This window comes from Sus scrofa, chromosome 8, assembly GCF_054392235.1.
Source record: "Sus scrofa isolate SSC_HxYL_T2T_F1_AM1 chromosome 8, Sscrofa_HxYL_maternal_Yorkshire_Landrace_v2.0, whole genome shotgun sequence".
NCBI lineage: Eukaryota > Metazoa > Chordata > Mammalia > Artiodactyla > Suidae > Sus > Sus scrofa.
The window spans coordinates 121,611,074-121,755,252 of record NC_139390.1 but is presented as its reverse complement, the minus strand read 5'-3'; positions in this window follow the sequence as shown (position 1 = coordinate 121,755,252).

The window sequence follows — 144,179 nt, the reverse complement described above, 5'->3', positions numbered from 1 at the left end:
CCTAATGTAATACTGCAAATGACATTTTTAGCACTAATCAGTGGGGTAGAGATGACCAGATGGCCTCTGAATCTCTCAGCACAGTTGAGCCCCAATGAGCCACCTGAATCCTTTCCTGCCTGCAGTGTGAATCTGGCTGCAGCAGCATTTCCACATCTGCTGTGTTCACACACAGGATCCACATTCAGCAGATAGCCCATTCCGTATCAGGGCCTGGATTTTAAATGTGTATTATTAGCTAAAAGGAGGCCTTGTTCCAGCTGGCAATGGTGGGTGGATTGCCAAATGCAGATTTTCTTCTGAACTGGGACTCACTTTATCTGCACAGCACATTTATGTTGGTGCAGGAAGACTGGAGTCACAACAAATAAATTGAAAGATTGTTTCATGATGGATTACATAAGACACTGTTTTTCCAAAAAATGTTTTCTATCACACAAAGGCCAGAGATCACATAACTCCTGTTCAGGACCATCCATCAAGCAGGCTTACTCTCACCAAAAGGCTAAATTGCCAAAAAATGGAGTGTCAGAAGGACTTCGGCATTTGGGATTATATGTAATACATATCATAATCCAATGACTCTGAAGATGGCTGAGTGCCTTGCGCTTCAGGCTGAGATCTTGTTTTGCTGGAATCAAAGTGTAAGACATTAGAGTGAACTGACCAAATTCACAAACCAGTTGTTTAAGTACCATCTCAGAACAGAAACCTCTTTTAGGTGATTTTGGGATAAATGAAAGAAAGAAATGATCCAAGATCCAGGATACTTAGATTTAGTAGAATGAAGGTATTGACCACGTTATGGACTGCAGTTAAATACATTTACATAATAAACTCAGAGCCAATGGTGGTTGTGGCAGTGGTGGAATGTTAGGGAGAAGCAAACCATTTACAGAGTCTTGCTAATTTTTGTGTGTTTGCGGATATGATAATGTTATACCAAGCACTGAAATAGCCAGTTAGCAATCTTTCTGAACCCATGACAAGCAGAACTGAACAGTTAATACAACAATTTTGAAAGAAAGAATAGAGTCACCTTGGTTAAAAAGCGAACTTTTACTGAAAGCCTTGGAATCAATGTTTGATGGTTTTTTTAACAAATGCTTTTCCCTGAATTCTATTCAGTGTTTTCAAAGATCTGTCTTTAGAATAACTGCGAAAAATTTATCTTCATATAGAGGTATGTTCAATTAGATGTTGTAGACACAAATAATAAATATGAGTTTGCTTATTTGCTAAAATTATACAAGATGGATTTGAAGAGAGGGCTGTTAATATGCCAAGGTGACATTTTACTTTATCATATTGATTAAATTGAGAAGTAGAGAACACAAATGTTGACTGCAAAGGAATTTTTAGACCAAAATACAAATTCTGTCGCTAAAATGCATAAATAATACAGCCTAACCCACTTTATTATCTTAAGTGCTAAAGTGAGACCTAGTTAAGACTATCTTAAATAGTCTTCAACACTCTATTTTAAATCAATGAGTGTTTCATATTTATGTAAATATACTTAGGGCCTTAAGCACAGAATACCAAAAATATTTGAGTTACAAAATATCATCTGGTTTGACAACAAAATGTTTTTAATTTGTTTGCGTTTAGATACCAATGTAATTTTCTTTTGATCTTGTGCTTGAGGTTTGATTTATCATGGAAATTTGAATTATTGATCTAGTTAAATAGCCCCAATAAATACATAAATGAAACTGCATACCATTTTTTTCTAAAAAGTGTAGTTCTTTTAATTAAATGATTTTAATACTAGGAACCAGATTATCCCCAGAGCCTAACAAAAGCCCTGAGATTTTTTTAGACTCAACATCAGGCAAGGTCTCATTTCTCATTCTCATCTTCTGATTCCTACTGACTGAGAGAGATCCTATTTCAGGTTCTGGGACATTCTGCATGACTCAACCTGGGGGATTTAAGGCTAGATAAAGGGAGTCCAGTATTAATAAATCAACTTATTAGTGGCTTCAGGGTCTTAGAGAACCAATTTTAATATCTAGTTTTAGAAATCATTAGGGTCTCACAAATTCCAACCTTCTTCTTAATTCACTCTCTCTAACTTTTACCACATTTTTATTTAAGAGCAAAGTGACTTAGGAGACAGCTGTGGTATAACAGAATGCCATTAACTGGAACATTGAAGACCTGAGTTCTAGCTCCAGTTCTCTCACTTAAAAACTGCTTGTTCTTGGGCAGGTCCCTAAACCTCTCCAAGACTCAATTTTACCATATAAGGCAAGAACATTACTACCTACCAGGTATGGTTATCATGGAAGTAAATTGTGTAGAGTGTTCAAAATGAAGTGCTAAGCAAATACTGTGTATTATTGGGTTTTATACAGTGAATGGCCAATGAAGCAGTATAGCTCAATTAAAATTAAAACAGTAGCTGTGGTTTCTTTAGCATCCAGTATAAATATTTAGTTGATATATTGAAATCTAGTTCCTACTTGAGTCTTGAGATCCATATTTTTGTCATCTCTTCTATTGAATCTGCTGCTCAAATTGAGAAATGCTATCTTCTCTTCTTAGATGTACTAATCTCTTACCCATCCTCCTATAACTAAAGATAAAGTGAAAAAAGTTGTAAAAAATAAAATTAACAAAGACACTCGACTTGTGTTCCTCGGTCCACCTGCTGTACTGACCTTTAGGGTCGGTTGAAGCCGATCAGATGGAGAGAAATCTGCAAGTCCCTTTCTGTGACTGAGCTATTCATGCTCAGTAGCTGCCAGGTGGAGTTTTCTGAGGCCAACTGAGACAACGGCACTAATATTCAATAATTGCAGCTCTTTGGTCATAAAATCTGGGTTTGGGCTCCTGAGCTTTGAGACCACTTGGTGGTGTTTGGTGGAGTGTTAAATTGTAGAAGTAAAGTCCTTACTTTAGAAGTAAAGGAATGGAATTATTCTTCCTTCTATGTTGCAGTGGACTGGATTTGACAGACGAACAGTGTAGGGGGACTAACATCTTGAGTGAAAAAAACAGTCTCCCCCTTAGTAAGGTTCTCCCTACTATAAAACTGCTGCACTCTTGCTGCATGTTGGGGAAAGCACATTAAACACTCCCCCTTCTCTAGAGTTCACCCTGGCAATATAATACTCAGAATCTTTGGCTCTCAAGAACCTCTTAAAAAGAATAAGTTTTGGAACAATATCCTCGCATTTTCCTATCATGTACTTCCAAAATCCTGTCCTGTAGTTGACCCATGAGCCTAAAGCTCTGTCATCCCTTCCAGGAACATTCAGGTGACGTGTCTGCCATCAGATTACACCTGCTGAAGCCAACAAGCTTAATTGAATACACAAAACAAGCATAACAGAGTTGTTTTTTTCTTTTTTTATAAACTAGCATCATTTTCTTGTAATCCTATACTCCACTAGATGCAATCCACATAGAGAAAATACAGGCATTTTGCTTCTGTCATTTCAATACAAAGCAATTCCATGAAAACCAGCTGCTGGCTGGGTTACAATTTATCAACTTGTTAGTCAATAACCTTAGCTTTCTTTGCATATGTGAATGAATATAGCTTGTGGATTCCTCTGGGCATGTTCTAGTTTGCCAAAAATTAATCTGGAGGAAAAAATGTACTTGCTCTCCTTTGGAACCTTGGAGAAGCTATGAAATGCTAAATGAGAATATTAAATCTGATATTTGAGGGTCATGGTTGTGCTGTGCTAAAGAAATTATTCAAAACTGCCATTTTTTGGCATCAGGAACCTATGAAGATGAAAATCCCCCCCCTAAATTCTTCCAAATCCTTTGTCTTCAGGCTGTTCTCTTACTATATTCAGACCTGGCTTCTTAGCTGGAGAGCAGGCCCTGAGAAACTCTGCAGTTTATCTTTACTCTATCATACACAGTAAGCTGACTTATGTAGTTTTAAACACATGCAAAATAATTTACAGTAAAATATACAAAATAGTTTACGGTGTTTTTAATATTTCTTTCTTTTTTCCACTCCTCTCTACCAGTTCTCATTAACTATCCCCATTGCTTTTCAGCAAGTTGAAGGAGGGTAAGTTGACAGTTGTTCTTTCTTCCTAATGCTTGGTAAACTTTTTGAAGAAAAGTTGTGTGGTCTCATACTGATCTTATTTAGCATTTTCTGCAGATCTTGAAATAAGAGAATATAAAAGGGATATTGTACAAATCTATTCTGCAGTTCCCTTTCCAGTGTAGTATGAAAACTATGTTATAAACATACGAAGCATAAGTCATTGTTTATTTAATACAGATTTTATTTTCTAGAATCACTAGAATTTATTCCCTTCTTACCATTCCCATAGAATATTTTCTAAGATATATTGTTAAGTCTCAGAGAAAATAGATCAGTTGCCATGGCCTGGAGGTGGGAGAAATGCTGACTTCAAAGTGGCATAAGCAAACTTCTGCGAGATGATGAAAATATTATTTATTTTACTGCGGTGGTGAGTATACAACAATAGACTAAATTTATAGAACTGTACCATACATCTGTTGAAATGCACTGTATTCAGATTATACCTTAAACCAGTTTTAAGACAAATCCCAGAATAATACACAGAGAATGATTCTATTGATGTAAGAAAAACAAAAAATAACACAAATCATCTTGAGCTACATCTATGTCTATGCCTTTGTCTGCATCTACACCCACACCTGGTACCTGCATGCCAGCCTCTATCTGTTGCCAAATCCGTGTCTAGCCAGTATGGCTATCTCTGCCTCTCCCTTTACCTGTACTAAATCTCTGTCATTTTATCTATTTAGGGACAGTATTGCATGATATTTATACGTAGAATATGGAATAAAAATGCTTGAATTCAAATCTCAACTGGGTCACTTACTAGCTCTGTAACTTGGGCAAATCACCTATTTCCTCTCTTGACTCAGTTTTATTATCTGAAAAATGTATATAATAATAGTTCTTATTGGTTTATTATAAGGACTAAGTTATTTAGCATTTATAAAAGTGCTTGGCACAAATCCTGGCACATCGTAAGTATGACGTAAAATTTGACTATTATCGTTATGGTTCTGTATCTCTAAATTCATACAAAAATGTTTTTTGAGGCTTTCCTCTGGTGAGGGCTGTGGTACTGAAGAAAGCTGAGTCTCTCTCCATATATATACATATATATAAAGCACGTAATTTTATAATCATCACATGTTACTTATTATAACTTTTGAACTAAAGTAAAAGAAATGAACCAGTAATGCATACTATTTGCCTGGAGAATATATATTTATGTTATCGTAATAGGAACTTTCTGTGATTTTGTGCTTTGACCAGATTAGTCTCCATTTTCCTGGAGGGCGGAATGCCAGCTCCACTGTGTCCTCAGGTGGTGCCGATGGGATGGGGAGTTTGGATACTACAATTCAGTGTAGTTCTCTGAGGGATGCTGCCACTCTCCCGACTCACTTGGAAGTGGCTGCTTATATCTAGTCAGGACATTTTTGCTGCCTCTTTTGAGGGCTTTGCAGTTTTCACCAGCAATAGTGGTTCCATCCTTGTACACATTTAGTCATGCAATGTTCTGAAACCTGGAATGCCCTGAGGTTAATGATTTTCAGATCTACAGTGAGCTAGCTTAGGCTGGGGACTTAGACCCAACATGAGAGAAGTTTGCCAGGGAAAGAAATCTTCTCAAAAATGCCAGGTTGTAGAAAAGTCTCTTTGAAACCAGGTGGGGGAGAAGTTTCCTTTGGTCTATGCTGATGAGCTCTTGCACCTTAGAGCTGGAAATGTAGCTTTACTTTGTTGTGATTTGATGATTTTACATTTAAATCATTTTATTATATGCATACATTACATCATACATAATCCATGTATAATATACATCTACTGGTTGAAAATACTTCTTTTTCTATTAGGCAAATGAAAAGTTGAATTATTAGAAGATACACAGGCAGTCTTAGGTGAGAGGTAGTCTGGATCACATCTTGTCTTTATATTGCTCTTGTTAATCTGCTTGTGGAACATTAGCTTTTTTTGGCTGCACTGGTGGCATATGGAAGTTCCTGGACCAGGGACTGAATCTGAGTCACAGTTGCAACTGATGCCACAGCTGCAGCAATGTGGGATCCTTAACCCATTCCACCTGGCCAGGGATCAAACCCACACCACTGCAGAGACAATTTCAGATCCTTAATCTGTTGCACCACAGCAGGAATTCTTGGAACACTTTCTTTGTATTCCTCTTTCTTAGGATTCTTTTTTTTTTTTTTTTAAATACTGAAAGTGAGAAGAGTAGCCTAGCCACCTGTACTTACTGGCATGCTCAAGGCAAGAAGTTTGACAGTTTGATTTAGCCGATGATGATTATGATGTGAGTGCAGCTGATCAAGGAACTTGGTGATGATTATGTGATTTCAAACCATACCTACAGATAATGGAAAGAACAGCCTGTGTTCTGAAGATAGACATGGTCTAATCACATTTACCTGCTGCTACTAATAATGTAGCACAGTTAAGTCATTTGGGTCTTCAGTGGAGGCTGCAGGTCCATATATTAATACTGCTATACATTCCAATGAAGAAGGAAAGAAAGATTTCCTCTTCATCTTTTTTTTTTTTTTTTTTTTTTGTCTTCTTAGGGCTGCACCCATGGCATGTGGAGGTTCCCAGGCTAGAGGTTGAATCAGAGCTGCAGCTGCTGGCCTACATCACAGCCACAGTAATGCAGGATCTGAGCTGTGTCTGTGACCTACACCACAGCTCGTGGCAACGCTGGATCCTTAACCCACTGAGCAAGGCCAGGGATACTAGTCCTCATGGATACTAGTCAGATTTTTTTCCACTGAGCCACCATGGGAATGCCAAAGCTTTCTTCTTGACATTGTTTCTCTTACAAAATAACTAGGACCTAGGTTAGGCAGCACCCGGAAAATGAAGAAGAGTAGAGTAGGTGACCTCAGGGAATTCAGAAGACTTTCATATCTTCTTTTTTCAAGGTCTGGGTGTCTTCAAGAACTTTGAAAAAAATCACCCCCATTTCTAGGCATAATTACATAAATTCATTAAATGCTCCAAACTTTGCCTAAGTGTGGGGAATGTCGTGTTGTTCTCTGAATGAATTGAAAACATATAGCACTAGGGTTATATATATTTTTAACATTCCTGGTTTGGCGGAGGCTTACATTGTTTCAGTCAATAGATGGCTGGACGTCACCTGAGAAGTGGATAGGTAAAATAGTTTATTTTTAGCAATGAGAATTATCTTTGAATATATAATATTTAACTATGTCTAATGTAATTATGCTTTGAAAGAGCTCCCATGATATCAATGATTAATTCTCATTAAAAATATTTTTATCTCATATTGTAAGTGCCTCTATGTTTTCATTAATGCCTTAATGATAAGTCCTAAAGGCTCCATTTTTGACTCATGTTGACCATCCAGCTATTATGTAGGATTGTGAATTACTATCAACAAAACCAAGTGAACAATTCTTAAGCTTCTATGAAAGTTATATTGAGCAGTTAGAGTCAGTCTTTGCCAAATTACAGGCTGAATTTTTGTCTCACAATTGATTTATATGTTTGTGAACTTGTGGGAAACTCACACTTTAGAAGCAATTCCTGGCTTTTAAGGTAATCACCTGGTTTGATAATGCAAAACTATTTTTCCTTTAAGGTGATTTACTTGGTGTTTATTCTATTCTTATTTTGATGGATCACATACAATGTAGCAGATTGTCAAGAACTCAAAAGGATGTGTTTTCTGTTGAATCACAGCTAGGGTGGAATTGGTTGAAATTTGAGCTGCTTCATTTGACCTTAATGTAACCCTGACCTGGGAGGACAGCATATCTCTAGGGGTGAAAGATAATTTAATTTCCATGCATGTCAAGTCCTCTGTTTCTTCTGTGTGGAGGCTGCAGAGAAGTGTCAAATTCTGCAGAATCAGGTGTTCTGTGTTGGCAATGTGGAATACATTCTCCAGGGGTTAGAGTGGAGACCACCAAGTAGACTTCATTTTAAGGCCCTAGGGGAGCTCTAAAACCATAGATTTTGAAGATGGAAAATATTTTTTCACTCTGTAAACTATTCATCTTCCATTTCACTTTTAATATATATATTCACAATAGCATCAACAAAGAAAGTTCCAAAGGCCACCCTTAGAACATCTAAGTTTATTATTTTATACTTTTCCAGTTGAAAACAATGGTTGAAATTTCCAGTGTGTCAAACAGTGAAATGTAAGTGTCTAATGTGTTCCTTGTGTTTTTCATCCCCAAAGAATTGTAGCACACTGCTCACAAGGCTAAATGTAGGAAACTCCACAGTATCTATATGATAAGGCTAATTCCACTCTGCTACTTGAATTTCCTTCTTTTCCCACATATATCTGGCTTGTGGAATAGTTTATTATCCTGAAAAGCGATGAAAATTTCCATCAAGACCAGAGTTAGTGGCCTAACATGATTTAACACTCCTGTGATTCTGAAATCATAGTTATGTAGTTCAGAATAAGGTGATCTCATCTCCGTTTCATATTGCTGTTCTCTCTGTGGAACTCCAAGGTCATTATCCTACTGTAAGAACTTCTCCATTCTTGCAAGTAAATTATAGTAGCAAAAAAGGAAACAGTTTTAGAATGGTCACTGGATGAATCATGAAAGAGGAAGATGCAAAGAATAACTCCAGCTGAGAAACATTTTGTAAAGCTCCTACTGGCTTGGCCATGGTGGACTGCTTCCATGATGAGAATTTTTTTTTTTTATAAATCCAAAGAAAGAGTAAGATTATAGACTTGACTGTGATAATAACTTGTGAGAGGAGTAGTTTATTAATCAGGGTACATGCTAAATGCTGTAACAAACAACCTCCAAACCTGAGGAAGCTCAATAAGGACAATGTGTATTTTCTGCTGTTGAGAAAGTTCAGTGCAGGCCAGAGGGATGGAGACTCTGCTCCATGTGGTCAGTTAGGGGTCTAGGCTCCTTCCATGCTGTAGCTCTACATCTGTCATATGAGGCTAGGAATTTGCTTGGTTTCCTCCATGTGCAGTTAAAGAGAAGACAAGGCGTGAAGAAGATACATCTACCTTAATTGTAAGAAGTGAAAAAAGGTAACAAGAAGGCTAGAAAATGCAGTGTAGGCTTGTTTCTAGGAAGAGCTACAGTATATTGGGTGGCACATACAAATCTGTCACAGCCGTCAGTACATTGGAGCATATGAGATTTTCCCTTAGGTATGAGATGGAGTGAGTGGATGGTGCCAGGGAAATAAATGGAAAATATTTTGTGTGCTTTATTTCCTTCCAGAACAAGTTTCACTTTTGTGCTAATTTTGGCCATTGGAATGGCAACTTTTTTTTTTTTTCCTTTTTTTTTCCCTGTGGAATTTCTTTCAAATTATTGTAGCTTTTTTCTGGTATGATTCAAATGAACTACTTCTCACTTTTGTGATCCCTGTCTTCATGAAGAATGCCATCTGTTTGGTAAAGTTACACTTTCAAATATCTATCATTTACTGACTTTAAAGACCAAGATCTGGAGATGATTGGAAACTAAGCTTCCCCATGTATACCATGAGTTGCTTGGCTAGAAGTAAGACATTTTTGTTCAGCAATCTTCTAAGGAATATACACATTTACAAGTTAAGCCTGAGGTCCAACTGAGGGCTTTCCAGGAAAGAGCTCTTTAGGAAGACAAAGGCATTTACTAAGGATTTTAAATTAAAAATAGCAATACTCAGAGTTCCTATTGTGGTTCAGTGGAAATGAATCTGACTATAACCACGAGGTTGCAGATTCAATCCCTGTCCTTGCTCAGGTGGGTTAATGATCCAGTATTGCTAGGAGCTGTGGTATAGGTTGCAGACACAGCTTGGATCCTGCGTTGCTATGGCTGTGATGTAGGCTGGCAGCTGTAACTCCCATTTAACCCCTAGCCTGGGAACCTCCATATACCACGGTTATGGCCCTAAAAAGCAAAAAAAAAAAAAAGCAATACTCACATACTCACTGTTCAGAAGGGGTGGATCCAAACCTCATCTTTCAAAGGGTTATGAAGCTAAACTAAGTGGGAAGTGTTATAATATATTCTGATTTCAAATAAAAAATGCCTTGTCCATCTCTACATATAAGTTATCCTCTTCATGCTCTTTGTGAAGCTTAAGTCTGATATTGAAGATTTCTTCTCTCAGCATTTCATGATTTAATATACTTACAGAAAATTCTTAGTAACACTCACCCAGTGTCAATGGAGAAGTGTTTTAATTCTTTCCTTTTCCCTTGCTAAATGTCATTGGCTCTTAATCTGAGAAATTAAGAATTTGAATGATTCATTTGTAAAGTACTAAGGACATTAGAATCTGTTTAGAGGCACCAGAATGTTCACTTATTTTAACTGCAGTTTTCAAACCCCAAGAATAAATTATTTTAGAGTAGTTGTTGCTCTGGGAAAAGTCGCCTTCAGAACAAACACTTATGCTCTTGAAAACTATCATGATGGCTATTTTTCCCACCATAAATAGGTGATTTAGCAACCAGCTATGTGCCTTCATGTGGTTGCTAGCATGTGGTTTTTGGTAACTAATTTACTTTTGCTTTTTAGAATATGCATTTACTTTTATACATGATGATAATGAACCAGTATTAAGTATTGTTAAAGATACTGTTTAAAAAAGTATTACTTTTTAGCCATAGTATCCTGAGAGTCATATATATTATAATTTGATGAAAAATAAACATTTGATGATGTGTCACAAAAGTCTAGGACCAAAGTTTCTTTTAAAGTAACTAATAATAAATCAGAGCTGACTTAAGGTTATCTCTATAATAGTCATTTTTACTTACTAGAATTTTATAATATTCAGTTGGTGGCTGAGAAAACAATGCGGTTAAATTTGGCCCAGGGAAAAGAGCACATAGTTCACATACTCATGGTACTTTTTTTACAGCTATGTAAACTTTTTGCCTTTTTTTTCTTTCTTTTCTTTTCTTTTTTTTTTTTTTTTTAGGACCTCACCTGCAGCGTATGGAAGTTCCTAGGCTAGGGGTTGAATCGAGCTGCAGCTGCCAGCCTACACAATAGCCACAGGAACACGGGATCTGAGCTGCATCTGCGACCTACGCCACAGCTCATGACAACGCTGGATCCTTCACCTGCTGAGCAGGGCCAGGGATTGAACCCGCATCTTCAGGCATACTAGTCGGGTTTGTAACCCAGTAAGCCAAAATGGGAACTCCAACTTTGTGAAATTTTCAGTAACTGAAAGTGACTGATCAAATAATTGTTACAACTTGGCATATAAAATTTAGTGGTGATAATTGTGTTTATGGTGTTTTTTACATTACCTCTCCATATTTTTTTAAACTTTTATTAGAGTCTGTGCAGATTATTCGTAATGTGCGTCATTTCGGAAAACAGAGCTGGACCTGCTGTTGTAAAATACATGTTATATGTCTGGAAGGTGACATCCAGAACTAGCGTTGGACTTTTAATGAGCAACACTTGAATGTGTTTTCTTGCTTTACAATTGAATTATATTTCTTAATAAAAAAGTGTATACCCACTTGATTTTTTCATTGTCATTGATTAAAAACAAAGAAATTTAGATTTATATGAAACCTGAAACAGAAGTATAATAGACATTTCTGCTAAAGCACTTAACATGTTTTTGAAGCATGTTAAAATTGCCTCTTTTTTTTGAATTCTCAGAGACCTATGTCTACACACATTTCCTCTTTTTCAAGATTTTATATAACCAAATAAATGGAAAATGTTTATATTTATGGTAAAAATGCAAAAATTCAAAGCAAAAGACAACGAAAGTACTTACTACTTTAAAATTTCCTTATATTTAGCCTATTTTAACTCCCAATTTGAGTATTTAAAAATATAATATTTATAAAAGCAGAATTTCCAAATAATGTTAAGTATGTTATCATTTAGGGGAGCTTACTTAGAAAAACTGGAAACTAAAAAAGAAAAAGGGTATTTTAGAAAATGTAACTTTGAAAAAAAATTTCTTTGCTCAGCTTGGGTCAATTCCCTAAATATTAATAGTTTATTTATAGAAGTAAACAAATGTTTCTTTCTGGAATTTTTATATTTGTTTTGCTAATTCTCTCAAATTATCATAATGGCATACCCTATATAACATATATCCATATTTATTACAAAATAGGAAACCTCTTACTTTCTGCTGGGTTGCTGCATGGCAAATAGACCAATAATGCGGCCCCCATCCCATCTCCCACGTGGATTTAAGGTTCTAGCTCCCCATGACATGAGGAATCATACAATATTTAAATGTAATTAGATATATCGAAATCAATAATGTTTGAGTGAAAATGTTTATCATTTTCAGCCATGATAAAACAAAGTCACTGTGATACCCAGAGGGAGGATTGCACCAAGGAGCACTGGGTTATGAAACCTCCATAAACTTTCATAGCAACCATTCTGGTTCCTGCTATTGTTACTCAGGACAATAAAGAATTTGCTGCCAAAGCCCCTTTTCTAAATAGGAAAATGGAACTTTGATTTACACAGTGTAACTTTGTTTCACATGCTGTCTTTTGGTATGCCTCTTGACACTCTTCTGGCAGAGGTAACATTTCATTCCAGTTTTTCAGGCTTTCTTCATGAGGCAGATACCCTTGTAAAAGCTGCATGACTCACATTTTCTATTGTGAAAAGCACTCATCATCAAATCCTGTGAAGTGTTCATTCCAAACACTTACAATTTTACAACCACCATCTAGAGGCCCAGAAGTGCAAGTTAATGCAATACAGTGATTTTACTGGCCGCTTAACGGGCCTTGGAATGAAGTAACTGTTTTGCATTATCTGGAGTATGGAAATCAACGGCCTGCTGTCTCTGTGCTGCTGATTGAACTTAACCCCCATACAGCCATCCAGAAAGGTATTCTATCATCTCTTGAGACTGCATCAATATTTAAAGCAGGCATGCCTAAGTGAATTTGTGTATTATCGAAAACTGCAAGAAAAAGTAATTGTGTTCCTTTGGCCAATACTTGAGCTATTTCCCCTTATTCTTTTATTGAATCCTTCTTAATTAAAAGAGGTCATACTCTAGGTCTTCCTTAAATATCACTGACCATTTTTGGATGATTCACAGGTGTCAGAATGCATTGTGTTTTAGAATGTAAGATTGAAGAGGCTTATATTTAAACAGGCTATAGATAGTAAGAGCTTCTTGGCATAGGTACTGTGAGATACTAGGGAACGTGATTTTGAGGTACATGGAATTTCTTATTTTAGTAAAGGATGGGATAATATTGATGGTGGTGCTATGGGATTAATGTGGAGAAGAGAGGCTGTTGTCCATGTAAGATCATTGAGGGGATGTACCCACGGCATATGGAAGTTCCCAGGCTAGGGGTCAAATCAGAGCTATAGCTGTCAGCCTATACCACAGCCACAGCAACTGTGGGATCCAAGCCACGTCTGCAACTTACACCACAGCTTCCCGGAGCACTGAATCCCCATCCCACTAAATGAGGCAGGGGATCAAACCCGGAACCTCATGGATTCTAGTTGGACTCATTTCCGCTGCCCTATGAAGGGAACTCCTGACCTAGTTCTTTATCAGTCCTCCACCTTTGGTGACAAGTCCTGTAAATGGGACTCAGATTTGATGAACTACCTCTTCCCCTAGAATTTTACCTCCTTCGAGAACTGGACAGTATCAGATATCCCAATATAGCTGTTGTCTCCTTGGCTCTCTGGTAAGCTCTTGCTCAGTTTGACTCAAGCCAGATGGATTCTTTGCTTAACCAGAGCTTTCTGAACACTAACTCAATCAGAGCCTTGCTGTAATTCAGTACTATGAAATATTCAGATTATATGCCACAGAATCAAGAACAGGGCAATCATCTTGTCCCAGCAAAATATAGAACTTACAAAAACAGAAAAGAACTGCTGATTCTGAGTACTTTTTAAAGTATTTTTAAAACATTAAATTTTGGCCTCGGGTATGCTTCTTGAAGTGCCATTGAAATAAAGGCACATGTCTTTGCCAAGCAGGATTTGGCATTTTTCTTCTGAAAACACTCAAAAGCACTTGGTTTTCATTGTATATATTCTGTTACTTGCATATTTTCCATTATGTTTTATAAAAGAAGTCTAAAACTTTTGAATCATTTAATCAGACAGTTCAAAAGTATTTCTCAGCAGCCACCATGTGAATGAAGCACTTGAGATTGTATATTGAACAATAGACACTGTGCCTGCCTTCCAGAGCCTTGTCATTTTTAAAGGGGGAGATGCAGAACAAAAACAGGAAGAGAGTTATGACCCATCATCTGTCTGTCTGTTTGTATATCTGCCTATGAAACAGACAATGAGTGGGGTGGAGGGAGAGTGGAAGGGAAGGACAGAGAAGAGAAGTACAATATAGCAATTTCACAAATATGTGGAGGATTCAAAGACGGCATTGGGAGGCTGAGTTTGGGGAGGATGCATTTGAACCTGTGCTAATTATATTTTCATGACTAGCTTTTGGATGTGCCTTTCTAAAGAGACCAGTGGATCCTACGATTTATTTCATAAGAATTTCTACCTCCTGCAATTCCTTTGTAGATTCACAGATGATCCTACTTAAAATGAGGCACTTTTGACATTTTGAAGGCACTCTGGTTCTGAAGCAGGATCTTGAGCCTATTTGGTGCCACCTCCCTGGAGCTGCCACCTCATTTTGTCATACTCTGTCCTCCACTGATTCTTCAATGAATGATTTATTTTTGAAGTTTTAAATTTTATCCTCTCACTTTTGCTTTAGATTGATAGTCTTTCTCTCTTGACATCTGTTTTGCCTCACTAAGAAAGCTGTCTAAATATAGCATGTTATAGTGTTTCTTTATACAACAACAGAGGGTAGATGAGAGACTATAATTCAAGAAGCTTGTTGGAGGGTGCTGGAAACTCACCGGGGGTCTCATGGGGGAAAAATGCAGTCCATAAAGGACGCTGGAAAGCAAATGAATGTATGGTACAGCAGAAGAAGAAAACTCAGGATGCTTAGCTCTCATTTCTCATTTCCCAGCAAACATCCCCCACCACCAACTTGTCTGACCCTACCAGCAGTGTGGAGAAGTTTCCTGAGTTCTCATTCTTTGTAAAGGGAGAAGCATCTCATGCTAACCATGATGGGCACATCCAGCAGAGATCAAAGTGCCTTCCCAGATGGTTCCTTAGTGACTCCTCTCTTGGCCAACAAAGCCACTCTTTAGCTACCACTGTCTCATTTTTGTTTGGTGGTTGAGATTTACTTTTTTTTTTAATGTGGCAGAGAAATGTTTCATCACATTTTATGCTGCATAAATAGTTTAATGGCTCTTCTTCTTTTTTTTTAAACTGTGGAATTAATGTTAGAGTTGTAACAGGCATTAACCAAGGGAGGTACTATCCAAGGACACTATCAAAACACTTGTAGGAAGCCAGAGTCTTTGAATGACAGGCCATATGGAAGCATATGTTAGAAATATGCCAGCTCCACTAGTAAGTGCTGGGAATTAAGAAAAACACATTTCGGTAGTTTGACAGAGTATTTCCTTGGTAATAGTTTTTCCGAACTAGACTCCATGTAGGTAAAACATATTGAGAGGTTTCAGATAACATCGCCATAATTAAAAATAAGTTTAATGTCATATAATACAACTTCTTGTACTAAAAATGAGCCAAAATTTACATATATCCACATATTCATATGTACTCAAATACACATATGTATATTCATATGTGTATTTTTTTCTTATGAAGAATAAAATAGTATATAATCTTGGCAGTCATGGACTTAAAATTCTCGGTTTCAACTACTGATGGTGGTGCCAAAAGTTATGATGCATGGTCATTGGTGATTTTGCCGAGGTCTTCATTGAATTGTATGTGTAGGAAGTCTTCATATATAGGACAAAGACATTTGACTGGTGAATGAGTCCAGTTAACCACCTCACTTCTTTATTGCTTATTCAATGTCCTATATGAAATAACCAAAAGAAATTGAAGTGAGAACAATGTCATAGGCTTAAAGTGTAATTTTGAGCATGTGAATGTGTGTGTGTATAATCAGTCTCTGTGTGTAAAAATGGCCCTGAAAAGAAAGCCAATTACCAGTCTTCAAGGTAGACTGAAATGGTAGTAAGAAAAAGGATGATGTCTAAGAAAGTATTTCTTCTTAACCAGAAAATAGAAATATTGGATAAATTTTAAAAAATAGCTATGCTATAAACAGTGAAGTATACTTTTTTTAAGGAAAAATGATATGGTCACATTGCATTATAAATTTAGAAATTTTTGAAAGACAGGATATATTCATTTAATTTTCAATTGGTATAAATTTAAATTGATAATTTAAGAAGACAGTCCAACTTTTCTGATTTTCAAATTTAATGGATATTACATTCACATGCCTATAGCATATATCTCATAGGACATATCTAACCAGCCTAACATTGAAAATAGACCAACCAGCCAACAAATAAATGAGCTATAGTGGATTATAAAAGTGGTTTACAGGGAATTCCCTTTGTGGCTTAGCGGGTTACAAACCCAACTAGAATCCATGAGGATGTGGGTTTGATCCCTGGCCTTGCTCAGTGGGTTAAGGATCCGGCATTGCCATGAGCTGTGGTGTAGGCCGGCAGCTGCAGCTCTGATTTGACCCCTAGCCTGGGAGCTTCCATATGCCACAAGTGCAGCCCTGAAAAGAAGAAAAAGAAAGAAAGAAAGAAAGGTAGTTTACAAATAATAAATTTTCCTCCTTTTATCCATAGCTATTTGTAGTGCCTCCTACAGACTTCTGGTCTTGGTACCTGCCTTACCCAAAAACTTTGTGATGTTAGCAGATATGATCCAGGTAGGGGTTTGTTAACTTAAAGAAAGGCATACAACATGTGAGTGTAAGTTTTATTCAGGGTCTTCCTGAGGACTCTAACCCAGAAGACAGTCACTCACTTAGTTCTGAGGAAGAGGTAGAGGAGAAGCCACTCTATATATGATTTTTGGCTAGGAAATAGGTGCAGGCAAGCATACATCTCAGTAAAAGCTGTGAACTGTAGTTTGGCCCTTGCCATGTGTCTGTACATGAACTGAATCATGAGCCAGTGCAGCTGATGACCCTTCACAAGGGTCAAGGAACTCAAGGTGGAGATCAGGAGTGAGCACTCTGTGCTCTGGGAAAACTGGCAGAACGGATCTTCAGACAGATAATTTCAGAAGATTTTATGCCAAAAAATCTTGCATCTCCTCATATCTAGAAAAGCACTAAAATCCTTCATGGTGACATCTGCTACTCAGGATTAGCAGTAACCTTCACGAGAGCAGCATCAAACTTCTGTAAAATGTGTGCATGGGTGCATGTGCTGCCCCCTTCACCAAAATCACATATACTTACATTTCCCCCACCTCTTTGGAGTGGTATTTCAGAGTCCCCAGGCTATAGTTCTCCATTTTGCCACTGAATAAAACTTCCCTCTCAACTTTTAAGTTTTGCATATTTTTTAAGTTGACAAAGGTTACAGCTAATCATAAAGAACAGATGTCTCAAGTTAATGATTTTAGTGCTTTTCTAGTGTGTGGGAAGATGTACAAATCTAGGGTCATTAAAATTCTTCCTGAGATAATACATCTATCTATGGTGTCTGCTAATCCAAAGTACAGAATGCCTCATTCTGTTCAATTGCTTTAATTTCCTCTGAGAATGCACTGTTGGTCAGCAACTCCAGTGGGTTATGACTTAACCCTTGTAGAACTGAGTAGGGAGCAACACTCTTTGTCTTAGCAATCCTGATTTTCCTGCACCCACAGGTTTGAAAAGGGTTTGTGCATTGGGGCTTGCCCTCTCTTGCTACTCTCCAGAATTTTGTTTCTCTCACAATGTGAAAGAGTAAAGCCAGATGGAATGTGAGACACATTTCCTAGTTGCCCCAAATATTATAGAAAAAGAAAGAAAGAAAACAAACAAACAAACAAAAAAAAACAGCCACACTTAGGCAATTTATTGAAACTGAGCAGGGCCCTTTGGGGCTCCTGGACACAAAAGCCTGTGTGCTCCATTTCTTATTTTTTTGGAAATGGGCCTTATTCAACCTCCAAGACCTTCCCTGAGTTCCAAGGGACTGGTTCAGACAGTTGCTTATCAGGGAAGGGAGGGGATGCAAAGATGAGGGAAGAACAGTCAAGAAACAATAGTACAGCCTTGGGGCAGGAACCTGGGCCCCTCTCAAGGAATACACATAATAATATAGGCATATTATACACATAAAGGAAAAGTTATATTCCTTATGCTTCTTTTAGAAATGAATACTTTAAAATTGAACAGATTAGAGTCCTTCCTTGTTCTTCTCCCTGGCTTAATTTTACCCTGAACACAATCACCCATAAGCTAAAGATTAGGCACCCTGAGCTTTCCTGGTTTGTTCTAATCTCTGATCAATTTGCCCTTTTGGCAAGTACTATTATTCTAGGCAATAACCCAGAAGACACCCATCGTGATCTTGCCAAGATCTCCTGACTCCAGCATGGATGACTAAGATTTCCCCCAAAGAAAGAAGAATGCATGTTTGTCCCAATCATGATTCATATCTGAAAACATGTTTTTTTTTTTTTTTTCCTGTTTACTATAAATCTCCTCAAAATTCTTTCCAATGGGGGGCACAATCTTTAAGGCTGTTAAGTCTTTAAGCCTGCTGTGGCCTCCCTTTGTGGGGGCAAAGCAATAAAGCTATTTTTTCTCCTTTGCCCCAAACTCTGTCCCTGTGTTTCAATTCAGCACCCTCAGACAGAGACTGAATTTCAGTAACATTATCAGGTGTCCACAAATGCAGTAGTGACAACTGAGACCTTTATCCATTAGATGAGCCCAGTCCAAATTGTCCACCCCTTGAAATTTAGATAAATAATTGGCTGTTGTTTTACAATAGTTTTAGAGTAGTCTGCTATTCAGCAACAGATAACTGACGTGAGAATAGTAAACTAATTACTTAATTTTAAAAGCAGTACTACGAATAGTTTAAGAGATGTCAGAAAACAAAATTCAACTGAGTAGATTGGGAGATCTAATTGGCACAGACTGGTGATAATCAGTCTACCTTATAGGTATGTAGGCTTAAAGACTTTTATTCCATCTCAGAGAAACAAAATAGATAAAAATATGCTTTGTCCCTGTGAGATTTTGTAAGATTATTAAAAGTAAACTTCTAACTCACAACTTTAATTATTCTTCAGAGATTTAGGCTTTTAAATAGAAATTTTTGCATCATGAACACAGTTGCATTTCAATTGAATTTTTGTTGCCCATATTCTATATCTGAGGTACATCTATCAACTCTTCTATAAGGAATATTTCCTTAAATGACACAGTAAGAATTCTATATAGTGTTTATAATGAAATCCTATAGACAGATCTGTTATGATATGAAGAAATGAACTTTGGACTTCAAATTAGAAAGCTTGAGTCTAGTCTCGGTTCTAACATTTACCAACTGTATGATTGGAAAATTCATTTAACCTCTGTAAGCCTCAGTTTTCTCACCTATGTGATATCAAAAGCAGAGTAAATTATGTATTTACAGTTTTCTTATACAATATGAAGTGTTGTAAAATGGAAGGCATTATTACAATATCTCTTGCCTGAACAAAATTTAATTTTATAATGGCCCTAGAAAATACCCTTCCCTGCAAGTGGTACTGTATCACCACCTATAAGAAAAATAAGAGAATTTTCTAATATAAACTTTTTTCTTCAATGTAAAATAGAGCATACCTGCAGAAAATATATGTTCCATATGAACTACAGGTTGGTTTATGTATTTCAACACCTCATTCAGACAGGTGATAGTCATTCAAACTCACAAACCACTATTCTATTCAAATGTGTTTAGGCGACATAGTTCTGAATACTGTGGTATTTATGGCAATACTTATAAATGGCAAGGAATTAAATCCAAGTTGATTTAAATAATTGTATATTTATCAGAGTTCTTCAGCAAAGTAAAAAAAGAAATTATAGGACACCTATGAGGTGGTCCCTGGAATCTAGGGAAAAGGAACCTAGACCTTGGGACGGATGGGAAGATCCAGGTTATGACCTCTCAGTTGGGGCAGAGATGAGAAAAGACAGTGAAGATATCATTTAATATTTTACTGAAGTCACTTGAATTGGGGGAAAGACAGTTTCTAAAAGGTAAACGAGGCTGCTATTTCAACTAGAAACAAAGGGTTGCTGGGCAGGCAAAAATGAAAGATGCTGAATATACTTATAATGATTAATAAGGATGCCTTAAAAAATGTTTTCTTAGGCTACCTGCAGCAAAGTTATTGGAGCCATCATGCGACGTTTGTTTAAAAAATTATACTGGATTTTCCAAAGCTGTTTTCTGAGAGAATGGGAACTTTCTTGGGAAATTCAATGTCATCCCAACTGGATGCAGGTACTGCACTAGTTTCACCTCACAGCTTTGACTCTTCCATTTTTATAAAGGAACACATGTTTAAATTAGCTGAAACAAATTAACAGCAAGGAATTGTCAATTCAGTGTGGATTTCATGATAATTGGCCCAGTATCAGAGCTTAATGTAATGAGACATTTTGTGCAGATTCCCAAAGCACCGAGAACGAGAGCACTAGAGTTGCACCCATATTCCAGAATAAGTAAAATGCACTCCTTGCTTTTCTTTATGATGGAAAGGCTTTAAAAATCTTGGCATTTTTCAGGTTTGTCCTCAGCCAGTGGCCAATGATGCTATTGTAAGGGTCAAATACAAATCTTTTTTAAAAAATGGACAGAACACTGTAAACCAGCTATAATGGAAAAAAATAAAGATCATATTAAAAAAATAAAAAATAAATTAAAAAAATAAAATAAAGGATATTTTCTATGTCAATCACCTTCATTTTGGAATGTCTGCTATCCATGGAATTTTAAATTTCCTTTTAGAGAAACTGCTTTTTAACATGTTATATTTGAGTGTGTTTTATGGTACGGGAATGGATCGAGGAATCAAGAAAACACAAACTCATTAAACAATCATGAACTCACCAAAACCTCAGGAGAGCCCCTATCATTTGATGCAAGAAAATAATTGGGGAGTTCCTGTTGTGGCTCAGTGGTTTATGAACCTGACTATTATCCATGAGGATGAGGGTTTCTATCCCTGCCCTTGCTCAGTGGGTTAAGGATCTGGCATTGCCATGAGCTGTGGTGTAGGTCACAGACATGGGGGCTCAGATCTGGTATTGCTGCAGCTATTGCATAGGCTGTTAGCTGCAGCAGTGATTTGACCCCTAGCCTGGGAACTTCCATATGCTGCAGGTGTAGCCCTAAAAAAAAAAAAAAAAAAAAAAAAAAAGAAGAAGAAGAAAGAGCAATGAGAAGCCATAGAATGTCTTTCCTTAACTCTCAAAGACTTCATTGATTCCTCTTCCTTGTTCTGGCTTTCCCCCAAATCCATGCCAGTTAGCCCTGGAATAGTCTCTACCTTATAAAGAAAATATAAATCCAAGTTCACAAACTTAGAGGTACATTATAGGCTATCTTCATTTTTTTTTTCCCTACAACTGAATTTTAACACTCCTCTATTGAACTACATGACAAATTTAATCTTTGCTTGGATGTTTTTACATTTTCCCAAAATTTTGCCTAGATTTTCTAGTGGGAGTGTGGTAGGGAATTGGGGCTTTGTGTGGTAAATGGGGTGAGGTATATGGCATGTTTTGTCTGAGTCATCATCGTTGATCTGGCTTCTGCTCAAAGATTCTCTTTTCAGAATGGGTGGAGCTGTCTTCCTGCAGACCATGGCTATGTTTCCCTTATTACCACCATTGTGACTTAAGATTATCAATCTTCTGTGCTATTTCAGTGTTGTCCCAGGGTGCCGGGCATACATTGAACTGTTCTAATACCACATTCGGATGCAGGCAACTCTGTGGCACCTTCTCAGGCCTCTTTGCCTAGACAGTGCCAACTATTTCTACTCTACCACCCTGTCCTGTTGATCATAGGGTATCCTGGAGTCTGGCTGCTTCCCAGATCCTCTTCAGAAGTGAAAGGCAGAAATTCACTTGGGATTTTCACAGTGAAATGTATTTCTCGGTGTTCTTCATCTCAGTAAATGCCACCATCATTTACACAGTTGCTCAGCTCAAAAACAGATTTTTCCTTGATTCTTCTTTTTTTTCCTCACCTCCTGCCAATCTGATATGAAGTCTTCTCAACTCCACCTTAATTATATCCTTAAGCCACTTCTTCTCAACACTGCTTGCTACCATCTTAACTCAGGCCAGCATGTGGTTTTACTTGGCTTATAGTAATAACTTCTTCACTGCTTTCTGTTAATTCCCTGCTTCTCAAATTGCTGCCATCCTCCCACCCCTAGAGTAACCTGCTAAAATCTTAAATCAAATCATGCAACTCTTCCACTCAAAACTCTCCAGTGACTTAGCATAATGTGTAGAATAGTACCCACCTTTAGTACAGAGGTCTCTAAGGCCTTGGTCACTCTGCTTCTTCAAGTCTGTGTTTCATGTCATTTCTTGAAGATGCTGAGCTTAAGATTTTTCTAGTTGCCTGTGCTCCCCCATATTACTCTTTTAAATCCTTCACATATCTTCCTAAATGCCACTTGCTCAAGGAAGTGTTCATCTGCTTATTCCCTTACCTGAATTATTTTTCTTCACAACATTTATTACCACCCCAAATTAATTATTTCTTTATGAGTTTATTGTTTACCTTCACCACTTGCCTGCACTTTATCCTTCCAACTGCAATCCGTAACATATAATATACTGCCTGGTACATAATAGGTCATTAATAAAAACCTTTTCAGCAGATGAAGGCACTTATTTTTAGAAATATGAGAGTATGACAGTGGTTTATTTTCACTGTATTTTTTGGGGGGATAAAAACCCTTTTTTTAGATTAAGTCTGAACCCAAGGAGGGGGATTCTCATTTGGTAGAAGATATAGAAAGAGATACTTCTTATGAGTGTACAATATGGCTGGCTTCAGCAGAATGTGATTTTTACTATTTAACCATGTCTTATCCACTATTGTATAGCATCCAAGAGTCAAGAAGATATGTGTAATTGTAAACCCCAAATTCACAATTTAGAATGCTATTTAAAACAGTAGAAAATCATGAAATCATGACCTGGAAATCCTTCCATAAACCAGAGTAACTGATATGTTCACCAGCCTTGCTGAGCATGTGTAAAAATACTGGCATAGGGCATTGAGAATTTCTGGAAAATGTGAATAGCATACATTAGTCATTTATCATTAAGCCATGGAGGCTTTGTATTACTATCATCTGTGTTCCTGTTAATAGTGTTTGACATTTATAAACCCCAGGGCTCTTTCAGTTCTAAGTGACTGGAACTCAATTTAAACTAGCTCAGGCAAAGAACAATATTTATTGGCTGAGGTAACTGGCAGGTTGAGGCTGGAATCTGGGCTCAATTGATGTTTTCATGGCTTGAGCTCTCTCTGTCTCTTGGTTCTGCTTCTCACTGCTTCTATGTGTGTGTCGGCCTCTTTCTTTGATGTGGATAGGCTCTCCTCATATGACAGAAAAGTAATCCCAGGTATAGATCGTTAGAACTCATGATCCAAACAGAAGAGTCTTCGGAAGCAGGTACAATTAAATTGTCCCTGAGAGGGTTCCGATTGGTCAAGCTTAGTCCTAGGTCTATACTAACTCTGCTTTTGTGTTGGGGAGATATTGTATTATGATTGGATCAAACTTGGTCACATACCCACCCCTTTGGGAAGGAGAAGGAGGGATAAGGCACATGATTGGCAAAGTCTCTATGAACACATGGGGTGGGAGAGATGTTTCTCAGAAATCTAAAAAGGGGAATAGGAAACCATGCTGAGCAGGTAAAAGATTAAAGTTATTACTGTCTATACACAAGCATTGCTTTCTACTTCTTTAGGTCAAAAAAGGATAATGTATTTGTGAAAGAAGAAAACTTAAGTACTGTGCCTTATTATTTATGTTATTGATCTCCTTCAGCAACTGGAAATGATGTACTGGAAATGTCAGATATGTAATGCCAGCTAATCCTAGGAATTCCAACTTTAGGAACAATACTATTTTGAATCAAGTTCTCATGTATTAAAGAAGAAATGGTCGAAAGATGAGAAGAATTGGATGGAAAATCAATAGAAATGAGGGGTAGAAATCAAAGTAAGAGGTGTTTCTGAAAGAAAGAAAGAAAGAAAAGAGAAAAACAATGATAAATCTAAAAGAAAAATTTCTTAAGCTATACTTCCTAAATTAGTAATTCTATTTGCATCATATTTTATGTGTGAGAAAATATAGCTTCCACTTTCTAGCACCTCTTTCTCATTTATAATTGACTCTTTCCATGGGCTTGTTAATAATCTTGTTTTTCTCTCTGTAGTCTACTTAGTTACCTTGTCTCCTGCCATATTTCCCAATAGAATTGGTGCCCAGCCCTGAACCTCAAATAGAATAGCAGAACCTGTATTTTGCCAGTTTTCTTTTTTATAATGATTTTTATTTTTTCTATTATAGCTGATTTACAGTGTTCTGTCAATTTTCTGCTGCACAGCAAGGTGACCCAGTCAGACATACATGTATACATTCTTTTTTCTCACATTATCATGCTCCAAGTGACCAGACATAGTTCCCAGTGCTATACAGCAGGATCCCATTGCTTACCCATTTCAAAGGCAATAGTTTGCATCTATTAACCCCAAATTCCCAGTCCCTCCCATTCCTTCCCCCTCCCTCTTGGCAGCCACAAGTCTGTTCTCCATGTCCATGATTTTCTTTTCTGTGGAAAAGTTCATTTGTGCCATATATTAGATTCCAGATATAAGTGAAATCATATGGTGTTTGTCTTTCTCTTTCTGACTTCATTTAGTATGAGAGTCTCTAGTTCCATCCATGTGGCTGTGAACTTGCCAGTTTTCTTTGAAGCCTGGATCTTGACCCCTGTCTCTCATTCCTCTCTCACTCTTTACTGTATTTGTGACCATCCTGCCATGGAAAGACAGATCCTATTGAGCTCACGAGAGCTCAGGTGGTTTCTGGAATGTTCTTGACTCTTTGTTCACTAGAATAACCATATGGCAACAAAGACATGTAGAATCTTATAGGAGTAACATGGCTTGGCTGACCCACCTGTGCTCACCAGAACCATCTCCCTATAGCTGCTTGTTTTCTCCCTCTAGTCCCAGGGATGGTAATGAGCTGATGTCTTTCGTGTGGCAAATAAAATAAAATGGAACCTGCTCTGATTGGTGGAGGGGAGCATTCTCCTTTGGAAGTTTCTAAAACCATCTTGGACCCTAGTCAACTGGCTTGTACCCAATCTTTCTTTTTCTCTTCATTCCCATTAACACAAACTGTGAAAGCTCAGAATGCTTTGCAAGCTACTCTGGTCACTATAGGTCATCCCAGAGACTTTTTTTCTCAAAAAATAAGGGAAATATCCAGCTTCTTCCTCCTATTTATTAAAATGATCTCCTGACTTTGGACGTGGAGTATTCCCAGTAAGTCCCATGTCCACACTGGATCAGTTGTGCTGTGCCTATTTCTACAGGCCAAAGCAGTGACCAGGACAGTGAGCTGAGTGTGACTCCTGCTGATGGCTCTTTCTGGGAACAAGCCAGGCTTGACTGGCTTTGTCATGATTCAGGCAGTGATAACCAAGTCCCAGACTGGGAAAAACTCAAGGGGTGAGTTTGGATTTACATCTTGTTTTTTCAAATGGCTCTTGTTTCAGAATGAGGCAGTTGGAAAATGCTAGCTTTTGGCCCATTTAACTTCCTTACTGCTTAAGAGGGACATGAAATCTCTTATTTCTTAAGTTATGATAAAGTTGAATGCTGGAATAATTAATCGAGAAATAAATTCCATAAAGCAAATAATGTTTCTTACATCATAGTTTGAGTTTATATTTTTCCTTGTTCTGTTAAGCTTCATGGAAAGGCCTCCTTGGTTACACATTTCACTCTAATTCCTCTAGCTACGATACCTACTTTTGGGTCAGACTTTAAAGGTAATTTATAATGTTACTGCTGTCAGGGTTTTGAGCACTTGGGAGTAAGGGGTAGGCTAGATTCACCTTTTCTCAGGAGACCAGAAGTGTACCATGTGCTTGACGAGATTTTGCATTTTTTTCCCATAGGGCAAATTCTAAGACTCTGTGGTAATGAGCCTTGACTAAGTACAGACAACACAGTCTGCAGTTAACTTTGTATAACAGCAATGAAGTAGGAACTTATGACCCTAGGCTCCAACACCCTACCCTTCCTTAAGGGTGTTTAGCTCTTTAGGTGTATTAGTTTAAAAGGAATACACCTCCTGCATTTTGACAGGGTTTATTTCTATTTTTAAGGTAGATACATAGGAGAGGGATATCTGCGGGAATTCTTTGGGTTAGTAACTTGAAATAGGAGGGTTGAAAGTCCACTTTGTATAAAAGTTTTCATGTGTTATCCATATACAACTTTTGAATTGTCAAGCCAAAATTGTAGCATTATTCTGCACAATGGAGAGGTTTACAGATTTCATATTTCTATTTGCTATCTTTCCAAATTGTTGGCCCAGCATTGCTAAAGGAAAATGTGTTCTTTATAATACGTTGATCAAATAAATCATTGAAAAGGGAAGACTGGGTATTCCCTTCTCTATGGAACCTTTCCTGGGAGTGGGGCCTTCAAGGATAAAGCAGCTGTGTTAGAGTGGGTCCGACAGTTCCTCTGCAGTTTATATTAATGAATTCATACAGATACACCTAATATGTTGTGTATTCATCAGCTGCACTGCTGACAGTTATATTACATAAAATTCAGTATTAAAACCCAAGTGTAGAGCTCCAAACCAGCATTTCAGAGCAAAGACTGCACATTCAATTAAACTCAAATTATCCAGTACCACTACTTATCCTGTAAAACACCAAAACCAAATAGAAAAGGCAAGCTGATACTTACAATGTTTTGCTGTTGCTCAATTCAGTGATTCTCCAGACAGCTATAAAGTGAGATCTTGTTTGTGATGCTTCTCTGGCCCTGTATCCCGTAATAGCCTATATGGGAAAAAAAATTCAAATGTTATAGGGCTAAAGGTCAGCCCTTGTAAGGAGAACACTTCAGATCCAAGAGTACACTTTGGTTTTGACAGCTCATGCAATGGCTTCCAAAAGGATTCTTTACAGATGTTATTATGCTGTTTATGACATAATGTCTTCCCAGCATAGTCAGATAACTTAAAGTGACCAAGAAAAGGAGAGAGATGTTCAGAGAAGAGGGAGGATCCATTTGTGTGCATGATTTCATGAGAAGAGTAATTAGAGCATCACATATTGCAGAATGACGGCCAAATAATACACATTGGGCAGAACCACTTCTTACTTGCTATTCCAAGAGAACCTGAAATACAGATGTTACCAGTGCATGTGCAATGAAAATATCTCTTTCTTGAAAATGAAATTAAAGTTGGACCATTGAGATGCATGAAGCTCAAGTTCTTTGTGGCTCAATTTCTTTGAGCAATTTTTATAAACACTTCTTAAGCATTTTATGAGCTATGAAAACAATGGGGGAAACTGTGCAGCCACATAAAGGTCACATACTAAGTATATTGCTGGAAAACATACAGCAGACATGAGGAATCAGCAAAACTTCCTAACAAATGCTGTGGTCCTAAGGCAGTGTTCTGCCTCAAATTGTTTGTTAACTTGTAGGAATGCTTTTAAGATTTCTCCTGTCACTTGGAATAAAATTATTAAGTTACAGATATACAAACAAAAGTCTTCCATTCATGTAGTTTCATTTTGCTATCATCATAATGTTGGAAGTAAAGAAGAAAGATTTTTTTTTTTTTTTTGGTCTTTTTGTCTTTTTTGTCTTTTGTTGTTGTTGTTGTTGTTGTTGCTGTTCCTTGGGCCGCTCCCGCGGCATATGGAGATTCCCAGGCTAGGGGTTGAATCGGAGCTGTAGCCACCAGCCTACGCCAGAGCCACAGCAACGCAGGATCCGAGCCGCGTCTGCAACCTACACCATAGCTCACGGCAACGCCGGATCATTAACCCACTGAGCAAGGGCAGGGACCGAACCCGCAACCTCATGGTTCCTAGTCGGATTCGTTAACCACTGCGCCACGATGGGAACTCCAAGAAGAAAGATATTTTAACTTCAGAGAATTTTTTTTCTTGCTTCTAAAATATTGGTCATATTAATTTAGTAGCAGAGATGAATTATCTGGAGGAAAGTTATATAGTAGCTTTTTTTTCTTTTGTATTTCATGATTTATTTTCTGTAACAGTACATAATTCATCTGATTTTGAAGTATTTCTTTTCTCGAGGATCTCCACTTATCTTTACTCCTTTTATCTCCAGGTTAGATTGCTATGGTGTTATTTTAGGGTTCAGAAGCTTCAGTTAAACAAAGCATGTGGAAGTACATGCAGAATGCTTATCTTAGTGACTGTCAGCAGGTAATATTTCAAGGTTGCTTGGCATCACAAATATGCCAGAAAATGTATTTTGATTTGGATAATAAAGGACAGTTGAGAGAGTTGGAACATATATACGTATATGGATTGTAATATACAACATCCTGTGCTTGAATGTTTTTCTAGAATCCAAGAATCGTAGGGTAGGGAAGAAACACTGACCCCATGGACTTCTGAGGTTGGCAGGGACTTTAGAGATAAGGTGGTCCAACCCTCTCATTTTATAGATAAGAAAACTGAGGGTCTGAGAAGTGACTTACTCAAGCATTACCTTTCACAGATGTTTTGAGATATGATTAATCTTTCAAATTGATTTTGAAAAAGATTCAATATTCCATTCATTTTTCCATAATAACCAACTAAAGTTTTCTATTAAAGTCAGCCCGAATAGAAGAAACAGTTTTGGAAATTAGAACCTTAGCACTTACAAAGTTCACATTTTTTCCAAAATAATAAGATTACACAAGACAGCTGCACTCTTATAGGAAGTAAGAATGTATTATGATGTTAACCTGTAATGAAAAATGCCCCAAACCAATTCTTTGATCAGAATAGCACAAAGCTAATCTGTAGTAAATCTTATTATTCTTTCTAGGCATAGGGCTTAGCCTTTGTTTTAAAAATGACATTTGTTCCCTGTTAGTCTTTTCTTTAGGCTTGTTATTCCAATGAGCTGTTCAAGAGGTAAATAAGGAAAGATGGGGGGAAAAATAAATCTAAAAAGAAAGCAAATTAAGTCTCAGAGGGAGACATGATAGGGATAAACATTTAAAAAGGAACAATTAGAGAACATGTTAAAATTGAAGATAAAGTCTCTTTTACAAACTAAATGTGCCAAAGGAGTGCTAAAGAGATCAGAATAGTGCTAAAGAGATCAAAATATAAGTGAATTTTACAAAGAGATAACTCTGGCAGCTACAAAATGAAAAACTCTTCTAACCAGAAACTCATAGATACTCACCTTTGGTTTAAAATAGAACCAGGTGTGAGAACATTAACAACAGCATGAATCCTGTCACAGATAACTGAAGAAAAAGCTTTTAAAGCACAAGTTCTACTGATTCTGTTGTTCTACTAATGAAGGAAGGAAAATCCAAGCCTAAGAGATGGGCAGAAAACAGAGAATAGAGCAGAGAATTTTTGGTTTTGTTACAAGCTCTACAGCCTGATTAATTGTGTCAATGACCTGAAAAAGCTTAAACCTGTTTTTAAATTCTTACTTTCTGTCTTTTGCAGCTGAGAAACTTAGCTTTTGGGAAACAAGTATAAGCTTTTGACTTGCTGTTTATTGGAAACCAGTTAGCTTTGTTTCCTAAATTTCAAAAAAGTACATGATTAAAAGATCTGACTATAGAAGAAAGATGGCATTTTAAGAAATAAAAGGGGTTTTCTTTATATTACTGTGAAGGAGTACTATGGGCCATAAAGTAACTCTTGGTACAATGAAAATGATCCTAATTCCATAAGTTATTTTTTTCTGATGTCTTTTTTTAATTGAAATATGGTTAATTTATAATATTACATTAATTTCATGTATAGAGCATAGTGATTCAGTTTTTTTACAGATCATATTCCATTAAAATTATTATAAGAGGTCTATAATTCACTGTATTGTGCAATATATCTTTGTTGCTTTTCTATTTTATACATAGTAGTTTATCTCTCTTAATCCCATACCCCTAATTTGCCCCTTACTCCTTCCCTCTCCCCATTGGTAGCTACTAGTTTGTTTTCTTTTCTTTACTTTTTTTCTGACTTAAATGGTTTTTATTTTTTCCATTATAATTGGTTCATAGGATTATGTTAATTTCCTACAGTTACTGCAAAGTGACTCAGTCTCTCTCTCTCTCTCACACACACACACACACACACACACATTCTTTTTCTCACATTGTCCTCCATCATGCACCATCACAAGTGACTAGATATAGTTCCTAGTGCTATATAGCAGGATCTCATTGCTTATCCATTCAAAATGCAATAGTTTGCATTTATGAACCACAGATTCCCAGTCCATCCCCCCCGACTAGTTTGTTTTCTATGCTGTGCGTCCGTTTCTGTTTTGCATGCACCTTGAGAATATTATGCTTAATGAAATAAGTCAGATAAAGACAAATATTGTATGATATCGCTTATATGTGAAATGTAAAAAGTAATACAAATGCGTATGTATGTTCTGGTATCTTAGTGCTCCTTCATGAGTATTTTCCTTTCAGACTCCTGATATTTCTGCAATCTGGATCCAGAATTCCCATTGGTTCAAAATGAAGTCATTCTTTCTCTCCACAGTAAATTAAAGAGGAATACAGCATTAAGAGGGACTCTTTTAGTTTTCACATATTTTAGTTAAAATCATTTTCTATATAGATGGCTAATCTTTTCCCCAGTGACCCAACTTGAATCCTTGGGTAAAAGGACTTCCATTTATAGGATACCATTATAAATTGGTGATGGGTCTAAGGTGATTTTAAAGCTAGGCAAATGTCAGCTAAAGTGGCAAAGAGCAGAACTGTGTGTTTAAACTTAATATGGCGAAGTTGTCTAGTTTTTCTTAATATCTTTTAGAAGGAACAGAGTTCCTCCAAGAGATGTTAAACACCTGATGATAAATGATTCTGCAAGTGATGCTGAGGGATCAAAGTTCCAGCCAGAAAGTATTGATGGAAAAAGTGCATGCTGGCAGGAAAGCCAGAGTTGTTTGGGTCTTGGCCACCACATTTATACTGCAAAGAAGCAAAAAAAGTTGAAACTGCTCGTTTTGGCTGACTTTCCTACCACCTCCCACTCTTTCCAACCTTCCAAACTCACTTTCTGGAATATGGAACAAGCTGATTCCCTCTGCAGGACGGAAGAGATGGCTACACGTGTCTTACAGATGGGATAAAAGAAGGGTCTGGAATTTCTGGAAATAGATGATAGTCTACTAATAACTCCTTGAAAAAAAATCTTACAGAGCAAGAAAAAGATAGAGAAGAAACATTGTAATACATGTGTTATTCCAAGTGGCTCTAGGCCTGTGAAATTATCTTTATTATTTGCCTCGATTCTAATGAATTGCTATGCACTTTGAGCAATATCAAGACTCATTCCTCCAACATAAAATAATCAATATTACATACATTAGGTTAGTATGAAATATATGTCAGCATATTTGTCTTCCACTGTGTTTTCATACATTTTATTCTCTCTCATACTGAGATGTGAAACTAATTTAATGCTAGTAGTGATGGACTACATTAACTTGTCAATCATTTGTTTACCTATTTTTATATGAAAGATCTTCAGTAGCATATAAGTGTATAGTACTTAATATGATACTCTAGTTCTTTGCCCTCACAGAACCTAGTGATCTTGGATGCATTTCGTAAACTCTCTGGACATCTGTAAACGAAAGAATTGAACTGGATGGTTTTGAATGTACCTTCAAGCTCTAAAATGGAATGCTTCTAATTTCTGCCATTGGCATAGAAGGGAGACGAAGACTGTGGTTTCCACACTTTACTTGCTTTCATTTCTTCCTCTTCCAAAAACATCAGAATGTTGAAGGAGATATTTGAATAAAAGTGTAGAAGAAGCACGTCTTTTCAGACCGAAAGAATGGCAGAGAGAGTATAAGAGAAAAAAGGAGGAAGACGTCATAAGTCATAGGATTTTGAAGCCTGTGGTTTCAATTTGGAAAGCTTTTAAAATTAGAAACACATTACTGGTTGTACCCCTTCATGCTGCCTTCAACTAATATTAATCTCATGCTCTCTTTGCATAGCTGTGTTCTCTTAAGCGATGATTAAGAAGTTCATGAATAATCACTAGCATTTCCTGAATTTCAGGACCTGCTGAAGTGTTTTTCTTGCATTAATCCCCACAACCACCTTAGGAGGTGTATACTATCACTGCCCTTGATTTCCAGAGGAGAGTCAAAAAGTCAAATACCTTGTCGAAGTTTACATAGTTAGTAGGAAGTGGACTCACATTTTAAGGCATCACTGCCTCATACGGCCTCATTCATCCATTACCTGACCAAACTGCTACTTCCATTGCTTTATGACATTTCATTACCATTTATTAGAAATTGTTTTATTCATGAAAACTTCTTATATAGTCTCTTTTCATCAAACACCGATGAATGACCAATTAATAGATCTTATCTTTTCTTCCTATCTGCCATTTTAAGAAAGAATAAGTTAAATAATCATGAGTTCAGTTTGCTTTTTGTTTTAGTTTCTTAGGGCTGATGCAACAAATCACTACATGTTGGTGGCTTAAAACAGCAAAAACGTATTCTCTCCCAGTTCTAGAGACCAGAATTCCAAAATCAAGATGTTGTCTGGGTTACTTCTTTCCAGAGGCTCTAAAGGAAATCCATCCCCTGCCTCTCTCCAAGTTTCTGGTGGCTATTAGGAATCTCTGACATTGCTTGGCTTGTAGGTGCCCCATTTCAATCTCTTCCTCCATCTCAAATGACTTTCTTCTAAGTGACCTCTGTTGGGAGGCAGATGAAATAGATTAATAGAATGAAAAATGGCAGGAAGGAAATTAAATAGGACAATAGATTCTGTTTAACTTATGTGACCTAAGTATCTCCTTAAATATCAGTTGTACTTCTAGATAGTGCCAATGGTTGTATGATTTATTTTATTAAAATCATATTCTATTTTCAGTTTTATTTCTGTTGCATAAAATTCTTTTTGGTATTATAAAGTGGGTAAAGAAACTACAGACAGCTTTGTCATTATTCGTCTAACATGTCAAAAACATTTACTCATGAAAGGAACAATGTACCAGAGACTCTGATTTCCATAGGGAATTGGAGGAAATTGAATTGAGAAAAAAAAAATAACTAAAGCATCAATTCACCAAGCATCCATTTCCCAAACTCCCAAGCAATATAGCATTAGATTACTATCAAAAATGACCTCAGATGGAGTTCCCGTCGTGGCGCAGTGGTTAACGAATCCGACTAGGAACCATGAGGTTGCGGGTTCGATCCCTGCCCTTGCTCAGTGGGTTAACGATCCGGCGTTGCCATGAGCTGTGGCGTAGGTTGCAGACGCGGCTCGGATCCCGAGTTGCTGTGGCTCTGGCGTAGGCTGGTGGCTACAGCTCCGATTCAACCCCTAGCCTGGGAACCTCCATATGCCGCGGGAGCGGCCCAAGAAATAGCAACAATAACAACAACAACAACAACAACAACAAAAGACAAAAGACAAAAAAAAAAAAAAAAATGACCTCAGAGATCTTTCTCTATAAGAATACAAAATTTTTGGAAAAGATAAAACCTGTTATAATTGGTCATATACATATTTTTTTTGCAATTTTTTTTTTCCAAAATATATTGGCAAATGGCTCGGAATCTGTTATTCAGGAAGTAATTCATTGAGCCTAAGATGACTTTTTAAAAGTCAGTTTGAGATCAAATGGTATCAAGAACATTTGTTTCTACAAGGCACTTCTCTGAGGACAAAGTCATTTCATGGCTATATAATCACTGGTGGCAAGAAAAACCTTTGGTGATGTTTTGTAAACTATTGAGTACTTGTTCTGCCATACTTTTTGGATTTGGGGCTGTTATATGTCCATTTTGCTTCTCCACAAATTATATTTCTTTTGTTCAATATCAGTAATTGGGTACAAGCAGCTGGAATTATTTTACTTTAGTTCATGAACACATTTATAGTGCTAGGAATTAAAAAGCCACAAGTGTTCTTTCTTTCTTTTTTTTTTTTTTTTTTTGCCGGGCGGGGTGGGGGGGTGGACATCAGGTGTACAGAAGTTCCCAGGCTAGGGGTCTAATCGGAGCTACAGCTACCGTCCTGTACCACAGCAACTGCCAGATCTGAGCAGCTCCTGCAATTTATACCACAGCCACAGCAACGCTGGGTCCTTAATCCAGGGACCAAACCCACAACCTCATGGCTCCTAGTCGGATTCGTTTCCACTGCACCACGACAGGAGATCCCAAGTGTTCATTCTTACTTGAAGTATGAATTAAAGCGCAGACTTCGTTTTCGCTGATGAAAGAGATTTGGCTATGCTTCAGATTAAACCAATTCTTGTTTCAGCAACTACTTCAACTCCACACCCTGCTGATTTGCTGGAGAAAATCAGCATATCTTAGTTATCTGGTCAGCAAAGAACAAGGCTATAACCTCTCCTTTCACTAGGAGTTTAGACATCCTCCTCCCCAGAGATAGTGGGGATGATTTTTCAGAAGTGGTTTAGTAATGAGTTTCACAAAAACTATTGCATAAGGCACTACCATTCCATTTTTTTTTTTTAAACAAACCTCATTAACAGAAGAAGGTAAGAGAAAGAATAAGGAGAAAAAATGTAAAAAAAAAAAAAAAATGGTGGAATACAAAGTAAGGGGAATGGAATTAACCCAACTGTATTTAATGAGTTTGTGCTGCTATTCCTTTGCCCAGCAATAAGATATGATGTCTATAAAAGTGTGATGTTGGTGGAGTTCCGGTCATGGCTCAGTGGTTAACGAATCCGACTAGGAACCAAGAGGTTTCAGGTTCAATCCCTGGCCTCACTCAGTGGGTTAAGGATCTGGTGTTGCTGTGAGCTGTGGTGCAGGTAGCAGATGCAACTTGGATCCCGTGCTGCTGTTGCTGTGGCTGTGGCGAAGGCCAAGCCACAGCTCCAATTCAGCCTCTAGCCTGGGAACCTCCATATGTCGCGGGAGCAGCCCTAGAAAAGGCAAAAAGACAAAAAAAAAAAAAAAAAAAAAAGTATGATGTTGGTAACTTTGTCTAGGCCTACCTCTTACAGAATTTTTGTCTCTATTTGTTGGACCTTTGAAGAGTGCCCTCTGTGTACTAGGTGCCACAGTATAAGGTGTACAGAGGTGAACGGAACACGTGTATGGACTTGGGTGGCAGACCTTAAACAAGAACATATGTGAATAAAAAACAAACTTTCACTTAGTGATAGGTACATGCTATGAAGTAATAAGCAGGTTGAAGTGATAGACATTAACCAGAAGAGGCATGTGTTGATAAGGTATTAAGGAAATGTTTTCCTGAGAAGTCATTTAAGCTAAATGCTGAGTGCTACAGCTAAGTCAGTTCAATTTGTATATTAGAAGGTCAACTGGATTTTCAAATAGCTGGCTAGGATTGGGAGTCATTAACCAATGTCTCAAGCCAAAAGAAGATAAACGTGTTCCATGGTTGGATTAATCATGTGATTTATATATATTTTAAAAATACATACATCTATACAAATGATAGAAGTATATCACTTGCTTAGTAGACTGTTGCTATGCAATGGCTTGTAATAGCTTTCCAGCTGGGTTCACTCACATTATTTACCTTTTGATTGGCTCTTTTTTGCCTTCCTAATCAGAGGAATTCTAAATGGATTGGAATCTTACACTTTTTAAACTTTGCGAGTTAATCTGTTGATACGTGTGTTATATCTTGCCGCTTAGACAAAAATCTTGAGAGGGGAATTTTCAAGAGTGTTGAAAACATTAGTGAACAGAGTGTACTGCTTTGAGGTGTCCATCTAGTACAAGACGCTTTTCTGTGAAACCTTTCCCAGTATCTGCTTCTCTTGATTGTTCCTTAATTTTCTTGTCTACACCATGGATAAACCATGGATTGAGACTATGTATTGAATAAGCTGGGAGGTTGTTTGTTTGTTTTTTGTTTTGTTTTGTTTTTTTGTCTTTTTAGGGTCTCACCTGTGGCATATATGGACGTTCCTAGGCTAGGGGTCAAATCGGAGCTGTAGCTGCCAGCCACAGACATAGCCAAAGCAACACCGGACCAGAGCTGCATCTCTGACCTACACCACAGCTCACAGCAATGCTGGATCCCTAACCTAGTGAGTGAGCGAGGGATTGAACCCACGTCCTCATGGACAGCAGTTGGATTTGTTACCACTGAGTCATGACAGGAACTCCAGCTATAAACTGTTAACTGCATTCCTAAGAACCCTTGAGTTGGCATAAACCACACTATAAAACAATTATTTCAATTCAAAATGGGGAGTTAGAATGGTAGTTTTAGCCTTGCAGTTGCATATCACTTTTCTTACAAGAATTTCATTAATAATTTAATAGCTATTAATGCACAGCTAAAAATCAAAACAACACTGAATAAAAGCAGTCTTTGCATGTAACTTTGTCTTCCCTTTCCTACCACCTCCAACACTACTGTTGCCTCTTTGCTTGTTATATATTCCAATTACTGGTGCAGTTATAATATTGGCCAACATTTATTAAGCACTGACTGTGTGCTAAGCATCATTGTAAGCATGTTACAAATATTTTCTCATTTACTCTTAGTGACCCTTTGCAGTAGGCATTTTTTTTTTTTTCATTTTAGGGCTGTACCTGCAGCATGTAGACAATTCTAGGCTAGGAGTCAAATTGGAGCTGCAGCTGCTGGCCAATGCCACAGCAATGAAGGATCCAAGCCACATCTTCGACCTATGCTGCAGCTGGCAGCAACACAAGATCCTTAACCCACTGAGTGAGGCCAGGGATCAAACCTGCATCCTCATGGATACTAGTCAGGTTCTTAACCTGCTGAGCCATAATGAGAAATCCCATAGTAGGTATTTTTATCAGTCTCATTTTCCAGATATGGACATTAAAGTACAGAGTGGTTAAGCATCTTGCCCAGGTTCACAGAATTGGCAAGTGTGACTATGGAGTGTAAAAACCCAACCTTTCTAGATTGCAACTGCTGTGCTCATTTCTAGTTCCTGATTGAAATATGGTCAGCTCCCTATAATTGATTCAGACAAAGCTGTCAGGGCAAAGCAAAGAATGTTTCCTCAGTGGCTGTCATATTATATCTGTTGGCTTTATGAGAAGAAGACCTGTAAAAATTTCTGTAAAAAAAGGAATATCACTAGTTTTAATAAGGTCTGTTTATAAGATGCTAACAAACCCATTTAGAACTACATGGAAAATACCAGCTGTGTTGCTTTTCACTTAAATTTATTTATAAAAGGACCTGACCTTTCTGATAGGTATTCTTAGTAGGAAAACTTTAGAGGGGGATTGGGTGGCATGGATGGTGCTAAAGGTATACACAACGTGGATGGAAAGAATCGGAAGAGGCCTAGTTCATTTACACTTAAACAAATACCATACCACTTATGACTCTAGTTAGCTGAATTTATTATTCCTAATTCTTTATGTAGAGAGTGATTGCCCTGAAGCACTTAGCATGCAGAATCATGCACACCAACAATGGTAGTTTAGATTCTTGCAGCTTAACTTTGAAACTCCTCCTCCTTTTCAGAGCATATCCCCCTGATGTAGATTTTAAAATCCATAAGGGAAGGAAATATCACATATTTCCTATACAATTTGAAAAATATGCCCCTAAAAGTTCTACCAGTAAAGGTTGCATTGGCTGTTTCTCTGTTCATAATATAAAATACTCACCTAGAGATCATGAACCATTTTAACACTTTAGGAGTTTTCTTTTCCTAGTCCCTTGAAAAATTGAGTTCTGCTGTGTCAACTTGGCTAAGTTTGCCCTGGGCTACTCTTGATGATGGAATTCCTAGAATAAACACCAAGGATGATGAAAAGGAACCTGAACTGAATTTCTCCTGAACTTGAATGAAGCTGAGAGATCACTCTGCAAATTCTTTCCAAGCTGAAAATTCATTTCAGTTGCTGCTGTTATGGTGATCCATCTATGTATGCAAAAAGTGAGAGAAAAATTTATGGCAAAAAATGACTAGTTTATAATTGATTTCAAGCAAGATGAACATTTCTAAGGTCTTTGGAAACATTGTGAGATATGTTACAAACATAGACACAGAACTGATTTGTTTTAGTGAGGTCTGCTTTTGAGAACTTCATTAGTAGAAGCCATTCACTAAAGGCATATGCCTCACTTGAAACACCCAGGAGTAAGTCTGAGTAAAACTAAAGGAAAGAAATTGTGTAGCTGAACATTTAGGCAATGTATCTAGAGAGGCAGACCAACTAGAGGAAATGTTGATCATTGGGATTCCCTCCCTTAATTTGTATTTAATCTATTTGAGAGTTTTATTAATAGAATATTAGGTTTTGTTGAAGTCATTGCTTATTGCATTATGCAGCTCTACCTGATACTTTTCTTGATTATTCATTCTCTCTTCACTTATTTGATTATAAGCTATTTTCCTCTACTAAAATACAATCCTCATAAGAGCAAGATGTTTTTTTAATTTTTTTTAGGGGTGCACCTGTGGCATATAGAAGTTCCCAGGCTAAGGGGAGAATCAGAGCTACAGCCACTACCCTCCACCACTGCCACAGAAACATGGGATCCAAGCCACATCTGCAGCCTATAACACAGCTCACAGCAATGCCAGATCCTCAACCCACAGAGCAAGGCCAGGGATTGAACACTTATCCTCATGGATACTGGTCAAGTTCCTTACCGCTGAGCCACAATGGGAACTCTAAGAGCAAGACTTGTCAATTCGCTTCCTCCAATATATTGAGGGTTATTGGAACCATGATTGACAGCCCTCGGAGCAGGGAGAAGCAAAGACGTTTCTTCCCAACACTACCTAGTACACTAGCACAGTGAGTTGTACACAGGAAGTCAAGAAGCATTTGTTGGACAAATTAAATAAGTAAGGATTATTGCACTTTTGTTGCCATCATTGTTAATTGCATATTGATGATTAAAAAAAAAAAAAAACTCCAATGAGAAATGCATCCCAGAGGAAAATACTGACTACTTAATGCTTGAGTTTGTCCTTTTGACTGTAAGCCACTGTGCAAAGTACAGTCCTTTGCAAACAGAAGTGGATGAGGGTGGTTATCATAAATACAGTTGCCCTAGGTACCTGTGGGGGGTGGTTTCTGGAGCACCCCATGGATGTCAACATATGCAGATGCTCAAATGCCTTACATAAAGTGGTATCGTACAGTCGGCCCTCCCTATCTGTGTATTTCCCATCTGTGGATTAAACCAATCACGGATGGAAATTTCCATCAGAATTCGGTTGAATCTGCCTGTGAGTGTAAAACTCATACAAATCAGAAGGCCAGAGCGAACACTGTATATTTATTGAAAAACAAAAACAAAAACAAAAACAAAAACAAAAACAAAAACACTCCATTATATGTCGACCTATGCTGTTCAAATCCCATTTGTTCAAAGGTAAATGGTAATATTGTCTCAGTAAATTCTTTGAACGAAAGAGTGTGTGGGTGGCTATTCTACTTGGAGTGGCCATAGAAAGCATTTATGAAGAGATGGTGTTTATTCTAGGATCTGAAAGAAAAGAAAGTGGCTATTGTGAATGAGAGGTACATTTGAAGAAAATGAATTTTCCTTGGATTTTATTACAATCGTGATCATAACCCACTGGAAAGGTTTAATGATATGAAGAGCATGGTATATTTTAGGTTTATAAGATCACTCTGACTAGTGTTTGGACTAAAAGTTGTAGAGTGTTAAGAATAGAAGCAGCAAGGTCATTTTGGAGGCTGCTTTGGTTATGCGGGTTAGAGAAGATGGTAGCTTGGATAGGAGTCATAGTGGCGTGGCTGGGAGGAAATAGATTCAGGATGGATTTCAAGGTGGATTCAGTAGAGTTGCTTGATCCTATGTAGAAAGTGAGGGAAGGAGGAATCTGGGAAAAGGCTTAGAATATAGTATGAGTGATTGTGCTTGAATCCTACCAGTGGCTGTAAAAAATCTAGGAAAGCTTGAGAAGAGAATATAAGGAGGATCAACATTGATATTATAGAGACTATTCAGGGATGAAATGCTAGAATACAGATATAAATATTTATTGAGTTCTAACTGGCTGTATAACTAAATATTTCATGTATTTTATCTCATTTATTCAGAAAAACAAAATAAAAGTCATATGAAGTGTGTATTATCACTTTCATTTTATCAGTGAAAGAACAGATGCTTAGATAAGTTAATTAACTTGTCCAGATCATATGAATGGGGAGGAGTTAGATGCAAAATCCTTCTGGACACTAACTGCTTCCTTTCCCAATTACTTTTGGAGTCCCTCTCAGGGAAACTTGTGAATAAGTGCTTAGAGAATGAATGAGAAACTTCATAAAAGAAGCTCCGGAGAAGTTTCTGTAGCCAGGCTCACACATTAAATCTGACCCTGACTTCGTTCTGTTTTCAATAGACATGTTTTAGAATATTATGAAATTACACATTTTTACACTGTATAGAAAGCAAGATACTGAAGGTGTTGTAATTAAAAAGGATGTAAAGAAGAAGATATTAATTCCAAGAGCTTATAAGCAAAATGTGAAGGTGCATAGCGACAGCCTGCTATGTAGAAGACATTCAGCAAATGTGGGTTGAATAGTTACCCTCCCCCCACAAAAAGCTGAGATTGTTAGGCATTCATCAGAAATCAGTGAGGATATGAGAGCATTGGTCAAACCTTCCAAGGTAGATAGGAGCTCACTCTGATTAAAAGAGCAAATGAAGGCTTCAGGTAGCTGTGGGAGCAGTTATTCCCACAGTCCTTGCTCAGTAATCATGGCTGATGGCTCTAAGAGAGAGCCGTGAGTTCATTTTCTAGGCATACAATTCACATTCTTGAACTAATAATACTTTGCACTGTCCCTATCTTGGCTTCACTTAATGGATCCAGCTGGTCTAAAGTGTTAAGCCAACTGAAAGAAAAGGCAAAGAAGATTTTGCACAGCAAACTGAGACTGGGGAGAGTTTTACAACTTTGCGAACTTTTGTGCCACTTTGTCTTTCCTGAGGTATTGCCATTCTTTCTCTGGCTCAGTCAGCCAAGGATTCCCTTCTCTTCCTGGTTTAGGTAAATATCTCTGTATAGTGTTAGGAGTTTCTCCTCTTCAAGGAAAGAGATAGTTAACATAACCCAAGGTTATTGGATTTCCTCTTGGGTCTTGTTAAGATTTCATTATACTTGCTTTTCAAAAGCAGGGCACTTTCAGAAGGAATCAGTGGCCACATTCTATCAAAGGAACAGCTTCTTCTTTCACAACATTTTATTATTTTACTTGTGATCTGAATCAGCCATCATGAGCTACTTTCTGGTTCAACTTAAAAAATCTTCTTTTCTATACTGAGGGGTGGAGGGTGGAAGAGAAATTGGCAAGGGAGGAATTTGGTGTGATCCAGTGACTCATAAGTTCATCCCTAACTTTTATTGTCAGATAATGTTTAAACACTTCTTGCTTTTGCTTTCTCTCTGGGATCATTTATAAGTTTTGTTCTAAAATCTTTGTATCCTTTACCTCCCTGTGCATTCAACATCTTCTCCTCTAATTTCTGCTGGGAATATAAGATGTCAACAGCATGCTATTTGGATGAAACTCCATTATCTTTTCCTTTATAGGGTTTGTCATTCCCTATTGTCTTTCCAAAGAAATAGCTATGCCTACATGGCTTTGATCTACTTTCAGCCCAGGCCACACGACTACTTTCCTCTTACTTCTTTTCCAAACATCAATAGATACAGATATAGTTTTCATAATATTACATCTGGCTTATAAGACAACCTGCTTCTTCCCAGAGTTTCTGACATTCCTCTGGTTTGCTGCCTTATCATTTAAAAGACAAGATTCTTATTAGTTTAAGTCTTCTTAAAAAGAAAAAGTATAGGATGTTCTACTATCTGGAGCTCCTGTACATTTAATGATTTCATTAAAATTATATCTCCCATCTGTACAAGATGTTCCTTTTTTCTTCCAGAACAGATAGACTTCTGTTCTATTTAGTTTGCTTTTGAAACTCAGCATCTTCATAGTCTTCAAGTTGTAATTTTGATTTATTGCTGTGAGCAGATTTTCTTTTTTATAGTCAGTTGGAGATGATTGTCTCAAGGCAATTATGGTAAAATTGGAAAGAAATCTCAGGAACAATATACATAAAGAGGAGAATTTGCTTTCTAAAAAGAGGAAAAACATTTAAGACATTATCTATTCTCCTATCTTATGGTTTATGAATAATTGCTCAGCATAAGTGAACAGTGATTTTCTAAAGCATACAGACTTATCCAATTATCAATTATAACCTGCCTTGAGGTAAAAAGTAAGACTATGTCACCCTCTTAAGTTACTTTACTACCTCCTAATGAACCAGTACACATCCCGATAAATCCATTCTTGTTTTTCTGACAGAACTGGATTTAACAAAGAAACTCACTCATCTAGTCACTCTTTACAATACAAAGTCCTCTGTCTCCCAGCTCTGGATTCTGCTGATCAGACTTGTTGTTTTATAATAAAACATCACCAACATTCTAGAGAGTCTTGGGGTCTTGTTAAGATTTCGTTATACTTGCTTTTCAAATCCAAGGCACTTTCAAAGAGAATCCGTGGACACATTCTATCACAAGAACAGCTTCTTCTTTCACATCATTTTATTATTTAACATAAATACAGAGTCTTGCTTACAGTTTTGGCTTTCTTTGATCCTCACTGGTCAAATTCTGTGGCAACTGCCAGGAAGCAAATTAAAAAAAAAAATGTCTAAATACAACTCTGATTTTTCCACTTAAGCTGTGGTACTATAATAGGAAAACAATTCACAAGAGTACCTCAAAAAACATGAGCACTGCTCGGGGCGGAAGCCCTAACCCCCAGGTGACTGTGTTTGGGGTAGGGACTTTGGAAATAATTATGGTAATCAAATGAGGTCCTAAAGATGGGAATCTTAATCCAACAGGATTGGTGGTTTAAAGGAAAAGGAGAGAGTTTTCTCTTTCCCTCCATGTGCATTCATCAAGAAAACAACAAGAAGGTGGCTGTCAAATCAGGGAGAGTGCTCTCACCAGAAACTATGCTGGACCTTGATCTGGGACTTCTAGCGTCCAGAACAGTGAGAAATAAATTTCTGATGATTAAGTTGCTCAGTCTATAGTATTTTGTTACGGCAGCATGAGCAGAGTAATACAACTACCCTTAAAAAGAACCTCATAAAAGAAAGGACACAATTCTAGGATTAAAGGATGTGGCTTTCATGAAAACTTTCCTTAATCTTTTCCAAAGGACTCTCCATTTCTTTCTTACAGTATGTATACTTAATTTATTCCTTGAATAGAATGCTTTAAAATTTATCATCTAAACCAGTACAGTTTTTATAACTATAAGCTGGGATCATCTAAGGCAAACAGAGACATATGTCACCCTACTTATAGAGAGTATCTCTCTGCCCATTCCTAAGTCCAACAGAAGTTGACTGTCCCATGTTAAGTGTTCGGTGATGGCTATGATATGTGCTATTGGGTCATTGCCCATGGTTACTCCCAATCTTTGTTTTCTTGCAGGTATTCACATGTCTGCTCCTTTCCTTCACTGCTAAAGTACATCCAGAGCCAATTTTCCTTTGATGCCAGATTAATACATACAGAACCTTTTACTTATTCTACTCCTCAAGTATAATTTAAGAAAAGTTTTCTGAATTCCATTATAATTTCTTCAAAGATATCTGATACAGTCATTCAAAGATGCAATATTTAGGCCATTTTTTTTAGAGGCAAGGATCAAGCAAGAAGCATCATATTCATTATATAAATATATGAAAAATAGCTTTTTACATAAAGAGTAACTTTTTAACCTTGGTATTCTGACTTCTCTATTCTAAGGAGTGTGGATAGAAGATGAGACGTGAAATAATCTTGCTTATTGAGTTCAAGTTCCTTAACAATGTCTGTTGCTGAATTGTGATTTCTACATCCCAGTCTTGAAAGATTAAACAGTTATCTTTCATAAGGACAAGTTTTTTATTACAGAGTAGTGTTTGTTTTTTTTTTTTAATAGCTAGTTTCCTCATTTCCTCCTAAATAATGGAAATTCTCCCACTTAACTGACACATAATTTAACTATATTTTTATTATTAATGTATTTGTGAATTTTCTATTTCTTCTACCCTAAGCAATCTATTTTTAAAATATATTAGAGGATATTGAGTGGAAAATTTATTGTGTCCCAGAGTTGTGGTTAAGGCCTCAAATTGTGGACAAGAAGCACTAAGTATCCTACTTGAAAGCCAGGATATAATCGAAGTCAGCCATATTCCCACAGGGCTTGTTAAGAGGTGAAAAGTACATACCACCCCCCTGCCAATAGTGACTAAGAAGAGAACGGGGGAGGGAAAGGGGAATCATCAGCCTTGTAGGATGTCATAGTTGAGAATGATGTTAACTGCTATAACTAACAAACCTCTATATTTCAGAATAAAATAAAATTTTATTTTTCACTCATGTAATTGAACAATGTGGGTGTTCCTGGTTGAGTGGTTTTCCTTCAAGCAGTCGTTCCAGCTTGTAACTTTGCCATTTTCATCGCAAGGCTTCCAGTTTTGTCCTGGAGGGGTCATCTCCATTCCATCCATCCAGAAAGGGAAGACATAGAGGATTACACATGGGAGGGATTTATGGGCTGTATTAGTTTGCTAGGGCTGCCATAACAAAATACCACATACTGGGTTGCTTGAACAACAGAAATTTATTTTCTCACAGTTCTGGCAGCTAGAAGTCCAAGATTAAGGTGTCAGTAGGTTTGCTTTCTTCTGGGGCCTCTCTTTTTCGCTTGCAGATGGCCACCTTCTGGCCATGTCCTTACATGTGCACATTCCTGGTATCTCTTTGTGTCCCTATTTCCTTGTCTGACAAGGACACCAGATTGGATTAGGGTCCACACTAATGGCCTCATTTTAATTTAATCCCCACCTGTCCCCTAAGGTAGTCACATTTTGAGGTCCTGCGATTTAGGGCTTCAACATATACATTGGGGGAGGATATCACATTCAGTAACATGGGCCACCCATTGAAGTGATATACATCACTTCCACTCAATGGAATCCTTGGCTAGAACTCCAGCTCCTGGATACACCTAAATGCAAAGGCATCTAGGAAATATAGCCTACCTGTGTGGCCAGGAAGAAGAGAAAGGAAAATGAATGGTTTGATCAGGGAGCAGTCTCTTCCATAGTCTGGTCACCAAACAGCCATTTCACACTTCTCTTTACCTATGGAAGTTACTTATTCTGCCTCCACAGATTAAATGTGTATGATTTCCAGGTGATGTGCTATATTTTCCATAACATTTAGGTATAGCTTCTGATGGGCCAGTGAGTATGAATTAAAAAGACAAGTTATCTCCTTACTCCCTGTCTCCATACCTAACATATGATAGTGAAACAGGGGTAGAATTACAGCAATAACTGTCCAAAGGAGGAAGAATGAGGGATACACGGCAGTGACTGGAATACAGTAATAATGAACTCCTGTAGGGCAGGCATTATAAGGGGCCTCTGTTCCTGCAGTTCTTGATTAGATCCTTGGTCTTCCCTCTGGGGGGACCATCCCTGACCATGGCTCTATGAGGCCCCTAACTTTACTCTTTGTGAAGTTTCTTCTTGTCTATTTGTCCTCCATGGTCACAACTCAAATACACTTTGGGCATACGCTCACTGGGAATTGTTCAGATTTTGTGGTCCACTTCCAGTTCTGGTCAGTTTGGACATTTATGGATCAGTTGAAGATTCAAGAAGTCAAAGGCATATATAATTTCCTTAGCAACATAGTGATTTACTTGCTTCTTATCAGCTCCGTGATCCAATAAACATACCTGAAATTCTTTCCCACATATAACTTTCAAACCTGGTGTATGCCTTTGCTGCCTTTCTTCCATGCTTCTCTCAGCTTGGAGCATAAGGCCATATGAAACAATATTTTGAGGTGGAAATGCACTATCCTTAATTCAATTTCAATGACAGAGTTCCTTGTTCAATTAAGTCATGTCTTCTAAGGAGGTCTCTTGAACAAAGAAAGAAACTTAAGCAAAAGTGTACACCATGCTGAGGAAACCATGCTTATCACTCACATGCAGATCCTAATATCAGCAAAGTCTCCAAGAGCGGATGAAACCAGATAAGTAGAATGAGAGCAGGAATACCAATCAACTACTAACAAGATAGAATATTACAAAAAGACCATGCCTTCTCTCTTTCTTATCCATGTTCCAAAAGAAGGAGTAGAACCTTCTCCCCAGTCCCATTTATTCCATACAACTGAGGCTCCTGGTTTAGTCTATGCAGGTGGTGAAGAGGAAATTAATTTTGGATTAGATTTAAGTTTGAAGTTTGAAAATGAGTAAGATTAATTTTTTGTTTTTATTAACAGCTTTTTTGAGATATATCTAACATACAATAAGTTGCATTTATGTGAAGTATACTATTTGTAATATTAAAGTATATTTTTATCTACCTTGTCCCTCCCTCTTTTTCTCTCTCCACTCACATATCTGAGATATCATCAGAATCAATATCCATCACCTAGAAAAATTTTCTCATGTCCCTTTGTAAAACTTTTTCGTATATCTTCTTTCATCGAGCATAATTGTTTTGAGATTCATCCATTTTTCTGTGTCAGTGGTTCATTCCTTTTTATTGCTGAGTAGTATTCCATTGTTTGGATACCATAATTTGCTTATCCATCCATCTGTTGATAGACAGTTGTACCATTTTCAGATTTTGGCTATTATAAATAAGACTGCTATAAACATTTTTGTGTATAAATACTTTTATAAATATGTTTTCATTTCTCATGAGAAATACTGAGCAGTGAAATAGATGGATGATACACTAAATGTATGATTAAATAACTCAGAAACATCCAAATTGTTTCCAACACAATTATATTATTAAAGAGTCTCACCAGCATTGCATGAAAATTCTATTCCCCCATGTCCTTGCCAACACTCCGTATTTTTGGTCTTTTTAACTATAGTCTTTCTAAAAATGTGTGGTAATATTCATTGTGGTTTTAATTTGAATTTCTTTATTAACTAATGAGCTTGGGAATTTTTTCATGTGTTTATTTACCATTTATATTTCATTTTTGGTGAAGTGTTCAAATGTTTGCCATTTTTTATTATCGAGTTTTAAATCTTTATATATTCTATAATATATGCCTTTTGTCAAATGTATGATTTACAGCTATTCCCCACAAGTCTGTGGCTTCTCTTTTTATTCTTTTAACAGTGATTCTTGAAAGTTGAAGTTTTAAATTTTAATAAAATATAATTCTTCCTTTTTTTTAAAAAAAAATATATATATATATTTCTTTTTAGGAACGCATCTGTGCATATGGAAATTCCCAAAATTGGGGTTGAATGGGAGCTGCAGCTATCAGCCTACGCCACAGCCATAGTAATACAGGATCCAAGACACATCTGTGACATACACTGCAATAGCAAATCCTTAGCCCACTGAGCAAGGCCAGGGATTGAACCTGCATCCTCAGGGATGCAGGATGCTCTGTTGAGTTCTTTGAGTCACAACAGGAACTCTTGATTTTTTTTCTTTTTTACACCAGTAATACATACTGGATTTTGTCAAGCACTTTTTCTTCACTTATTTAGATGATCAGGAGTTTTTCATTTTTAATTTCATCATGGTGAATTATATTGATTGTTTTTTGAAAAAATATGTGTTTTTTCTTAAATTCTGGGGAAGATCTATTTGGTTGTTATGTGTTATAATTTTTATGTATTTTTCAACTTCATCTTCTAAAATTTTGTTTAGAATTTTTGTATATATGATAATGAAAAATATTATTCTGTAGTTTTATTGTGATATATTTGTCTAGTTTTGGTATCAGGGTAAAGCTGACTTTGTAGAATGAATTGGAAAATGGTTCTCCTATTCAAATTTCTGGAAATGTTTGTGTAGAAATGATGATATTTATTACTTAAATATTTGTTACAACTCACCATTGAAGCCACCTTGTCTGGAGTTTTCTTTGTTGGAAAGTTATTGACTACAAATCCAATTTCATTAAAACAGAGATGTTTACCCATCTTCTTGGGTGAGTTTTGCAGTATCTTTTACGGGATCTGTCCTTGCTATACTGGCATAAATCTGTTCATAATATTCCCCCATTATTATTTTACTTATATGGAGATGTTCTAGCTTACCTCTCCCATTCCTGAGAGTGGTAATTTTTGGCTTCTGTAGCTATTTTTGCCAATAAGTCTAATAAATTTATCAATTTTACTGAGCTCAACAAATGGGCTTTTTGTTTCACTGATTGTCTCTATTGTTTTTTAATATTAAGTTTTAAATGTGAAAAATAACCATAACTGACAAAGGTAATTTGAGCAAGATGTTGTAAAGGGACCTGCTACTCAGTGGGAAAGCAAGATTTGACATTTGAGAACAGTAACTGGAAAAAATGTTTTAAATTATTTCATAGTAAAACTCAAACTGGTTACATGCTTAATGTAATTACATATTAAAGCTATCATTCAAATATACTTTGATTGTTAACATGCATTAATGTATTTTTGAATGTCAAATACTGTAGTGCAGATTTTCCCAAGGTGGGTGCCAATGAACATTACGTCCCTGAATATTAATATATATTAAATGAAAAAAGGATTTAATCTTCAAACAATAGGAAATACTGGTTAAACTGAGCTGGGTAAATTTTTTTTTGTAGGATTTCCTATATTTTAAATTATTATGTTGTGCATCTTTAATCTCCATGATAGAGACATAAATCACAGGATATCCCAAATATATTTGATCTGAGATATAGCAGGACAAGAACTTATAAAAAATCTTTTGGTGAATGTAAATAGATCAAAAGAGCTTTAAAGTGAAACAAACCTAGGTTTAAATCCTTACCCCAGAACCAGTTTGGTCTTGGTCAAGTACTTAAAGCTGCTTATCTTCAGTTCATCTTCAAAAGGGAATATTAAAAGTTTCCTTTTGGGGTGTTGGGGTGATTAGAAATGACTATAAAGCACTTGGTAAAATGCCTGGCACATAGGAGATGTTCAATTATTGATATCAATACTAATAACTTAATTCCAATGATCTACAGGATACTGAAAGAGAAAAGAGGTGCTTTATTTCCAATGCTAGAGCTGACATAAGAGCATTTGGAATAATGATTTCATATGAAGAAAGTATAACTCACCTATCTTTATTTCTGGAAAAGACATCCAGTGAAAAATGTAACATAATGTTGAGGTAGAAACGGACTGAATTCAGGAAGAATACTATGAATTTCAGTGTATCTGCCTATCACTGATTTATTATGGGATCTTGAATAAGTTAAACTCTCTTAAGGTTTGTTTTCCTCATTTATAAATTGTAGTAATTGGACTGCAATTTTCATAATTGTTTACTTTTCAATACTGCTAGATATTTATTTTGAAAGGTGTATTGCCTAGCTTCATTTTACTTTTTTATTGAAGTATAGTTTATTGATTTACAGTGTTACATTAGTTCCTGGTATATAGCAGATTGATTCGTATGTATGTTCTTTTAAAAAATTATCGGACTGTAGCTGACTTTACAAAGTTGTATTAATTTCAGGCATACAGCAAAGTAAATATTGTACACATACATATATCCATCCCTTTCAGATTACTTTCCCATATAGGTTATTAAACAGTATTGAGTATATTTCCCTTTTATATACAGTCGGTCCTTGTTACCTATCTATTTTATACATAGTATTGTGTATGTATCAATTCCAACCCCCTAATTTATCCTCCTCGCCACATTTCCCCTTTGGTAAACATAAATTTTGTTTCAAAATTTTTGAGACTATTTCTGTTTTGTAAGTTCTAGTGTATCATTTCTATTAGATTCTACATATTAGTGACCTCATATGATATTTGTCTTTGTCTGACTTACTTCAGTTAGTATGATAATTTCTATGTCCATCCATGTTGCTGCAAATGGCATTATTTGATGCTTTTTATGGTTGAGTAATATTCCATCATATATGTGTAGCACTTCTTCTTTATCCAGTCTTTTGTTCTTGGACATATATGTTTCTTCCATGTCCTTGGCTATTGTAAACAATAGTCTGTGCTGCAATGAATATTGGGGCGTACGTAGATTTTCAAATTATGGTTTTCTCTGGATATATGCCCAAGTGTGGGATTGCTGGGGCATATGTTAGTTATATATATATATATTTCATATATATATTCATATCATATATATCCCTTTTCATATTCTTTTCCATTATGACATATTTTAAGATATTGAATATAGTTCCCTATGCTGTACAATAGGACCTTGTTATTCATCTATTTCATATATAGGAGCTTTTATGTGCTAATTCCAAACTCCTAATTTATCCCTCCCCTACCCACTTTCCCATTTGGTAACCAGAGTTTGTTTGTATTGCCTTAGATCTAATTTTCACATATAGGATATTTTTTGTTGTTATCCCTAATTCTTATTCTACAAAAAGAAACATCAGTTTAACTTGATTTAGATTTTCAGTCTCTAATTCTTATGACCTTAGCAATGCTCTCTGCATTTCTACTTTCAACCTTTTACCTTTACAATTATAATGCATTTACTCTGAAGATAATACTTTTGGATGTCTACCCACTGTTCACCTTTCCTCTTCTTCCTAATAAAACCTAAATTTATTTAGGTTTATGGCACTCCCGTAATACAGCCGTGTGCCCTTGAGAAAGGATGACCCCATTCCAGCTACAGTAGTATAATTAGTTCTTCTACAGGTAAGATGATTATTCTTGCAGTAGTTGGTCCAAGAATGGAAATGTGACCCAATCCTAGAAAAGAAACTGTGAGGTAAAATCAGTTGGTGCATAATCTGGAAAATGACCTCAGTCCTAAGAGATCCATCAGAGGATGGTCTCTTTTTTTTTATTGCCTAGATTAAGCATTTGGTCCTGCTTCAGCTATCTATCTAATAATCTGTGAATCAGGCAAAAGCAAACAGGGAAAAAAGGAAAGATTGTAAGAACCCAGGGTTTAGATGACGTGGTTGGAACGCTTAAGTAACTTGCCCCCAAACATAAACTTTCTCTGAGTTTCTATTATGTAAGACAGTAAATTTTCTTGGTGTTTAAAATTCCTTACACAAAAGAAAGAGTGAAAAAAAAATTCCTTAGCGTTTCTGTTACTTGTGACCAAAGGCATATTGTCAAATATTTAGCCTTATAACTTGATGATTTCTAATTTTATTTTAATATTTATTTTCATTCTTATGCTAATAAAACTCATAAGAGCTGGAGTATTTCAAACTGCAAAACCAAATTTGAAAGAGAATATCTATGGTGAACAATTGTTGGGGTTAACCCCCATGGAGTGTTATCCATGGTACCTCTAGGTAGTGAATGTGCTCTGTGATCCTGCAGCAAAGTAATATTTATGATGACAGGCAGATAGACTAGGAAGTCAAATCTGTTTAATTAGCTCCTTATCAAAAACCCCTAGTATTTCACCTTAGAGATTTTTTAATTTGGTAAAATTTTATCAAAAGTCCAGTTTTAAACTTCCCATTGTGGCTCAGTGGTTTAAGAACCCAACTAGTATCCATGAGGATGTGGGTTTGATCCCTGGCCTTGCTCAGTGGGTTAAGGATCTGCTGTTGCTGCAAGCTGTAGCATGGGTCACAAATGCAGCTCCAATCTGGTGTGCCTGTGGCTGTGGCATAGGCCGGCAGCTGCAGCTCCAACTAGACCTTTAGCCTGGGAACTTCCATATGCTGCAGGTGCAGCCCTAAAAATAAAGGAAAATAAAATAAAAGCCCAGTTTTGACATTAGTTTTAATGTCAAAAAATAAAAGATTTTTGTTAGTGATAACTAAAGAATTGACTTTTTAAGTTTTTGGCTAAAACAGGTATTTCCATAAATCTCTTCTTCCAAAGAAAAAGAAAAATGGCAATCTGGTGTTTGAAAATGCTCTTAACTGCTTATAGAATCAGTGTAAAATGTGCAAATTGTAGAATCCAGGCCTTAGGTCTGACATTGATTAGCTACGAGGAAAGAAGTGAATCAAAGCGACAAGTACAATGAAAAGGAATTTTATGGACACATTATATTTCACAGAAACAATAATCTAAAATTTAATTTTAACAGTATTTAACATATATTGGATTACTATTTAAATGTATTGGTATATGATAAATTTTCCATGAATCCTGTATGGGAAAGTTAGCCACTGAGGTACCCACAGCCATGAAACAGTGATTTTACTTACCTATGAGGGTTCCTGTGGCACATTCCTCAAGGGTGGAAGGTTTTATGCCAATAATTTACTGCATGTAGAGCTGGACTCTTTAGGTGCTTAAATGATGCTCACTTAATACCTTTTTATAAATTATTTCCTTGGTTTAAACTGTATAAGTAGTTCTGTGCCAGTCGTTGGCAGAAACTCACCCCTTTTTTGCAAATGGCTTCCTTTATCACAGAATGTCTTTCATTGTCAGGTGATGCTAAATGGCTGTCATGCCAAGGACTAGCATAATGCCTCGATAATAATTCTGGATGCGCCTGTTATAATTCACTCAAATATTGTGAGCTAATGCACCAAGAAATATGCTTTGATTTTCATCCTCATCATTAGGATGGATGAGTCATATGTGAGGTCTGAAGGACTTGATGATTAAATCCAGGAAAGTCTGGAAGTATCATAATTCCATATTTTCCATGATAGACATAGCCAGAGTTTTTAAGAATTTTTGGACTTTTTAAGGAGATGGATAGTTGTCCAAATGTTTCAATGCTTATTCTGTTAGAATTTCAGGATTCAGTTAGCTGATTTTTTTTTTTTTTTCTTTTCCTTTTCCTTTCTCTACACTTAGAGAAGAAGAAGCATTCCCCAGGATCAGGGTTTTAATACTTAGTCAGAGGCCTAGTTTTACTCTATGACTGTTGTTGACAGGGGGCGTCTTCTATGTTGAGTTTCCTTATTTTCACCGAGGGACCTAGACTGAGATCTAGAATTTGTGATAAGCAACACTTTCTTTTGGAGTACACTGTTGGCTTTCCTCCTTTTGGAGTAGCTTGGCTTTTTATTTCAAAATCTCAATTGGGATATTATTTCCTTTTTGGATGTTTGACCAGTCACTTTGCAATGCCAAGAACATTTGCCTATGTCTAATTGACTTGTTTTGAGGGGTTGTGCTGGAAACCACCTAGAGTCCTAACAGTAATAAGCACATCTATATTATTTAGGAGCACATTGTTATGCGATACTTCCTCTTTATTTTTTGCATTCCTTTCTCCCTCCTCTCTCTTTGCCTCCTTTGGCACTATCTCCCATCACCTTCCCAAGGTGGCAATCCATTCCAATGTTGGTAGCAATGGTGGCTTCTGAGAGCTACGCTGAGCCACATCATTGAAAAAGAGAATTACAGCATCTCAGAACTTGGTGCATTACATTTACGGTATTAATGAGGGACTGTTTTGCCAACTTCCTTAAGATAAATGCTGGGTTTCATCTCTATGAAAATCACTTTTGCAGGTTTTACATGAATTATTTTTACTTATAGCTGTGATTTTGTGAAGCTATACATATTTAGTCTGTGAGCTAATCTTCTACTACTTGGTAACTTGTCTTTAAAATGTCTAATATTTGTATCTATTTCCTTGACAGCATGCTGCTAATGTTGCTAGTATCCGTTCGGATGTTGTATTTTTTTCTGACTTCCACTAGACTCCAAACTAGTAAGGAAAACGGTGATGTTTTTTTCCTTCTATGATTCCCAAACCCTAGCAAAATAATTGGCACACAGAGTAGGTGTTTAGTAAACGCTGAATGAATGCATGTGGTTGTGCATCAGAATGCATGGCAGCCTCATTCAGGAGTGGCCTTGAAAAACAGCAGTGAACAAAAGTTTTTTCAGTGGACAGAATTTGGGGAAGTGCACCTACTTAGAGTATATAGGAATTATGGGCATGGCAGTGGCCTAGTTGGAGCTTGGAAGGAGAAAGACTGAAAGATTGGAGACAAGGTAGTGCAGGATAGTAGCATGTGAATAAACAGAGGAGTGGGCACAAGTGGGAAGTCCTTTCTATGTAGTTCATGTCCACCAGAGAACATTCAGCATAGAAGAGGCACTAAATATCCAAGTGGACAGTATGACCCAACCAGTTTTAATATTAACCAGCCTCTATCATTGCTTGGTCAGCGTCGTGATACATGTTTCTACAATATTTTCCTAGCCTCTTTGCTGAAAACTCCATCTAGTCCTGCTTTACTTTATCCCATCTTCCTGCTTAAAAACAGTCGCAGTGCTGGTAAATGACTTAAGCTTAAGGACAAAGATCTAAAGGCGTAAGTTATTCATAGGGTCAGCTGAATGAGGACATAATGCATTGGTCTAGGCCCACCAGACCTGTGCAGATTGGCACTCCGTTTGCACAAGCATGATATGTCCTCTAAGGAATAAGAGAAAGAGGAACCTCATGGCCAAGTGGTTTATGAGCAGTCGTTAGCAGAATATGCATTAGCAAAGAGAACCAAAGTGCTAACCTAGGTCGCTGCAAATAGGCATGCCATTTGTGGAAGCACAGTGAGGATTCTCTGGCATGCTATGCATATATAGCTAACTCACATGCTAATGATTGCTGTGTGCGTAAAGGTCAGAGTAAAAAAGCTTAACCTTCTACCAGCTAAGTGACTTTTAAAATAATAAAATAACTTATAAAATAATAAACAAACCCTATATCCTCCACCCATAACCCCTTCCTCACTTGATGTAATTCTAAAGAGCACAATAAAAGCAGTGTGGTTTCTTGAGGCAGGGCTCTTGGTCCCTGAGACCTTGAGTCCCCCAGTTCCCGCCTTTACTTAAGATAAATGTCTCTGTGTCTTGTTTTATGTTAACTTTTTCCCTTAAGTTTCACAGCACCTGTTCTTCAGCCCCATCCTGCTGAGCTGGTGGTCTCAGCAGGTAAGTGCTGCCATGTTGGGTAGGCAGTGCTGCCAGTGATAGAGGTATAGGTCACACATGGGCTCAAAGTCATGGACTCCCTCATATAAGGTTCATCCAGCTTCTGCCACTGCAGAAAGTTTCTAATCTGACAGCAAGGATAGAAATGCTGAGTTCCTAATATGGCATCGTTTCTCAAGGAGATAAATTCCCTCCTTGTTGACAAGCCGATGATGTTACTGGGGCCTCCCCACCCTGGGCTAATGGTTTATTATCACAAGACTATACACATATTCCAGGCATTTTTTTAAATGTCCAGAGAGCCTTAACCAGTACTACTCTCTGAAGATTTAAGTATTTGGTCCACTGGTGTGAGAGCCCATATAACACTGCATCAGAACAAGGAGGCATGGTTTATACCACAAGTGGTGTGGGAAAGGACTCATGACTGTGAGATCAAACGGTCATTATCACTACATATTGCACCACCTAGAAGCTGATAACCAGATAAGAGTATTGGAACTGTGGGCTGAAGACACAGCTGAAGTGCCAGCTTTAGAGATGATACTCGGTATGGATGACTTGCCATCCTCCAGGACACAGAATATGCATTGAATCGAAGACCTTATATGGCATTATGCTTACAATAGGAAAGGAAAACAAAGCTTGGTAGAAGGAGTAGCTCCATTTACCATTACTTCCAATTACCCACTGGGAGACTTTGTGATTCAAATTCTTGCAAATTTTCACTCTAGTGTTCATCTAAGTGTTCTCAAATGGCTGTGAGATGAGAGGGCTGAACCCTAGCCACTTGATATAGATCCCCAGTACTTGTCCCTTTGGAGAAAGAATTTGGAAAAGAGACAGAGTAATGAGGCAGAGCATTTATTCAGAGAGAATAGAGAGAAGATAGGTGTGGAGAAAGCACAGGCTGGCTCTGGTGGTGGTGGTGGTGAGGGGTGGGTGTGGTGGCAGAGACAGAGAAAGAGGAAGATAGGAAGAGAGTGACATATTGACATGTACTTTGGAAGTGGTTTAAATCACTTGTATGTGGGCAGCCCTTCTGGGCTTCCTCTAGCCAATCATCTTGCTTCTTCTGGCCTTGAGCCCACATTTGGCCTCAGGGCCCTCCCTGTGTTCACATCTTTTAGCAGAGATGGATTCTAGCACAAGGGTCTCTGGGAAGTGGACAGGATGTGCTATGGCCTGGTGCCCCTCCCTTCTCTGACCCCTGAGGAGACTTTCTGCAAATGTGTGGTTCCAGAAGTCTCCTTGATGTCAAGAATGAGAAATATGTAGTCTCTATCTTTATCCAAACAGGACACAGCTCCTCCTTGCTCCTGCCATAATCTTTACCTTGAAGTATCTGTCCAAGGAGGGCAGATTCCATTTGCTCATCCTGGGACCTATCTATTTCCTGCCTCATGAGGGGTTAAGAGGCACTAGGTTTCCAAAAGGACACACTTTTAGCAGAGGACACAGTAAGGGTACCATTAAATGTGAAGCTACAGGGAGTTCCTGTTGCCCAGTGGTAACAAACCCGACTGGTATCTCTGAGGAGGAAGGTTTGATTCCTGGCCTCGCTTAATGGGTTAAGGATCCAGAGTTACCATGAGCTGTGGCGTGGATCCTCATTGATATGACTGTGGCATAGACTGGCAGCTGTTGCTCCAATTCATCCCCTAGCCTGGGAACTTCCATATGTTGCACCTGCAGCCCTAAAAAGAAAAATAAAACAAAAACAAAAAAAAAAGCCCCGCATTTTGGGCTCCTTGGATCAGCATGCAAGACGAGATGCCAACATCCTGGCAGGGGTAATTGACATTAATTATGAGGAAGAGGTGAACTTGCTGCTACACAATGAGATGGGGAGGTATATGTGTGGAGTCGAGGTGATCCATGGGGGTGCTACTTGGTACTCCCTTTCCCAAATGTTACTGCCAATGGATAGATACAGCAACCCCAGCCTAAGAAAAGCATGTTGACTAGCGAACCAGGGTGCACAAGGATTTGGCAGACTACTAGGTAAACTACCAAGGCTAGAAAAGGTAGACGTGAAGTGTGAAGGAAATGCAGAATGTATCGTGGAGGAGAGAGGTGATGCCTATCAGCTGTGGGTCTGAGACAGCTGTAGAAGCAAAGACTGTTGTTCAACCTACTAAATTCTCTTTTCTAAGTTTTCCCTCTGAAAGAGGGTTTGCACCGGGCAATTCTTTCTCTAAGAAAAGTCTTGTTGAAAAATGTGGAGAGTAAGGTTAGCAGACAGCCTGCAGGTGCCAGCACCCCAGGGTCTGCTTCAGCTGCATAAAGTTGTTTCACTCAAGGTCCTTCCCCTCCTGGAGCAGTCTACATCCAATGGCAGAATGAGGTGAGTCCATAAAGGCCTCTTCCATTTTTAGCTCGATGAAGGATGATGCTAATGGGCAATAGTGGCTCCACATGTTCCCCCAGCCCCCTTCCCCCACTCCTGCCCCCACCCTTCTCCACTAGGGCTCCAGATTGATTGAGGCTTTGTTAGACCTGCATTACTTTTCAACTTCTCTTTCTAATATTAAGTCTCCCCTCTTTGAATCATTGGTGTAGATTCCTAACAAACCTCCTAGCACAAAATTGGGCTTAAAAGGTGTGAGGTTTGACTGAGGAGAGTCTTGCTGGTTCCTGCTAAGGAATTTGGGCTTCATCTGAGGGTAATCTGAGGCTACTGAAGAAGGTTTTAAGCACAGGCATGGCATGATTAAATCTGCATTTTAAAAAGTCACTTTATCAGCTGAAAGGAGTAGATAAGAATGGGAACATTATTATTATTATTATTATTATTATTATTTTGTCTTTTTAGGGCCACACCTGCAGCATAAGGAGTTTCCCAGGCTAGGGGTTGAATTGGAGCTGTAGCTGATGCCAGAAAGATGGTACCACAATCTGGCTTCTTGTTCATGGTGGCCGAAGAATGAACTCCACAAACACACAAGCAGCAAGCAAGGAAAGCAGGGTTACTGGGAGAGGGGAGAAGAGCCCCCCACCTTCTCTATTGTCCTATAGGGGCTTTTATTCCTTAAAGTTGGGGGGGGGTGCCAACATGGAGTCCAGAGGGATGTAGTCTTCTCCCATTGGCCTTATTCAGTTACCCATATCGGTCCTTATCCAATAGGGTCCTAGGGGTTGAAATGTCCTATAAGTCTCATAGTTTCTTTGTCCTTTTCAGCCCATAAACTGAGTCAAAGGGGATTAGAGATTAATGTCCATCTGGGCGTAGGTACTCTCCCTATAGTAAACATGACCTGTGGGGATGTTACTCCCTGGAGCCCTTAAGCCGCAAATGTTAATCAATGGCCATATCAAAGAATGCATCGAAGCCCATGCTCCTACACTGACTACCTGAGTTAATATTCTGCCTCATAGCTACCCGCCTACACCATAGCCACAGCAATGCAGGATCCGAGCCACGTCTGTGACATACACCACAGCTCACAGCAATGCCGAATCCTTAACCCACTGAGTGAGGCCAGGGATAGAACCCACCTCCTCATGGAGGCTAGCCAGATTTTTTTCCGCTGAGCCATGAGGGGAACTCCAGAATGGGAACATTCTTAATGTCCCGGAAGTAGGGTCAATGGAACTGTGTGCAGGAAGGCCAGCTAGGATGCTTCTGCAGAAATTTAAGCAGGAGATGGCTTGGACTAATACTGTGACAATGGCCTTAAACTTGTTATTTATTTGTTTTATTGGTTGAAGGGATGGCAGTGAGAGAGCATAAAGGAAGATTCCTGGTCTCTGGCTTGAGCAACCAGGAAGAGATCCAAGAGGATTCTTCTGTAAAGAAGATATAATTAAATGGCTCTTTATGTAGGCAATAGGACAATTTATATAAAGAAAGTAATCTTTATAACTAAGATGAATAACAGTGTTACTGTGTTTGGTATCAGTTTTTGTTTTGTTTGTTTCTGTTGTTTTTGTTTGTTTCTGTATCAGTTTTTGTTTTGTTTTGTTTGTTTTGTTTGTTTGTTTTGTTTTGTTTCTGTGTTTGTATCAGTTTTGTCTGTGCTTCTATTACTGACTTACTATTATTGAGTAATAACTTATATGACAAGAACTTCGGTAAGGAAATCTTGCCCCAGAATGACTGTGGCTGAAGATCTGCCTCCTTTCTCTGCCCTATTTGGCTTCCATATCATGCTGTCTTGTCCCTGGGCATCAAAGTGGTATAATAAATAGATCACTTGTATTGAAACCTATCCCCAACTAGACTTTTAAGATTCTAAAGAGGTTGTTTCTTTTTAATCTTAATAAGACATTATATATGACCTATAATTCTACGTCTGACTCACTGCTCTCAAATCAGACTTTGATGGAGTTGAGCACAAATTTACCATAGTAAATTATATTACCTCCTCTAACTATTGATTGATGATGAACAGACTTCTTTAATTGAACGTCAATGTTTTATAATTTCTATCTTGGATTACCTTCATCACATTTGTTTCAATTCTTTTTATTTATTTCAGAGACTGAGGAAATTAGATGGAAAAAGAAGTGCTAAATGTGGCAGCCAGTGGCATATATAGGAAAAAAACTTCCATAGTCTCTGCATACTAAATTAGTTGTAACAGGCTTGAGTGAGCAGCAGAGAGGGATGGATGTCTTTGGTTCCAGGACTGAATTTCCAAAGAAGAAAAGCTGATAATTTCTTTAGATATCAAAAGCCAAGAGTCATTATCATCCAGAGTCTCAGGGAAAGACCAAGTGATTTATTAAAAAACAAAATGTTCCATACAGTAGGAATAGACACCTAATCTTTTAGGTATGTGTAACATGAAATGATCCATGTAAGTGAGTTTTCCAGATAGCACATCTGTGTTAAGTGCAGAATTATGATATTTTTTTCAGGGAATCTATTCTTGTTTATTTCCATACATTAAAAAAAAAACTGAATGTACACCATAATTGGAATAAGATCAAGAAAATGTATAAATCTTCAGATTTAAATAACAAAATTCACCATCTTAAACATTTTTAAGTGTGCAGTACAGTGGCATCAAGTTCATTCACTTTGTTGTGCTACCAACGACACCATCTATCTCCAGAATTCTTTTCACTTTGCAAAACTGAAACTTGGTACCCATTAAACGATTCTCCATTTGCCCTTCTCCTGGTAACCACCATTCTTTCTGCTCCTATGAACTTGTAAAAATACAACAGAAAATTTAAATTGTAATTTTCTTTTGTTAGGGTAATACCATTTCCCAAGGAATTGACACAACTTTGCACATTACGTCTCAGGCAAAGGAACTACAACTTTCTGCTTGTGCTTTGGATTCGTTTTGTGATAGATGAATTAGCATCTATGCCTCTTCACTGAGTGAACAGGCCTTTTGGCGCCTCTTGTTGAAGCGCCAGGTGGTGAATCGGGGAGGAGCGGCTGTGGGCTCAGCCAGCTGTAGGAGCTAGGAGAGAAATGAGGCTGCCCCTCTGCCGGGCTTTGCACTCACTGGGACTGCAGCGCCAAGCGGGTCCCAGCAGGAATGAGGGACATGTGTGGGGTTTCCTTTTGCAACAACTCGGCCTTAGGAGTGGGTTTAGGGACAGAAAGTACTGTTTTCATTATAAAAGCAGTTGGCATTTTGTGGATGAGTCTGCGCAGTCTGGAAGTCAGCCTGTGGAAACTGCCTGCTTCCTGGGGAGGATGCCACCACTCAGATTGTCTGCCAGTTTCTGCTCCTATGAATTTGACTACTCCAGGTACTTTACAAAAATGGAATCATATGGTATTTGCATTTTTATGGCCAGCTTATTTCACTCAGCTTTTCCTCAGCCTCTTTATGTTCTCAGGGTTCATGCATGTTGAATTTCCTTCCTTTTCAAGGCTGAATAATACTCCTGAGTGTGTGTGTTGTGTGTGTCTATCTCATTTTGTTTATGCATTCTAAGTCTTTCAAAAGTGATATTTCAGTTGACCATGGTAATAATAAAAATGTGGGTAAGGGATGACATTATGTCCTAAAGCTTAAAGAAGATCGAAAATCAGAAAACAATTTAAGAAGAGTTTATAAAGGTACCATTATCTCATAGGTTGTAGTCTCTCTGAGAGTTGCAAAAGTGACCCCCCTCCCTTTTTTGATCATTAGAGATGTGAATCACGAAAGGGTTGGAAAACTGAATACTTGCTCCTATAGATTGGAGAATGAAAAATCTAAGTAAGACCAGACAGGTATGACATAATTTCACTATTTCTGAGTCTTATATCAAACATTTTGCCACATGTGAATTTGTTAGTGCCCTTGTATTTAAACTCCTGAAGGAACCAATTAAATGGACTTTTAGGACATTTTACAAGAAGAGTAATTAGGAAGACAGGGCTTTAAACTTTGCCTAATTTACTCTGTATCCGGAGGCATAACTAAACTTTATTATATAAAAGAATGGAGGAAATTGAAACCAGGGGATTGCAGGATGTTAACAAAACATCATCCCTGAACACACAATATTTATATTGCCAAATGCCAGTAGGAATTCCTTTTGCACTTTATTTTTGCCTAATTACTTGTGTCAGGAATTCTGAAACAATTAGGAGCCAAAAAAGAAAGGAAAAAACAAAAAACAAAAACCAACTTTCCCAGTGTTCTTCTCTTTGTTAAATACTTGCAGGCTAGGTGTCTGTGATCCACAGATTTCCAAAGGATGTGCTCCAGGTATTTTTCAAAACTAATTCAAGTCTTTTGTTTTCTTTTTGTATTAATATGAAGCACACATAATAACTTCCATCAATCATGATAATAAATAATTTCAGACAAGAATTGTAATAGCCACAAGTTGTGGTGTAGGATGCAGACACGGCTCAGATCCCAGGGCTGCTGTGACTATAGTACAGGCCAGCAGCTACAGCTATGATTTAACCCCTAGCCTGGGAACTTCCATATTCCACAGGTGCAGCCCTGAAAAGACAATAAGTAAATAAATAAATAAACCATACTGCTCAAAGCCATCTACAGATTCAATGCAGTTCTCATTAAAATATCAAAGTCATTCTTCACAGAAAAAGAACAACTTTAAAATGAGTGTGGATCCACAAATGACCTTGAATGGGCAAAGCAATCCTAAGAAAATAGAATAAAGGTGGAAATATCATGCTTCCTCGTTTCAAACTATACAGCATGCAAAAGTTTTTGGGCCAGGAATTGAACCCAAGCATAGCAGTGACAATGCCAAATCATTAATTGTAGGCCATCAGGGAACTCCTGTTTTTATTTATTAACTGGTATGTGTTTTTCATATATTTTCAATATTAACCCTTTATTCAGTATATGGTTTGCAAAATTTTTCTCCCATTCTGTAGGTTTTTTCATTTTGATATTTTTTTCTTTTGCTGTGTGAAGCTTTTGAATTTAATGTAGTCCCATTTGCTGATTCTTGCTTTATTCTTTGTGATTTTGGCATCAAATCCAAAAACTCATTGCCAAGACCAATATCAAAGAGTTTCTTTCCTACATTTTATTCTAGGAGTTTTATGATAACAGGTTTTATGTTTAAGTCTTTGATCCGTTTTAAGCTAATATTTGTGAGTAGTGTGAAACAGGGATCCAATTTTACTGTTCTGCATGTATTTCTCAAGTTTTCCAGGATTGTTGTTGAGGGCACTATCCTTTCTTCATTCCGTGTTCTTAGCTTCCTTGTTGAATATTGGTTGATTGTATTTGCCAGGATTTAATTCTGAGATTTATGTCTATTTTTATGCTAGTACCATACTGTTCTTATTACTATGGCTTTGCTGTATAGTTTGAAACGAGGAAGCATGATATTTCCACCTTTATTCTATTTTCTTAGGATTGCTTTGCCCATTCAAGGTCATTTGTGGATCCACACTCATTTTAAAGTTGTTCTTTTTCTGTGAAGAATGACTTTGATATTTTAATGAGAACTGCATTGAATCTGTAGATGGCTTTGAGCAGTATGGTTTATTTATTTATTTACTTATTGTCTTTTCAGGGCTGCACCTGTGGAATATGGAAGTTCCCAGGCTAGGGGTTGAATCATAGCTGTAGCTGCTGGCCTGTACTATAGTCACAGCAGCCCTGGGATCTGAGCCGTGTCTGCATCCTATACCACAACTTGTGGCAACGTCCAATCCTGAAACCACTGAGCAAGACGAGGGATTGAACCTGGATCCTCATGGATGCTGGTCAGGTTCACTACTGCTGAGCCATGATGGGAACTTCCTTGTTTATTTATTTTTAAATTTTTTTATTATAGTTGATTTACAATATTCTATCAGTTTCTGCTGTACAGCAAAGTGACCCACTTATATATATATACACATATAAATTCCTTTGTTTCACATAATCCTCCATCATATTCTATCAGAAGTGATTAGATATGGTTCCCTGCGCTATACAAAGGATCTCATTGTGATCCACTCCAAATGCAATAGTTTGCATCTATTAAGCCAAACTTCCAGTCCATCTCACTCTCTCCCTCTCCCCCTCAGCAACAACAAGTCTGTTCACCATGTCTGTGAGTTCATTTCTTTTCTACAGATAGGTTCATTTGTGCATATATATAAGAGATTCCAGATATAAGTGATATATGGTATTTGTCTTTCTATTTCTGACTTCACTTAGTATAAGAGTCTTTAGTTCCATCCATGTTGCTGAAATGGCATTATTTTTTATGGCTGAGTAGTATTCCACTGTATATATGTACCATGTCTTTTTAATCCATTCCGTCGTCAATGGATTTTTAGGTTGTTTCCATGTCTTGGCTATTGTGAATAGTGCTGCAATGAACATGTGGGTGCATGTGTCTCTTTCAAGGAAAGTTTTGTCTGGATATATGCCCAAGACTGTGTTTGCTGGGTCATGTGGTAGTTATATATTTAGTTTTCTGAGGTACCTCCAGACTGTTTTCCATAGTGGTTGTACCAATTACATTCCCTTCTCTCCACACCCTCTCCAGCATTTATTAGTCGTTGACTTACTAATGTGACCATTCTGACTGGTGTGAGGTGGTACCTCATTGTATTTTTGATTTAATTTCTCTGATAATTTGTGGTGTTAAGCATTTTTTTCATGTGCCTATTGCCCATCCATATGCCTTCTTTGGAGAAGTGTATATTAAGGTCTTCTGAACATTTTTCAATTGGGTTGATTTTTTGCTGTTGAGTTGTATCAGTTGTTTGTATATCTTGGAGATTAAGCCATTGTCAGTTGCATAATTTGAAACTATTTTTTCCCATTCTGTTGGTTGTCTTTTTATTTTTTTTAATGGTTTCCTTTGCTTTGCAAAAGATTGTAAGTTTGATTAGGTCCCATTCATTTATTTTTGTTTTTATTTCTATTGCTTTGGGAGACTGACCTAAGAAAACATTTGTACAGTTGATGTCAAAGTATGTTTTGCCTATGTTCTCTTCTAGGAGTTTTATGGTGTCATGTCTTATGTTTAAATTTTTAAGCCATTTTGAGTTTATTTTTGTGTATGGTGATGATTGAAGGTGTGTTCTAGTTGCATTGATTTACATGTGGCTGTCCAGTTTTGGCAGCACCACTTGCTGAAGAGTCTTTTTCTCATTTTATATTCTTTTATATTCAATCTGCTTTATCAAAGATTACTTGACCATAGGTGTCTGGGTTTATTTCTGGGTTCTCTATTCTATTCCATTGGATTGTATATCTGTTTTGGTGCCAGTACCACACTATCTTGATTACTGTAGCTTTGTAATATTGTCTGAGGTCTGGGAGTGTTATGTCTCCTGCTTGTTTTCTTCCCTTAGGCTTTTCCTTTGTCAATTCTGGGTCTTCTATGGTTCCATATAAATTTTTGGATTGTTTTTTGTAGTTTGGTGAAAAATGTCATGGGTAATTTGATTGGGATCACATTGAATCTGTAGTTTGCTTTAGGTAGTATGGCCATTTTAATAATAGTAATTCTTCCAAGCCAGAAGCATGGAAAATCTTTCCATTTCTTTGAAACCTCTTTAATTTCCTTGATTAATGTTTTAGAGTTCTTGGCATTTATGTCTCTCACCTCCTTGATCAGCTTTATTCCTGGGTATTTAATTTTTTGTGTGTGATTTTAAAAGTTAATTGTGTTTTTATAGTCCTTTCTGAATATTTCATTGTTAGTATACAAATATGCAACTGATTTCTGAATGTTAATCTTGTGTACTCTACTTTGCTGAATTCATTGATCAGTTTGAATAGTGTTTGTGAGGAGACATGGTTTTCTATTTATGGTGTCATGTCATCTCTTCATAGCGTGACAGTTTTACCTCTTCTCTTCCAATTTGGATACCTTTTATTTATTTTGTTTGTATGATTGCTGTGGCTAGGACTTCTAATACTATGTTGAATATAAGTAGTAAGAGGGGGCATCCTTGTCTTATTCCAGATTTTTGCAGGAAGGCTTTCAGCTTCTCTCCATTGATTATTATATTGACTGTGGGTTTGTCATAAATGGCTTTTATTATGTTAAACTATGTTCCCTCTATACCCACTTTGGCAAGAGTGTTTTTTTTTTTTTTATCATGAATGGATGTTGGATTTCATCAAATGCTTTTTTCTGTATCTATTGAGATGATCATGTGTTTTTTTACTTTTCTTTTGTTAAGGTGGTGTATGGCATTGATCCTTTTGCGTATGTTGAACCATCTTTGTGGACTTGGGATGAATCCACTTTGTTGTGGTGTATTATCTTTTTTATGTAATGTTGAATGTGGTAGGCTAAAATTTTGTTGAGAATTTCTATGTCATATTCATAAAGAATACTGGCCCGTGATTTTCTTTTCTTTTTTTTTTTTTTTTGTCTTTTGTTGTTGTTGTTGTTGTTGTTGCTATTTCTTGGGCCGCTCCCGCGGCATATGGAGGTTCCCAGGCTAGGGGTTGAATCGGAGCTGTAGCCACCGGCCTACGCCAGAGGCACAGCAACGCAGGATCCGAGCCGCGTCTGCAACCTACACCACAGCTCATGGCAACGTCGGATCGTTAACCGACTGAGCAAGGGCAGGGACCGAACCCGCAACCTCATGGTTCCTAGTCGGATTTGTTAACCACTGCGCCACGACGGGAACTCCAATTTTCTTTTTTGATAGTATCTTTGGTTTTGGTATTAGGGTGATGGTGGCTTCATAGAATGTCTTTGGGAGTGTTCCTTCTTCTTCAATCTTTTGGAAAAGTTTAAGAAGGATTAGTACATGTTCTTCTTTGTATTCATGGGACTCTGGTGGTGGAGGCCCATGCCCACCTCTGGAGTTGGCATGCAGCAATTTGCCCCTGCAGCCTGTGTAAGAGGTGACCTGCTACTTGAGATCCCACTCATGTGCAGAGAAAATATTCCTGTGGTGGTCCTGTCCCTCCTCCCCTTGCCACACACAACAATGGCACCTTGCTTCTCCTGTAAGCCCAGACCTCCTCCCAGGTTCCCTTGGCTGTGGCACTCTACTCTCCAGCCATGGTGCACTCCTCCCTAGCCCCACAGGCTGTCACCACACCCAACCCTAGTCTTCCCCTGGAACTGATCTCTGGAGCTTGAGTCTCCGTGCCCAGCCCCTGCCCAAGCCTCTCAGGCTGTGGTGTCTGGGGACAGTGGTACCCAGCTACATACTTATCCCACCTCAGTATGTAGCTTTGTAATTTTTGGCATTTTAACAATATTAGTTCTTTTGATCCATGAACATGGGGTTTTTAAAAATTTGCTTGTATCTTCTTTGATTTCTTTCAGCCTTTGCCCTCCTCAATCCAGCTGCAATTGTCTCTGCATCTTGGCTGATCTCTCCATCAGTTAAGTGGCTTCCCTGGGTGTGGGTTTTTAAAAATTTATGTCTTCTTTGATTTCGGCAAATTCTTATAGTTTTAATTATATTGATCTTTCGCTTCCTTGGTTGAATTTAATTCTAAGTATTTTATTGTTTATGATTCAGTTGTGAATGGGTAGTTTTATTTCTTTTTTATGTGTTCCATCATTAGTGTAAAGGAATGCAACTGATTTCTGTATGTTGCTTTTGTATCCTGCAACTCTACTGAAACTTGATTAGTTCCAACATTCATTTGTTGTTTGGAATTTTCTCAACATAAAATTATATCATTAGCAAAAAGCAATATTTTTGCTTCTTCTTTTCTGGTTTAGATGCCTTTTATTTCTTTGTCTTGACTGATTGCCCTGGCTAGGGCTCCTGGTACTATAGTGAATAAGAGAGGTGAAAGTGTGCTTCTTTGCCTTGCTCCTTATCTTAGAGGTAAAGCTTTCAGTTTTTTTTTTTTTTTTCCAGTGAGTATGTTAGCTGTAGGTCTGTCATATATGACTTTTATTATGTTGAGGTATGTTCCTTCTATATCCAGTCTGTAAAGGGTTTTTAATCATGAAAGCATATTATGTAAAATTCTTTTACTGTGTCTGTTGAAATGATCATGGGATTTTTTTTTTCTTTGTCTTTTGTCTTTTTAGGGCCACAGCCATGGCGTGTGGAGGTCCCCAGGCTAGGGTCTAATTAGAGCTGTAGCCAGCGGCCTACTCCAGAGCCACAGCAATCCAGATCCAACCTGAGTCTATGACCTATACCACAGTTCATGGCAATGCTGGATCCTTAACTACTGAGCGAGGCCAGGGGTCAAAACCACAACCTCATGGTTCCTAGTTGGATTTGTTTCCATTGAGCCACAACGGGAACTCCAATCATGGGATTTTTTTTATTTTTATTGATGTGATATATTACATTAATTGACTTGTGTATATTGAGCCAGCCTTTCGTTCCAGGGATGAATTCCACTGATCACTATGCATTAACCTTTTACTGTGTTCTTGAATTCAGTTTGCTAATTTTTTTTTGAGAATTTTTATATCTATTTTCATAAGGGATTTTGGTCTATACTTTTCTTATGATAGCCTTACCTGGGTTTGCTATCAAGGTAATACTGGCCTTGTAGAAAGAATTTGGAAACATTCTTTCCACCTTGATATTTTGGAAGCTTTTGAGGAGGATTGGTGTTAATTCTTCTTTAAATATTTGGTGGAATTCACCACTGAAGCCATCTGGTACTGGAGTTTTCTGTGTTGGGAGGTTTTTTTTGTTGATTTAATCTCTACTAATTATTGGTCTGTTTAAATTTTCTATTTCTTCATGTTTCAAGCTTGGTAAGTTGTATGTTTATATAAATGCATCCGTTTCTTCCAGGTTATGTAACTTTTTGGCATATAATTATTCATAGGCAGTCTCTTATGATTCTGTGTATTTCTGTGTAGTGTTAGTTGTTATATTCCCTTTCAGTGTCTAATTTTATTTATTTGAGTCTTTGTTTTCTTCTTAATCTACATAAAGTTTTGTCAGTTTTGTTTCTCTTTTCAAAGAACCAACCCTTCTGTTGTTTTCCTGGTCTATATTTCATTTCTTTATGCTCTGATTCTTATTTCTTTCTTCTGCTAACAATGGTCTTGATTTCAATTTCTTTGTCTAGGTTTTCTTTTTATTTATTTATTTATTTATTTATTTATTTTTTTAATCTTTTTGTCTTTGTTGTTGTTGCTATTTCTTGGGCCGCTCCCACGGCATATGGAGGTTCCCAGGCTAGGGGTTGAATCGGAGCTGTAGCCACCGGCCTACGCCAGAGCCACAGCAACGCGGGATCCGAGCCGCGTCTGCAACCTACACCACAGCTCACGGCAACGCCGGATCTTTAACCCACTGAGCAAGGGCAGGGATCGAACCCGCAACCTCATGGTTCCTAGTCGGATTCGTTAACCACTGCGCCACGACGGGAACTCCCATTTTTTTTTTTTTTTTTTTTTATCTTTTTGTCTTTGTTGTTGTTGCTATTTCTTGTCTAGGTTTTCTTGAGGTATAAAGTTAAGTATTTTATTTGAGTTCTTTCTAATTTCTTCACATAGGCATTTATTGCTATAATATTTCCTTTTAAACTGCTTTTATTGCATCCCACAAGATTGGATATGTTATATTTCCATTTTCATTTGTTTTGAGATATTTTTTAACTTCACTTTTGATTTCTTTTTTGACTAATTGCTTGTTTAGAAGTGTATTGTTTAGTTTTTATATATTTGTACATCTTATCACTTTTCCTTTTGCTATTGCCTTCTAGTTCCATACCATTGTGGTCAGAAAAGATAATTGCTATGATTTCAGTTTTCTAGAATTTGTTAAGATTTGTTTTGTGTTCTATTATATGATCTATCCTGGAGAATGTTACATGTGCACATGAGAAAAAAAAATGTGTATTCTGATACTGTTGGACAGAATATTCTGTATATGACTGCTAAGTACATTTGTTCTAAAATATGGTTCAGCTCCAATGTTAATTGTTGATTTTCTGTCTGGGCAATCTTTCCTGATAGTGGGGGTATTGAAATCCCCTACTGTTACTGTATTGTTGTCTAATTCTTCCTTAAGTTCCATTAGTATTTGCTTAATATTTTGGTGCATAGTCTTGGGAATGTATATATTTACAATTGTTATATCTTCTTGATGTATTGACCTCTTTTTTATTTTATAATGACCATTTTTTCTCTTGCTACCATTCTTGGATTGAAGTCTTTTATATCTAATATAAGTATGTCTGTATTCACTTTTTTTGGTTTCTTCTTTCTTGGAATAGCAACCTCAGTCTTTCACTTGAGCCTATGTTATATCTTAGAGCTTAAGTGAGTCTTCTATAGGTAACATAGTTGAGTCTTTTTTTTTTATTCGTCCAACCACTCTGTATTTTTTGATTAGTGAATTTAGTCTATTTACATTTAGGGTGATGATTGGTGTATTATTGACACTACTGCCATTTTATCTTTTGTCTTCTGGTTATTTTGTAACTCCATTATTTATTTTTCACTCTACTTCTATCTACCTTTTTAAATTGATAGTTTAACATAGTGATATGCTTAGACTTCCTTTTTTAATGTTTTGTGTCTGTGCTTTAGATATTTGCTTTGTGGTAACCATAAAGTTTACATAAAAAAACTTATAAATAAGAGTCCTTTTTCCACTAATAGCAACTTATCTTCATTGCCTATAAAGTTCCATTCTCTTATTCCTCCCCTTCTATGTTTTGATGTCACAAATTGTTTCTTTTTAAGCTATGAACTTGTTACAAAATTGTAGTAACTATAGTTATTTTTAATACCTTTTCTTCAATCTTTAATGCTATAATTAAATGTTTAATACGCTATTCTAAGATATAGTTAGTTTTCTAATTCTGTTTATCACTTTAATCAGAGTTTTATGTACATTTGTCTTCATTTTAGCTTGAAGAGCTCCCTCCAACATTTCTTAGAAACAGGTCTAGTGATTGTGAACTTGCTCAGCTTATTTTTACCTCTGGGAAAGCCTATATTTTCCCTTCTATCTAAAGGAAAACTTAGTTGCATAGAGTATTCTTAGCTTGCAATTTTTATCTTTTGATAATTTTAATATGTCAATCCACTGTCTAGACCTGTAGATTTTCTACTGAGAAATCTGATGATAGCCTAATTGGGATTCCTTTGTAAATAATTTTCTTTTCCACTGACTGTCTTTAAAATTCTTTATTGTTGACTTTGACAGTTTCAGTAGAATGTGCCTTAGAGAAGGTTTGTTTTCATAGCAATAATAAGGTTTCTATTAGCTTGTGCACTTGTATATCCAGTTCTTTGCCTGCATTTAGGAAGTTCTCAGCTACTGCCATTTTTTTTTAAATAAATTCTATCCTTTTTTTTCCTGCTGATGAACCTATTATTCTTATGTTGTATTTTCTAATGGAGTCTGATAACTCTATTAGGGTTTCTTCACCTTTTAAAAAAAAATCTTATTTCTCCTCTTCCATTTGAATTGTTTCTAAATTCCTAACTTTCAGTTCACTAATTCTTTCTTCCATATAATCTGCTCTGTTTTCAGCTTTCTAGTAGATTCTTCATCTCATTTATTGAGTTCTTCAGCTTTAGAATTTCTGCTTGGTTCTTTTGTAGAATTTATACCTCTTTGATAAAGTTCTCCTTCTAGTAATTAATTTTATTCCTGAATTCTTTGATTTACCTTTTTGAGTTTTCTTGTAGCTTGTTAAGTTTCTTTCATAACAGCTACTTTGAATTTTCTATCAGATTGCAATATTCTATGCTCAAAGTTCAGTTGCTAAAGAATTGTCATTTTGTTTTTGTGATACCCCATTACCGTGATTTTTCCTAATGTTTGATGAAATGTGCCTCTGCAGCTTCATTTGAATTAGTGAACAACTTTTTAAAATTTAGGTAAGGCATGTTTACTTTGACTCTTAACAATTCAATAGATTGGCAGTTAGAAGTCATTCTTTTGTTTTCCAGAAGGTGGCACTATAGCAAAAATTTTTGCTTACTGTTACTGGAAGCTAAAGTTGGGAGGATCCCTACCAAAAAAAAAAAAAAAAAAAAAAAAAGCTGTCATTAGAAATAAAAAAGCTGGTGGCAAGAGTTATGAGAGTTATAGGGTGTTTATTCTTAGCACCTGGGTTCTTACCTAGTAGGGGGAGTCCCAGAGGGACTGGAGGTGGGGATCCAAGAGATCGTGTACAGATCTTTTACTGAAATCTCAGGACAGATGACATGAACTACATTCCTTTGACTCTGTCTGCCTTCTTCCCTTCACTTTCCCTCCCCCCAGTCATTGAAACCTGTCATTAGAATTCAGTTTCTAAGGCACTGCAGGACCCTCTACTGCAGCTCCTGCTGCCAGGCAGACTTTCACTTTCCACCTTCCCTGCAAGAGGGGTTGCCACTGCTATTGGTGTGGGTGTTGCCACCATCGCTGCCCCACTGCTACTGCCTTGATTCTCTATCCTCAGCCATGGTCTAATCCATCCACTATTGGATGCATTTCTGAAGCATTCTCGTATGCTGTGCAAAGAGTCTTTGATAGGTTATGGGTTATCTGATTAGTTATAAATCAAAGGGGAGAGAAAAAGGAACAACTGACACCACCACGATGCTGATTCACATCTTCTTAAATCATAACTTTTAACCTTTTAATATGGCTGATGAAATGCCAGCTCTACTATGTTTTCATTGCTGTGTTTGCATTATTAGCATTATGTATAGAGGGTTGTTTCTTTTCAAACCATTATCTATGTTGTGGTGGTTAATTTGGCGAAAAATATAGTTAATATTGATAACAGAAGTAGAATGCATGAATGCAGTTAACTGAGCACACAAACAGTACATTATTTTTGGAATACTCTAAAAAAATACACATAAACTTTCTTGTTCTTCCTTCAGGATACCTTATGTTCCATAAGAGATAGTTTGATTTATTCACATAGTATGAATTAGGGATACATTAATCCATACTTATTGTAATTAAGTTCTATCTTCTGTCCCATTTTTAAAGAAAAGAAAAATATCAATTATAACACTTTTTTGCATATGAAAAGGTCATATTTCATACCAGACTTTTAGAAAAATGTCCTTTAGAGTAAAATTCAGTCTAATGTAATTATTACTTAGGATTAGTGTTTTCATATCTGTATTCCTCATTGACTTGCTTTAGCCCACTAAAATACTTATATTTAAAACAAGTTTTATTAGTATAGCTTCTTATAGGGTTTTGCTTTTATATTCTAACAATATTTGTCCTTTCACTCGAGTATTTAGACCATTTACATGTAATGTAATTTTCAGTGTGCTATTTGTTTTTATTTATACCATCTGTTTTTTCCTTTTACTATTTGTATTTCCTTCTTTTGAATTGAAATTTTAATGTGTCTTTAATTTCAGTGTTGTTTTATTTCCTTTTTTCATATTTGTTCCGATCTTAACATTTTATCTTTATCCTACTACAATCCACACTCCCAATATTTTATCACTTTTTACAATAATATGCTTCCATAATCTCCTTCCATTCTAGGTGCTCTTGTTGTCATACATCTTATTTTATATTTGTTATAAGCCCTATAATTTATTATTATTATTATTATTGTTATTATTTAACTTCAAACAGCTATAACTTAAACCAAAATTTAAATTGAAACTTTTTTTTTTGTTTTTTTGTCTTTTCTAGGACAACTCCCATGGCATATGGAGGTTCCCAGGCTAGGAGTCTAATTGGAGCGGTAGCCGCCAGCCTATGCCAGAGCCACAGCAATGTGGGATCTGAGCCATGTCTGCAACCTACACCAAAGCTCACACCAACACCAGATCCTTAACCCACTGAGTAAGGCCAGGGATCGAACCCCACAACATTATGGTTCCTAGTTGGATTCGTTATCCACTGAGCCATGATGGGAACTCTGTAAATTAAAACATTTTTATATTTGCCACATGCTTATGGTTTTTAGCACTATTCCTTCTTTCATGGAGTTCCCCATTTCCATCAGTTATAAATTTACTTCTGCTTACAATTTTTTTCCGGTAGTATTTATTTTAGTACAAGGCTACTAGTAACTAATTCTTTTTGTTTTTGTTTACCATAAAAAAGTTATCTTTGTTTGTCTTTGCTTCTAATTTTAAGGATATTTTTCTCAGTATTAAAGTTGTTTCTTTTGGTAGTTTAAAGATATTTTTCCATTTTATGTGAATTGAATATTTTAGGATGATAAATTTGTGATGATGTTTGTTTCTGTTTCTGTAGTGTGTTGAAGTTCTCCAGAGAAACAGAACCGATAGGATAAATAGGCAAATGAATGGATGGATAGACAGGTGGATGGATGGATATCTAGTTAGCTAGCTAGATAGATGAGGCAGTTTATTGTCGAATTAGCTCATGTGATTATGGAGGCCAAGAAGTCCCACAATTTATTGTTTTCAAGCTGGAAGCCTAGGGAAGAGGGTGGTATGCTTCCAGTACAAATCTGAAGATCTAAGAACTTGGGAAGCCAGTGGTATAAATCCTAATTCAAGCTCAAGAGTCCTAGAACTAGGAGAACCTATGTACAAGGGCAGGAGAAAATGAATGTCCCCACTCAAATAAGATGGCAAATTCTCCCTTCCTCCACCTTTTTGTTCCATTCAGGCCCTTATCCAACTATTTGATGTCTACCCACATTGGGCGGGATGAACTTTATTCATTCTACCAATTAAAATGCTACTCTTTTGGAAACTCCCCCCAAACACCCCCAAAATAATATTTTACCAGCTATCTGGGCACTCCTTCTCTCAGTCAATTTGACACATAAATCAACTGTCACATGTCGGTAAATTTTTTTTCCCTCTAGCACTTTCACTTTTTTTTTACTGCTAGCTTTTCATAATTTGTTTATGATGTGTCTAAGTGTGATTTTCATTGTGTTTATCTTGTATTTGTTTCATTTAGCTTCTTAGTTTAGTGATTATAAAGTTCATCTACTATGAAAAATGTTTCAGCATAATTTTTCAAGTAGGTTTTTGTCCTTCACTGTCCCCGTCCACATGTTTTCCAACTCCAGTTACACATATATTAGGCCTCTTAATGTTTTCCCATAGGTCACTGAGGATCTTTTAATTTTGTTTTTAGTCTTTTTCATCTTTCGTATTCATTATGTTATTTTCCATTGCTATGGTCCAAGGTCGCTGATCTTTTCTTCAAAAGTGTCTAATCACTTATTAATCTCATGCAGTACATTTTTTATTTCATTTGTTTTGCTTTTCATCTTTAGAAGTTCCTTTTAATTATTTTCTATATCCCTTATGTCTCTTAAGTCTACATATTTTTTTAAATTATCAAGCATATAGGACATATTTATATGGCCATTTTAAGGTCCTTATAAGCTAATTCCATCATTTCTGCCATCACTTATGAGAATATTTCTATTTTCTTATTTCTCACCTGGCATATTTATTAGCATGACTGGTAATTTTTCATTGTGCGGGACATAAGTTACATTGTTGAATATCTCGATTTTGTTCTAGCAATTAGTTTGCTAGAACAAAATAGTAAAGTTAATTACAGATTATCTAAAACACTTTGAGGTTTATTTTTAACATTTTTTAGAATAGGCTTTGAATAGCCTACTTATAGTTTATCTTGTATGCTAAATTGTGTCCCTTCTGAAATTTCAACTGAATGCTATAGGTGACCAATGATGAATCTCCACTTTCACTGACCAGAGTTTGCGTATCTCCCAGCCCTATAAAAGCTCTTAGACTTGGTCACTTGCCACTTCTCCATTTTTCTTTGCTCTCAGTCTCACAGAATTTCATCATACATTCAAAATGACTTAGTATTCAGTAAAATATCAAATTATCTGTGAGTATTTCTAAAGCATCTTTTTCAGCCTATTGCTCCCTACTGAAACTTTCACCCATAATTCCAACTACTTCAGGTTTCTGAATCTCAGGCAAGAAAATTCAGTGAGACTCTTGGGCTCTATTTGGGATTTCTTTCTCTACACAATATCCTGGAATGTGACTACAAGTGGAAATCTAAGTCAATTATAAAGCTCATCTTATTTATTTTTCTTCTCTCAGTGATCAGATTCTTGCAATTATTAAATGTCTGAAAATTGTTTCATATATTTTGTCCAGCTTTCCAGTTGTTTACAGTAATGGGAGTAAATCTGTTTCATATTACTTCTCCATGGTTGGAAATTGATTCAGTTTTGATAATTGATGTTTTTTTAAAGACAGTTTCATTTTATTTAATTTTTCTTTAAAATGTGTCTGGATACAGATTTAGTTTTATCTTATCCATATTACATGTTATGAATTTTGCATATGCAGAGTCATGGTTTTTATCAGTTCTCAAAAGTTCTGCATTATCACAAAATTACATTTTCTCTTTTCCCTTGTTCTTTTATGCTATTACTCTGATTAGCTATGTGTTAAAATTTCTCATTCTATCTTACATTTTTATTAAATGTTCTTTAATATTATTTATCCTTTTGATTCTCAGTGAGTCATTTTAGATAATATCTTCAAATGTTTTTTCACTTGACAAATTTTATTTCTGTTTGTATCATCTACTCTTATTCAGTTCATTAAGTATATTTACTTAGGTATTTTTATGTTTTATTTCTCAGACTTATTTGAATTATTTGGTTCATTATCAAATATTCTAATCTCTTTTATAGTGTATAATTTATTTTTGACTTTTAAATTTCATCTTATATTGCTTTAAGTATTTCAAACATAAGTCTTTTAAAGTCTTATTTAGCAATTCCATTATCTGAATTCCTTCAGGGGGAAATAGCCAAACTTTTCACTTATGATGGCTTATTTCCTTGTTTAATTGGACATTAGTGGGAGTCCTGAAATCCTAAATCCGTATTAATTTTCTCTGTAGAGGATTTGCTTTAACTTCTTACTTTTTTTGAGATCCTGGTGTTACTATGAACGTGGGACTTATATTCTCTTTGACTGTCTCCACCTATTTCAGGAATGTTGTATTTGACTCTTACACATTGTCATAGGCTCTGGGTACTGGTGTTAGGGCAAGCCCAGCCTTTTTGTGTGCATATTGATTTTTCTTATTTTTCAATTTTCTGTTCTCTGTTCTACATTATTTGCTTGTTTTATTCCTGAGATTTCTTTACTCTTTGTGAGCATGTAATTCTTTTAAAATATGTTAATTATACTTGTTTTTATTGTATTAGGAAACACCTTCTTTGCATCCCAGGTATATTATGTTTGTACTGTAGAAAGAAGAAATCCCTGCCTCTATTTTTTGCTTCATCTCCCGACACTTTCTTCTTTTCCTTTGTGTTCTAGCAGGGCCAAATTATTTGATACCATTTAGTATATGAACTTATATATTTCTTCCTAGGAGTGCTCTTCTACCACTTCTCTGCTTGATACATTTTTGTTCATTCTTTCTCAGTATGTATTTAAGGTATCACTGCATTTTTGAAACATTCTTGGAATAGGATTATGGATATCTCATTAATATCACTGATCTTTGTGCATAAATTTGAAAACACATGCACCACAATGAAATAAACTAATGTGTTTTCATTCTGTTTTGGTTGTATACTTTTTATCCAGGGTTTAAATTTTTTTTTAATTTCATATCTCTCATGCCTGACACAATATGGAATACAGAATGAATAATAAGAAATGTGTCAAATTAATGGATATTACTTCCATATAATTGATTTCAAGAAAGAGTAATATTATACATTGAGGTAATAATACATACCAAGATGATTGATGGTCTCTATGAGTCATAGAAAAAGGAGAACCAAAATTAAAAATTTTGTCAGTAGTCAAGTATAATCTAGAGGATGATTTCCCTAATTCTAATTTTGTTCTTATATATGTAATTTGATAACTTTAAGAATTAAAGACAATTGCCTATTCAAAACAATATTATTCTACCTACTAAGCAATATTATAGTAGAAATTTGACTATCTATGTAAATTTCTTACAAATAAGAGAATAGTCAAGGTGGACATTATAGTTTCATCCTGTTAAGTAAAATAATAAATAGTTACTCTAAATTTGCCTATACTGATAAAATGAATATTATTTCTGTGTCAACTGATAAACAAATTTATTCAGGTGCAGTATTGAAAATCATACCCTAGACTGGAGGTATCCTCACAAAATTATTGTTTTAATTTTTATAAAATAAGACATAATATAATAAAATAGTAAAATTCTGAGTTCTAGTTCCACAGGCATATTTTGTAATGTTATACATTACTTTTACACAAAGCTGGCAACATTTTTCAGTTAGTATTTTGAGCCAAGTGGAATCTACTGTTTTTATTAACAACAGCTAATATGTCCCATTAAAGATGCACAATTCAAAGACAGAGCTAAGATACCTGGAGTGAATATGAGCTAGCGCTCAAAGCTGAGAAAGTTGCAACTGCTATTGTATCGAATGTATGGTGTGAGGGACAGGACTACTGAAAGAACTCTAGTTAGGATCAGAGATAACCAAATCCAAGAACTATTTAGCCCTCTATTGAAAGCCTAACACTTAAGTGCTTACAGAGAGATCCAGACAGCTTTATAATTGATTTTAAAAATCATGACAGAAAGAACTATTTCAGCCCAGAATGTCATGGGTCACAACATAGGTCTGTGGAAAGATAATGCAGAGCTGGATGGTGACAGAGACATTTTCCTTAGCTATTACTGGTTAATGTTTCAACTTTTCCCAGTGAGGAAGTTTGAAATCAATGCCAAAACCATATTAACATTGTAGTTTATTTAACACACACACACACACACAGAGTTATGAATTTGTGCTGAAGTTAAATATTTGGAAAATGGTGTACCTCAACCACTAAAAAATCCTTTTGTGTTTTTCTATCTATATATATATATTTCTAAATCAGAAGACAAATTTTGGTATTGTAATATCAATAAAAAATATACTCAAGTGAAAATTTCAAGCAAGAAAAAATGCTTTTACTTGACAGACTTGGTAAATTGCACATCTGTTGTTTAAATAGTTCTCTTTTGAACTCCAGACCTATGCATACAGTGTCACTTGGGTATCTAATGGAGATATCAAATTTTCTTTCCCATCAAACCTACTTCATTTATATTCTGACCTCTCTCAGTGTATGGAAACTTCATCTTTCCAGTTGCTTGTCTCACAACCTTGGAGTTATACTAAATATTTTTTTCTTTTACGCCCCACTTCTAAAATATCAGCAAATCCTATACTACATTTTAAAATATAACTAGTATCAGATGACAAGTGCTACCACACTTGTCAAAGCCACCTTCATCTTCCACCTGGATTATTGCAATAAACTTTAACTGCTCTCTTCATTCCATCCTGTTTTTATCAACAGTTTCACAAGTACTTAGAACAAGGGAACGTTATAGGTGCTCACTAACTATAGAGTAAATGAATGCATAAGCAGAACGTTCTTATTTGCTGGTGCCTTATGTAAATAAGTACTCATGGTGCCACTTAAGTTCCTTTCAGTTATCACTCAGCTGTGACGTCAACAGTTAACTTTAGACAATGGATATTAAAATTATAAAATATTTCATACACTTGAGTATAATGTGTTTATTTTATAGGAAATAATAAAATATTTAGGAAGTAAAACTTTACTGATGTCTTTGAAGCCTCCTGTTTAGCCTTCCATCACTGTAGTTATTTTTCCTCAAAAAGTAACTACTGTCCTGAATTTTCATTTCCTTACTTTTCTTAATAGTTTAACTACAGATACATGCAAAATATCTGAAAATATAAATTTAATTTTATATTTTTTACTTCATAAAAATAGAATTATCTTTGACAGTTCTCTGCAGTTTGTTTTTTTCCTCCAGCTTTAATTTAATTGTTTTATGGTATGCCAGTTGCTATATGAATAGACTTTCTGAAGGGTATGCTATCTTATTAAAATTGATCTACCTATAATAAAGTTTTAGATGTTGCTTTCCAACCTCTACTTTTACCATAATCCTATTTTTTTCCTTAGAAAAAAAAAGGCATACCCATCCCTACAGTACCTCGCAGTGTCAAACCTTCTGGGATTCAAAACAGGAAGTTAGAAATATTGGACTTGTGAAACTGAATTAATCTCTGCTGAGACTGAAACTATGGTATGTCTATCTTCGTATATGAACATAAGCTTGTACACATGCATGCACGCACACACAGAATCACAAAAGCTTAGGACCAGAGGCAGACCACAGATGAGTCAGTGATTGCACATGTCACCTGAGCACATAGCAGAGTTTGTACCACAGGAGGGAGACGCTGATGTTGTGAATCTAGAAACTTATGTAGAGCAGCTGGCACATTTGTTCCTCCTCCCCTCCAGAGGTGTCGATGGAGACCTTTGCTATAGAATGTAAGCAAATCCTCTCTGGAGAAGGAGTGAGTATTCTCTAGATTTATACTCCCTGGAATGTAAACAAATTCTCTAGCAGAGATGTCACTCAGTCTCTCTGGATCTCTACCTGTCTCTGAAGGCTTGTTTGACTTTCATTCATCCTTAATTCAGGTTTCTGGTAGGGTCATTTTGTTCAGAAAGAGCTTTCTGTGGTGAAATACAAAATCATACATAGAACATTGTTTCCTGACAGTGTGCTGACTGGACATAAACTGTTCTAAATCTCTTTTAAAGTCAGTTGGTTCCCCATTTTTTGCTTTTGACAAATTTGAGGCAATGCTTGAATTGTCAGCTGACAGCTCATTAAAAATTTTTTTTGTGGTAGACCACTACGTCTACCATACAACCCAGAAACCCAGACCCAGAAGCCCAGAGCATATGACCCAGAAGGAGTTCAAAAATTTGAATAATATTACTATTATAAAACATTTTCTATTACCAGCTGCATATAAGACTACTTGCTATCTGTATAAAAATGAAAAATGGAACAGAATTGATGCTAATCTATATCCTATTCTAGCAGAATTTAATATTACTATATAGATACATGAGATTATTGGAAATGATGCCTAAGAAATCTCTTTCTAGAAAAATAGTTTTAATAAATATTTAACAAAACACCATATATTTGTTATTTAATAAATTATATGCTATTGCAGTGATAACCTTATTGAGGAGAAAATTTTTAGCCCTTAACTCAATTTGTTATCTCTAAGCGCTTTTTAGGTAAACGTCCTCTTACCTTCACCTTCTCTCTCTCTCTCTCACACACACACACACACACACACACACACACACCAAATACAATTTTTTTCACAGTATTCATGTCACTGAATTTGTTTCTTAAATTGCATTTCTATTCCAGCTCTTCTGTCTTCCTGTTATTCTCAAATTTGGTGTAACCAGGGCCTAGCACAGTACCTGAAAGAATATGCATACAATAAGTGTTTTGTTAAAAGCATGTGTACAAAAAGTAAGGAAATCACAGTGGGCTAAAGGAGTCTGGAAGTTATGGAGGTGTCCTAGAATTTGGACTTAGGTTGCATTTATACTGGAAGTTACAATTAGATTAATCTGATGTTCATAGGGTGAGTGTTCATTTCAGAGAGGGGAATGGATAATTTAAACTTCTTGCTTGAAATGTAGCACTAGATGTATAAGAAAGTAAAATCATTTATTTGTATTTCACTTCCATTTCCATCGTACTTATGGTTTGATGGGAATATTTGGGGGAAAAGGAGCCGTAAAAGTATTAGGTCAGTAAAAATCTGCCCCATTTTCACCAGCCTCAAAGCAGGCATTCAATTCAAGCTTCTTCTTTTATTCTTCTTGCTCTTCAAAAAATGTATTATGGGTCACCTAAATTAACCTTTAAGAGAAGCTCACATGGAGATGGATTGTCATTTAAAAATAAATTGAACTTCACTGAAACCATGGGTTCAGAGTAGTAGTTGGCATTAAATAATGAACCAAAAAGTAGGGGTGGGGGAAAAGGCTTTAGATTATCTAAAAACCCACTGGCTGAACCAGGAAGTTATTAAAATGGCAGTATGCTCATGACTCCATTTAGTAGTTTACCTACATCTGTGATCAATTAAGCTAGATCCTCAAATTAAGTCCCAGTCATATTTATTTATTTCTCTTTAAGGGGTGGTCTGTAAAGTCCAAATGCAAGACAGACATTCCCCCCCCCCCCCCAGGGACTTCAGCAATCATTTAAATTAAACACAATTTGGTAATTTGATAATAATAATTAAAATGTTCCTATAAAATTTTTAATTTTATTATTCCTTAGGCTCCTCTCCAGGTATACAGGAAGTAGAATATATAAATGAAATGTCTTAAACTTCTTTTTATGAGGCTTTTGATATCAGGACATTATTATTTTAGTTCCTCAGAGAATGGTCCCTAGAGAATGAATGCAAGGATATTATCATTCCAGCAAAGAAGTAGCTCTGCTAGTGACAAGACACACACACACACACACACACACACACACACACACACACACACACACACACACACGGGGGGGGGAGGGGAAGAGAGAGAGAGGTATTCAAATTCATGGAAAAGCATATTCTTTGTTCCAGCATTAAAAATTGTTTACTGACCAGCTATACTCTTACTATGTGCCTTCTGGCTATATTAACAAGAATTTAACGAAGGAAAATAAAATGACAGTTATTTTTAACATTGTTAGGATTGCTTTACCTTTAATATTGTTAGGACATTAAGAAAGTGAGATCATCTTATAAAACGGTATATATTTTCAAATGTAAATGTAATTAACAAAACTTATGCAACCTGCCTGTTTATTATTTATAATTAACATAAACTCAGTAAATATTTTGTTCATTTATTCACTCATTCAGTAAATTGAGCACCCATTATGTGCCTGGCACCTTCACATCTTCTATGTGTTGAGCACTTCTTAGGCTCTTTTAGATAAGAGTACAAATATGAGACACTTTTCCTCCATCAAGGAGACAGCTAATACAGGGCACATATAGTAAAAACATGCAAGAACTAAACCAGAGTTATATTTGTGTCATAATAGCTATACTAACATCTCTTATTAGTACAAAGGGAATTTCTGTGTGGAGATCTTTGACCTGGTTAGGATAATCCTAGATTTATGATAATCATACCTCTGAGCTATAGCCTCGTCTCACTGTGGACAACAAACACATGAATGTTATCAGAAACACTTAAAATTCCAAAAGAAAAAAAATCCAGGGTCAAACCCACAATCTCCTGTTTTAAACTACACCCTCTTTCATTATTCTTTGGTGATGTAATTTTGTACTCAATTCACTGAGCTAAAAATCTGTGAATTATTCTTGACATTCATTTTTCCTACCACCTGCAATCAACCAATTGATTTATCTTCTAACATATTTTCTCCTTTTTATTTTTTTAACTGAAGTGTAGTTAACATGTAGTATTATATTGGTTTCAGGTATACAACATAGTGATTTGACATTTATATACCTTACAAACTGGTCACCACAATAAGCCTAGTAATCACTTGTCACCATATAAAGTTGTTAAAATATTATTAATTGTATTACCTTTGCTGTATATTATATCCCTCTGATTTTTTGAGGATCTCCGTGTATTTCTATAGTGGCTGCACCCATTTAAATTCCTACCAACAGTGCACAAGGATCCCTTTTCTCCACATTCACCAGTAGTTGTTAATTGTCTTTTTGAGCATCAATAAGTGCTAATTCTCTTTTTGATAATAGCCATTCTGAAAGGTCTGAGATGATATGTCAGTGTGGTTTTGATTTGATTTCCCTGATGATTAGTAATGCTGAGAGCATCTTTTCATGTGTCTGTTGGCTGGCTGTCTTCCTTGGAAAAATGTCTATTCAGGTCCTCTGCCCAATTTTTAATCTAGTTTTTTTGGTTTATTTTTGATTTTGAGTTGTGTGAATTCTTTAAATGTTTTGGGTATTAACCCCTTATTAGATTTATTATTTGCAGTTATCTTCTCCCATTCAGAAATCTGACTTTTTGTTTAGTTAATAGTTTTTTAGATATGCAAATCTTTTTAGTTTGTTGTAGTCCCATATGTTTATTTTGCTTTTGTTGCCCTTGCTTGAGAGAAAGATCCAAAATAAGATTGCTAAAACTGATGTAAAATAGCATATTTCCTATGTTTTTTTCTAGGAGTTTTATGATTTCAGGTCTTACATTTAAGTCTTTAATCCATTTTGAGTGTGTTTTTGTATATGCTATAGGAGAGAGCACTGAGTCCTGACCACTAGATCACTATGGAAGTATGTGGTGTTAAAAAAGTAGTCCAGTTTCATTCTTTTGTGTGTAGCTGTCCAGTTTTTTCAACACCATTTATTGAAGAAAATGTCTTTTGCCCATTGTATATTCTTAACTCCTTCGTTGTAAATTAAGCATGTTTTATTTTTTGGCTCTCTATTCTGTTCTATTGATCTATTCTGTTCCATTGTTCTATTTTTTTTTTCTGCAGTTACATATAGTTTTAATTACTATAGCTTTGTGCTATAGTTTGAAGTCAGGAAACATGATACTTCCAGGTTTGTTCATCTTTATTTTTTTTGGCTGTACCAATGGCATATGGAAGTTCCTGAGTCAGGGAATAAATCTGAGCCACAGCTGTGGCCTTCACCACAGTTGGAGAAACACTGGATCCTTAACACATTTCACTGGGCTGGGTTCTAACCCATGCCTCACCAGCAACCCTAGCCACTGTAGAGACAACACTGGATCCTCAACTTGCTGCATCACAGTGGGAACTCCTTGTTCATTTTTTTAAAGAGTGTTTTGGCTATTAGGGTCTTTTGTAGTTTCATGATTATTTGTTCTAGTTCTGTGTAAAATGCTGTTGGTATTTTGCTAAGGATTACATTGAATCCGTTGATTGCTTTGGGTACTATGGACTTTTTAACAATATTAATTTTTTTTTGGTCTTTTTTTTTTTTTTAATCTTTTTGCCTTTTCTAGGGCTGTACCTGCAGCATATGGAGGTTCCCAGGCTAGGGGTCAAATTGGAGCTGTAGCTGCTGGCCTATGCCACAGCCACAGCAACACCAGATCTGAGCTGCGTCTGTGACCAATACCACAGCTCACAGCAAGGCCGGATCCTTAAACCACTGAGCAAGGCCAGGGATCGAACCCACAACCTAATGGTTCCTAGTGGAATTTGTTAACCACTGAGCCATGACGGGACTCCAATAATATTAATTCTTATAATCTGTAAGCATGGTATATCTTAACATTGATTTGTGTTGCCGTAAATTGCTTTCATCAGTGTCTTACAGTTTTCTTTTTATAGATCTTTCCCCTCCTCGGTTAAAGTTATACCTAGGTATTTTATTCTTTTTGGTGCAGTCATAAATGAGACTGTCTTTTAAGTTTTTCTGATAGTTTGTGATCAGTGTATAAAAACACAACAGATTTCTGTATATTGATTTGGTATTCTGCAGCTTTACCAATCCCATCTGTTTGTTTGAATAGATTCTTAGTGGTGAATTAGGGTTTCTTATGTGTAATATTATGTCATCTGCAAACAGTGAGTGTTTTACTTCTTCCTTTTCAATTTGGTGCTCTTTTATTTGGCCAGGCCCATGGTATGTGGAAGTGTCTCGGCCAGGGATAGAACCCATGCCACAGCTGTAACCATAGCCACTGCACTGACAACACTGGATCTTTGACTTGCTGAGCTGCAATAAAACTCCTGGATGCCTTTGATTTCTCTTTTTTGTCTCATTGCTGTGGCTATGACTTCCAAAACTGTTGAATAAAATGCTCATAGTGAGCGTCCTTGTCTTGTTCCTGATCTGAAAGGAAAGATTTCAGCTTTTCGTGATTATTATGTTGTTGATTGGTCATATATGACCTTTGTTATGGTTAAGTTTGTTCCTTCTGCACCAATTTTGTTTTTTAGAGTTCTTAATCATATTTGATGTTGAATTTTGTTAAATGATCTTCTGCATCTGTTGAGATGATCATTTTTTTACTCTTTGTTTTGTTAATGTTGAGTATCACTTTGATTGATTTGTGAATATTGAGCCATGCTTGCATTCTGGGAATAAATCCCATTTGATCATGATATATAATCCTTTTAATGTGTTGCTAAAGTTGGGTTACTAATATTTTGTTGAAGATTTTTGCATATGTATTCATCAAGGTTATTGACCTTTAATTTTCATTTTTTTTAATATTTTGTTTTGATATAAGGGTGATCCTGACCTCATGGAATGAGTTTGGAAGTGTTGGAATGATTTGAAGATAGACTAACTCTTCTTTAAATGCTTTGTAGAATTCCCCTGTGAGACCATCCAGTCATGATTTTGGTTTGGGGAAGAGATTGTTGGGAGAGAGATTTTTTTAACTTAAAGTATATTTGATTTAGATTGTTGGGTCCATTTCTGCTGTACTGAATAGTGACCCAGTTATATGTATATATACATTCTTTTACCCATACTATCTTCCATCATGTTGTATTGCAAGAGACTGGATATAGTCCCCTGTGCTGTAGAGTGAGACTTCATTGTTTACCCATTCTAAATGTAATAGTTTTCATCTACTAACCCAAACTCCTCATCCATCCCACTTCCTCCCCACTCCCTCTGGGCAACAACAAGATTGTTCTCTATATCTGTGAGTCTGTTTCATTTTCATAGATAGGTTCATTTGTGCCATATTTTAGATTCCACATATAAGTGATAGCATGTGGTATTTGTCCTTCTCTTTCTAACATTTCTCTTAGCATGATGATCTCTATTTGCATCCATGTGGCTGTGAATGACATTATTTTGTTCTTTCTTTGTTCTTTTTTACTTAATGGCTGAGTATTATTCCATTGTGTATATCACCACATTTTCTTCATCCATTCATCTGTTGATGGACATTAGGTCGTTTCCATGTCTCAGCTATTGTAAATAGTGCTGCAGTGAATGTACAGGTGCATGTATCTTTTTGAATGAAAGTTTTGTCTGGATATATGCCCAGGAGTAGGATTGCTGGATCATTAGGTAGTTCTGTATTTAGTTTTCTAGGAACCTCCATACCGTTTTCCATAGTGGTTGTACCCATTTATATTCCCACCAACAGTGTAGGAGGGTTCCTTTCTCTCCACATCCTACCCAGCATTTATTATTTGTTGATTTGTTCATGATGGCCATTCTGACGAGTGTGAGGTGATACCTCCTTGTAGCTGTGATTTGCTTTTCTCTAATAATTAGTGGTGTTGAGCATCTTTTCATGTGCCTATTGACTATCCATATGTCTTCTTTGGAGAAATGATTATTGAGGTCTTCTGCCTATGTTTTGATTGGGTTGTTTGTTTTGCTCAGTTGTGTGAATTTTTTGTGTATTTTGGAGATAAGACAAGTGTTGGTTGCATTGTTGGCAAAGATTTTCTCCAATTCTGTGGGTTGTCTTTGCTGTGCAAAAGCTCTTGGGTTTAATTGGGTTGCATTGGTTTATTTTTGTTTTTATTGTTACTATTCTAGGAGGTGAACCAAATAAGAAGTTGCTGTGATTTATGACAAAGAGTGTTCTGCCTCTGTTTTCTTCTAGGAGTTTGATAGTATCTGGCCTTATGTTTAGGTCTTTAATCGATTTAGGGTTTATTTTTGTGTATGGTGTTAGAGAGTTTTCTAATTTCATTCTTTTCCATGTAACTGTCCAGTTTTCCCAGCACCACTTATTGAAGAGACTATCTTTTCCTCCACTCTTTGTTCTTACCTCCTTTGTTATAGATTAGTTGACCATAGGTACTTGGGTTTATTTCTGGGCTTTTTATCCTGTTCCAATAATAAACCTAGTACCATACTGTTTTGTGCTAGTACCATACTGTTTTGATGACTGTAGCTTTGAAGTATAGTCTTAAGTCAGGGACCCTGATTCCTCCACCTCTGTTTTTCTTTCCCAGGATTGCTTTGGCTCTTCAGGGCTTTATGTTTCCATACACATTTTAAAATACTTTGTTCTATATCTGTGAAGAATGGCTTTGGTAATTTGATAGAGATTGCATTGACTCTCTAGATTGCCTTGGTTAGTATAGTCCTTTTGACAATATTGATTCTTCCAATCCTAGAGCATGGTGTACCTTTCTATCTGTTTGTATCATCTTTGATTTCTATCACTGGCATGTTGTAGTTTTCAGAAATAGGTCTTTTGTCTCTTTGGGTAGGTTTATTCATAAGTATTTTATTCTTTTTGATGCATTGGCAAGTGGGGTTGTTTCCCTAATTTCTCTTTCTGGTCTTTCATTGTTAGTATACAGAAATGCAGTTGATTTCTGTGTATTAATTTTGTATCCTGTAACTTGACCAAATTCATTAATGAGCTCTACCAGTTTCCTCGTAGTGTCTTTAGAATTTTCTCTATGTGGTATCATCTATGTATTTTCTATGTATAGTGTCATCTGGAAACAGTGTGAGTTTTAATTCTTCTTTTCCAATTTGGATTTCTTTTTATCTCTTTTTCTTGTCTGATTACTGTGACTAGGACCTCCAAAACTATGTTGAATAACAGTGGTGAAAGTGGATATCCTTGTCTTATTCCTGATCTTAGTGGAAATGCTTTCAGTTTTTCACCATTGAGAATGATATTAGCTGTGGGTTTTTCATACCTGACCTTAATTAAGTTGCCTGCTATGCCCACTTTTTTTTCCCAGAGATAGATTTTGAACTTTGTCAAAAGCTTTTTCTGCATCTATTGAGATGATCCTATGGTTTTTATTTTTCAGTTTGTTGATGTAGTATATCGCTTGATTTGTGAATATTGAAGAATCCTTGCACCCCTGGGGTAAATCCCACTTGATCATGGTGTATGAGCCTTTTAATATACTGTTGGATTTGATTTGCTAATGTATTATTGAGGATTTTTGCATCTATGTTCGTCACTGATGTTGGCCTGTAATTTTCTTTTTTGTGATATCTTTATCTGGTTTTGTTATCAAGTTGATGGTGACCTCATAGAATGAGTTGTGTTCTTTCCTCTGCAATTTTTTGGAAGAATTTCAGAAGAATAGGTGTCAACTTTGAATGTTCGACAGAATTTTCCTGTGAAGCTATCAGGTCCTGTACTTTTGTTTTTTGAAAGTTTTAAAATTACATTTTCAATTTCAGTATTTGTGTTGGTCTATTCATATTTTCTACATCTTCCTGGTTCAGTCTTGGTAGGTTGTAACTTTCTAAAATATCTGTCCATTTATTGTATATTGTCCATTTTATTGGCATAGAATTGCCAATAGAAGTTGATAAATGATAAATAAAAAGAATTATAAACAAAAATTATATAAATTTACAAATTATATATATTTATTATAAATATATATACATATTTTCTATATAAATCTAGAAGTTGTTAAATATAGTTGCCAATAGAAGTCATTGAATCTTCTTCATGGATTGATACCTTGATCACTGTGTAATGCTCTTGTTAAAGTGTTGGCTTTAAAGTCTATTTTGTCTAATATAAGTATTGCTACCTTGATTTTCCTTTGAGTTCCTTTTGCATGGAACACCCTTTTCTATCCCCTCATTTTCAGTCTGTGTGTGTCTTCATATCTGAGATGAGTCTCTTGTAGGCAGCATCCATATGGGTCTTATTTTTTGTGTCCATTCAGCTATTCTATTTTGTTTTGAACATTTAGTACATTAATATTTAAAGTAATTACTGATAGGTATGTACTTATTGCCTTTCTGTTAATTGTTTTGGGTTGTTTTTGCATCATTTTGTTGTTCCTTTCTTCTTTTGCTCTTTTTATCTAATGACTATCTTCAGTGTTATGCCTGGATTCCTTTCTTTTATGTTGTGTGTACCTATCATAGATTTTTGATACCGTGAGATTTTGATTACAATGCATCAGTCTATCTGTCTACTATCAACATGATTATTTTAGGTTGCTTAATTTCAGATGCATTCTAATAATTCTGCATTTGGACCCCCCCCTTCATGTTTTAACATTATATTTTGTATCTTTTTTGGTGTATGTGTTCCTTAACTACTTATTGTAGATACAGATTATTTTACTCTTCTTGTCGCTTAACCTTCATACTAGCTTTATATGGACAGTGATTTACTATCTTCACTGTAAATTTTCCTTTAACAATGAGATTTTTCCTTTTATATTTTCCATATTTTTAGTTGTAGCCTTTGCTTTTCCATTTAGAGAATCCCTATTTAACATTTCTTATAATATTTTAGTGGTGTTGAACTCTTTCAGCTTTTTACTTGTCTGTAAAATTTTTGAGCTCTCTATCAAATAGGAATGAAAGCCTTTCTGTGTAGAATATTCTTAATTGTAGGTTTTTCCCTTTTACCACTTTGTATATATCATGCCACTCCCTTCAGGCCTGCAGTGTTTCTGATGAGAAGTCAGTGTTAGTATTAATGGGAGTTCCCTTGTACATAAATTGCTATTTTCCCTTTGCTACTTTTAATATTATTTATTTATATTTAATTTTTGCCATTTTAATTACATTGTCTCTTGGTGTGGTCCTGTTTGGGTTGATCCTGTTTGCAACTCTCTGTGCTTTCTGGACCTGGATATCTGTTTCCTTTCCTAGGGTAGGGAAATTTCCAACTCTTATGTCTTAAATTTTTTCTCTGCCATTTTCCGTCTCTCTTATTCTAGGACTCCTGTAGTGCAAATGTTAGTAGGCTTGATGTTGTTTAGATGTCTCTTAAACTATCTTTAATTGTTTTTATTTGTTTTTTATTTTCTTTTTCTGTTAAATTTCAGTAATTTCCAATGCTGTTTCTGCCAGCTTGCAGATCAAGCCTAATCTACTCTTGATTCCTGCTGGTATATTTTATATTTTACTTATTGCATTTTTCACATTTGATTCTTTTGTGTATTTGTTAAAAACCTCTAACTCCTGTTTATCTAGTCTTTTTGAGTTTTTAAAAATATATTTGCAATAATTACCTCAAACCCTTTGTTAGGGCTATTGCTTATCTCCACTTAGATCTTCTTTTTTTTAATGGCTGCATCCATGGCATATGGAAGTTCCCAGGCTAAGGATTGAATCTGAGCTACACCTATAACAATGCTGGATCCTATAACCCACTGTACCAAGTGAGGGATTGAACCTATGCCTCTGCACCCACCTGAGTTGCTGCAGTTGGATTCTTAACCCATTGTGTCACAGTGGAAACTCTGCTTCTTCTGGGGTTTTATCTTGTTCCTTCATTTGGAGCATATTTATTTGTTATCTCATTTTGCCTCTATTTTTATTTTTATTTTTCATTTTTTTTAATTTATATTTTTTCCACTGTACAGTATGGGGACCAAGTTACACTTACATGTATACATTTTTTCCCCACCCTTTGTTCTGTTGTGATAGTTGCCTCTATTTTTAATTCTGTGTTATTGGCAAGTTGGTTATGTTCCCCAACCTTGGAGAAGTGGCTTTTTGTAGGAGACATATTATGCCTCACAGAAGCCCACTCCCCTCTGGTCACCTACATGCTCTAGGTGTGCCTTTTATGTGGGCTACATGGGTCCTTCTTTTGTGGCAGACCTGTTGGTGGTCTGATAGGTATGGCTCATCTTCTGGTCCAGTTGGTAGGGTCCTGTCTTGTGCAGGGACTGCCAGCCAGTGGTGGGTGTGGCCAGGTCACAAGGTGGCCAGCTGCAGAGCCCCAGGGGCTCACATTGCTAGTGTTGGCTCACTCTTGGGTGGTGCTGGGTTCCAGGGTGAGTAATTGCAGAGCCAGAAGTCCTGGATTTAATGTTGATCTATTGGTGGATGGGCCCAGGGCTAGTGTCAGCACACTTGTGTGTGGAGCCAGATCCCTGGGTTTCTGGCTGGAGAGAGCTGGGGGTTCCAGTACTGTTGTCAGCAGATTGGTGTGTGAGGTCAAGTCCTAGGGCCTCTGGTGCACAGGGCTGAGCCTTAGGACAGTTTTGGGTTCAAGGATTCTTAAAGTAGGTGGCTTGCTCATGGGTAGAGCTGTGTCCCTGCCTGGCTAGTTACTTAGTCTGAGGCCTCTCAGTTACTGATTCTGTCAGGCTGGTGGTTGGGGCTATTGCATGGTACAAATTAGCCAGAGGGAATATTCCAAACAGGTTATTGCCAGCACCTGTGTCCTCATGGACACAACTCTCCCAAATGATCACTGCCAGCATTTGTGTCCCCAGGGTAAACTCCAGTTGCCTCCTATTTCTCTCAGAGATTCTTTAAGATCAGCAGGGGTATTTGACCCAGGCTCCTTTCAGATGAATCTTCTACCCTAGGTTCTAAAGCATGTGGAATTTGAGTGCGCCCTTTAGGATTGTAGTCTATTTCCCACAGAGCCCTCTGGGTATCCTGAAAGTAAGTCTTGCTGTCCTTCAAAACCAAACATTCACCTTTCTGGTACAGCACCTCCAGGTTAGGGAGCCTGATGTGTGGCTTGGACCCCTTGCTTCTTGAGGAGAAACTTTACAATTGTAATTATCCTCCAATTTGTGGGTCTCTCACCCAGGTAAATGGAACTTGACTATACTATGTCTCTGCCCCTCCTACCTGTCTCGTTGTGATTCCTTCTTTACATCTTTAGTTGTGGAAGATCTTTTTTTGCTAGTCTTCTGCTCTTTTCAGTAGTTTCTCTGTAATAGTTGTCATTTTCATGTGTCCACAGGAAGAGGCGTGCTCAGGATCTTCCTATTCCATCAGTTTGGCCATCGTGTCTATTGCCATTTTTAAAATTGCTTTCTGGTTGTTTTTTAGTTCTCTGTTCCTTCTTCTCATGCTCTTGTCACTTGTGATTTGAGGATTTTATCATGTGTTGTATTTGTAATCCTTTATTTTTTTGTTTATGTGTTAATTTTTTGGTTTGTAGTTATTATGAGGTTCATATGTAACAATTACGTATATATCATTCTGTTTTAGGTTGATGGTTACTTAACTTTGAGCACACTCTAAATAAGCACTGTGTTTTTACTTCCACTAACAATGTTGTATGTTCTTGACATATTTTACATCTTTCTATTTTGTAAAAATAAATTAAATAAATAATAAAAAGATAAACTAATTATTTTAGATATAAAATACTAGCTTCATAGGTAGTTGATCAACCACCTTTACTATATTTTTGCATTTACCAGTGAGTTTTTTGTTTCATAATTTTATTGTTTCTAGTAAAGTCTTTTCTCTCCATTTAAGGAAGTCCCTTATACATTTCTTGTAAGGCTGGGTTTGGTGGTGATTAACTCCTTTAGCTTTTATTTGTCTGGAAAATTTTATCTCTCTTTCATGTCTAAATGACAACCTTTCTGGGTAGAGTATTCTGGGTTATAATTTTTTTTTCTTTTCATTATTTTGAATATATCATGACATTTCTTTCTGGCCTGCAAAGTTTCTGTTGAAAAATAAGCTTATAGTCTTATTGTGGTTCCCTTGTACATAAGTAGTTGTTTTTCTCTTGCGCTTTTAAGATATGGTCTTTAACTTTTGACATTTTAATTATAATGTGTTTTGCTGTGGGGGGCTTTGAATTCATCTTGTTTGGGACTCTGTGCTTCCTGGACATGGATGTTTATTTCCTTTACCAGGTTCGGGAAGTTTTCAATCATTATTTCTTCAAGTAGGTTTGTTGTCCTTTCTCCATCTCTCTTTTACTTCTAGGATTCCTATAAGGAAACTTCAGTATATTTGATGTCCTAGATGTCCCTTTCATCATTTTCATTTTTTCAAATTTTTTAATTAAAAAAGGCTTTTTCAAATTTATTTTTTTAGTTTTTTTTCTTTTTGCTGTTTTAATTGCATGATTTCTACTACCATGTCTTCAAGATCACTGGTTTGTTCTGCATTCTCAAATCTCCTGTTAATTTTCCTCTAGAGTATTCTTCATTTCAATTATAAATTACTCAGTTCTGATTGGCTCTTTTTTATATTTCCTATTTCTTTGTTGAAGTTCTCACTGTATTCATTTATTATTCTCCCAAATTCAGTGAACATCTTTATTACTTTCAACTTTTTATCTGGTAAATTGCTTATCACCATTTCACTAATCGTTTTCTTTTCTGGGGTTTTATCTTGTTCTTTTGTTTTGAAAGTATTCCTTTGTCTCCTTATTTTGCTAACTCTGTGTTTGTTTCTGTGTATTAAGAATATCAGTTGTATTTCCTGATCTCAAAAGTGTGGCCTTATATAAAAGGTGTCCTGTGGAACCCAAAGGCACAATATTCCTGGTCATCAAATCTAAGTGCTTCACAGGTATTCCTTGTGTGGTTTGTATGCGCCCTCCTTTTGTGTTTGGGCTATGGTTGCTGTGGGTGTGCTGCTGGGTGGGTTTTATCCTCAGGTCAGCTATTTGCAAGACCTGGCCTGAACTGCTGTGGATGCTCTGGTGGGTGGGTCTGGTCCCTGGCTGCCTCTGTACATGGCCTTGCTGTGGCTGCTGTGGGTAAGCTGGTGGTTGGGGTTGGCTCCTGGAATGACTGGCTTCATGGCCTAGCCATGACTATTGTGGGTGAACTGGTGTGTGGGGTTCAGCCACCAGAGTGGGAGCCATATTGAAGGTATACTTGTGCCAGCCAGGGCTGCCTACCACATGGAGTGGGATGGAAGCTGTTTGTCAGGGGAACATTATCAAGGCAGGGTCCATTGAGTAAGCTAGTTAAGGAAGAGTAATTGCCCATTAGTGCTGGTCCAGCTGAGTGGAAGAAGAATAAAAATAAATGGTACCTGCCAGCATTTCAGTCCCCAGACAAAGTTTCACCAGATCCCTGCTTCTTTTGCACATGCCCTAAAATTAGTAAATGAGTCTCTTTCTCACATGACCCACGTGCTTTACAAGTTGCTGCCTTTGTGCTAGGACTTAGAGTGAGTTTGCATGAGTCCTTCTAGAGTGGTGTCTTGATCTGCCATAGTCCTCTATCTCCCAGATGTAAACCATGCTGGTTTTCAAAGCCAGACATTATGGGGGCTCATCTTCTTTTTTTTTTTTTTTTTTTTTTTTTTTTTTGTCTTTTTGCCATTTCTTGGGCCGCTCTCGCGGCATATGGAGGTTCCCAGGCTAGGGGTCGAATCGGAGCTGTAGCCACCGGCCTACGCCAGAGCCACAGCAACGCGGGATCCGAGCTGCGTCTGCGACCTACACCACAGCTCACGGCAACGCCGGATCTTTAACCCACTGAGCAAGGGCAGGGATCGAACCCGCAACCTCATGGTTCCTAGTCGGATTCGTTAACCACTGCGCCACCACGGGAACTCCGGCTCATCTTCTTGATGCAGATCTATTGGAGCAGATGTGGAGCTGATGTGGGACTTGGACCCCATGCTCCTCAGAGAGGACCTCAGCAATTGTGATATCCTTCCTACTTGTACCTGGGGTGTGGGTTCTGACTAGATCATGTTCCTATCCCTCCTACCCATCTTTTCTTTACATCCTTAGATGGAGAAAATCTATTCGACTAATCTTTAAGTCATTTTCAGATATGGTTATTCTTCATTACAGTTGTAGTTTTGGCATGTCTGTTGGAGGAGGCAAGCTTAGGATCTTTCTACTCTGATGTTTTTGTTTTTGTTTTGTGCTTTTTAGGGCCACACCTGCGACATATGGAAATTCCCAGGCTAGGGGTCAAATGGTAGCTGCAGTTAGTTGCTGGCCTACACCACAGCCACAGCAATGCGGGATCTGAGATGTGTCTGCAACCTATATGGCAGTGCATGGCAACACCAGATCCCTGATCCACTGAGTGAGGCCAGGAATCAAACCTGCATCCTCATGGATACTAGTTGGGTTTATTACCACTGAGCCACAATGGGAACTCCTCATGCTCTGACATCTTGATCCAGAAACTATCCTGACATTTCTTGAACCCCTTCTCTTCTCACCAGTCTTATTTCCAGTGCCTTGCTGAATGTAGAAATCTCCACATTGACCTTCTGTCTCTAATTTTTGACTCCTTGATCCATATGATTCATAGCCATCAGATTAGTCTAGTTAAAAGGCAAGTATGGCAATATATTTCCCTTTTTGAAATTGCTTAGTGACATATCATCTGCAGCATAAATTTCCAATCCTTCACATTCTGTCTTAAGTTTCTTTATGATATTGTCCTTGTCTAACTCTCCGGCTTTAACTCTTAACAACCATTATACCAAATTTATACTCGACAACGACAAATTGTTGTATGATGACTTTGCTCATCCTGTTCTTCTCAGTGGTCACCAACTCCAGGAAGCCTCCCCATGGCTACTGTAAAATTAGCTAAGGGATGTTGTTCTCTTGTTTCATCAGAGTATGCTGTTTCTCCACATTGTTGTATTAATGTATATAATAGTTAACTATCATGTCTTCCTCACTCACCAGATTGTGAGATGTTTTAGGTAACCAGATGCTTTGGTTAGTTTGTACCCCAGCATCTAGTACAATGTCTGATACAGAGTAAGCACTCAATGAAGTGGGCCTTGTAGAATAGGGAGAATTTTAATGAAAGCAGCCTTTCCCCTTTTTGTATTATATCAGTAAGACAGGATGATGTGTCTTGGAATGGATTAGAGGATAAACACATTTCCTTGTTCCTAAAAAAAACAGGGGACTCATTCTCTAAAACAGCTGTAAACCATTAAAGGACTCAATGTGAGGCATAGTTTAACTTATATTAGATGAGCAGATAGATAGAAGCTAATAAGAATTTCCTTAGAATATTATAATTTACTACTATTTAAATATCACATTTAACATGATACTGTTAATTAATTAATTGCTGCTGCATAGCAGCTGCTAATTAACTTCACAAAAAGTCATTTCTGGCTTTCTTACATTTGATTGTATTAGTTCTCCGGTGTCCCTTCCCTAGGAGAACCTATAGGGGGAGTAGAAGTTAAAAAAAATAGCTTCATTTGCTAATTAATTTTTATCAGTTCTACTGGAAGTATCTGTTTTGGTGGTAAATGTTGCAATTATTTGATTGAACTGAGACTTAAAATTACTTGTAGATTTTGAATATCTGTGATAGTCCTTTTAATTATATCATGAGCAGATGTGTCTGAGTGTCATATGGAATGGAACTCATATAATTTCAGACGCTTTTTTTTTTTAGAAAACAAACATAAAATTAAATATAAAATTAAATATGGAAACATTAGAAGGATTAATTCCAGAGAAGGGATCTGTAATTTGAGATTCATTATCTTTGTGTAAATCTGTACATGCTAGAATTTAGGAAATATCAAAGCATTATTCACTTTGACTCTTTTCTTGTTTTCATCTCAATACTCCCCTCAGACTTGATTCAAGTCATCCTGGAATGTAACACAGCTGGGTTTAGACAATGTAAGCGATGTAAGTTGATGGGGGTTCTAGTCAATAACTAGAATCAAAATAAACTGATTCTCCCTTAAATCAATAAATTCTAGCTCTTAATTCCTAAACAACATCAATGATCAGGAATGCTATTTGCTGCTCCCTGGATCCACATCTATCACACCACTGCAAATAACACCATATCAAGTCTATATTACTGTCTACGTTTCCCACAACTGTGGAAAGTAACCAAAAAGTTTTGGTACTACTCTATGACATTTTTGAAATCATGTCATCTGGATCAGTCAGCGCAAACCTGGTATAATTCACCATCCTAGGATGTGTTCTTTCCCTAAATTAATATAGGAAAAGAAATATCCTGGACATAACTCTACACCTTGTCACATTTGCTGGTCCTAATGAACATATCTTTGAAAATAGATTTGATTTTTTAGAGAAATTTTAGATTTAGAGAAACATTTAAAAGATAGTATGGAGAATTCCCATATACCCTGACAAATTTTTCCTATTATTTCCATTAGCATTTTTCTCATTGATCTAGTACCTGTATATTTGTTACAGTTATTGAAATGACATGTTATTTAAAAATTGTTTTTATTGAAATATGATTGATTTACAATGTTGTGTTAGTTTCAGGTGTAAAAAACTATAAAACCATAAAAATATATATATATTCTTTTATATATATAGCTTATATATATATATATATATATATGCTTTTCAGTGTATATAGTGTATACAATCAACATTCTTGTTTAAAACATTCTCTTCCACTATAACTTATTACAAGTTTTTGAGTATAGTTCCCAATACTAACACCTTATTAACTAAAGTCCATACTTCAGTCAGATTTCTTTAGTTTTTTTTAACAGCCACACCTTTGGCACATGGAATTTCCCAGGCCAGGAGTTGAATCCAAGCCACAGCTTCAACCTGTGCTGCAGTTTCGGCATTGCCAGATCCTTTAACCCGCTATGCCAGGCTGGGTATTGAACCTGTGCCTCTGCAGCAACCCAGGCCATTACAGTCAGGTTCTTAACCCACTGCACCACAGTGGGAACTCCCATTTTCTTAGGTTTTGCATAATGTCCATTTTTTCTGTTCTAGGATTCTAGCCAAAATAGCACATTGTATTTACTTGTCATTTCTCACTAGGTTCCTCTTGGCTGTGATAGTTTCTTAGACTATTTTTGGTTTTGATGATCTTCATAGTTTTGAGGAGTACTCATCAGGTATTTTGTAGGATGTCCCTCCATTGGAATTTGTCTGATGGTTTTTTCTCATGACTAGACAATATTTATATGTTTAGGGGAAAAAGAGTATAGAGATTAAAATGCTATTCTCATCACAGATGTTGACTTTCATCACCTGGCTGATGTGTGGGTCAGGCTTCTCCACTGAGAATTCTATTTCTCTCTCTTTTCATATTATATTTGTTGGAAGGAAGTCACTATGTACAACCTTTACTTAAGGAATGGGGAGGTATATCTCGCCCTCTTAAGTGGGGAGTATCCACATAAATACTTCAGAATTGTTCTACATGGATTAATTTCTCCTATCCCCAATATATTTGTTTATTCATTTATGTCAATATGAAGTTATGAATATTTATTTTATATTTTGAGAAATTATCCAAAAGTACTTTTTATTGCTTGAATTGGTCCAGCTTTAGCCACTGGGATCTCTTTCATTTGGCACCTACGCTTCTTTGAAATACTCTCATCATTGCAAGTTTCTCCCACCCTTCCTCTCTTCTCCTTCTTTCCTTCCCTTCCTCCCTCCCTCTTTCTTTCTTTCTTTCTCTCTCTCTTTCTGTATGTATGTATGTATGTATGTATGAATGTATGTAATCATTTGCATCTCCCTAAACATGACTTATATTGATGTCTTCAATTCTAGTGCATTACACATAAATCATTCAAGTCTGTTCACCTTGCTTATCTCTATAAATTCCTACTATAAGAATGAGAAACCTGATTATTAACATCTACCATCCATTTACGTAATTGTTCAATTCCAGCATACATGAATAGTAGTATTAGGCTTAACCCATACTTGTGTGAAAAACAACTTGAGCCTAGGATACAGTGCTAATGTGTAGTTCATTTGACTGTAAGTTTTATCAATTCCATGCATTTCAGGTTAGACATGTGCCAATCTCCCAACCCTTTGAATGAATTCTTTTCCCCTATATATTTGTAATAAATTAGATCCTCCTTTTATAGTCATCATTTTATTTTTGGAATTCTGTGATTTCCTAAATTATTTTTTATTTGAGCATATTAACTTCACTTTTCTGTGCTGTAAAGTTCTATTAATTTTGATAAACACATAATGTTATGTATCCACCACAATAGTATCATAAAGAATAGTTTCACCACCACCAAGAAGTACATTTTAATAGCATAATCTTGTTTTTGGTTCCATGAAATCATTCCATAACCATATTTATGTTCTTCATTTAAGGGTCTATGAGTCTGGTAGAAAGAAATCTTGGCAATATTTTAAAAAATCAAATAGAAAGAATTCCTAGACACATCCAGAATACATTTGCTTTAACATTACTGGTCTGAATTCACAAAATAAATAATTTTCACTTTGAAAATTGTGTTCCCAGCACTTCGTGTGAAACTTCATTTTTCCTGGTAAATCATGAGCTCCAGGGACCATTTTTTTTTTGACCACCCTCATATCCAACATGCCCAGAAGGCCAGCAGACCAAAAGGGAAACAAATGTACATCCTGTACAAGTTTGGGTTGTTTCTTAACTTTGTAAAAACATAACCAGTTTGGTGCAATAAAAATGTTCCACAGTGTTCGGCACTTTTCTCCCCCTAATTTTTGAAAACAATGGACTAAATGTATCTACTCTTTTTTGCGTAACAATAGATCTCAAAAAATGGATAAAAAAATGGAGATGTCACAATGAGACCCAGTCGCTGGTCTGTGCTTTATGTATATTAACAGACATATTTTTTACGTCATATTAACAATTGTCATAATAATTGATTTGATATTCCTAATAACCATTTGATGTGGGTACTCTTTTTTTAATAAGTTTTTTTTTTATTACAGTGTGGTACTCTTTCTGCTTTTATAGATAAGGAAACTGAGGAACAGAGGTTAAGTAACTTGTTCAAAGTCACGCTGATATTTATTTACTTAAGTAAGCAGTGGACATGATGACTGGCCACTCCAGGGATTCTCTCCTCCTTTCACCAGGGAAATAGTATCCTGGAAGTATCTTCGGGACTAAGAAATGCCTCAACTTGTATCTCAAGTAGGACTATAATGATATGAGAGAATATTTGGGGCAAATATCATGGCTCCATTGGAATATTGACAATGTCCTTCTTTTTTGCCAGATGTGCTTATGGTCTGGCAAAGACTGCACAACATCTGTCAGACAAAAACTTTATTTGGGAGAGTGGAATCGGAGCATGGTTATATACTAATAACCAGATATCCGGCTTCCAAAGAATTATACTTCATTGCGCACGAAAGACAAGCAGCTGGGTTTTGCATTGTGCAATATGCTTTTGTTGCACTCCAAGACAACCACAAAGACCACAGCATTAGATTGTGACAGCTCTTGAAATTAAACTGTCTCTACTAATAAACATCAGTTTTAAACAACCAATAGTTTTAAAAAAGTGCTTGTAATAAATAAGTGTGAACATTAATATATGTATTGTGAATCAGTGTAAGCTTAATAGTGTATATATAATCCAACCACCAAGCGAGGAGTGTTCCTAAGAATCATTCTGCAAAGTGAATGGAAATTAAACATTAGAAAGAATATTAAAGGAAGACAGTTGTAGTAAAAATGATAAAAGCAGTAGACTGGTGTACAAATAGAAGTTTTTTTGTATGAAGAATCAAGTAATGATGTTTAGACAAACCCCTAAATGAGAAGATACTTATAATGGTCTTAAAACATCTTTCTTAAACTTGCTAGTCACATTGGTGGCTTGAGTTTGAACAGGTATGAACTACCTCAACATCCTTCTCATCCTCTAATTTGGTTTTTATCTTTATTTATCATATTCTTCTACCCTCCCAGCTCAAGGGAAGAAATGTGTAGAATAATACCATCCCTTACAAAGTCCCCTCATGTCCCCTTCTAGTCAATTCTCAAACAATGGATATTGAGTATTTATGCCTCTGGATCTCCTCTTATGAGCCTGCCTCAGGCATCTCCTTCTACTAGGTGACCTCCTAATCACCTCTTAAGGGTCCAGCTCCTATATTGTCTTTTCTATAAACATTTCCCCTTTCGTAGCTTTTTTATGTCATTATAATATTTTGTCACCATGAGCATTTTCACCTGGGCAGCTGCTAGGAATGCAAATTCTCAGACCTCACCTAAGACCTACTGAATCAGAAAATATGGGGATGGGACTCCACAAAGCATGTTTTTAGCAAGATATTTGTTTTTGTTCTTGTTTTTGTTTTTTTGTCTTTTTGCCTTTTCTAGGGCCGCTGGCATGGCATATGGAGGTTCCCAGGCTCGGGGTCGAATCGGAGCTGTAGCCGCCAGCCTACACCAGAACCACAGCAATGTGGGATCTGAGCCGCGTCTGCAACCCACACCGCAGCTCACGGCGACGCGGGATCCTCAACCCACTGAGAAAGGCCAGGGATTCAACCTGCAATCTCATGGTTCCTGGTCGGATCCGTTAACCACTGAGCCACAACGGGAACTCCATTAGCAAGGTATTTGTGATGCACACTCAACTTTGCCAACTACTACTTAGAGCTCTGTGGCTTTGCAAGAGTTGTTTAATTTATCTGAGACTCAATTTCATTATCCGTATAAAGTGAGAACATCATTACCTCTTCATAGTTATGTACATGAGAGATACTGTATTTGGTAAACAGTAGATGGCGAAACTATTATTATTTATTATTAATGTGTCATTGAGTTTTTTTGAAAGTTTTCCAAAACAGTTTAAGAATCCTTGATAATGGGTAAGTGATTTTGTAGTTTTTTCTAAATACTCAAAATATCACACTATAAAAGGAAAAGAATGATAAATTTAATTTCTATATAGCAAAAAACTCCATAAATAAGTCCAATAGACAAAAAAATTAACGTTACACAGGTCATGTTTCTTTAGAGTAAGTTGTGGATCCATTGTAGTAAGTCTGTATATCCCTAGAAAAAAGTCTGTGTCTCCTAAAATATCAGTGCTTAGTGTAGAACCCAGTGTGTGGTATATAGATAATCTATAAATATCGGTTGAATGAACAGATAAAAAGTAATAATATATGGATTACTCACTAATTCTTAGCTTGATTTTATTTATCATGGAGTTTAAAAATTATTTACTGTCTTTTGATAATTCATGGAAAATCACCATTGCTTTAGGATTTGCTACCATTTCCAATTAAATGCTTACATTCCAAAATATGTATGACCCCTACCCTATATCCTTTTATCTATTCCAATTCCTTCATGATACTTTAAGGAGTTCCTAAAGGGAGCCACAGGAGTTTGCTTTAACTTGACTGCTTTTAAGACAGTTGACATAAGGGAGTGCTCAAAAGTTGGTGATAAATTGGGGTCTGCTCTTTCTCTTTTTTCTGTTTTAGCTTTCTAAATGTGAGATAACCCACAGAGTATTAGGAATGTAATTCAGCGTTATGAATGTCCATGAACTTGTGTGGGAGTTAAGATAGCTATTTCTCTTTGTTGTGGCTATACTAATACTCCTATTTAGGTAATTGTGTATTTTCATTTCAGCTAAAATGATAATGAATAATTAAAAGCTTTGTGAGGAGAGCACAAACAGAGAATCTTCAGTGTGTTTTGGGAATTTGGGGATGGGGTCCTTTCCTTGAGCTTCAGAGTCTTCTTTATAAAAAGTGTTGTATTATAATTTTGATTTTTTTTTCCTCTGGGAGACTGATCATCATTTTAAAGACATGGGCTGTAACATGAGAGCATAGGGAAGGGAAGCTTTGCTCTAACTAGGGAGATTGGGATAAACTTTTTGGAGGAGTGTGTGTGTGTGTGTGTGTGTGTGTGTGTGTGTGTGTGTGTGTGTGTATCCTAATTATGGATAGTTTTTCAGTCAACAGAGATAAGAGGAAACTGAAATTGAGTGGAGGAAAGCCTGAGGAAAGTCATGGAGACCAGAGAGCTTGGGATGTGCTAAGGAATGGTGAATAGTGTGATGGTGGAGATGGGTTAGATATGCTAAGCAATTACGTTGGAAAGTAGGCTGTATCAAATTTTAGGAGGCTTTCCTTACACATTTACAAATAAGAATTCCATAGGTGTCTTGAAAATCAAAGAAAGAACCTTTTGTTTCTAACAGTTTTCAACTTCAGTTTGTGCTAAACTTCTGTTCTTCATTCTCTGAGATAGCATGTTATAGCCTTAAATGAACTCTTTTTTTTTTTTTTTGGTCTTTTTAAAGCTACACCCAAGGTGTATGGAAATTCCCAGGTTAGGAGTCAAATCAGAGGTGCAGCTGCTGGCCTATACCAGAGCCACAGCAATGCCAGATCCAAGCTATGATTGTGATCCACACCACAGCCCAAAACTGCCAAGACCTGCTCAGCAGGTGACGGCTGAAGAATGGGTGCTGTGAAACTTAAGGCAAAAGTTGACATTAAACAAGACTCAGAGACATTTATCTTAATTAAAGGTGGGAACCGGGGGACTCAAGTTCTCAGGGACCAAGAGTGCTGCCTCAAGAAACCACACTGCTTTTATTGTGCTCTTTAGGATTATGTCAAGTGAGGAGGGGGTTGTAAGTGCAGGATATAGGTTTTTTTTTTAATTATTTTCAAAGTCGCATAGCTAGTGGCTGATTAAGCTTTTATTCTGACCTTTAGTCATTTAACAATCATTAGCATTGAGGAAGCTTGGTGTCTGCTCTCTATGCATAGCATTCTAGAGAATCACCATTGTGCTTCTGCAGACCATGGAGTGCCTATGTGCCTATCTGTAGCAACCCCGTGTGCCTACATTGGCACCTTGGTTCTCCTTGCTAATGCATATCCTGCTAACGATCCCTCATAAACCCCTTGAGGCCATGAGGTTTATCTTCGTCTTATTCTTTATAGGACATATCATGCTGTGCAAACGGAGTGCCTATCTGCACCGGTCCATAGTGCCTAGACCAATGCATTATGTCCTCATTCAGCTGACCCCATGAATAACTTATGCTTTTAGGTCTATGTTCTTAAGCTTAAGTCATTTACCAGCACTGTGACTGTTTTTCAAGCAGGAATATGGGGTAAAGTAAGGCAGGACAAGAAGGAGTTTTCAGCATAGAAAATAGAAGCAAAGAGGCTAAGAAAATAATGTAAAAACATGTCTCGTGACACAAAACAACACTGAATCCTTAACCTACTGAGTGAGGCCAGGGTTCGAACCTGTACCCTCATGGATTCTAGTCTGAGTTCTTAACCTGCTGAGCCACAACAGCAACTCCCACTGAATGAACTCTTTTATCATGAGGTTGTTTGGATGGGTTTTTGTTCTTTGCCAAAACAAACAAATAAACAAAAATATTTCACTTAGGATATTATGATGATTAATTTTATGTGTCAGCTTAACTGGCCTAAGGAATACCTAGATAGCTGGTTAAACATTATTTCTGGGTGTTTAAGGAAGAGATTAGTATTTGAATCAGTAGACTGAGTAATGAAGGCCTGCCCCTGGAAATGTGTACGGGCATCATTCAGTGGCCCCATTGGAGTAGAAAATCAGAGGAAGAGCAAATTCTCTCTCCTGTTGAGCTCAGCATCCATCTTCTCCTACTCGAGTATTTGAGTTCGTGGTTCTCAGGCCTTCAAATTTTGACCAGAACTTATATTAAGATCTGAGCAGACCATGGGACCCCTTAGGCTCTGTAATGGCTTGAGCCAATTCCTATAATAAATATCCTCTTTATATATATCTATATCTACCCTATTGGGTCTGTTTCTTTGGAGAATCCTGAATGATGCATATGATGTGTATAATGTTCCATTTTTCTCTAATAACTCATATTTTCTGGTTTCCTTATTAGAAGCATACTGATCAAGCAAAATGACTCAAGTCAGAGTGCCAGTATTCAAATCCTGACCTACCACTTACCTTGAATAAGTCACTTAGATTCTCAGTGCCTCAGTTTCCTCATTTGTAGATGAAATTTTAATAATTCTTACCTCCTAGGGTTGTTGTAAAACTTTAAAAGTTTATTACATGTTAAAATATTAGAAAAATGCCTGAACACCAAAACTTTTGGTAAATGTTAGCGATTACAATTTAAGGCTACCAAAAGAAGCAATATTGCAAGAGAAATGATTCTGGAAAAATATCTGTAAAATAAGAGATGGTTCTCTTTTCCTTTTAACTTGTGGTGAAACAGATGACTATTATATTTTGAACCAAGGTACTGTGGTAAATAAAAGACATTCTCACAATAGAAAGAGAATGCTGGTGTGCTGGGGGGTAATAAGCAATGGGGGAGAGAGATGTAAGCATGAACAAGAGTGTTTCAGAGACAGTTTTTTTTTTTTTCTCCAAGAAGGAAACAAACCCCAAATGTCATGTTTTGAAATGTGCAGATGTTAGATTGTATTTTCATTATATAATCATATTGTCTTGAAACTAGAATAAATTGCTTTGGTTGCTCTGCTGTTTGTAAAACAATCATAATATCACCTCTGAAATACCTTTATGTGTATCCCAAGAATATCATTTTGTGAAGATTCTAAGACTGGCTCTGTTATGTGACATTTGGAAAAAGAGGAATGGACCTTCAGGATTTGCTAGCTGCCCTTCCAAAAGTACTTCCTGAGCACTTTGCTTTTTAAAACTGAAGGTTTCTCTCTTTTTTGTATAATCATCTCCAAAGCATAAACATCTTATTCCCCTTCAATTATCAGTGTTTCCTTCTCATTCTAAAAGAAAGAGCAATTTGTTTAAGTGCCTTGCAAATAAAAATAATAATAATTTGGTTAGTATGTTTTGGCTTAGTTTTTATATGGACTCTGCAGTTCCAGTTTTTTTAGTCCTTTCATATATTTGCCGCATTACCTTGGAAATTCATCCCATCCCCACCTCATCAATAATGCACAATTCCTGGTACTTTTAACTATGGTAGTGATTGTTGACAGCTATGGGTCATAGAATTTTGAGACACCCTGGATCAATTATTAATGTCTGAGTTTGATTTTAGTTGTGTCTGCATATGTATGGAGACTAATTTTTCTGTCTTTAGTACAGATGTTTTCCTTCATGGCTAAAAGGGGGAGACTGTTGCTTTTGTTTTTGCTCTATTATTATTATTATTTTGTGCTGGTGGTGGTTATTAAAGGGTGATTTACAAGTGGTTATTATAGAAATTTGGGATGATGTGCAACAAAGAAGCCAAAATGTAATTCATCTAATATATTCTCACTCATGGCACATGCTCTAACCCTAATATTTATGCAGTGATCATGTAGACTAAATGTTTAACAGAAGCTGTAAGATACCCATACTCATGGATGAGTTGCTCTAGAAGATAATTTAAAACAAAATCTTCCTGGAGTTCCCATCATAGCTCAGTGTTTATGACCCTCACCAGCATCCTTGAGGACACGGGTTTGATCCCTGGCCTCACTCAGTGGATTAAGGATCCAGCCTTGTTGTGAGCTGGGATGAGTTTGCAGACATGGCTTGGATCCTGCACTGCTGTGGCTGCAGTGTAGGCTGGTGGCTACAGCTCTGATTCAACTCCTAGCCTGGGAATCTCCATATACCGTGAGTGTGGCCCTAAAAAGACAAAAAACAAAACAAAACTTACTGTTTTTCATTTATTATGAAGTGATTAGTACCATTTCCATGGATAATTTTAGTTCTTTTGAAATGGGTACAGCCTATTGAATTTGGATGAAATCTCAGAGGAAGGAGAATATACTTGACTTATTGTAACCTTTTCAAGTAGTTTATTGCCAATATCAAAATATTTGGAGATGGTATTCTAAAAATCATTGGCATGTTGATTTCCTTTAAATTTCTGTCTTCCCTGACTCTTTGATATTATGAATCTTGGCTTGTCTTTATACCCCTTAAGTGTCTGCCACACTGTATATTCTCAATATATGTAAAATAAGATAACTGATGAATATAACTTGAAATTGGGTAGTTAAACTTCTTTTTGAACCTTCACACTTGGCTAATTTTGCTTTTAAACTGTAGATCTGGATTAAAGATAAGGAATTAATTTAGCAGTTTGAAAAACACCTCTCTGTGCTGTCTCTTTGTATTTTATCGGTTAGAGTGAATACAGCATACAGCTATGAAGCAAAAAATTTAAGATAGAAAATAAAGCCAGTGTGTGGACACAGATAAGATGGTTCTTTTCATGGGAAAAGTGCTGCTTTTTAAAAAATATTTAGATGTAAAATTTCATAGTTTGCTTTTTTGAGAATTTTTTATGTCAATTATTTATATTCAGAAAAAGCACATTATTTGGTCTGAGAAGTGGGTGACCTAAATAAAATAATATCAACTCAGTTTATCTTTTAAAAACTTTAAGTAGTTCTATATTAATTGCAGGGTGAGTAATTTCTAAAGTTCTAATCTGTTTGGAATGCAATCTGTGAGCTCTCATAAATAGCATGCACACACCCACACATACTCACACAAATGTGGTATTTTATTACATGGCTACATTATAGCTTTATGTCAGTTTACATTTATTTTCAGAGTGGATTCAACCCAGTTATCTATGCCTTAATTTTCCTTAACACAATATTAATAATCCCTCTTCATAAAATGATCCTAAGATGCTACAGTATTGAAAACATTTTTTGGGTTATAGAAAAACTTTGACCTAACACAGGTACAGCATAAAATTTATTGCCTTCTAATTCATTGAATATAAAGGAATAGAGATGATACATATAACAGGCCCTGATTAAAAATTTCACTTAACTCCTGTTCTTCAGATGTTTTAGATAAGCATTCATTCCAGATACAGACCTGGTCTCTTAACAAGTACGTTTAATAAATTTTATAGAGGTATAGTTTATATTCAGTAAAATATATCTATTTTAAGTTTGACTTATCTATCCATATGTACAATTTTATGAGTTTGACATATGTATATGTTTGCGTACCACAATCAAGGTACAGAAAATTTCCATTATCATCAAAAGTTCCTTTCGGTTTCTAAGTCGCTATAGACTAGATTTACCTTTTCTAGACTTTTATGTAAATGGAATGATAAAGTATGTATTCTTTTGAATTTGGCTACTTGGCACAATAATTTTGAAAGTCTTTTGTATTGTTGTGTCTATCAGTATATTGTTCCTTCTCATTTCTGAGTAGTATTCCATTGTACAGGGGATCTGACAAGACAAAGGTAATGATATAGAAACAACCTGGACATTTTGTTATATTTTTCACAGCTGAAGCTATCAGAATATGATAGGATTTTAAAATGAGGCAGAAAAGTTTGAGTGTGTACAGAACCCTGAGAATAGCATGGACAGGCCTAGGGAGCCCCTGGCTGCCTCTGACTCAACCCTCACAGAGGGCCCATGATTGCATAAATTAAATTTTACCACACTTTGTGAATCCATTCACAATTCACAAGTTTGTAGACTCTTATTTTAACCTGTTATTTTTAGGTTATGTCTATTATGAACTCACCTGAACATTCATATATGGTGTCTTTGTGTGGCTATGTGTTATATTGCTCTAGGGGAAATATTTAAGGATGTATTTGCTGGACTGTATGGTGAGTGCATGTTTACTATTTAAGACATTGCAAAATATTTTTCCAAAGAATTTGTGTCATTTTACAATCCTGCCAGCAATTTATGAAAGTTCTAGTTGCTTCACACCCTCATCAACATTTGCTATTATCAATTTTCTAAATTTTAGTTTCATTGTAGTTTTTAATTGGCTTTCCCTTGTCAGCAATGGTGAAGGCATCTTTCATAGGCCTGTCATTTGTATGTCATCATTTGTGAAGTTTCTGTTCAAATCTTTTGAAAAATTTGTTGCTTAATTTCTTATCAAGTTTTACAAGTTGTATATTCTGGGTAGAAGTTCCATGTCAGATACATGAATTACAAATATTTCCTCCTCTTCTGTGCCTTTTAAAAATTTTCTTAATTGTTTCTTTGGAAGAGCAGAATTTTAAAATTAAAGTTATTCCAATTTATCATTTTCTTACTTTCTGCTTGGTACTTTATGTTGACCTATTTCTGGGAATTTTTACTAACTCGAAGTTCTCCTATGCTTTCTTCTAAAAGCTTTATAGTTTTAGATTTCATTTTTAGGTCATTAATATATTTCAAGGTACTTTTGTTTATGATGTGTGAGATAAATTATGAGGTTTATTTTTTGCATATTGATATCCAATTTTCCTGGCACTATTTGTTGTGAAATATATCCTTTGCGCCATTGAATTACCTTGTAACATTTGTATAAAATCACTTCATGTCATATGAATGTGTCTATTTCTTGACTCTGTGGTCTGTTTAACTGATAGGTATCAATACTACATTATCTTATTACTATACTCTCATAGTAAGTTTCAAAACCAGTAGTAGTGGTCCTGCAACTCTTTTTCAGAATTGTACTTTGGATTTCCATATATGTTTTAGAATCAGTTAATCAATCAATTTCTCTGAAAAGTCTGATAGCATTTTAATTGGGATTACACTGACTTTATAGATCAATTGAGAAACATTTTCCATCATAAAAATGTCTTCCAATCCACATTTTAAACAAAATTAAATTATATTACAATACGAGGTAGTTTTCAATTTACAAGTTTTTCACCTATTTTGTTAAATTTAATATAATTATTTTATGAAAAGTGCACTTCAGAAAATTTTGTTTTTTAATTGTTGATAAATAGCAGAAATACAGTTTTTACATACTGACCGTGTATCTTGCTATCTTTCTAAACTCACTTATTAGTTCTAATAGTGCTTTATAGGTCCCTTCGGATTTTCTACATGCTTAATCATGCCATGTAAGAATAAAGAGTGCTTTACTTTTTCCTTTCCAATTGACATACATTTAAAGATGAAGTTTCAAGGTCTTCTAACTTAAAGAGTTGCTGATAGAAATCCTTCGATCATTGTTATCTTTGTATAAACTGTGTATCTTTTTGTCCTAGCTGCTTTAATTTTTTTTCCCTTATAACTGGTTTCTAATTTGATTAGGATATATCTTATCTCAGTTTCTTTTATGTTTGTCCTTTTGGGGGATTATTGAGCATCTTGAAATTCTAGGTTTATAGTTCTCACTAAATTTGAAACATTTTGACCATATATATTTCTCTGTTCAACAAGTCATTGTGTCTCAGTTCAATTTTTTATGCTCTTTTTTTTCTGTTTTGTTTCTGTTGCAATACCTTCCAGTTCATTGAACCTTTCTTCTGCAGCATATAATCTTTTAAACTCATCCAGTGAGTTTGTTTTTGTTCCTTGTTTCTTTCACCACTATTATGTATTTTCCTTTAATCTTAGAGCATACAGAGAATATTTATAATAACTTTGTTTTTTAAAGTTATTGTGTTTATTGACTTAAATTTCTGCTGGCTTATGGGTCACATTTGCCTGATTCTTGGCATATTTAGACACTGGCCATTGTTAATGTTACATTATTAAGTGACCAGATCTTTTTATCTTTCTTTGAAGTGTATTGGACTTTGCTCTGGCAAGCAATTAAGTGACTTATAAATTAACATGAACATTTCAGTATCTTAGTCCTGTGCTATCCTTATATGAGAAGAGTTTTTTTTTTTTTTTTTCATGTATTTTGTTCAGTTTTGTAGCTTGTTTGTACCTGGAGAGTAAGTCTGGGAACTATTTATCCATCATAGCCAGATGCAAATATCCTGCTGGTTAGATTTTTGGTATTTTCCTCTTTTAAATAGACTCTATGTTGGTTATCATTCTATTATAAAACAGTTTTTTCATAAGATTCAATTATAAATTAGATTTGTTCTTTAAAGATAATAGTTTACATTTACATTTCAATTTTGTATCTCTAAATGACATGAATTGGAATTCTGAGTCTTCTGGATACCTCAGTTACTCATTTATGTCACTTTGGTTACTTCTTCAGGTAGGCAGTTTTGTCCTTTAAAAATATTTTATCAGTTGAGCTCTCAGAAGGTGATAGTGTTTTTCTTTTCCCCCAAGTTCTCTTCTGAGACAAGAAGTGGTGACTTCTCAACTGCTTTCAAGTACAGTTTGTCTGAACATCTTTACTGCAAAGCATCTTAAGCCATGGTAAAGCCTCATTTGGCTGAGAAAAATTGTGAAATGTTTGTAAGCGCTATCTATAAATTATTATTTTTTCTTTTTTGTACTTTTTTTTGCTTTTAATTTAATGAATTTAATTATGTTTAGAGTTGTGCAATGATCATCACAACTCGATTTTATAATGTTTCCATCCCAAAACACCCGTCCATCCCTACCCCAACTCCCAGCCTGTCTCCTTTGGAAACCATACATTTTTCAAACCCTGTGAGTCAGTATCTTTTCTACAAAGAAGTTCATTGTATCCGTTTTTTAGATTCCAAATGTAAGTGATAACATATGATGTTACATTACATATGTTACATTGTTAAGTGACCAGATCTTCTTTCTTTGAAGTGTGTTGGGCTTTAGTTAGCATGATAGTTTCTAGGTCCATCCATGTTACTGAAAATGCCGTTATTTCATTCCTTTTTATGGCTCAGTACTATTCCATTGTGTATAGGTACCACATCTTCTTTATTCACTCCTCTGTTGATGGACATTTAGGTTGCTTCCATGTCTTGGCTATTGTATATAGTGTTGCAGGGAACACTGAGGCATGTGTATCTTTTCCAGTCATGATTTTCTCTGGCTAGATGTCCAGGAGTGGGATTGCTGGTAATTCTATTTTTAGTTTTTTGAGAAATCGCCAACTGTATTCCATAGTGGTTGTACCAATTTACATTCCCACCAACTGTGTAAGAGGATTCCCTTTTCTCCACACCCTTTTCAGCACTTATTGTTTGTAGACTCTTTGATGATGGCCAGTCTAGCTGGTGAATGTGGTACCTCATAGTAGCTTTGATTTGCATTTCTCTAATAATTAGTGATGTTGAACATCTTTTCATGTGCTTTTTGGCCATCTGTATGTCTTCTTTGGAGAATTGTCTGTTTAAATCTTCTGCCAGTTTTTTGATGATGTTTGCTTTTTGGTATTTAGCTACAGGAGGTGTTTATATATTTGGGAGATTAATCGCTTGTCAGTTGCTTCATTTGCAAATATTTTTTTTTCCCATTCTGTGAATTTTCTTTTCATGTTGTTTAGGGCTTCCTTTGTTGTGGAAAATCATTTAAGTTTAATTAGATCCCATTTGTTTATTTTGTTTTTATTGTCATTACTCCAGGAGGCAGACCTGAGAATATAATACTGTGATTTTTGTCAGAGAGTGTTTGGCCTGTTTTCCTTTGAAAGTTTTATAGTACCTGGTCTTATATTTAGGTTTTTATTCAATTTTGAGTTTATTTTTGTGTATGGTGTTAGGAAGTGTTCTAGTTTCATTATTTTCCATATAGCTGTCTGGTTTTCCCACCACTACTTATTGAACAGTCTGTCTTTTCTCCATTATATATTCTTGCCTCCTTTGTCATAGATTAGTTGACTGTAGGTGGGTTTACTTCTGGGATTTCTATACTATTCCTTTGATCTATATTTCTTTCTGCCTGTGCCATACTGTTTTGATGATTGTAACTTTGTGTTATATTCATAAGTCAGGGATCTTGATTCCTCTAGCTCCATTTTTCTTTCTGAGTATAACTTTGGCTACTCTATGTCTTTTGTGCTTCCAAACAAACTTTAAAATATTTTGTTCTACTTCTGTGAAAAATGTCATTGGTAATTTGATAGGGATTGAATTGAACCTATAGATTGCCTTGGGTATTATAGTCATTTTGATAATGTTGATTCTTCCGTCCAAGAGCATGACATGCCTTTCCATCTGTTTGTATCATCTTTGATTTCTTTCATCAGCATCTTATTGTTTTCAGAATACAGGTCTTTTGTCTTTTGTCTCTTTAGGTAGGTTTATTCATAGGTATTTTATTCTTTTTGATGCCATGCTAAATGGGATTGTTTCCCTAATTTCTCTTTCTGATTTTTCATTGTTAGTATGTAGAAATGCAGTTGATTTCTGTGTATTAATTTTGTACTGTGCAACTTTACCAAACTCATTGATGAGTTCTAATAGTTTTCTAGTAGCATCTTTAGGATTTTCTAGGTAGAGTATTATGTAATCTGCAAACAGTAATAGTTTTACTTCTTTCTTTCTGATTTAGATTCCTTTTATTACTTTTTCTTCTCTGATTTCTGTGGCTAGGACTTCCAAAACTATGTTGAATAGTAGTGGTGAGAGTAGACATCCTTGTCTTGTTCCTGATCATAGAAGGAATTCTTTCAGCTTTTTACCATTGAGAATGATGTTAACTGTGGGTTTGTCATATATGGCCCTTATTATGCTGAGGTAGATTCCCTGTATGTCCAATTTTTGAAAGTTTTTTTTTTTTATCAGAAATGGGTGTTGGACTTTGTCAAAAGCTTTTTACACATCTATTGAGAGGATCATATGGTTTTTATTCTTCATTTTGTTAATGTGGTGTATCACACTGATTGATTTGCAGATATTGAAAATCCTTGCATCCCTGGGATAAATCCCACTTAATCATGCTGTACAGTCCTTTTAAAGTATTGCTGGATTTGGTTTTCTAGTATTTTGTTGAGGATTTTTGTGTCTATGTTCATCAGTGATAATGGCCTATGGTTTTCTTTTCTGAGGTATCTTTGTCTGGTTTTGATATCAGGTTGATGGTGGCCTCATAGAATGGGTTTACATGTATTACTTTTTGGAGTAGTTTCAGAAGGAAAGATGTTAACTCTTCTCTAAATGTTTGATAGAATTTGCCTGTGAAGATATCTTGTCCTGGACTTTTGTTTTTTGGAAGTTTTTAAATCACAGTTTCAATTTCAGCACTTGTGATTGATCCATTTATTTTTTCTGTTTCATCTTGGTTTAGTCTTGGAAGATTGTACTTTTCTAAGAATTTGTCCATTGCTTCTAGGTTGTCCATTTATAGTTGCTTGTAGTAGTCTCTTATGATCCTTTGTATTTCCATGATATCCATTGTAACTTCTCCTTTTTAATTTCTAATTTTATTGGTTTTGAGTCCTCTCTTTTTCTTGATGATTCTGACTAAGCGTATATTAATTTTGTTGATCTTTTCAAAGAGCCAAGTTTTAGTTTCATTGTTCTTTTCTATGGTTTTCTTCATTTCTATTTCATTTATTTCTGCTCTAAAATTTATGATTTCTTTCCTCCTGCTATCTTTGGGTTTTGTCTGTTCTTTTCTAGTTGCTTTAGGTGGAAGTGGTTGTTTATTTGAGATTTTTCTTGTTTTCTAAGGTAGGCTTGTATTTGCTATAAACTTCCCTCTTAGAACTGCTTTTGCTGCATTCCATAAGTTTTGGTTTGTTGTGTCTTTGTTGACATTTGTCCCTAGGTATTTTTTAACTTCTGCTTTGATTTCTTCAGTGATCCATTGGTTGTTCAGTAGCATGTGGTTTAGTCTCCATGTTTTGGTGTTTTTTTGTAGTTTTTTTCTTGTTCTTGATTTCAGTCTTATAGTGTTGTGGTCAGAAAAGTTTCTTGATTAGATTTCAATTGTCTTTTATCAGTGCTTGATTTGTGCCCCGGAATGTGTTCTATCTTAGGGAATGTTTGTGTACACTTGAGAAGAATATGTATTCTGCTGCTTTTGAATGGAATATTCTATAAATATCTATTAAGTCCATCTGGTCTGATGCATTATTTAAGGCCTGTTTCCTTATTGATTTTCCATCTGGATTATCTGTCCATTGCTGAATGTGGGGTGTGGAAGTCTCCCACTATTGTGTTATTGTCAATTACTCTTCTTAATGTTGTTAGCAGCTGCCTTATATATTGAGCTGATCCTATGTTGGGTGCATATATATTTACAATTGTTATACCTTCTTCTTGGATTGATCATTTGATCGTTATGTAATGTCATTCTTTTTCTCTTATACTAATTCTTTATTTTAAGGTCTATTTTGTCTGATATGAATATTGCTACTCCAGCTTTTTTTTTATTTCTGTTTGCATGGAATATTTTCTTCCATCCTCTCACTTTCAATTTGTATGTGTCCCTAGAACTGAAGTGGGTCCTTTTTTTTTGCTTTTTAGGGCTGCACCCATGGCACATGGAGGTTCTCAAGCTATTAGTCTAATTGGAGTTGCAGCCACCAGCATACATCACAGTCACAGTGAATTGGGATCTGAGCAACATCTGAGACCTATGCCACAGCTCACCACAGCTCGCCACAGCACTGGATCCTTAACCCACTCACCAAGGCCAGGGATTGAACCTGCATCCTCATGGATCCTAGTTGGACTTGTTAACCACTGAGCCACAATGGGAACTCCTGAAGTGGGTCTCTTGAAGACAGCATATATATGGGTTTTGTTTTTGTATCCATTCAGCCAGTCTGTGCCTTTTGGTTAGGCCATTTAGTCCATTTACATTTAAGATATCTATATGTATGTTCTTATTCCATTTTATTAACTGTTTTGGATTTGTTTTTGTTGGTCTTTTTCCCTCCCTTCTCTTGTTCTTTTCTCATGTGGTTTCATTACTATCATTAGTGTTGTGTTTGGATTGTTTTTTCTTATTCGTGTACAAAATCTATTTTAGATTTTCGCTTTGCAGTTACCATGAAGTTTTGATATAGGAGTCTATATATATATACAAGATTGTTTTAAGTTGTTGGTCACTTAATTGAAAGTACATCTCCAGTGTCCTGCATTTGCACCCTCCTTTTCTCACAATTTCTGGTTTTGGTAGTATATTTGTGTGTGGATGGTTTCCTACCTTTGCTATATGTATGCCTTTACCAGCAGGCCTTGTCATTTGTAATATTTTTGTTTCTAGTTGTGGCCTTTCCTTTTCTACCTAGAGAAGTTCGTTTAGTATTTGTTGTAAAGCTGGTTTAGTGGTGCTGAATTCTCTTAGATTTTGCTTGCCTGTAAAGCTTTTGATTTTTCCTTCATTTCTGAATGAGAGACTTGCTGGGTAGAGTAATTTTGGTTGGAGATTTTTTCCTTTCATCATTTTAAGTATATCATGCCACTCCCTTCTGGCCTGCAGAGTTTCTGCTGAAAAAAATCAGCTGATAACCTTATTGGGGTTCCCTTGTATGCTATTTGTTTCTTTTTCCTAGCTGCCTTCAATAGTTTACCTTTTTTCTTTAATTTTGGTCAATTTGATTAATATGTGTCTTGGGGTCTTCCTCCTTGGGTTCATTTTATATAATACTCACTGTGCTCCCTGGATTTGAGTGAGTCATTCCTTTCCCATGTTTGGGAAGTTTTCTGCTATTATCTCCTCAAATATTTTCTCTGGCTCTTTTTCTCTTCTTCTGGCACCCCTATAATACAGATCTTGGTGCATTTAACATTGTCCTGGAGTTCTTTTAGACTGTCTTCATTTCTTTTCAATCTTTTTTCTCTTTTCTGTTACATGTCAGTGATTTCCACTAGTGTGTCCTCCACCTTGCTTATTCATTCCTCTGCCTCCTGTATTCTGCTGTTGGTTGCTTCTAGTGCATTTGTTATTTCAGTTATTGTATTTTGTACCTCTGTTTGCTTATTTCCTTAAATCTTCTATTTCATTGCTTAATGTTTCTTGTAATTTATTAATATTTGCCTCCAGTTTATTTCCAAGATCTTGAATCATATTTACAATTGTCAATCTAAAGTCTCTTTCATGGAGGTAGGTAATCTCTAGATCATGAAGCTGTTTTTTTTTTTTTTTTTTCTTCCCTTATTTGAGTCATAATTCTTTGCCTTTCCATTTTGTATAGATTTTTGGTGTGGTTTCTTTTTTGCAGACAATAGGATTGTAGCCTCTCTTGCTCCTGTGGTCTGCCACCCTTGTGGCTAAAGTTGGTACAGGGGCTTGCTGTAGGCTTCCTGAAGGGAGGGACTGGTGCCTGCCCAGTGGTAGGTGGCGCTGATTCTTATATCTCTGGTGGGTGGGGCTTTGTCTCTGGGTGAGATTAGGGGTGGCTGTGTGCCTAGGGCATCTTTAGGCAGTTTGCTTCCTGATGGGTGGGGCTGTGTTCCCACCCAGATTGTTGTTTGGCCCAGGGCTTCTCAGGGCTAATTGGTGCGGTGAGATTTTTTCCAAAATGGCCACCCCAGAGGAAAACATGCTGGTGATTATTTCCCAAACCTTTGCCTCCAATGTTCCTGCCTCACAAAGAACCACAGTCACCCACTGTTTTCCAAGGACATCTTTTAAGAACCTCCGTCAGATCTGACCCAGATTCCTACAGAGTCTCTGCTTTTTCCTGGGATGCAGTGCATGTGAAAGGCTGTGTGAACCTTTCAAAAATGGAGTCTCCATTTCCTGTGGTCCCATGGAGCTCCTGTGAACAAGCCCCACTGGCCCTCAATGTCAAATGATCTGGGGGCTCCTCCTCCCAAGGCCAAATCCCCAGGTGTGGGACCTGCACATGGGACTCAGAAATCTCACTCTTGTGGGTGAGCCTCTGCAATATATTTACTTCCCAGTCTGTGGGCCACCCACCTGGTGGGTATGGGGTTGCTTATATCACATAATCTCCCCTCCTACCATCTTGATGTGGCCTCCCCTTTGTCTTCTGGAGTAGGATATATTTTCTGATAGTTTTCAGTCTATTTGATGGAAGGTTGTTCAGCAGTTGGTTGTAATTTTTTTGCTTTTGTGAGAGAAGATGAACTCCAGTCCTTCTACCCTGCCATCTTAACCCTGTCTATCTAGAAATTATTTTTAATACATCAGAAGGCATTATCTTGCATAAGCATCTTTGGTTTTAGGTTTTTATTTTTAGCATTTGTAGAAGCAAAATGTTTTAAGTCAGGATTTTCAAGTTCTTACTGGTACCCCACTGTGTAGGGTAAGGGTCATTTTAGGATGTGTTGCATATTCTACTTTGTCATATCTTTCAGGAAAGGGAAGATTTTGGTACTCATTGATTAGTGACTTAGACCAGGAATAAGGTCCCTGTTTTCTTGCCAGCAGTGCCTAGTGGGTTTCAGAAGATCAAGAACAAGGGCCATATGTGCTAATACATCTTATCTATAAGAAAGTGAATCCTGATGAACTAAGATCTCATTGTTGATTGATATGTCCTGGTTTATTATGACAAACCCCTAGAAATTTGAATTTAGGACAACTTTGACCTTCACTGGAGAGGCTCACCCTTACTCAGTATTTGGTGATACTGGAGATGAAGATAACACTTAACTATTCTTGATCTATTTTTTGAAAATGTTTTTAAAAAATATATAAAATTTTAATTAAAGTCCAACTCCTTGGATTTTCTCAAACCCCATTATATATTTGTTAGATCCCTGTGTCCAGAACTGTAATACCTTAGTCTATATTTATATTCACTGTGATTTTGCTTGAAGGTAGAGTGCTTTTTTTAGGTTTATAGTATTTGAGCTGATGATTTCCAACACTTGTGAATTGTTTTCTCTGCAAGACTTTTGCTGTGGATTCTTTTAGGGAAGTAAATGAAATTATTTACTCTATGTTTTTTTCACAGGGAACATAGGTAAGAAGTTAGATCCTTTCATAATTTTAAGTAGAATTTAGTCATTTTCCTAAATTTACCACTTTACCCACTCTCAATGTCATCTGTGGCTGCTCAGTGCATTTGTGTATACACTTCATGTCTATTTCACTGTCTGAAAGAACCATGTATAAATATGAAAATTACTAATAACTTTTCTTTCTCCTTCTTTTTTGTTTATTATTTATTGAAATTTTAGAACATCCTAAAATTGTTAGAAGAAATTAACTAGAATTCTCTATGCAAAGAAAGTGTTTATTTTATCCTATTCTTGTTTTCCTTTTAGCTATTTCAATGGGCAAATAATTTTGTTTTCCAGTTCTACAGAGATAAATTTTCCCTGTAGTTTTTGTTAGTATTGCATATAAATAAGAAAATCACATCTAATGGCTTTATATTGTCCTACTACATTTTGACTTCTTTAAATTCCAGAATAAATATGTCACATACTTACTTGGATTAATTGCAAATAGTTTCTGCAGAATGCCAATTGTATTTCTCTACAAGGTTTTGCCTTCTTAAATGTTCAGAAGGCTTTGCCCTTATTTCTACCCTATTGTGTTTCTTGACATAGAGATGAATCATTCTGCAATTTTCAGGGTCACATCCTAAGTCATTTTTGTAAATGACAGATCAGAAAGGCTATCTGCTAGTTGACATCAATCCTTCAGTTTTATGCCTGAGTTGTTTCCCAATTGGCCATACCTATGTTCTTGATATTTGTCTGTCTCTTATTTTATTAGTTAGGTCTACTATCATTTGTTATATTTTCCAATGTTAAATTTAGAATCTTCTACCTTTGCCCCCTTAATGTAAGGGTCAAAAATTTTGAGGAAAGGATATTTGCGGAAGATGAAAAATGGGGCCAGGCTAGATACCTCTAACTTTTTAAACAATAATGTATGATGAGAAATACATTTTACATCACAGCTCAGTACATAAACACTTGCATACACACACAACTGAAGTGTGGTTTCATTAAACTATACTTACCCTTACCAAATGTGACACACTCAGATGTTCTCTCTTCATTGTTTTATCAAAAAATGCTGGTCTCATGTAAATTGATTTCATGACCCTCGCAGTGGTTGCTACCAGCAGCTTAAAAAGCATTTGCCTAGACAACATTTAAGGTTAGTTATAGTTCTGAGATGCTATGAGTCTGTGGTGAAGGACTTTTTTTTTTTTATTTTACTTGGGATTTTTTTTTAATTGTGGTAAAATCTACATAATGTAAATTTTACCATTTTAACCATTAAAACACACAGTTCAGTGGCATTTAGTACACTCACAATGTGAATATATATCTCTGTTCAACATTTTTCAAGCAACCTCTTCCTGAAAATAGCTTCTAATTTTCTCTCATGATTTTCTCTTCCAGGCTTGTCCAAATCTTTCCACTTAAATTTAACAGCTCTTATCAGGGCTTGAAATGATTCCAAATAAACTTATAAGTACATTTTGGAAAGAGAACAGAGTAACACATAGGCCTCTGGGTAAATTTGTGGCTAAAGAAACAAATGGGGACAAAAACATAAGCCTGGACATGGTGTGTCTACAGAGACTTCTGAGGACCTTGCCATACTGTTCTCATAATGCAGTTTAAGAAGCATAAAGAACTGTGTCTGAGGAAAAGAATGCTTCTTTATTATTCATTCCCCATAGATGAAAAGAATCTAGACACCTTCTAGTATTTATGGTGGATCTCTTCATAGAGAAAAATGAACCCCCTTTTCTTTATAATAACTAGTTTTCACTAATCATATCTGATAGTTGAGCAAAATCTTCCCAGGAGCTGAAGAGACTTCCTAGAGCTTGCTGGTTGTCAAAGCCACATCCTGGTTTATTTGGTGGCAAATGCTGGTGGATTAGGCCATCTCATTAAGGGATGAAAATGCACTGTTTTACGTAATTCTCAGAGGTACACCAAATTATGTTTTTACTTATTCTATTACTATGTGTAAATTTTGCATTAAATGCTAGACATAGTGCTTGATGGTTTTAATTTTTTTTCATTTTGCCAAATATAGGCAAAAGAGTTTATCATTTTTCTTCCATCTGTATGCTGCTTACTCCATGTTGCACTCTAAGTTCAGGATTTGGTTTTCATAGTTTTCTTTTTATTGAAGTGTCACACTTCATTTTAGTTTGAAAACTGATGCTGTGCTGTGTCTCGAAAGATAAAAAAAAGCTTAAACCAAAGGGTAGTGATTTTTAATAATTCAGAGAGAGTGCCAGAGGCCCGTTCCAGCGGCCAGGGAGCGTATGCTTTTTCCCTGATAGGAGAGGGATGCGGCGTCAGCGAATGTACAATTACAGAGACAGCCTCTTTGTCCCTTCTTTCAGGGCGCTGGAATGCTTAAACTTTATTGGCAACAGTGGTTGATTATATAGACAGTTTTTCATTACAGATTACATTACAGTGTTAAAAGTACATTGGTTAACTATTACATGGTATAGCAGCTATGCATCCTGTTTTAAGATCTCTATCTTAACTAAGTTTAGTGAGTACTTTGAAGAGGCCATAAAACACAAGAATTTAGTATTTACAAACTTTGCTTGTAGACTGGTGTTTATCTTCAAAGCGTTATGGCAGGGAGACAGTGTGAGTAAATATAAACCAACTTAATTAAACTAGCTATCACTAAAAAGCTTTTAAAATCAAAGACAAAACTCACAGCTAGGTTTTTTGGATAAGATATGGCTAACTTCTATGGACCTCATTAAAACCCTAACTCTAAAGTTACTATATAACTAGTTAATAGATAAACACTATATTTTAACTAAGTTGGAGTTAAATAAGGGAAAAGTCCTTTAGGATGAAATTTTTATTATACTATTGTTGTAATTTTGTTAAGTCACAAATCACCATTGGACAATAAGAATGGGAAATAAGAATAATAATAAGTAAATAATCAGGAAAGACTGAGAAAAACTGAATAACAAATAAAACAGCAGGAAAGACTAAGTCACCCGAGAAACAATCCATGTTCTCCAGTGCAAACATGGAAATTGTTTTCCCAGGAAAGCCTTAATTCTTCCCCATCAACATCAAAGTGAGAGCTGTGTACCTGAGGCCTGCCCTCGGCTTGTACCGTGCAGGCAGGCTTTCATCCTGACCAGAGGCCCACCTTCAGCATGCGCCGTTCAGGTGAACTTTTTCCTGACCAAAAGCCCACCTTCGGCCTGTACCGTTTAAGTGGGCTCCCTTTCTTGGTTAAGAACCTGCCTTCAGGTTTTTCTGCCATCAGGTAAGGTCCTTTTTTTGAGTTCCTGCATTTTCTCAGCTCCCCGCAAGAGAGCCCATAGACATAGTAGCTCTTTTTACTTTTGCCTTGTGTTTTAGTAACTCCTAACAGGTGAATCTAAACAACTATCATCAAACCCTTCCATTTCCATAATGTTATGTGACTATATGTGCTTAAAGACAAAAATAAAGAACTCTTACCATTGAAAGGGCATTTATAGTGCCCTTTAGTTTTTTTCTGGTTGCAAAGTTGTCCTTAGGTTGTCTCTTCTAGATTCAAAGCTTCTGGCTTATGAATCTGACATAATGTCATAAATTTAACTTGCCTTCCAAAAAAATTGCTTCTGCAGAGGATAGACTCATTTTTTGCTGCCTGCAGAAATCATTAGATGAATAATTCCTGTTTTGAAGGTTATGTTTGTTATAGGCTCTTCTGGGAGGTCTAGACCATTTTTCATAAGACAAAAACAGAACCTTGAGAGTACTTGCTGGTTGATGATGTTCACTACTTTAGTCTTCTTCATCCATCCAGTAATTCTGTGCTTAGCATATCCCACTGTGATTTTCATGAAAACCCTTTTCAATTGACTATGCCAGAGTCTTTGGATGATCTGGAAGTTTTTGCCAGACTGACTTCATTAAAATTTTTTCCTGTTTATTAAAGCAATGAATATTTATTATGTATATTTTATAAAAGTAGAGAAAAGTAGAAAAAAATCTGGAGGAAAATATAACTCATAATCCTCTATCCAGAAGGAATAATACTAAACTTTTGACCTAGTTCCTTCTTAGTTTGATTTTCTACTGGATTGGTCCATTGATCCACCACTGTTGGGAAAGTTGGATGTTCTAAAGAAGAATCTTCAGAAACCTTGAGGAAAGATTTTCCCTTATCAGGAATCAGTCAGCTTAAGCCTTAAAATACTACTTGTCAAGAATATGGTATGTAGTTTTGAAATGATACTCTCATTCTTTAACTAGAGAAAACGAGAGAAATAGTGCACAGGGTTGAGATAAGAGTTGAAACCACTTCATTCTTGGCAACGATATAGGTTAGAGGAATGAAAGTGAAGTGTTATGGACAGGGCAAAATGTTTGAAGGTAACCCTCATACTAATGTTATTATTTTGTGTAACAATGGGAAGCAAGGAAGAAGCAGAGAGGGACATGGATGGTCTCCTTGGCTGGGCTGCTCTCATCTACTCCCATTGCTCTGTCTCCTTTGTAGATGTTGCCTTAAACTCAGCAATTAACAGCTCCAATCTTTCCCCCTGAGTTCTAGAATTGTACATGTAGTAATACCATGCAAATAGATTATCTCTCCATTTTTGCCTCCTTCAAAGGAAAAAAGAACAAAAATAAAATATCTATTGATTTTGTTTCTCTGTGTCAGTGAATTATATCACCATCTACCCTGTCACATCCAAGCCAGAAATTTAGAAATTATCCTAGAATCTTTCTTCTCCTTCACATCCCCAAGTACAAGTCATCTTCAAGTTTGATAAAGTGTTTGCTCCTTATTGTTTCTTGATTACTTCAGATCCTTTGCCATCTCTATAACCTATCATTGCTGCATGCCCAGCAGCCAGTACAGTATCCTGCTGTATCAGTCATTCAGGAAACTTTTTTAGACATGATTATTTCCTTGACTGTCATGACTTAGAATGTGAGCACTGCGAAGTTTCTCATCCATTTTGATTTCACTTGCATGATACAGGGAATCATGATACTTCTTGAATCTGAGAGTGCCATTCTGGGATAGCAATGTCACAGGGCTGGTTGAAAATTGGAAGAAAGTTTCTCAGCTGGTTGCGGTAAGAGAATGAATGGGTGGAAAGTTACATAGTTTCAGGCAGAGATCATTCAATGATGCCTTGGACATTTTGCGCTCTTTCTTTCAGGAAAATATTCTCTTCTGCCTATTACAGAGTAAACTAGATTACTTTATGTAAAACTCTAGTACTTCAGAGTTTCTCTGCTTCTGTGTACTAGGAGACATTTGTAACACTAAAGATTTGTTGCTTACAGAAATTCTTATTTCAAAAGGAAGTGGCTCACTATTCTTCTCTGCTCAATGATACTTGTCTCTTGGGTGTATAAACTTGATCAGGTACTTGTCTATACTTGGAACTATTTTCTGAAGACTAAGCAACCAGTAAAGGAGAGTGCTGTCTTTGGAAATATAGCTAGGTTTCACATTGATAGTGGCAGTTGAGAAGGAAGGAAACTAACATTTATGATATGCCTATTTTATATTAGCTATTTGCATATTTTCCATCATAATTAATCCTCTCGTGATCCTGTGGAAATTAGTACTGTTGCTGTTACATATATTTTATAGATAAGGAAATCCAGTCTCAGAGACATTAAATAGGTTCCCCAGCTAGTATTCAAATACAGGTCAAGAGCTTTTATCACTCTACGAAGATAAAATAATGATGAAATCAACAACAATAACTACAGCAACTACAGTAATTCAGTGAGGTGTATTATCTATTGGTCAATAAGTCACTGGGATCAATACTTTATATATATTAACTCACTTAATCATCTCACAATCTGTGAGCTAGGTACTGTTATTAATTCCACCTTACAGATGCAAAGATTGAAGCTAAGAGTGCTTACTCAAGGTCATCCAATTATCAGCAGTGGGACTGGGGTTCAAGTCCATAAACTTCCACCCTGGGCCCCCCTTCTTTAACACAATAATATTCTATTTCCTAGCAATACGTCAAAACTCATGGCTAAATAAATGGAGTAAATAGAGTCTGTAGCATGGCGTTTTGCATTTTGTGGTCAAATAATATCTATTTTAAGACTGAATGGTTAAATTAAATAACTACATAATTGAAGCAAATACTAATACACTCAAAGAACAAGCAAATTAGGTCAATAATTAATTGTTTAATTACTCAGTAAAGAAGAAGAAGAAGAAAATATATGTAATTATCAAGTTAGCATGATATGATACATTGGATTAACTAAGCAACTTCCAATTTTAATTTTATGAATCATTAAAATAATAACATTTTAATGAAATAGCAACAAGTAGCATTTTATAGTTTATAGGAGAGCCTACATTTTCAGAGTAAGAGTATTCCTTCAACCCATGGGAAGAGTTAGGATATACATGTGCAATGATGAGAACTACCCCAGGGCAGAGCTTCAACATCTGTTGCTATGATTCAAGTGAGAGCCCAGCGTTTTGAGTAATTCTGGCAAGTTTTTCCATCCCTCCCTCCGCCTCCTTAGCACAGCTTTATGACCATGACCTGCAGTAGGACCAGGTCATCCCTCACATGGTCCATACATCCCTTTTTCTAATCCTGCCTCCTACTGCTCTCCACCTTCTGAAACTTTTCTATTGTGCACATGTCATCATTTTTTCTCTGTGGATATTCCATTTATCTTCTATTATAACCAAAACCAAGAGTCCCCATGATGACACTGTTTCTTCTCTAGCCCTCTTATGTGATGACTGTTCTTCTTCTTATTGGGCCTCAAGATGGAATCAAGATGGAAGAAGTACCATCCTTGCTTCTTTTATTTTATTTTTTTTATTTTTTTGCTAACTCATCTTTTTTTTTTTTTTAATTGTTATTTCCCATCCTTGCTTCTTAATGTTGCTTCTGGTCAATCCTCCCAACCTCCTTTTTAAACAAACATACAAAAAATATATCTTTCTATCTCACATTATCAGATTCTACCTCCCCTGTACTCATGTTTGTAGTCATTTATACTCCTGGGTCCTTTTCTCTTATTCCTTAACGATTTCAGCTCCCAGATTACCAACATTCACTTAATATTATTCCTTTCGAGAATGTAATTTTTCACCCAGTCAAAGGACAGCCCCTGACATCTGGAAGCTAGTCTATGGTACTTTTTTATTGAATTATAATTAACATACAATACAACATTAGTTTCAGATGTACAACATAATGTTTCGGTATTTTTATGCATTGTGAAGTGATCACTAGAGTAAGTAGTTACCATCTGATGTGTTACCTTTTTACTGGATAATAATCTCACAAATATCAACCTCAGACTCTGAGACTATGATAAAAGGAGAGAAATAAGACAACTTCATAACTTTGTTTAAGCATAGACAAAAACTAGATTGCTGTACTACCCCAAAATTCCAAGTAACTTTCTTTCTTGGCTAAAATAAATAATTGCTACCTCTTTAGTAGTTATAGATTTTGCCTTGCTCTAGTTTTCCCTCCATAGAAAGATTCATTGAGGTGTTCAGTTATAGAATTGTTCCCACTTTCTAGACACCATCCAATCTAGAGTGATCCTGATTTCCTTAGATCTTTCCTCAACCCAAGTCCAAATCTTGTCATCGGATTTTGCTGACAACTTTTGCTAAGACACACCATGATTCCCCATGCTTTGTATTCTCTCTTAACGCAAAGAGTAAGAACTCAGACTTGTTCAATTACGAGTGTGTTCCTGGTGAACTTTGGAGGGGATTACAGTTGTCAGCATAGCATTCTTAGCTGTTGTTCTCCCCTACTGCCTGCCATTTCCTTCAATTCTTTTTCTTCAATGACTTTTGTCTTCTACCTTACACAGTCTTACTCTTCATCTTGTAATTACCAATAAGCTTTAATCCATTCATAACCTTGGTTTCATTATCTCACTTACAGACTGCTTCCTCCTATATTCCTAGCTCACTCTTCCTAGCAACCTAAGTTAACTTTTATCCCATGGAGATTTCATTCATTTGATAATTTCAACTTTTCATTATCCCTCACCTTGTCTTATCTTCATTTACATCATTATATGCCACTTACAACTTAAATTCCATGGGTAATCATTTTTTCAACTAGTTCCTTGCATACATTTTTAATTCTTTCACCCTTTCCTCCTTTGTCATGCTTACTTGACTAAACCACCATTCTGTTTAAATCTCCTTCTTCAACACATGCATGTATATGCCCATTCTGCTGAATGCTGCTGGAAAAAACCCACAAAACTGTACTAATTGGTCTCACTTTAAATTCCTGACCACTGTTTGAAATTGGGGTACCACCAAGCACTCCTATTACATTTTGTCAATCATTCATTCTCCTCTCTTTTCTGGGTTATACTTCCTTCTCTTCCTCAAACCTCCAAATCCTCTCCTTTTTCCTTTCTATTAGCTGATTATCTAGCTTCTCATATTACTAAGAAAATTGGAGTAACTGAAAGAGAATTTCCACAAAAACTTATTTACATGCACCACACCCTCCAGGTCTCTACTTTCCCTCCTGGTACCAAAAAAACTCTCTATGACCCTTGTGAAGGTCAGTTCCTTTCCTTATGCATCAAATTCCATCATTTCTTTCTATTCAAGGATATTGGATATTTGTCTCTCTTGCACAAATTTTTTTTTTACCTCTACTTGATATATCCTTTTAGTATATAAATATGTTGTGTTTTCCCATCTTAAAAACTACTTTTTTCTTATTCTTACTTCCTATTAATGTGTCATTTTCTTCCTTTCTATTTGTGATGGTTAATTTTATGTGCCAATTTGGCTGGCAGTCGTATCCAGATATTTGGTCAAACATTATTCTGAATGTTTCTTTGAAAATATTTTAAAATAAGACTTACATTTATATCTGTGGATTTGAGTAAAGCAGACAGAGTTGATTGTTCCCTAGATCTTTCAGAAGGAATACAGCCATGCTGACATGCTACAGCAAGGATGGCCCTAGAAGCTCTAGACTGACATGATTTTTTGTGCTCTGAGGTATGTTTTTCCTATTGCTGTGCATATAAAACTTCAAAAGGATTTCGGTTCAGTCTGTTAAGTCTTGTGCCCACTTATAGCATAAGTACTGTCTAGTGAGATGTGATGTTCTGCCAGGCCCACTGGGATATCATACCTACCTCATTGGGAGGGGAGGTAGGGCAATGCGATGAGAGAGTAGTAGTTCCCCAAAGGAAAACTCTAGATAGGAAAAAAAAATTCACTATCACCCCTAGTCTTAAAACATAGCACAAACTGATAGTGCACTCTGATTCTTGTATTTTAGCCAGTAGTTGAAATATCAAGGCACACTGAGAAGCAGAAATATCTTGGAGAAATTCAAAGAATGGCTATAAGACACACAAAAGGACAGGAAAAAATATTGCAGGTTTTCTATAAAATATTTAGCTCATGGCCTAAAATTAGTTTTAGAATTTTCAAACACTTTAATATTTTTAAATAATAATAATAATAATGTTCTTATCAGTGCTAGTGTCATGAGCCATGATATAAAGTTCAGCTTCTGAAAGTTAAAAAAAAAAAAAACCCGGAGTTCCCATCGTGGCGCAGTGGGAATCTGACTGGGAACCATGAGGTTGCAGGTTCGGTCCCTGCCCTTGCTCAGTGGGTTAACGATCCGGCGTTGCCGTGAGCTGTGGTGTAGGTTGCAGACGTGGCTCGGATCCCGCGTTGCTGTGGCTCTGGCATAGGCCGGGGGCTACAGCTCCGATTCAACCCCTAGCCTGGGAACCTCCATATGCCTCGGGAGCGGCCCAAAGAAATAGCAAAAAAACAAAAAACAAAAAACAAAACAATGTGTCTGAGCTGTTGATTGAATCTTTATTTTAATATAAATTTTTGCTACGATTTTATTGTGCCTACAGTACTTTTGGTAAGATGCTGCCTCTGGTTCCTTTGATGTTTTCCATGGTTTTGCTGATCATAAATAGCACGATGATTCTTTCCCTTTACGTATAAGATATGAAACGCAATGTTGGAAGATATATTCCTCTACTTTACATAGGCCAGTACAGTGCTGGCACTATGGGCTGCATGGATGCCATTCTCTCCTATTCCTTCTTCTCTTTTGTGTATAGTATGACCGGAGGGTAACAAATTACGATCTAAAAAATATACAGCTCCATAGAGAGAGCCATCTGCACTGCCTTCTGATTGGTCTTTCTCAGCTGCAGCTGCACTTGTGCATATAACCTCACTGTGGGGCTCAAGGAAGAGTTCATTGCTACTCCCCATGGGGAATTCTTCAACATAACTTGGCTGCTTTCCATTCCAGGTGACAACCCCTGAAATATAGCAGGCAACCTTAAAAACATGCAAATAGCCTTCTTGTAGCAATCATGCTTGGCTGCAGTGCATAATTATCAGTTTGTTAGAATGCAACTCAATGATAATCAAACCTTGTTTTCTCATGATTCTTTCCTTTTGTATTAACAAGATAGGTTTTTTTTTTCTTTTTAAGAGATAGAGTAGTGCTGCAACTGCCAAACATTTAATACATACAATTTGAACCAATTAAGTTGAATTACTCTTGTAGCTAAGGAAAGACAACATATGTTTTATATACCACCACCCTTCCACCCCCCATGTCGTCACTGCCATCCAAGTAAGATGATGGCTACTACTCTTCTTCTTGAGTTTCAGCCACAATTTTGTATAAGGAGACAACCCTCCTTTGCTTCTGCATTATGTTTCTTCTTCCTCATGTTTGGCTGAGCTGAGCTGGGCTAGAGGCTCAGAAGAAAATACCAGTGAAGAACTGGTCCCTAGTTACACACAATCCTTATCCTATTTAAAGTTAAAGGCTTATCTTCTGCCATCATTTATATTAAGTGGGAGTGGGGAAAAAGTACTACACTGAGAGGCCTGAGAACCCTGTCATGATTCTCTCCATACCTAGTTGTATAACCATAGGCGAAATTTTAATTGCTTTGGGCTTCAGTGTCTTTTTGAAAAAAATGAGAAAGTATGCTTAGATTAGTTCTGAAGTTCTTTCCAGCTTTAAATTTCTCTGTATTTGGAGCTGCACACTTTCTTTCATTATGTTATTGATTTTAATTGTTCTGCATATTTTTCTACTTTACATTTGATCCAATTTAGGGTATGTACGAAAGTGCTGTCAGAAATTTTATTTCAACACTTTCCTTTTTAATCTCCCCTACTGGAAGTATAATTTTGACTGCCAACTTGAATAATTGTTTTCACACATATTATGTGTATTTTTCCTAATATTCTGCTTCCCATATGTTTTATAGAATTTCTGAGTGATACAAGTTCTTTTAATGCGCTTGTTCATTTTGGAAGCAATCATTTAGAGCCATAATTTCCAGGATTTTATCTTTGGTCAGCCTGGTCTAATCCATGTCTTGAAGTGGTTTGGGAAATAATTCTTCTCAAATAAATAATTAAGTAAATAAATAAATCTTATATGGAAATAAGGGTTATATGGAAATAAAATCATATTTGGGTTATTTTCTTCGTAAACAAATCCTGTACTCAGGAGGGAAGAAGAGAATCATAATCAGAATGATTTCAAGCTCATTGTGAAGGAGTACAAAATTAGTAGTGGCTTCTAATAGAGCAGACAATGGCATGAGCCTACTTTATGTGAAGGAGGCATCTGTGGCTGGAAATCCACACTTGGGAATTTTATGATGACAACAGCAGATGAAGAGTCAGGCTGAACTGAAAGAATAGCTGAGTTTGTTGTTGTTGTTGTTGGTTTTTTTAACCAGATAATATGTGCTTCTACTTCAACAGTTTGTCCTTGCTCGAGTGGCCTCATTAGCCATTCTGTCCCACAGTGTGGTAAGATAATCATGGCATATATCCTGATCTGGAGAAGGGCTGCCAGGGATGGCTTTATAGAGCATATTTGTTCATTAGTTTAAGTATATATGCATAAGACTTATAGTATAATAAGGGAGCAATTTCTGTGTACAGGTTTAGGAACACAGAAGACTAACCATGCTTATTGAGGAAGTTGAAGTGTACCCTTTACTAAGTAATTTTTATAGTAGCCCAAGCAGCAGTGTTTGGGGGAATAATTGCTCAGCTTTAGAGGACCTGATGATTGACTGAAAATGTTTGAGTTTATGTGTATTATTTCAAAGATAATTTTCATTCTTATTGTTTTCTTTTCAGTCTGCCTGTAGAACTTTGTGTTCAAGTAAGTAATTCCATGTTAAAACTTGTGAGGTCTACTTACATGCCCACTGTTTACTGGTTGAAATCAGCAAAAGAGGAAAACAATTAGATTTTCTTCAGATTCCTGACAAGATTGAAGTAGAGTTAGCAGAGCATCTGCCTTTAATAGAAGACATTGTGTGCATCTTAAATTTGAAAACATGCTCCTGAAGAGCTTTTAGGTCCATTCTGTATCTGTGTGGAATAGGTATAGGAATATTACTGGATTAAGAAGCAGGCTAGGTGTATTACTTATGTGGGTCCTGAACTATAAAGGAGGCTAAAACATTGTTAGGTTGCCAAAATATTATGGAATATGTAAAAAGATATATCAAATTACATTTCTAAATCATTTCTAATAAAAGTAATACTTTCATAAACCATTTAAGACATGAAATATGTTGTCCCTAATCTGCCATTTAAAGGAGGGTGAGCAACTGTGGTGTATGGAATGATTGGCCAATAGAGACCTGATGTATAGCACAGGGAACTCTAGCCAATATTCTGTGATTATATGGGAAAAGAATCTGAAAAAGAATGGATGTGTATATATGAATCACTGAATCGCTCTGTTGTACAACAGAAATTATCACAGCAATGTAAATCAACAATACTTCAGCAAAACTTTAAAAAATGAAAGAAAAAAAAAAAAAGGAGGGTGACAACTGTAGGACTACTCTTTTCCTTTTAGCAAAATGTGCAGTTGAAAACAACTTGACTGTTTGAGACCTTAGAGGAGAAGCTGGGGACAGCCACAAGGGGGGCTCCCTTTCTGTTCTTTTCTCATTGTTATCTTGTCTAAATAAATGTTAACTGTTTTAAAGTGTGTCGGTCTGAAGGAACGACAAGCATTGGCCTGACTCAAGTATCCACAGCAATATTTATTTGAAATTCTGGCTTTAAGCAATTGATGATGGTTTCTGTTTTCCACTATTTGCATATCTTCTGTTCTTCCAGTTTGAACTTAGGAAAACCAAACCCTGGCAATATGTTTACATATTTTGGCATTTGCCCTATCTTTACCATCTGCTTAATCATCCTCATTTGGCAAAAGTTCTCATTTTTCTTGTGATGATGACTGTATCTTCCCTTTGATTCAGTTTAGAACATCATGAACTCTTCTTGGGCAAGGATTGGGATCCATGCTTACCGCTTCTTTGCATGCCCAGTGCCCAGCCATTGTCTGGTACATGCTTGATGATAGTTAGAGACTGACTGGAGGTACATATAAATGAAGGTGATAAAGTGCTGTAGATAAATGCAACACCAAATATTACTCATATATCAAGATAAATCACAAAGCTTTTATGAGATATAATAGGTAAAAGGTTTTTATTCTTTTTCGTACCTCAAGAGTTTCACAGGTGAGTTTTCACTCTTATTTCAGTATTCACCCTTACTTTACCTTAGACTTCACTCCTGGTGCTCCAGAGCTCTTTAGGTGGTATGTACTTAGTTCTGTGTTTGGTTACAGGGGTGGCAGCCATGTCATGATGGGAAAAGTTCTAGACTTGGAGTAAGAAGACATGGAGTTGGGGAACTAGCTGTGTTATTTTGTACAGGTTTATTTTATTTCTTTGTATCTACCATAATTTTTGTCATGCCTGTAATGGAGAGTGAGTGAAAAAATTAAATTTTATATGTATATATATGTGTGTGCGTATATATGCTGTGTAATATTTAAAGAGCTAAAATTAAGGAATTTGTCATGGTTATATAAGAATCCTGCCCCTAGCATCATCATCATTCAAAAACTTGCACATTTTTTGTTGTCATCCTTTAAATGCAGAACAGTTTCCCAGTTGTACTATAAACTGATCCATTATCCTCCATTTCTTTTGGCCTCTGTTTATTTTTATGTGACATCATTATCTTTGTAACATAATTAGTAATTTATAAGTCAGATAATTTAACACATAGACATTATAATATTTTCTGTCAAAATCCACCATTGATATGGTCCCATCTAAAAAGTAACTTCATTGCTGATCTACATGATTTGGAAGGAGGAAGTAATAAGATTTCTATTGACTTATAGAAATTTCTGTTATTAACTATTGATTGCAGTTAGTCCTCAATTTTAAGTATATAGGAGAGGAATGGTCTGGACAGTCCAAAATAATAGGTAGATATTGACAAAGTTATATAATGGGATTACATTTTATGCAGGATTAGATAATAAAATGAATATTGGGAATTCCCGTCATGGCTCAGTGATAATGACTAGTATCTGTGAGGATGTATGTTCAATCTGTGGCCTCACTCAGTGGGTTAAGGATCCAGCATTGCCATGAGTTGTGGTGGAGGTGGCAGATGTGGCTCAGATCTGGAGTGGCTGTGGCTGTGGCATGGGCCCGCAGCTACAGCTGCAATTTGACCCCTAGCTTGGGAACCTCCATATGCCACAGGTGTGGCCCTAAAAAGACAAACAATAAAATAAAATAAATATTGAAGTTAAAAATTACCTATTGCCAAAATTATATGTAAAAATTTCTGGATTTCTTAGCTTATTCAACATATATAGTTTTATGTATACACACTTGTTCTGATGTATCATTTCTCTTTTTTTAATTTTTCTTATTTTATGATGATTTTAAGTTTTTCCATTATATGATTTCTCATTAAATCAAACACAGGCATATTTTTCTCAAGCATTGGAACAGATGACTTTTTCTCTATTTGAGTACCAGATGCAGTGGTTAGCTTGTTATAGCCTGCTGTGGTAAAATCTTTGCACTGCAGATAGCATAGAAGTTCATGTTTAGTGCAGGGCATGAGGTCACTAAATTATCGAATGAAATGAAGGGTGGATTAGCTTCTGCTGTTTAAATTATTATTTTTTTTGTTACCAAATATGTTTGATTATTAACATAAATGGGAAGATGGGTATTCACTATATATTGGTAATCTTACAACTGTCTATCCATTTGAATATTTATAAAACCACAAGGACGAACATTTTAAAATGCGATTTAGTATGTCTATTTGCTGTTCTAAGAACCCACATTTTTCAAAGAAAACAGCAAGCTACATTGCTCTTCCTTTGGAACCTTTGTTCCATTTTAGCTCAACTCCTTGATTTCCAATTTTAATATCAGTAAATCACTATTCAACAGAATGACTCATTAATTCAAGCTTATTGTATCGCCACACTTTATCGCCAGTGTGTGTGCCTTTTTAAATGTTTTTTTTCTAGTAGCTTTTAGGAAATGGAAATAGTTTCACTTACAGCAATGAATGGCTGCCCTACACTGTAGACATTAAATTTCCTTCTTGCCTGTGGGCTGCATATGGAAAAAGTTGACAAAGGAGGTGAGAAAGCAAAGAAGAATTTAAAGTCCAACAGCTGTCCCATAGGCTGTTGACAAAGCTGATGGGAGGTGGACTGTATCCTCATAGTCAGTCAACAAGGGCTGCATATGTTTTCCATATTGTTCTATGACTTGGTCTGGACCTTCACATGCAAGATTCCCAAATAAGGAAAAGAAGTTTCTGATAGCTCTTTTCCTCTTAACTCTCACTGTCATAGAACTGCCAATTTGAGGCAGCTGGGGAGTACATGGAAAGATAGTTTAGTTGCATGTGGATTCTTTTCTTTTTACTTTTTCTTCTTTTCTTTCCTTCAACTTCACAGTATTGTTTCTTTTGGCTAGTCTGGTGGATTCCTGGAAAGTTTATGGGACTTGCGGGAGTGTGTTGCCCTGAAGCAAACCTAGTTCAGCTTCCTTGTTAAGGCACATTGGTTCTGGCTTCTTGTGGAGTGGCTCTGTTTTTTGGTCCCTTGAGGAAGGGAGTATCCTGTCTTTCTTAATAATGAAGCAAAAGGTGATCCAGAAGAGAATTGGCAGCCACTGGAAGGGGTGCTGTCCAGTTCTTCTCTGATACATACACCACCTCCCAGACAGATTTGTGAAATCGCTTGTCAGTCTTTGATACAGTTAATCACATTTTTTTTGCTTTATTCTGTTTTATTTTATAACAATATTGTGAGCAGCTAACCAAAATCAAGATGTTAGTGTAACTTTTGTTAAATCCTGCAAAATTATTTTGCACTATACACACACACACACACGGACATGTACTCCAACACTATATAATTGTTATTCAAATCACTATGTCCCAAATTATCTACCAACAAGCTCCGCAATACAAAAGATTCTGTGATCAGCAAATATACAGAGCTCTCCCAAGGACCTGGACCTCTAGAGAATGAAACCAGACAAGCGAGGAGGATAAGCTGGATATGTAAGATTTAATTTAAGGTCTACTGATACTTATTTTTTGTAGAAATCACAGTAGTGGATTCTTCCACACTACATGTGGTAAACATGTTTATTTCAAAGCTTTCTCCACTGTTTATTCCAGAAGTACTGCAGAAAGTCACTATCAGGTAGTCACTCTCATGCACCTTGTGTTTTTATTGACAGATGAAGGAACATTTTGTATTTCAGTGCCACTGATTGTTTATTCATTCTTTCTTTTGGCAGATACCTATTTTATGCTTACTCTTTGCTCTGTTCTGGGCATTAAGTATGTAATAATTAATAAGATGACTTTCCTTGCTTGCTTTCTCAGGTGTCAGGGAAGGCAGTATAAATATGTGGCCTTGCAGAATAGGATGAGAACATAAAGAAGCAGTCACTTTAGCGAGGCTGGTGGGGTAGGAGTTGGGGGTAAGGATGGATTCACAGATGGTTTCGCAGAGGAAAAGCTGTATAAAAGAAAGAGTGGATAATTTGTCATCATAGGACCTCAGTTTGATATCCAACACTTCCTGGTCCAGTTGTGGAGCTAGGGTTAAGTTTTTAAACTCTTGGAGCCTAATTTTCCTTACTTGTAAAATAAAGACAATAATTAGGCCAGCCTCAGAGTCTTTCAAGGATTAAATGTGAAACTGCCTGTGGAAAACATTTGCTAAAATGCTATACCAAGACATAAATGCTATACCAAAACATAAATGCACCTTCTTGTCATCATTTGGAAATTATGTCACTCAAGATTCCCAGTTCTTTGGGAATGAGACTGAGTACCAGCAACGGCATCCTGATAGGAAATCTTGGGAAAATGGCACATCACAGAGCAGGATGGGTAGGTACAGAGACTGGGGCCAGACTGTATGGGCTCTGATCCCAGGTCTCCCTTTGGCAAGTTATCTAAATTCACTATACCTCACTTTTTTCATCGATAAAATGGATATCATAATAAATAGCATTTTAAGATGTTGTGGTAATTAAATGAATTAATTTTGAATTAATTTTGTAAAACACTTCCTGGACATCATAAGCATGGTTTAAATATTTGATTTGATAAACATTTGTATTAATTTGCTGCTGTCAAAGTATCAAAAAACTGGATGTCTTAAAACAACAGAAATTTATTCTCTCACAGTCCTGGAGGCTAGAAGTCTGAGTCAGGGTGTTGGTAAGATTGATTCCTTCAGGGTGCTCTGATGAAGAATCTGTCCTATTCCTTTTTCTTAGCTTCTCCTGTTGCTGGCAATCATTTGAGTTCCTTGACTTAAGATGCATCTTTCAGTCTTTGCCCCTATTATCACATGACATCTCCTGGTGTGGCTCTGCATCTCTTCTTTTTTTATTTAAAAATTTTAAGTTAATATTTTTTTTCTTTTTGTGGCCACACCTGTGGCATATGAAGTTCCTGGTCTAGGGGTGGAATTGGAGCTGTAGCTGAGGCCTACACCACAGCCATGGCAACACAGGATCTGAGCCACATCTGCGACCTATGCTGCAGCTTGCAGCAATGCCGGATTCTTAACCCACTGAGCAAGGCCAGGGAATGAACCCACATCCTCATAGAGACTTTGTTGGGTTCTTAATCTGCTGAGCCACAACAGGAACTCCTCTTCTTTTCTTCTTATAAGAAGTGAGGGTCCAATTTACTCCTATGTGACCTCATCTTAACTAATTTCATCTGTAAGGACCTTATTTTCAAATAAGGTCACAATTGGAGGTGCTGGAGCATAGGACATCAGTGTATCTTTTTGGGAGGACACAATTCAACCATGAATGGTACTAATTTAAAATATAAATAACACAGGCTTGTCCAGTCTCTGTGAATTGGAATTGAATAACTTATGTGTCATTAGTATCTTCAATATTATGGAGTTGTCAGTTTCTGGTTTGAATTTCAGAGGTGATATTGGGCCATCCCACCTTTATAACATCCTTTCTTGTCCTAGAGACCAGAAAATCCAGTGACAGTTGCACCTGGATTAATAATCTTAGACTTTCCCTACTATTAACCAAGATCAGTGCCCTCAAAAGGTGCTTGGGTAAAAGGACTGCTTCCCCCTTTTATTCCACTCACACCACACATCCACACCCACACCCACACCCACACACAGGCACAAGCTTCTACTCTCCTGGTCCTTCCTTATTCAATTACTACCACTAGCTTCATGGCTCTCCAGTCCTGTTTTTTTTTTTTTTTTTTTTCTCCTCCTGTCTTCTCTCAACTGGCCTATTTATTTATTGGTTTATTTATTGTCAGTTGTCATCTTTTGAATTCAACCAATACAAGACTAAAGCTCACAACTTAAAACTGGAATCCAACAAATCTTGGTTTGCATTCCAGCTCTGGCTAGGTACCTTGGACAAGTTACCTAACCTATCTGTATTTCACATGACTACTTATGAATGAGTAAATGCATCAATAAATCCTGTTGAGAGGATTAGATGAGATAATATGAATACACTGTGCTTAGAACATGGGACATAGTTGTTAAAAGTTAGCTGTTATTTTTATTTTCTCTTTAATCCAAATTCCCATTTTAACTGCCTGCGTCTGTCAGTGACTCTAACATTCCACATTTGAAGTTCTAGAGTTATTTTTAATTTATCTCTCTATTGATCTAGCTAACCACCATGTTTTATCAGTTTTTCATTTGAAATCTCTACAGAGGTCAATCTTTCCATTGTAGTTATGTTGACTTTGGAATTAGTCCCTTCACACCTTCCTCAGAGCATCACGTCTAGATGGCAGCAGCATCCTGAGGAATCTCCGTTCTCTAGTCTTTTCCTTCTATAACCCATCCTGCAGTCCTTAATCATGTTTTCCACCAATCGAATTGCCCCAGTCTTACTTCCGATAGGCTCTATTATGATAACTTAGTCGTCTTAATAAGACTGTATGAGAATACTAGCCACTTCTCTCTCTTCTTTTTAAATGGGAAGACAAAACAACGTGTGGATGCTTAATTGTTTGTTTCATAATCTGATTCATTGGAGCCCTTTACTGCATGCCTTGATGTGGTTATGGTGGCAGTGTTCAAAAGACTGACCGACATACCCCTGGGGTTTTGACAGTGCTTGTTTAACTCGGAATTTGTCTGGGATTTTAAAATTTTCTTGGGCTTATTTTTAGGGATATTTGCTTCTTGAGTGCCTTAAATTTTAAAACTACACATTTTTTTTTGTATAATTAAAAATATTCAGATTCCCACCAGATGGGAATTTGTCTAAATTGAATTTTAATCTTTTTGGTCAAAACTCAGGCTGCAGGAGGATGACGACTTGATCTCTGAGCGTCTCTGAGCATCCTTGCAGTAGATATCAACCAAACAGTGGCCCAAAGGAGCTCTGAGAAACATTTTCCATAAGGAAACTCTGCCTTAGATCTAACTTTTGAAGAACTAGAGGGGTTATATTCAGGTGCATAGCCATATGAATAACCTAAAGGTAGTCATTGTCTGTGTGCTTAAATGTTATTCATTCAAGCAACTCTCTAAGACAGGCTCTTAGTCCTGCTGAAACCTTTTCTATATAGCCAAGGTGATTTTTACCAAACCTAAAGTCATGTCTATTTTATCCAGTCTGTAGACAAATTAGTTCTTTCTATTCCATGGTAAACCTAATCCTCAGTTCCTGGTTTTTCTAAAAGTAGTAAAAGCATCTAGAATATGGCAGAAGCTAAATGACATCATTCTCACTGGGATAACAAATAATGGATGAAGATTTAGGCTATGATTACATTAAATTACCAAATCAAGTAGAAACCTAAATGGTGATTAGACATTGTCAGTTAGCGCTCTGCCTATGGACTCTTCCCAATGACATTAGTATATTTTTCTGTTTCAAACAACAGAACTCATCACTTCTATTTCCAGTCTACTCCAGTTTGAAAAATTTGGCTCACCCAGCAACCACTGGCATAATCTTAGGAAAGTCACTCATTATCACTAGACTTTAATCTCATCACTGTGAAATGAGAATTTTTTTTTTTTCCCACTGTACAGCAAGGGGGTCAGGTTATCCTTACATGTATACATTACAATTACATTTTTCCCCCACCCTTTCTTCTGTTGCAACATGAGTATCTAGACAAAGTTCTCAATGCTATTCAGCAGGATGTCCTTGTAAATCTATTCTAAGTTGTGTCTGATAAGCCCAAGCTCCCGATCCCTCCCATCCCTCCCACTCCTTCCCCCTCCGTTTTAGATGGACTCTGAAGATTTTAAAAATTCAGACATTTTTGGAATTGAATGTTGTCACCATCCATGGCATGGTTAATGGTTTTCTTAAAAGATCCTTTTATACAGCATAAGCTATATTATGTTACTATCTTGCTTAAAACCTTTTAAGGGTTCCTCACCTCATCAAAGTGAAAAGTCCTATTAATGTGCAGCCCGTCCCCAACATGCATCCCTGAGAACTCTCTAATTTCCTTTTCCATGTCACACCACTTCTCACTCCATTCCATCCACATTGCCCTCCTTAGTGTTACTAAATATGCCACAAGCTTCATGCTCAGAGCCTTTGGCCCTTGCTGGTCCCTTTCCTGGAATTCTGTTTTCCTAGCTATCCACTCTGCTCCCTCCCTAACCTCGTTGAGATCCAACTCAAATTACACTCTCTTAAGCAAGGTATTTCCTGCTTTCCTGATCTAAAACTGCAACCTGCTGCAACATTTCCTACCCCCAGTCCTGCTTTAATATTCTCCTTAGAATTTATTAACATGTAACATATATAAGATGTGACATACTATGTCTTTTGTTGATTATCTCCACTTTCCAGAATGTAAGGAAAAAAGGATTTTTGTCAGTCACTCAGAATTTTTTGAAAAAATGAATGAATGAAGGATAAAAATGTGTTCTGCTAGAAGTCAGACCAGAGTCTGCTGGAACTCTTGATTCTGATTCAGTCTGGTAGCCACTTGTGAACAAAGCCTCTAGCTTTTCTTGACCACTGAGTAATTATTCACATGGGAAGATATAACATCTAATGTGTGTGTTGAAATCTGGGGATTGGAAATCTTTTATCATTGAGCAAATGAAAACCAATCATCTGTTATGCAATACAGCTAATGAGTTATATATAGATGCAAGCCATTCCCAATTAAAATTAGCATTTTTCTTGTGCTCGAAACCCATCTCTCTCACTGTCTACCTCCCCCTCTCTTTCTTTCTCTCAGTCGTTATATTTCAAATAGACTTATGCTACAATGTTTTGGGAAAAAAATCTTCAATTGCCTAAATCCACTGCCCTAAAAATATATCTGAAACTAAGATCCTCAAGAACTTAAAATGACCTATTCCGTTTAAATAAATTTACTTATGATCCATAGAGTATTGTACCTAACTTTAGGATTAAGGGATACTGTTTATTTCCAACCTCACGTGCCTTACAGGTATAATCTATAATTCAATATCTGTAACTGTATCTAATGTAAATTTTAAGCAAGCAGTCATCTGGGTGATGCTACACTGCACTGAAAATATAGGCCATTTATGAAAAGCCCATGGGGTCAATGAAAAGACCATGGGGTCAATGAAAAGACTAGAGTTTTATTTATATGAGACCTTGTCAATCTCATTGTTTTACCTTTAAAATGCAAAGGTGCTATAAAGCATGAGTCTAGTTTTCCACTTGACTCGCCCCTTTCAAAAAGTTTTTTTGAGCAGCTGATACCTAGTTTGTAGGACCCCATCTGGCAGAGGTGTGCCAGCTGTGCTGTGTCACAGGGTGATTTGTGGACTTCTTAAAGAGGCTCCAGAAAAATTGTTAAGTTTTAAGCACTGGTTGATTAGCTTGATGAAGTGAGTTTCAAAATGTTTGTTCCTTTTGTTCATTTTCATTTTTCATGGCTAATATATTCTGGGTACTCTGTTCCTTCCTCTATAGTGTTTGGTTCAAAAATGCTAATGATCCTAGGACATTGGTGCAGCCTGGCTCATTATGTTCAGACATGCATGGTGTTTGACAAATCATTTGTGTTTTTAAGGCGAACTTGGAGATGTCTAGGATTGGTTAGACCCTATTAACAGGTGGTAAGCACATTGCCATGGAGTGTCCTTTGCTGCGCTCAATTAATTCCTATCAAAAGCTGACTGATCCCTGACTACAGATCCAGTCATCAACCTGCTTGTTTTTGAGCCAGCATATTAATCTACACAAACCACAGCACTGTCCCTACTTGATCCCACCACTAACCTACTCCCCATGCATGCAGCAAGGGTCTGGATGATCTGGTTTCTTCAACCTGCAAAATTAGGGTCACAGTTTGGTTTCTTTCCCCATCTGTTCTTCTTATTTTCCATGGACCATTTCTCAGTTGCCACCCAAAGGGATGAAGGCAAAGCCCCTGCTCCAAGTGTTTGGACACCAACGCAGAGCTGCCTGAGTCTGTGTGGTTTAGGAAACTATACTGTTTGCTTGAGCTTTTCCAACAGTGTGAAGTAAAGGAATAAAATAGAAAAGAATTTCAATTTATTTTCCAGAGCCATGGTCATTTTATTTTGTGATTCATTCAACTGCAAAGTGCTTTAAAAGGAATTTGCAACCTCATGTGATCTGGTGTCATTTAGAGCTGTTTTTGAGATGACAGACTATACTTGAGGTTTAGAGTTATTTATTTCTCTTCAGAATCTATCTAATTGATATGCATCCAGATGCCAAGAGGAACCAGTTACAATGTCATGACCAGCATTGCCTTCTTATCAAGTTAGCTTCTGGCATAAGCAGCAAGATATCATTTATGTCAGATTTTCGTTTTCTTACACTCCTGCTAAACACCTAACCATTTTTTTCAAGATTCAAACCAAGTGTTTCTTCATCTCCAAGCCTTTTCTTACCATCATGACCTCTCTGAATAGAAATTACTTCTTTAGGCTTGAAGGGCCAGAATGGAGTAAGACTTCTCACTTAGCATTGTCTCATTTGCTTACACTTAAGTTTATCTGACTTCCCAAATTAGACTGAATTCCCTGTGACTTAAAGACAATAGCATTTTTATCAGTCATCTTTAAATTGCCATTGCCCAGTACATAGTAGGTGCTGAACAAATGTTGGTTGAGTAAAACATATTTAAATGAATACACTTAGGATGTACATGGAGTTCATGGCTCATGCCACACCACATCCGAACTTCAGTCTGTTTGGGGGGCCAGGTCCTTTGCCTTTACAGGCCTTCCCTCTTCTCTGTTTGGCAAAAACTTTCTTGTCTTTTACATTTTTGCTTAATAGTCAATTAAGTATCCTATAGAATATTCTTTCTCAAGCATTGTTATTCCTTTCTCTTTATCTAGAGGTCTGCTAGCACTCACCCCACTCTGCTGTTACTTGTGTACCAGTTGGTCCTTTCCTCTTATAGTGGCCTCTTGACAGGTGAGGATCCTTGGTTTATATTTACCCTAAGTGCTCAGTGCAGGCCTGGCTCAGAGATGGTGCCTGATGAGAGTGTCTATCAGAGTTCTCTTCCAACGCTGATGCAAATCAGTTGAGGAAGTTTGAACGTAATTCTTTTATAATAAAGTCTTTCTTGGCCACTATATCTAATCTGAAAACTGAGAGGCTGAATTAACTCTAAGTTTGCATCCAACTTCAGGTCTTTATCTAGCACACCACCCCTATTTTTTACTGCCCTGCGTTTTGTTCCTGTCTTCCTTTGAATCTTCCTCATTTACGAATCTACTTCTCTTTTGTTTGCCCTATTTTCACATTTAAACATGGTTTTTTCCCCTGTGTCACCTGATCATGTTCAAACAATCAAATGCAAAATTATTTGCTGAACTGAGAGAGGTTCTTGTTGGGTATATGATGGAGCAAGTTACTTAATCTCTACAGCCCGGTCTCTTCATCTATAAAAGGAAGGTAATAATAGGGCATACACCTCATAGATTGTTGTGACAATTCACTTGTTGAGTATTAACTTTTTGAACACTGGCACAGAGTAGGTGCAATTGAGCGTTTACGTATTAAATAAATAGCACCCTTGTCCTCCATTAACACAATCAGAAGTTGATTGTATCTCCTGCTTTCTAGATTATTATATTTTGAACTTGACTGCTATGGTTCTCAGCAAACTTTCAGGAAATTACACTAAATTTTTATCATACCATCTAAATTAGAATCCTATTATTTATTTTAAATGTCATAGTCTTATAATTTCATAAATGCCACTCAGAATTTATTTGCAATGGAATATCATGCCGGTCATTCTCTAGAAATCTGAAAGGCAGGGTATAGTTGTTATTGGTGTTTAATACAAGGCTTTCATCTCACCAGTTCCTTATGCTTAAAAATTAGAATGTGCTCATCTATGAACCATTATGAAATGTATTAGACTCTAGAAAATAAGAGGAATGAAAGATTTTAGAACTGGTTTTGGCCAGATTTACACAGTATTCTTAAATGCTTTTTCCAGATAAGATACAGATTTGCTAAGTAAAGTTATTGCAGCAGTAGCTGCAAAACATAAGATATGTTTATGGAAAACTACTTTGTTTCAAAACATTTTTTAGTTTGTACTAAATTTAGCTCTTCTGTGCATGGAGTATCTCTTTTATAGGCTTATCACCTTATGTTCATATAGAATATATCTTATGGGAGCAAAATGAAATATATTTGCTACCAAATTATATGGTTTGTGTATATGTTTGGGTATGGGGGCTACAGCAACAGAGCTTTAATTTCTTTACAATGAAATGCAAGGAGCATTTAATTTTTATAAATAAGTTTAGCAAGAGATCACATTTTCTGTTTTTAGGAATTAAGCAGCATTAAAAAACCAGAGAGAACAGGAAGAGTACTGGAAGAAATAGGAAAGCTTCCATTCTGGTCTCAGATCCATCAGCATTAGGTAAGTTATTTGACTTCTTTGGGCTGTGGTCTCCACATCCGTAAATCAATATTTGTGAATAACATTGCTATGTAGAGGAAAGATCTTAAGAAGTGGGCCTGGGCATGGAGATTGGCGAGGGGCTGTTGCAGTAGTCCAGTTATGATTTCACAGATCAGGCAGAGCTTACACCTTTACAATGTCCTTTCACTCACCTATTGAGTAAGTATGGATGGTTTCATCTGTAAGTAGAGGAGGAGACTAGAATAGCCTTTCAGCTCCAGAATGTCCTTCATCTGCTCATCAATAAATTGTCTAAAATTCTTTTAAATATTACTTCTTTGGTCTTATGTGTATTTTGTAGTATAGATGAAATTCTAACATTAAATTAATAATCTTCTTAATAAAAACTTCTCTCCAGCGGACGGAAGTGTAAACACGTGAATGAATATGACACAGAAAGGTGTAGTGAGGCTTGTGGTAAACAAGGGAATGAGCTGGTCCTAATTCTCCTGCAGCCCAATCTTTACATGAACCAAGTGATCTCTGGACTTTTATAACAAAAGAGGAAAAATCCAGATTATTATGATTAATTTCTAAATTTTAAAACACTGGACCAAAACATTAGTAGGAGCCCTTCTTGGTCACTATTGCTCAGTAGCTCAT